Raw genomic sequence first — 144,179 nt, forward strand, 5'->3', positions numbered from 1 at the left:
TTTTAGAGTGATTTTGTTCAAAAAGCTCTACACTGTAAATGATGCTGAGTGCTATGCAAACTGCATTAAATGTAGGCCACGGGGGAAGCAGACAAGGAAGAGAAGTAACAATAGGACACTTGACACTTCGAATTTGAGAAATAGTGGGCACAAATTTATTGGTTTTTGCTAAAATGACATTTTGGTGAGGTAGAGAGCTTGAATCCAAATACAATGTTTTGCAAACTTCCCTGCTAGCTGTGTAACGTCTCCTCAGTCAGGCAACTCAGGGAGCCTCAAGAGATGTCAGCTTGTCATCATGCCCTGAAATACACCAATTGCACACTTACCTGCTGGCAATGAACTGTGAACAGCCTTAAGCTGGGCTGGGCTGTGATACTTACTGTCTTAACCTCTTGCAAGGGGCTTCTGATTCAGGCTGCAAGACTTTACCACCTGTCAACTACCACCTTTGACTGCAATTACTTCAAGACATGGATCTCATACTGTAAGCAGCTCAGCTCACCATCAAATGTACTATTGCTGCAATCAATATATAATATATAAGGGCCTCTGGAATATCCCACAAATCAGAGAGATGCATGCCATTAACTTTAGAGGTAGTCTCACCTCTGAATAGTATTCAGGAATATTGCAAGGTCTAGCTCAACTTAAACCATTGCTTTTTGCTGATACTACAAATTCACCCATCCCAAAAGCCTCAAAAAAGTCCAGCAAAAAACCCAGGGCAGCCTCAAATTGCAATGTGCAAACCTGATCAGTGGTCTCCTAAAGTCTTTCTAGTAATTTATTCATCTGGGCTTACTGGTTTTATAGCAGCAAGCCCAGCACTTTTGGTATGGAATAAGTTGCACAAGCTACTTACCCCATATGTTGTGCTAAAAACAGAAACAGCCATGAAGTTGGGTGTCCAGAGCCTTCCAAACAAGCTCTCTTGCCCCCAGTGATATCAGACAGCTTAGGATCCTGAGCTCCATATCTATCCTTCTGTGTATCTAAAAAAGTATATGCAATACTGGCAGAAGCTGGAAACTTCCCAAGTTTCCAAGATTCTCTGGGAAGGAGTCTGGGTTGATGCAGGCGTCTGGGATAAAGAATTAAAACATTCCTATGAAAGTGAGGAAGGCTTTCTGCTCTGCTCTTGTCTCATACATGGGACAATGAGAAGGATAAGTTACCAGACAAACCTGTGAATAGAAACATCCTGATCAGTGTCATGGCCCTTTTAGAACATAAAACGATTCATGATTCTGACTGCTGTTGGTTGTTACACCAGAATAACACCTGCTCACTTTTGAAGTGTGCTTTGTGTAGATAGATGGTCACCAGCAGGGAAGAATTTCAGGAAGGTGAAGTCATGGCTGATACTCAAGATTGCCCAATGATCAAGCAGTGCCTTATGCACAGTGGCCTTGGAAGGCGATTGCATGCATCCAAACTTTAAATTGTATTCATTAGAACATGACAGAGCATCCTTTGAGATTATTGAACCCCCGTATAATTAGTGATAATGGACTCTACTCCAGAAAGCATTAACATTATTTTGAAGCCTTCTTGAAGTCTTAAAGGTAGCAGTTTCACATGAAATTTAGAAGGGATAGCATAATTTACAGGGTCCTTTTGGGTATAATATGTCATTAGATTGTCTGGAACATCCCTTGGGCATTCTTTGGAACTCATGAGAGAATTCTGAATTTGGGTAGAAGGAACAGTTGCTAAAGACATACCCCACCAGCCACACATACTTTCTCAGTATTGTATGTCACCATCTCTGGCATCTTTATGGCTGATTTTAGATTATCTGAAAGTATATTTGCTCCTGGCTAATGAATATTTAAATCCTTTACACAGATATCAGGCTGGGTGCAGTTTCCTTCTACATGACAATGGGACAATAAATTCTACCCAACCAGTTTTCAGCCAATCTCTTTTGACTGCAGTCTTCCAAGACTTGGAGCATTTTCAGAATCTGCTTCTTTCATACTGCCTAACTTAGCCAAGGTGGCAGAGTACATCCTGTTTGTAATGAGAGAATGAAGGTACTTCTACTAGGAGTAAGTAATAGTAAGATCAAGCTCCCCTACTATAGACTGTCTTTGCCTGAAAATGAATTAACGGGAAGTACAGTGTTGGCTGTAACCAAGGTTCTGGATGGTGACTATGGATTGCTGCTCCAAACACTTTCTCCTGGAATTGGCTGGGCTTACTCTCTTCCCAACCCTTGTTTTGTGGCATCCTATAACAATCCTGGTTTGGAATATCCATCAAATTCTATGATGACTTTCAAAGTGTTGTGGCTGAGACAATTAGATGACATGCATTCCATGGCACGGAACTGCAGTTATATCCTAGTGATAAGGCAACTGGAATAACAGCTTAGAAAGTCCTTTCTAAATGTGCAGTGAACTTCTGGATGATTGCCAGCTATGAGATCACTTCCCAATTTGTGTCTGGTTAGCACACATGAAGGAATTCCTTCCACTACAATCTTGCCTTTACTAGCATCCCTCTCTGTGCAAGCAAAAAGAAAATCCTGCATCATAAATCAGATTCGAGTCTCTGTTTCTAATATAGCTGGAAGAAAGTTATTCCCCCCCACCCTATACAACAATTAATGTGGTTTTCCTATTGCTTTTCTATTCTCTATCAGGTTCTACCCTGAAGCTCAATTTAGTAGAAGGCTGAAATCAATAATTTGAAAGTTTTAGATTTTGTTTACATGGATGTGGCAGGTTGGAGATAGAAAAGAACCTGGTATTCATTTGATTAATGAAAGATGAATTTCTGTTTTGAGGTTAACAAATCTTACTCGTAAAATACTATGTATGAGTAGAGGCTGGGGAGATAACAAGACTCTTTATATATTGCGAAAGAATATTTTTAGGGAGGCAATTCCATTCGGTCCCACAAATATAGTTCAATATTTTAAATAATCAGATAGTTAAATGCTTTTCATTAATTCATCAGTTACGCTATAATCCCAAGTGTTATTTTACTGATCTAGCAAACAGAAAGAGGAAACAAGAGTTTGCCAACAAAATTCAACAGGAGAAAGAGACAGAAAACAGAAAGGAGTGACCACTGAACTTCTGTGTTACAAGGGACTATCTTCTCAGTTGTGAGGAGTGGAAAAAATAACCTTCTGAATAACTGCTGATTGCCCATTGTGGGTAATTAATTGATTGATTCCTGATGAGTAAGCAGAAGATTATACAAAGAATATCAGGTGTACTGGGAAAACAAACAAAGATTGTCAGTGGAGTTTGGTGGGTGGATTTATGGGGAAGTCCTCCCATTTTTTCCCATCTGAACAGAATGTACCTGAGAGCTTGAAAAGGGAACAAGAAAAAATATAACTCTTCTACTGAGAAGGTGGAAGGGCAGGATTCTGCAGTCATGACTTGCCATACTTGTAGCATAGTTGTGTTTTTGGTTTAAAATAAAGTTCATATTGTAGAGAACCACAGATGTGACTTTGGAGAAGCTGTGTGGAGATTGTTAGCAAAACATGAACTTAGCCTGTCACACTTTCAGGATTGATGACAGCTCTTCATCATAAGCTAGGGCAGGAAATACTGGAACATTACATTATTGATATAGGCTATAATAACAGAATCTTGAAAGCCTGAGAGCCTTTATCTTTGCCTCTCTCCTATACCAAAGAGAGCCAAGGCAATCTTGAGTTTCTTTCTCACGCTATCATGTTTTCCTGAGCTGAGCTCATGTTTTGCTAGTGGTCTCTGCATACCTTCTCCTTGGTCATCTCTGTGGTTTTCTACACATATATGTGGAACAAATGCAAACACATAGCAGAACAAAAATCAAAAGATGCTGATAGGAATAAATAAGTCACCCAATAAAGTTGCATATCGGAGACTGGACTTAAACCTGGTTTCTGATACATGATTTTTGGTGCTTTCCAAAAGCAAATTGCAGTTTGATGTAAAACCAATCACCCAGAGATGTGGTGGGCTTCCATTCAGTGCATGTGTTTAAGGAAAGGCTGCACAGCTATTTGTCAGTGATATTTTCATTTGGATTCCTGCATCAAGCAATATACTAAATTTATTTATTTACTGAATTTGTATTTGCTGAAATTATACATACTCTTGACAGATTAGACGAAAAAGCAATTAAACCAAGTGCAATACAAGATAATATATAAAACAATAAAACAACAATGGTAAACACTGTAAACACTAAAAATCCATGGTAAACAGTATAAAAGCAAATCATACTCAATAATTTATTATAAACAGTTCCACGATAGAATTACAGAACAATAATCCCATTGTTTATAATCAATAGTTACATAGAAGATGACATTAAATCACTAAAGGCCTTCTGGAATAGCTTGAACTTCACTAATTTTCAAAAGGCCATCACAGGAGAAGCTAAACTAATATCCACAGGGAAGCTGTTTCATAGTGTTGGTACAATAACATGCAAGCATTGTTTCCTGGCCTTATCTCCATTTATCTCATGAAAATGTGGGATAACCAAGAGTTTCTTCTATGATGAATGCACGCAATAGGTTGATTCTGCTTGAAGAAACTGATCCTGCAAGTAATATAGGGCTTCATAGGTTAAAAGCAGAACTTTGAACTGAGGAACCTATTGGCAACCAGTGAAAAGCTTTAAGCACAGACATAATATGCTCCTGGTAGTTAAAACCTGATAGCAAATGAGCCACAGCATATCCTACCAATTCAGCTTCAAGTGGTCTTCAAAGGCAGCCCCAAGTAGAGTATATTGTAGTAGTCTGGAACAGTGATGATGAAGTTATGTCTTCCATTGCAAGGTCCATTCTGCATAAGGCTGTGACTGACTAGCTAAAACTAGGCAAAGGCCTCCTTGGCCAGAAACTCCACCTGCCCATCCACCAGTAGGTATAAGCTCAGGAGACCACTAAGTCATAGACAAAACTGGAGCCAGCCAGGAATCTCAGTGACCAAACAACACTTCTGTCCTACTTGGGTTTATGTCCTGGCAGCCTTCTGACACTAGGACACGTCTTCCATAGCGTAGCCCGTTTGCCCCAGGGCAACAAATAAATAATAATGATGGCATATTCCAAATCAACAGATAACCTCTCCAAGTGGCTTTTTGTAGATGTAAAATAACAAGGAAGGAGAAAACTATATGTGCAATATCCCAGAAGTGAATGGCCATCAGGCAAATCTCTCCTACCCTATAGCCACTAGCTGAATTGCCCCTTCCAGCTGTATGATTTAATGGACTTTAATGGACAAGAATCAATGGGGAAAAATCATTACATCGACCTAGGGTGTAGTGAGAAGTGGAATAGGAGAGCTCAAAGGTTTTCCTTGCTTGGATTTCTCAAGAGTTTTTAAAAGCTCTGCATGGGACTTGTTTTTTAACATAATTGTACAGCTTTGCTGGCAAAATTGATCTGATCTATAATTTTATGGGAGGCAGAATCTAATGATATCATCATCTTTCTCCAGTAATATTTCCATTCTTTCTTAACATCTCTTTAACATTCTGTGTGTGTGCCACAAACAAACAAAAAAACAAATGAACAAAAAATGGCAAAGTGGGAAAGATGAAATAACTATCCAGTAGCCTGAGATCAGAACCACTAGAAACCATCAATTTGGAAACATTAAAATTCCTTTCTCTTCAAGATCTTATCAAAAACACTTCCCTCACAAAGCTTACAGAAACTAATTCCTATACAGATTCCATGAATGTGAGTTCCAGCGATGCAGTAGGACTTATTTCTGACAGACATGCATAGAATCATGTTGTGCTACTTTTGGGGGCTGAATCAATAGCTGCAGTAAAGAAGGAATGATGTAACTCAAATAAAAATTTAGATGATATGACTTTTATTTGGCTATTCTGTATTTTTACAGGAAGGAAAGCAAATATGTACTTTGATTCCTAGGGATGAAAGAAATTGAAACAAGTAGTATTTGTACTGTGAGAACAGTTTTATGATGTATAGTTTCATGAGAAATTAAATGCTTATTTAATAGATTTTTATATTTGTAAATTAGTTCCCTTGCAGTATTCTGATTTACTTACCCCTGTCAATAGAATATATTATTTAACATGCAGTACTAGAAAAGCTTAGTTTTTCTCATTCTAGGATAGAGGGATAACAGTAATGAAAATAAAACTGTGAACCATAAGTTTTAGATTTTAAAAAGTAGTCAGATTCAAAATATTTTAGTCCAGATGCTTTAAAAGAACAAATTCGTTTCTCTTATCTGAGTTAAATATAGGAAATAGGTACATGGAAGCAAGTGGTGTACTGGTTAAGGCACTAGGCTAGGAACCGGGAGACTATGAATTCTAGTCCCACCTTAGGCACAAAGCCACCTGGGTAACCTTGAGCTAGTCCCTCTCTCTCAGCCCTGGGAAGCAGGCAATGGCAAACCATTTCTGAAATCTTGCCAAGAAAACTGCAGGGACTTGTCCAGGCAGTCGCCAAGAGTCAACACATACACACACACAAAAGGTACAACCATAGATAGCCAAACTTTTTTAAGTCAACAGACTGAAGTGGGATATGTGGGACATGTGGTCCTCATATGGACAAAAAGTCTACATGAAAAGGAAAAAAAGAGATTGTGATCAGAGTGGAACACTTTGTGAAGTGTAAAGTAAAGCACATTTTCATTCAACTTTCCTTTTTTACCCAAATCTCCTCTTTCACTTTATAAATGCTTTATATTATTCTTAATGTTAAGATATTTGTTGGAAATCAGTGGAAGGTGAGAGTTGCTGGATGAATACCCATTCATACTTGCAAAATAAATTTTGAACAAAGGGATTACCTTCACTAATCTATGAGACTGAGACACAATATTTGCCTTTAACCTTTCCCATTGCAGTGTTTCTCCAAAACCTATTCCAGAAGGTTGCAAAAGCATCCAGCATAACAAGATAGGTGTGGATAATCCCTCAGTGGAGTTGTCTGCTCCTACTTATTAATCTTTTATGAAGTAAAGTAAATTCCTGAAATCATATGTATACACTGAGGGAATCTGCAAAAAGAAATGGCTACTTTTGGAAATCTGCAAAGAGCCATGGATTGCCATTTACAGATACTACTTATATACAACAAGAATCAGCACAGCATGTATATGTATAACACTGTTTCTTGCCTCCCGCAAAGTGTTAATCAACTCTTTGGAAGGCTGAACCTATTTACTTTTTTCAATGCCGCCTTGTGAGACTTGAGTGTTAGAACTATTATTTAATTTTTAAAACTTCTCCAGACATCCTTAACTTTGTCACTGTCCTTAAAAACAGGCATTATCTCCAGTTTAATGGAAATGACTTATAAAATTTATCTGATGCATGATTTGTCTATTGGTGTTGCAAATGGATATGCCACCCTTTCTAAAATGGCTTTGGGTGCCTTCCTATATCTATATCTACATGGAAACATGCCAACATAAAACCCTAAAGCCACCAATATAAAACCTTAAAAGCTCTAGAGTAAGAAGGCAGGTTTTAAGACCATTTCTAATCTATATTAAGAAACAGGCTTATCTCAAATCAAACATTTTTGAGACTGGACTGGGACAATGTTTCTCTGCCTTCAGCATCATCATATGGTTTATAGATTCCCAAACTGGAAAAAAGTGTATGTGAGAGAACAATTTGGGAAGGCAAAACTAGTTATGAATTGTTCCCCTTCCTTATCAGTGATAGTGACTGCAGTCCTTGCTCTTCCAGGTCACCTCTACTTCTTGCACTGATGCTGAATTTAAATTTGTAATGATAGCAAGTGCAGTTCATGCTGGTGACTTAAAGGTTACTTAAGGAAACAATAAGGCCAGGGTCTGAGGACACCAGCGAACATTCCTTACCCCAGTGATGCCAACATGACAACATGGCTCAAGTTCCATCCTTTCATATTTGTATTGTAATGTTGCACCAAGTACATAAAGCTACAAAAAATACTGTAACATTGCAATGCATATTTTGTGACTTACCTTCCTTAAGCCCATAGGAATGCCTATGTTGGACGACAGATTTTGTGAAGACAAAATATGGTTTGCATGGCTTTAGCTTAACATGTGAAAGCACAGTCATCCTGATTTGGAAACCTTAGCTTATATTTTAGCCTATGGTATGAAAGCAGTCAATTTTGGTTTTTTAAAATATGGTTAAACAAACCATGGTTAGTAAATATGAACCACCATTATAAACACAGGAATGAAGGGGAGGGTGAGGACAGCAACAAAAGTGGGCTAGTTGGACATTTTCCCTCCTGATCCTACCTTGTTTTAGCCAAAATTGTCTCCTAAAAACATAACTGGTGCTCAGTTATGTTCGACATGGGACCTCCGGAGCACCTTTTTACTGCTTGAATCCAAAACCCTCTACAGCCCCCAAAATAAATTACATCATATAAGGAATAATTTCTGGGAGAGGTTTCTTCCTAAAACTGTGGGAGTATCTTTATGTGATAGAACATGTTTATCTTTTTAAAAAGTAGACAAATCTTGAGTAGGACGTAGCATATAGATAGAAAGCCCAATCTAGCTGTATTCTTTGTGAAAGAATGAAAGGGCGCATTGTGTGCTACATGACCTGGACCTCCATGCTGGGTGTGGGGGAGAGAGACAGGGAGAGAGGGAGGAACTGTGGAAACAAGAAACAGGAACTGAAAGCAATGACATATCTCATCTGAAAACATTAGTCGAACCAATCGGAAGCTTGCTCAGTAGCATCAAAGCAACAATGTGAAGTGGTTCAAAGGCAGCTATCTCTACATTAACACTGATTGCCTCTATTGCTCTGAGTGACCCATGAAGCTGCAAAAAGACAACTCACCTTCTAATACATTACAAAAGTAGATCCTCCCACAAGGGGAAATACTTTTTTTTCACTTGTATTTATACCAGCTTTGATTTTTGATTTTTCAAATTCTATATATAAACAGATTTTTAATTATACTCTTCAGTTAAACCCACCTAGACAGCATGATATCCTTAGATGTTTTTCAAACATCAGATTAAATAAGTAAGATTTTGAAGTATAGTATAAATATAGTATTATTTTTTGATAAATAAAATTAATGAGAACAAACTTAACAAATTAGTCTAGTGTGGGATTGCACAGTCCCAGGAACAATGCATTCCAAATAGCTAAGTTTGATTTATTGTGGGTTGTTCTATTGTATATTTAAAGATTGCTTATGATTTCTTTTTAATTATCTATGTAATCACTATGACTCAGTAGATGGCAGCACCTGGCTGATTTTGTCAGCTTTCTAGAAGTCGAAGCAGGGTCAGATCTGGCTGATACTTAGATAAGAGACCACTAGGTAATACTAGGCTAGACTCAAATGTATCCAGAGCAAGCTGTGATTTTATCAGAATGATAAGCTGTGCATTATGACATTAGAATGCAAACTTCACCCCTTACGTGCAATTTTGCAATGCATGTACAAGAAAGGTAGAGCTTGCACCACAATCCATGTTTTGTAATTTCCATTCCCACTCCAGTGAACTCCCCTGGCTAGGCTGGGAGATTAAAAACAGGGACTGTATAATCAATATAGAAATCCAGCAAAGAAAGCTGCGGATATGAAATGCTTATTCTCTGAATAACTACAGAACTTCAGGCATACACCAGGCACAGAATTCTGAAGGCCAAGTCTTATATTTTGAATATGTTCTCCTTTGTTTACTTTGTCATTCCAACTGCCTGGTCCCTGCCCTTTAGACACCTCTCAGCTGGCACTCGAAGCATTGATGTGCTTTTTAGCAATGATTAAATTGTCTAGTGGTATAATATGCTGACATTCAAATGTTGAGATTTGTCTACTAGTCTTTTTTGGCCCTGGCACATTTACCCTATTATTGGCAGCATTCAAAGTATTAGATTATGAGTTCACACTGGATTTTACAAATGTTCCATGTCATAAGTAGAAGGGCAACTACTCCTGTCTCTCATATCTTCATTCCCAGATGACAAGCTGCTTTGGACTCATTTCTGTTTCTTGTCGTTCATTTCCAGTTTGGCAATCAAGCTCTGTAGGTACTGATCTGTATGTGTGTTTTTAAATTTATTTGTTAATCATTTCTAAAAGAAGAAGAAAAGGAAAAAAGAGTAAAAGAGCAAGCAAAAGAAGAAAAGAACAATATTTGATACAGAAATATAATATCAATAAGTGGATAAAGGATGAGAAATGACTCATAAAAAACCAAAGTACATTAAGTTATTTTAACAACGTCAAGTCTCTGTGAGCTGAGTGCCAAAATCTCCACTATTTGTTATTTGAGAAGGAAATTAGGTTCTGATGTTGGGAATTAATTTGTTTCGTTTGGCATACATTGATTAAGGAGTTGGAGAAGCCCAACTGAAGATTTTGTTTAAGAAATAATTTTTAGACAAACTTCTGATCATCAGTGGTGAATCAGCAACTAATAAAGCTATTAGCAACATCTAATCCACATTAACAGTATTTATTTAAATAGAGCATCTACACAGAAATAAGATAGACTGTTAAATAGACACATTTTTAATTGTGTATACAGTTATATATTGAATTTTCTGGGAACATCAATCATCATTATCATCATAATCAAAATTCATCTCTTCTATATTGTTTTTTTGCTACTTTGTCATCCTCCAACATTATTCCAACAATGGGTAACAGATCAAACACCTAAAAAGTTGTTATTTTAATTCTGATTGATGCTTTTCTCATAATGGAAACATACCAAATTTGAAGGCTGGAATTTTATATATTATTAAATATACTAAATTTGAAGGGTGGAATTATATTACTAAATATATATACCCTCTCACCCCTATGAGTGGTATGTGTCATCCTCAATCTCGGGTCCTCTACCAGAGGCCTGGGAGTTTGAGGGTTCTGCGTAGTGCTGTCTTCCTAGCACTGCACTCTTCTGGACAGAGAGCTCTGATGTTGTTCCTGGGATCTGTTGGAGCTACTCTCCCAGTTTAGGAGTCACAGCCCCGAGTGTTCCTACCACCACTGGAACCACTTTGGCCTTTACTTTCCATATCCTCTCTAGTTCTTCCTTCAGGCCCTGATACTTCTCCAGCTTCTCATACTCCTTATTCCTGATGTTGCTGTCACTTGGTACTGCTACATCTATCAACACCACTGTCTTCTGGTCCTTGTCTACAACCATGACGTCTGGTTGATTGGCCAGTACTTGCCTATCCATCTGGATCTGGAAATCCCATAGGATCTTAGCCCTTTTATTCTCCATGACCTTCTGCAGAATCTCCCATCTGGACTTGGGAGGTCTAGCCCATACACTGTGCAGATGTTCCTGTACACAATGCCAGCTATTTGGTTGTGCTGTTCAGTATATGCTGTTTCTGCCTGCATCTTACACCCTGCCACTATGTGTTGGACTGTCTCTGAGGCCTCTCTGCACAATCTGTACCTTGGGTCCTCTCTAGTGTGGTAGACACTTGCTTCTATGGATCTGGTGTTAGTGTCTGTTCTTGTGCTGCTATGATCAGTGCCTCAGTGCTGTCTTTTAGTCCAGCCCTTTCCTGCCACTGGTAGGATTTCCCAGTGTCAGCCATCTCAGATATCTTTCAATGGTACATCCCATGCAGGGGCTTATCTCGCCATGGCACTTCCTGCACTTGAACTTCCTCTCATGTCTGCTGCTGCCTCTGGCATTCTTTCAGCAGCTCATCTTTGGGTGCCATCTTACTGATGGACTCCTGGATGCTCTGGGCTTCATTCAGGAGTGGCTTTGACACTTACCAGACACCACCCACCATCTTTCTGGCTGGTGTACAGTCTCTGGGTGTTGGGCTTGGCGTGGAAGCCTCCATACATTGTGAGAAGCTACTGGGTCTTCATGTCAGCAGCCTCCATGTCATCCTTTGGCCAACTCACTATACCAGCAGGGTATTTGATGACTGGCAGGGCATACAGGTTGATGGTGTGGATCTTGTTCTTCTCACTGAGCTGGCTTTTCATGACCTGTCTTATCCTTTGGTGGTACTTGGATGTTGCTGTCTTCCTTGCCTCCTCATCCACATTGGTTCCCATGTGACTGTGGGATACCAAGGTACTTGTAGCTGGTCTCTATGTCTGCTATGTGGCCCACTGGTAGTTCCACCCCATCAGTCTTAACTACCTTCTCTCTCTTTACTACTATCTAGCCACACTTCTCCAGTCCTAATGTCATCCCAATGTCCTCACTGTAGTTCCATTGCAGGTGGATCAGTGAGTTGATGTCTCATTCACTTTTAGCATACAGTTGGATGTCATCCATGTAGAGGAAGTGGCTGGTGGTAGTTCTACTGTTGAACCTGTACCCGTATCCAGTCCTTGTGATTAGCTGGCTGAGGGAGTTCAAGTCTATGCAGGACAGCAGCAGGGACAGTGGTTCACCTTGGTATATGCTGCACTTGATGGCCACTTGTGCAAGCTGTCTTGAGTTGACTTCCAGTGTTGTCTTCCACAGTCCATCGAGTTTTTGAGGAAGGTCCTTAGTGTCCTATTGACTTTATATAGCACCAGGATTCACAGATCCATGCATGTAGCATTGAGTCATAGGCTTTCCTGTAGTCAATCCAGGCTGTGCTCAGATTGGTCTGCCTAGACCTTGAGTCTTGTGCAACTGTTCTATCTATGAGCAACTGCTGTTTTGAGCCTCTGGTGTTGTTCCCAATGCCTTTCTGAGCTGTGCTCATGTACTGGCCCATATGGTCCTATAGCTTGACAGCTATGATGCCTGACAGGAATTTCCATGTTGTGGGGAGACATATTGATGGTTTTTTCATAATGGAAACATATTAAATTTGAAGGCTGGAACTTTGTATATTATTAGATGTACTAAATTTGAAGGCTGGAATTGTATGTATGTATGTATGTATTTATGTATATAATATATTCCAGGTTCTCCTGTCTCCTGGAATTGATACCCTGGAACTGAAAGTACAGTGGAAAGTAAAGTGGAAATAAAGGCCAAAGTGGTCCCCATGGTGGTAGGAGCACTTGGGGCTGTGACTTCTAAGCTGGGAGAGTGGCTCCAACAGATCCCAGGAACAACATCTGAGCTGTCTGTCCAGAAGAGTCCAGTGCTAAGAACAGCTGAGATACTGCACAGAACCCTCAAACTCCCAGGCTTCTGGTAGAGGACCCAAGATTGAGGAAGACACAGACGGTCCATAGCAGTGAGACAGGATTTTTCACATAAAAAAAAAAAAAAATCCTCTCTCATCCCTATGGTTGGTGTATGTATGTGTGTGTGTGTATGGGTGTAAGTATACATGTGTATATACAGTACACACACACACACCCATATATACATATGGGTGTGTGTGTGTCCGTGTGTGTGTGTGTATATACTGTATATACACATACATACTTACATCCATACACACACACACACACACACACACACACACATATATACTACCCATAGGGATGAGAGAGAATTTTTTTTTTATATGAAAAATCCCATCTCACTGCTATGGATGGTCTGTGTCTTCCTGTATGTATGTATGTATGTATGTGTGTGTGTATATATATATATATATATATATATATATATATACACACACACACACACACACACACACACACACACATATATACATACAGTATATCATATATATATGAAAAACTATTATTTGGAATTCACTTGGTAAGGCAGAATTTAGCAGCTGAATTGCTGCCAGATTCAGAAACTAGGAAATATTTAAATAAGTCACATGAATATTGTTTGGCTATATTAATATTAGGGTGCATTTAGACTTTGGTCAGAGCCCTAACTAAAAATGTGATGGCTAAAGCAATTTGATTTAGGCACATGTTGGTGCTGTTTCTAACACTAGTCACCTTCTGAAAATTAGACCAGGCTGACAGCAATTCTAAATAATGTCTAATGTACTAAACTGAATGGGAACTCCAAATATCATCCCTATTTGTTACCTGGAAGAACTCAGAAATCTGCACAGATTTCACTAGCCTAAAAATAGCTCAGAGAGACCTTAACTAGTTGACTATTTAGGATTACACGGCTAAGTTTTTTATAGAATGTATCCATCAAAATGAATTAATTTTCTCAAGAATAATTTAAATCCTGTTGATTTCAATTAACTTTTTAAAACACACTGTTAATCTGGATCTAACCTAACAGTTTAATGTAAGTCAATACCTACTACACTGTATGCCAATACCTATCAAACTCCATGGATTTACTCCAATGTACATCAATATAATATTAAGGAATTTCCAGATTATCAGTTTAGAGAACACAACAGAAATACAGTTGCTAATTGTTGCTTGTATTTCAGCCATCCTTTTGCTTACAGTTTTCCCCAATTGTTCATTATTTTTTTTACCAGTTTAGCACAGTCCCTTTGCAATCTGTGTCACTCACTTTTAATACACTTTTCTGAATATAATGTGTGCATAAAAATAGCACATAAAGTAGAAGACTAGCCTAACTACCATATAATAAACAGAAATATCCTACATTCTGTGAGTTTTTTTAATGATTGTTAAAAATCATGAAGAAACATTTAGTCATACCAACTTCCACCTGCAAGTTAAGGTAAGCAAGCTGCAACGATCTGCCACCCGCAGCTCCCAAATCCAGTAACTTTCCTTGCAACCAATATTGATTCAAAAGAAAGTTCATTTATTGAGAATAAGTGTACAGTTCCAAAGCATTGCTAAGAGGAAGCCTCTGCGTGCAAAAAGCTGTTTTTTCTACTTTTTTACTCCTCACCCCCCTTGCCTCCTTAGTCTCCTGATTCTCCCGTTGGTACGGCCTTGAGCATTCCAGCGCCTGTGATAAGGAGCCATCTGCCTCTAACTGCGCTTCATCCATTTTCCCACCATCCCCCCCCCACACACACACCTTGTACAATGGCAGAACCGCAGCATGTAGAAAGCGACTACCAGCTAGCCAACAGTAAAATCTACTATAAAATCTTGCGAGGATTCTGACACAAGCCCATATCACTTTGTGTTTTGATTTTGCTGACGTATCCTCATTTTTTTTTCTGAATTGGAAACTCCTTTAATCATACCTTTCTTTGTTAATTTATACTTATTAAGAATTTTACATAGAGTAAAAGTCAGATCTAAAGAAAAATAAAGAAAAGAAGTAGAAAAAGTTGCAAGAAAAGAAAGAAACTAAAGTTATGAAATATAATTACTTCTGACCTTCTCTTCAACAGATAATTACAATCTTATAATCCTCCATCCCTCTTAGATGTTATATAAATCCTTTGAACTCCTCACTTAGTTCACATCTTTTTCAATCCTCAAACCCATAAATCATCATATCATTTCTTTCTTCTTTCAGCAAAAAGTCCATATAAGGTTTCCAGTCTTTCAGAAAAGTTTTTGTTGCTTTTTCTCTAACCAAACAGTTCAGCTTTGCCATCTCATTGAGTTCTAACATGTTCACAATCACTGTGGTAATTTTATTATTCTTCCATTGTTGAGCATACAATAGTCTTGCTGCAGTTACCATATACAAAATCAATCTGCCCTGAGTCTTTCCTAGTTCATTGTCCATAAGCCCCAATTTAAAAAGTTCTAGTTTCTGCACAATATTTATCTTTAAACTCCTTTGCATCATTATGTGAATTTGTATCCAAAATTTCTTAGCTTTCTCGCAAGTTTGCCATGTATGATAAAATGTCCCTTCATGTTTTTTACATTTCCAACACTGATTTGAAGTACCTTTGAATATTTTTTGATAATTTCTCTGGTATCATATACCAACAATACATCATTTTATAAGTTTTCTCTTAAATTATGGCGCAGTGTAAATTTGATTCCAGTTACCCACATTCTCTCCCAAATGTCCATCTGTATGCTATATCCAAAATTAATAGCCCATTTGGTCATTCAGTCTTTCACTTGTTCATCTTCTGTTTCAATCTTAACAAAAGTTTATACATTTTTGCTGTTATATGTTCATCATTTGTACAGAATTCCATTTCAAATTCTGTTTTGTGTTTTTCAATTCCAATTGTCTTTTTATCCATATTAAACCTTTCTCTTACCTGAGCATATGAAACCATTGAAACCTATGTCCTTCTGCAGTAAATTGTTCTCTTGACTTAAACTTTCCATCCTCCTGCATTAATAGATACTGATATGTTAACCATTTCTCCCTATCTGCTGTTCCTCTTCTATAATGCTTCTTGTGCTGAAATCCCTTTAATTCTACCTTTCACAGTGGACATTCCTTTATGTGTTTGTTTTCTAAGTAAATGACTTTCATTTCCTGAAAAATGAGAGAAGCTCATAAAGATGCTGATGCTAGAATGCACAAGATGCATCAGCATTGTAATTGTTTCAAAGGTCAGTGTGGGAATTCTGTGCATCTCCATCACTCTAAATAGCTATTCTGCAATCTTTACTTAGAGGATGATGTATTTCCACTATTAATAATGGAGCTTTAGAAGTTCAAGAATGTCATTTTGTAATATCATGTTTGTCTTGCAGCACCCAACTATTGACTTGACACCAAGGGATGACTAGCTAAGGAAATGTCCACAAATTAAAGAAAAGGTTTGGGACAGGGATTATCAAATATTGTTTTGGAAAGCTAATATTATTGGAACTGCTGATAGATACATTTTAAAAATTATGCTGAATTCCAGATAATTCACATCTGAAAATCAGCAGATATTTTGGAATAGCCTTGGTTTAAAACATTTATATACCTCATGGAGCTTCTCTATATTCAGTCAGAGTCCTGGACTGATAGACAAGGTGGGTCCTACTTCATCCAAAGCTCCAGTCCTGGATTAATTATTAAGCAAAACAAGCATGTACCTAGGGCATCAAAGGAAGGGGGAACCACAGAACTGTATTTTAGAGCATATCTTCTAAAGAAACCCACAGTGTTTGCATTTTTGCATACATAAATCAACCACTTCAGATAATGAATGATATATAGTATCAAACTCAAGCACTCTTACAAACATCCTTTTATCACAGTTCTACTTTTTCCTCATGTGTTCCAAGCCCAAAATAGAAACAGGTTGTTTTCTACCATTTCTCCTAGCTTAACATTAAATACTGAGCTTGAAATAACCATTTATCAGAACAAATGCTAAAAATTAGAGTTTAAAAATATTATTGGCAGTTTGGTTCTGTACACAGCTGTCTTTAAATTCACAAAAGCAGTTCTCCTTTGTGAATAGCATGCATATTCCCCTCACCCACCACCCACCCCCGCCAAGCCCTACTATGCCGCCTCATCATGGGAGGTTGGTTTTCCTGGGAGAAATGAGTGAAAGAACACCAGGAGTAACTGCTAAGAATATACACTCCCAGCAGGGTCACCCAAGCCATGAAAGTCATCACAGCTGCCTAGCTAAAGCAAGCAGACACCTTGTGTTAACCATGATATAAGATCCTGGAGGAAGATGATCACTGTTGTAACAACAGCAAAGGCATCATTTCATACTGTGTGGCAGAAGACAATGGTAAAGCACTCCTGTGTTTTACTAAGAAAATCAGATGGGTAGATGAGATAAAGTGATTGATGATATAGTGCTGGATGATGGGCCACTCAGATTAGATGGCACTCAACATGCTACTGACAAAGAGCTGAAGCTTTCAGAGTACTAATGGTGTTTTGGACACAGCTAGATTAAAATGGTATTTAGGACGCTGTTGGCTGCTTATGTTGCCATGTAGGAAAATGTCTAAAGCTGCAAAAAGAAAATTAGAGTGGGTAAGAATTACTGAAGGTAAGAATGATGGGAAAGCTCTACATAGTAAAAGATGAAATGACTTTGACAGGCATAAGTGAATCGAAATGGTCTGGAACTGGATACATCCAGTCAGAAGATAATGCTGTTTTCTACTCAGGACACAAAAAACAAATATTTTGATTAGGAAGTGTGATCTGGGTTGCATGATAATTAAGTTAATTCATAGCTGGCTTAAATTATTACATGCAAATAATTTCTTCAATAGTTGCTCATCAACTAAAATTGATCCTCAGTCCTCTACTCTTCAATGCTTTTATTAATGATTTGGATAAGGAGTTGGGAGCAATACTTATGAAAGTTGGAGATAATGCCAACTACACAAGAAATTGTGTAGGATAGCCAACAGTCTAAAAGACAGAAATAAGATAAAAAATAATTATGTTAAAGAGATGGATTGAAAATAACAATGAAATTTAATTGTGGCAAATACAAAGCAAGAAATCAAAGACACAGGTATAGAATGGAGTGAAAAAGATATTGCAACAGTAGTTGATTACAGATTGAAAATGTTTCAACAATGTCATGGGATGCAAAAAAGACAATTGCAATTTTAAGCTCTATAAGTAGAAGTATGCACTATACCTATAATCCCTAAATGGTGGGCAGTAATAATTTCACTTTTAACAACAGGTCGGTAGTTCCCTGGATCCTCCATGTTCCTAGATGGATGTTCTATCCAAGTGGTGCTTCTTTTATGTTTTCTAGTATTGCAAGGCCAAGGTTTTAATGAGTTGTATTAATCTTAAATGGGAAGGCAACATGCAGAAGGGAGAAGCATAATATTATCTTGGATCAATTTAACTCTATTGAAACAAGTTTTATGTCACTTCTAGTTCAGTTTGAAGTTTATTGAATGTTTATTTAACTTACATTTTTCTAATAACCTTGGGGGGGGGGAGCTCTGATGGAATTAGCTGTTCCTGAAGTTCTGTATTTCTTAAAGGTCTTGGAAGAATTAATTGTAGATCCTACATTTCTGACATCTATTCATCTGAAGTTGATGGAAGTTGATATTAATTATTTATACAACCTTTGAAATAACAAACTCAATGTCCTGTTTCTGAAATCTAGTGTCAAGATGTTTGAAAAATATGAAAAATAATTTGTTGATAGTTGCTAGTTAAATACACTTAAAAGAAAACATTTTTTTCATGTATGTTAAGCCATATCAGGGAGTAATTAATTAGAGGGAGATGCAATTTTAAGGAATTTATCTGTTTATTTATATATTATTTTCTCCCAATTTTAGTTTTATATTTTATATGGACTGTTCATATTGTTAATTCAGATTATATGATCTATCACTATTTGAATGATACTGAAGTTGAATTTGATGCTTAGTATTTTTGTTTCCATTATTATATTAGCCTTTTTATTACTTTTTTTTTTTAATATAACAGCACCCAGTCAAAAACAAACAAACAATTTCTACCTGGTGTAAATGAAATTGAAGTTGATCACCCAGCAGTGAATATATCTAGGAAAAATGTTATTACTTGTTCTAGCCTTATGAAAGAGATAAGCAGTTAAATTCTAATGTAGATTGTGATTAAGCTTATCATATTCAAATTTGGACTGTGGGTTCAATTGTAGTTAAAGAACTTAATTAGAATTTATTATATGTTTATTCATCTACATCCCTGTCCAGTGTGTCTTCTAAATGTGAATGAGATGTGAATTTAAATTTTCCCTTTTGGTCTCTAAAGATAGACAAGAGACTGGAGGATTCAGCAAATTCAAATTCAACTCATCGTGCCCGTTGCTCCTGTCTCTTTTTCATCCTCTAGGCACGCTGAGTGGTAGAGGTAGAAATGAATGCATGTGGGGAAACAGCTTTAAAAATTAGCAAATATGGACTACATGTTCACCCCCAAAATGGCTGGGATACTGGACAAAAGGGATGGTGATCAGCAAAATATGCTCTGACAATCATGTGATGTGACAATGGTAGATAAATAACCCATTTAGCATCAGAACTGGATTAGTTCATCATGCAAAACATGCTCTTCATATAATGTTAGCCTTAGCACCGAAGGGTACAGAAATAAAGTGATATTTGCAGGGCATATAAAAAAATACTTCCATCCTAACAAAAAGGCTTTTTCTTTCTTTAAAAAAATGGTCAGATGTTCATTTTTGTTGTGATTCTTGCACATCAGTGCTAAGATCCTACTCATAATCACTAAACTAGTCTTATAATTGGTAAGGCCTTTCACAGAGCAGTTGGCTTAACTTCTTTGGTTTAACTGAAAAACTCAACCTGGATATTGTATAAATTGTAGGAATAGCTCAGACTTTTAAGAACCAAATTTAGATTCCTTGGTTGAGCAGCAAGTGGGAGTCTTCTGTTTTCTTTTTTTAACATTAAGGAAATTAAGTCTTCAACTATTTTCCCCATATTTTCAGTATATTGAGTTTATAATATATTTTTGAGTTTTATGGTAATTGGATGTAGAATTTTAAGGCTTATTTGCTGCCTTGAGTATCTTCTTTTAACGTTGATATATCCTGTATTTACTTCCAATATAATTATTGGTTATAGTGATGACTGATAAATAATAGTAATTAGCTAAATGAAAGTGAATTTTGGAACAGGAGAACATTCATTGAAGCAGAGCTACTGATTTTAAAAACCTGGCTGGGGTACAAATTCAGTGAAAAGTATATTAATTGGCTTCATTTAGATTGGTCATTATTTGATTTGGCTTGCATGGAATTTAAATAAATGCTTTAAAGTATTTGGAAAATTTACACAGATACATATAAGTTAGCAGTTTCCTTTAGTTACTAATTGTAGGTAACAGACAGACAGATAGTAAAAGAGTGGTTTGGCAAAGGGAGACATGAAACAGATGGGTGAGATGATCATTAACCCTTCTTGTAGATAGAACAGACTTTTCCATGTAATAGACCAACAACTCAGAAGGAGGCATAATGAATGAGGGCTTGTAACAAAAAGTTGCAGCAATATGTGCACCCTCAAAGGAAGGATTTTTAATTTTTTTTTAAGGTTCCAGTCCATGTAGGGTGCTTCATTCCTTCCATCATGTTCCATTCTTTTTTCATCAAATCCCATGGATATTGAATAGCACTCAATATAGACAGGAAGAAGAGAAGAATTTTTGAGAAGAAGATTTTTTGAGGAAAGTGCTTAGTATTTCCCAAAGATGCTATATGTTGGGTTCTAGGGATTGTTTGGGATTGTTGCTGTTGTCCCAGCCTCCCTGATGCATAGCAACCTCCCTGCCTGAGCTCCTTGTCTTCATTTCAGGGTTGGCAGTGGAGTTCCCCAGACTTATGGTTCTGGGGGACTTCAATCTGCTTTCCCTAGGAATGGGGTCTGAGGTGGCTCGGGAGTTCATGGCCACCATGACAGCCATAGGCCTATCCCAGGTCGTTCAGAGCCCAACATGAGACAGTGGTCACACTCTGGATCTGGTGTTCCTGTCAAAGCAGTAGCTATGTCTATTGAGGATACATGGATTGAACTTGGCTCCCTCCTTAGTAAGACGGCTTAAAGCTTTTGGTAAGTTGCAAAATCAGACATAAAGGGGTGGTAAAATTAAAAAAAAAAATAGAACAACAGACACCATAAACCCTTGAAATTCTCAGGGAAAGGGGAAGGAGGGGATGTTCAGGAGAGAATAGAGTCTACTTTTGCAGGGTCTAAATGTCTTCAGATAAGGTGGGAAAGAGAGGTGGAGATTGAAAGAAACAGCATCAGCCAATGCTGTTCCTCCTTCCTTTCTTCTAGTCAGGGTAGATATTTTCTCCCTCCCAGCATTCGCAATGTGTACATACTTTTCTTGTCATTGCCATTGTCCTTGCACTGTGCTTGGCTGGGAGTTTTGTAAGCTGCCTATAAATCCTCTTACTTCAGTGCTCTATGGAAGACTCCCTACTCTGTCCTTCCCCCAAAGCCACCCATTAGGGCTCTCTACTTGCCAGAACCCATTCTTATATTTCTTGTTCCCCATAAAGACTGATATCTCTCAGCTTGAGTGGTCAGATGACTTGTTTTCTCCTGTTTTGGAGAAAGCATTCTTGGCACTGAACTTGGGCTACTCAGTAGCTGCCACCCAACTGGCTTGCCGGCTATTGGTACAATCATGGGTGGCTGCTGCAAAATGGGATGGGTGGGATTAGCCCACTTTCTTCCATCCCTCTTTTTCCTCTTCCCCATGTTCACTTTCTTCCAACTGGGCTGAAGGAGGCCAGTTCCAGCCAAGGAGGAATTTTTCTGGCATTTCTCCAGAAAGCTATCTTTTCCAGCTAGACAAGCCCTGCCTTGCTCCCCTCTTGATCAGGCCATGTAGGGAGTTCTGGACTCAAACCTATATTCCAGTGTTGTCCAAACTTGGCCACTTTAAGATGAGTGGACTTCAACTCCCAGAATTCCCCAGCCAGCCATGCTGGCTGGGGAATTCTGGAGTTGAAGTCCACTCATCTTAAAGTGGCCAAGTTTGGACAACACTGCTATATTCACTGCCACTGCTGCCCTGCCCCTTTGCACAAAACCTCAGCAAGTGTTTTCCCAGTGCAGCACCCAGATCAATTTAGCAAGGAAGCATGGCAACGCGCACACTGAGCAAAGTGCTACAACCAGTGGCAACCCAGCAGTTGTCACAAAAAGGAAAGAGGCAGAAGTTCCTTTTTAAATTTAATAATTCACACGCAAAACAATCTGTGGTGCAGGAGATAAAAATAAAGATCTGTGAAAATTATAGACAGCATCTCAAGAGAGCCTCCAATAGAAAAAAAAAATACACAAGTAAAGTTAAGACTCTGAGCAGACAATGAGATGGTATTGGTCTGTTAGCCAAAACATACAATCACTGAACTCATATAGGGAAAATCCACATCAGAGACAGTTGAGATCAGAGATCATAAAATGCAAATAGCTAACACCTGTCACACTAGAGAAATATCTTACTCAGTATTTCTAGCTCAAACTTGTTACCAGTTCCTTAAAGCCACATGGATCACTGCAGCACACACTTGGTGGCCTGGATATTTCCAGAATCCAATCTCTACTCAGAGGCCCAGGAGCAGTGGACCTTAGCTCCTTTTCCATGTTGCTTCTGCCTTCTTTTTTTAAAGAAACAGGTGTGTTCGCACAATATGGTTAAAAAAATCAAGGTGGCAACTGCAGTGGTGCAATTGAAACTCTGTCAGTTTTTTATGTGCCATTTCGACTTTCTTGATTGTACTCCGCAGATACCCCTGACAAGGAAACAAAAACTTCGTCTCATCAGTAGAATGAGAGGGGTTTGTGGACACTCCCTGCTTTTTGCTCCATAATCCTCAGCTCTGCCTCAGTCTGGCTGAACAAAGGCACCTACAGATGACTACAATGCCATAATATGATTGTGGTATCCTGATGGAAGCTCCAGTCCTTACTTAGTGGAATGCAATGTTGTGATACAAGTACAGAAGGGATAAAGTTTAGGCTGCAATCTTGAGACATATGTTTCACCCCTTGACTCTCTGCCCTCCCCCTAATGGTCCCTTTTAGGGACACTCTTGTTTGAGCATCTGAGCTTATCTGCTACACTCAAAACAAGAACCACCATTAAGGAAAATTAGACATTTAACTTAGATTTGGGGGGGAGGGGTATAAGGGAATATGAGATCTTTAAAGTCAACATAAGTTGTAGTTGTAATTACATGTATAAGCATTTCTGAAACTGCAGAATAAATCTTTTCATTTATTTCCATTTTCCAAACAGCAGTCCATCTCAGTGATGCTGTCACCATATGGCTTTTAAACACATTAATAAGTGACTGCAATTATTGAGAATGGCTGCAGAGATGGTACCACTGTATCAACAAAAGACTTGGCTCACATGTTATGATTCTTACAAGACTCAGATGTAACTGGCTGAGCTGAAGATACTCAGATACCCAATATGCACCACATATTTATAACCTCTGAAGGGGTTCTTAGGTCACAGCAGTGAATGATAATTTCTTTGGACAATAGTACTGAATTCCTATACAGACAGCAAATATCAGCAGATAATCAACAATTCTACTACATGTAGAACTAGTACAAAAGTTATACAAAACCCTCTTATTTTTTTGCCATTTTTTAAAAAATGAGTTACTTTGGTTAAACTTTCTTAAATATTTCATCTGGGTAAGCATGGCTAGATTTGCCCCAGCTTTTTCCTCAAGTGTGTCCAGGGGATCTCTATTCTTAGCAGCTATTGCCCCTGTATACATTGTATACATTGCAATGTATACATTGTACTAATTCAGATTCCCAGGATGACTAACAGCGCTAGTAAGCATATGCGATGGACCTTTTGTGGGAGGAATGGTTAATCTTCACTAAATGAACATTAGCACTCTCACTATCTCTTTGAGAAATTTTTCTTAAGGAAGTGGGGAAAAATAAGTGGGGAACATAAGGTAACAACAAACATCTAAACAATTTGTACTTACAAAAAAATTAAAATACATTAAGGAACTCTTGAGAAAGCATACCTTCTTTGCCACGATGGCTGCTTTCAGGAAGAGAAATATTAGTGAATGAAGAATTAGAATAGCTTCCAATATGAGTAGACTAGTGTTTGCAGGGAATAGGGTGATAAGTTTTCTCCTTATTTATTTGAGAATTATAGGCTGTTTGTAAAGCAATCTGTGCTTTACGGCTCTGAACCTGTGTTTTGGGGAATTGAGACATTTGGTCTGTTCAGTATGAGCAACACAGTCCAAAACACTTTCTCTTTGTATCATCCTTTTCCCACCTAGAACCTTGTATATGGACTAGATTACATGTTTAATTCCCCTAATCAGCAATGCCATTGTTGCATTGGGTTGGGTTGGGGATGATGTAGTCAAACAGCATCTGGGAAAAAGTGGAAAAGCTATTATCTTTTTTTTCCCTAGGCAACTGCATTTCATTGCTGGGCCAGGATCATCAAATTGGTCATTAGATGGAATGCTGAGTAACAGACAGAATTCCAGGATTTTCTTGCATACTCTCTGCACAATACTCAGTTGCTCAAGTGTCTCAGTAAAGTAGCCATTTATTGTGCACGAGTGTGTGTGAAGGACCAATTGGTGGCACATCAACCTTTAGTTTATGTCATATACAAAACAAACACAGAACAACTTCTAACATAAATAGCCATCAGAAATGAAGTACTGCTGACATTTTTATGCAGGTTGCCATTTGTATAGGCATAAAGTTAATAAATCTATGTCAATGGTAATTTATCCAGGAAGGGAAATTGGACCAATTAAGCAGTGCTAATCAAAATCTGTGATCTCCTTCAGTTTGGCTAGAAGGCAAACACCAGTCAGATGTGAAAGTTCTTTTTGCATTTGAAAATAAGCCTTCCAAGGGGGGGGGGGGGAGAGAGAGAGAGAGAGAGAGAGAGAAACACGCTCATGGTACATTAAAAAAAATAGATTCTCTAGTTTGTAGTGGGCAAAACCAGAGCCTACAGTTTGGACCACCATGGAGCAGCTGGATTCACTAACATGTGATAGCCCAATATTGTCAGAAGAACAACTTTCTATTTGCAAATAGGAGTGCTGCAGAGAAGAAAGCTGTATGTACGAAAGCTTAGGTTTCTCACTTTCTTCCATTCATCTCCTACCATTTCAGCAGCACTAATTTCATGTTTTCTTAATAGGGATATAAATGAATTTCTCTTTCTCATCTCTCCTTGAAAAAGGTTGTTGATGACAGCCACAAATGCCAGATTCATAATAAAGTAAGGCATGCTTATTGATGAATTGATAGTTGTGTTCCTCAATTCATTTGCTTATTCTTTAACTGTTTCCCCCATTTTGCTATTCAAATACATTTGCCATAAACTCAGAAAATTCCTCCTTTCCTTTTAAGAGGAGTCAGATCTAGACTGGAGCTCTGGTAGATGATAGTAGAGAGAGCCAGTTTCAGGTAGAGGTTAAAGGCACCAGGCTAGAACTGGGAGACTGAGTTCTAGTTCTGCCTTAGGCACAAAGCCAACTGGGTGGCCTTGGACCTATCACTCTCTTTATCTTAGGGAGAAGGTAATGGCAAAGCATTTTTGAAAATGTTGCCAAGAAAAGTGCAGGTAGTCACCAGAAGTCAAGATTGACTTGAAGGCACAAAGTTATTATTATGAGATGGTAATTTTTCTCTGGTAAAATTGTAACTTTTCTCTGCTAAGATTCTTAGATCTTCACATCCCTCTCTTCTGCATAGGATAAAATAATTCCAGCTGAAGTCAGGAGTGGTTCCCCCCATGACTTCTAATAGCAGATGGGCTCCCTAACATGCAATAGAATTCCAACAGGATGTAGGGGTTAAAGCCCCTCAATCCAAACCCATGGCAGTGTCCTGAATTAAATCATCCCTCCCTCTTGCACTGGCTATTCGTGAAAGAAAAATTCTATACTTAGAACAGAAACTGTATGATTAACATCATGTACAATCTGACCTTTGGAGAAGAGCACTTTCAATGGTGGTGTTCATATTGTGAAATCTCCAAGAAGGTTTGCCAAGGCTGCTTGTTGAAATTATGAAACATTCCTTGAAGAAGTGTGCCAATAACATTTCAAAGAAAACTTTAGATTGTCACATCTGAGAAATAAACATCTGTGGAGTCCTTGGTGCTCTCTGAGCTTGCTTGTTTGTTTGCAGACATTTCATTACCTGACTAGGTAACATCTTCAGTGCTAGAAGAGAGTGGGGTTTGCTCCCTGTTTATATACAGTAGCTTACCCTGCCAGTGTTGGTGGGGATGTGGTTTTCTTCTTGGTAGTTCTTTGAGGTACAGTATTGTGTTCTGCTTGATTGTTTGCCTGGTGTTAATCCCTGCTTATCTGGGTGTTGGTTGCTAGAGAGGATGTGTTCTGATCTTTTTGTTTCCTTCTTAGCTTTTTTATTGTCTCTTTTGAATAGTGTGTAAATGTGGTTTATCTCTATGTGTCTTTTGATAGCTGATTTGTCTGACTGCCAAGCTTCCAGGAATTCCCTAGCATTTTTGGATTTAGCTTGGTCTAGGATGCTCAGTTTCCCAGTTGAGTCTGTCCATGTCTTGTGAGATTTTATCATGTCTTCTGACTGCTAGTTGGTGTTCATGGATTCATTAGTTCATTAGTTCATTGCTGTTTTGGATATTGGTACATGGTTCCTGTAGAGGTGAGACACCACTGGTGTACTGTTGAATAATTCAAGAAAATTCCAGCTAATAAAGCAAGTAATGGAGTAGCTGCTCTTATCTGTTGTCCTACAGAAGAAAAATGCATAGAGGCAGTGCCATTTTGCACACACCATGGGATATTTCCAGAAATTGCAGCCACATGGTGCCAGCATTCTCTTGCAAAACTTATCAATTTAGGTGTTCTGCCAGTTTCTTCTTCTGACCTAAATGATAGGAAGAATGGTAAACATTTATGCCAGAAATAACCCAGCTGACATAAGTGAGATAGATGACAGATGGGAACTTCATGCTTCATTCTAAATAATTATTATGATTCTGCTAAGGTTTGTGTGGTGGCGTGTCCACCCTGGCTTTGTAGAGTAATGATCCAAAGGCAGGAGTGGTCTTGCAGCCTGCCTCTCCCAGTAACAAATTCAATTCACCCAAGCAGCACAGGGGCAAGAACAGTATGTGGTGGGAAGCTAAGAATGGATAAAAGTTGGTGAATCATACTAAATGAATCTGTCACTTTGGATGTGCTTGTGCTTAGCCTCTCTAGGACTAATCTACACTAACCAAAGCGTGCAATCTCCTTAGACAGGAGGACACTGAAAGCAGCTGTCCCTGTTTAGGATACACTCCTCTGCTTACATCATAGAAAAGGCAGTATAATCAACTGTGGAGATCTTCAGGTAATTTGCACTGGAATTGAGGAGTGCACAAAAGGGGTAGTTGTATTGTAATTTGGAATCGCTGCCTGTATAATAGTTGCTGACCACATCATATTGAGTTTGATGTTGATGTGCTCACTGGAGACAAATTGTAATACAGATTGAGAGCCCTTTGTTTAATACCTCATTGTAAACCCCTTATCTCTTGAAGAATATCATATTTTTGTAAAACAATAGCCAGTCCTCATCAACCTCTCCAAAATAATCAATAGCACTGAGAAATCCTCCCAAAGCAGATTGTGTGTTACTTTTTATCAGACCTATTGTTACTTTTAGTTATAAAGGCATTTGCATAATTAAGAATCTACTCATCTGCACAGCCAACAGAACTCTCAAACAACTTTCCTCAACTTGATATCCTTCAGATATGTTGAACAAGAATTCATAGAATTCCCAGCCAATGTGGCTCTGCTGCCTGGAGATTCAGGGAATTGAAATCCACCACATATGAAAGGAACGTGATAAAGAAGAATGCTCTAGAAGGTAGAGACAGAAGATAGGTAAAGAAAACAGAGATCATATCTGCTTCCAAATGATTCATTAGCTTCTTAGACACATCAAATCCCCCATCCTTCACAATATTTTTTTCTAGGACATATAAAAAGAAATAATATAAAACTATACACATCATATCAATTCTCTCTCTCTCTCTCTCTCTGTGTGTGTGTGTGTGTGTGTGAGAGAGAGAGAGAGAGAGAGAGATGTATAAAACTCTCCACATAATCCATTTCATCATGGGAGAGATTTAATTTCAACTTATTTTTAATATTTCACAGCGGAATATCTTTTACACATCATTAAACATTGATAGTATGTACTCAGTAGGGACCTTCACAGATTTACATACTTTTCAGCTACTGAAAAAAAAAAAAAGTGAATTTCTTATAGATCATGACACAACACCTAAACTTTAATGATCCCCTGTAGGTACAACAGATGTAAAACTGCAGGAATTTTCAATCACAGCCGTAAACAATACATACTATATCAAACAAATCAAAAGAGATAAAGCTGGTGTATTGTATGTGCATAAATGCAGCATTTGTCACAACAATTCTCCAATAGCAAGACTCTTGGTGGTGTTCAACAATTTTCTGGTCCCTAAGGGCATTGCACATCTGGAAAATGACACATGTGGCTTTCTGTGTGATTTTTGAGAGGGAATATACAATATCTTCAAAGGTTTTATTTTAACAGCATTATGCAACAAACTATTCATATCGGCATCATGACTTCAGCTTTGTTGTTTTCAGTCCTTCCTTCCACCAATGAATAGTTCAGATCAGTTTTAGCACATCTCATTGTTTTGGTTTTATTACTTTATTTAGGAATTTAAATAATTGGAAAATGGCTAAATAATTAACAATTATATACACTCATTCACTCATAAATAAATGAAAAGGGAAAATGCATGGGACAGACACCTATGATTATTAACTTTCTTCATTCATTTGACATTTGCCAAGAAATAGGGAAGAGCAGATCATCCTGCCATCTTCTTTGTATTGCTTGTACATTCATATGGAAGTTTGAAGGGAGGCTGTGCTCACATCTGCATGAATAGGAGTATTGCCTGGGACACTTGGAGACATGTGGAAGACAGAAGAAATCAGGAGCAGAGAGGCAGCATGATGCATCCCAATGCACTTTGAAGTCCTCAGGCAATCAGAAAAATACCTGACCAGACCAATTATCTACCAAATGTCTTTGTCAACATTACAGCAATGATAATTTGGGATTGTAACATCTCATGTAGTGATACCTGCATTTGTTGGGATCAGTAGAAAAGTCAGACATGATGTAATCTCTCTGCTTTCAGGATTTCAAATTGCAAATTACAATGTTAAAAGACTTAGGACTTATTGGCTGTATTGAGCTGTAGAATGACAGCTTAAAGTGGTAGTAGAGAAAGGGGAGACATCTTGGCATCTGCAGGAGGAATGGGATCATCACACAAAGGACGCAAGGTACACAATTCACATCACTTGTGTGATGATATCACAACAAATGAGGTCATCGTGGCTTAGACTAGATGCAACGTTTTGGGTCAATGAGCACATCTGGGACTTGGGGAACTCAAGTGTCTTCTTACACAATGACTGCTTTAGAGAATGTGGCCTGTCACAAAGTGCCCATACGTCAAAAGGCAACCTTCTTTTAGTTTTTGTCTTAAGGTTTGTTTCTTCAATAAAAGCAAATAAAATTCAGATTATTTCCCATTCAGTTTCAAGCCCATCACAGAATTCTCTGCTACCCCACAGAGTGGGTGGGTATACTTTCAAATAAAATAAGGAGTTCATCATGCCATCATGACTTTTACTGCCTATAAATTAAATGTTTAGGGCCACATTTGTGTTCTTGTGAATGAATGCACTGCTTAGCAGAATTCCAGGTTTCCATCAAGACATGAAATAAAATCTAATGGGTTTACACATCTGTAGTCTTGCAAGGTCCTGTCAAGATGACTATCCAGGAGGTGCAAAAGGCTGCCATCTAGTGACAACATTTCTACCCCTAACTGTTCATCAGCAGAAATGCCCCACAGTGAAGCCCCAAGAGAAAATCTGATTGAGGCTTTGTAAGCATGCAATCTTTTTGTGCTGCATTGGGCATGTTTTTCATTTCTGTACTGAACAACATACTCTAGCCACAAAAGGAGAATTAAGTTGAGAACCAAATATTTGAATAATCATGAAAAGCTGCTGTAATTTTGCTTTTGACAACAAGCCATATAAATGCCAATTAGAATGTTAAATTTATGCACTCATAATTTGTATTCATCTCTGCAATATCCCCACATTCTGCCCTCATTACCACTGTATTACCCAGCTGAGTCTGGTGGGGATACCCCGCAGTAACAGATGCTAAACTGTGTTTCACAATATGCCTGATTACTTGGTATTCATCTTCATGTGCAGCCCTGTGGCCTCATTCAGCATGAGACTTCATTCAATGCACAGGTATTCTGGTGGGAGTACCTTGTCACTGTGCATTTCAGCTGCCAAGAAATGGTGGGAAAACTAAGTAAGAAATGAATGAAAGAAGAAGATATACTAACAGTAGCTTTGACAGGATTGTTTATTCATCATCTAGTACATCTGTTCAGATGCCAGGTATGTCCCAGAAAAAGAGGGGTAAGGATTGTTCTAGGAACAAATTCTGTCTGCATAGTTCTTCTCTAGTTGCAGTGATGTCTCTAAATTTCTGTTCATTTAGTATCTTAATCTACTTAAGCAATTCAGACAACAGATTTGCAGGGTTAGGGTTAGGATCATGGTGTCCTTGAAGTTATGTATTCTTTCCTCTAGTAATAGGTCATCTTCTTTTTTACAACTGTATGCCTGTTCACCCTTTGTCATCTCCATTTCTACTTAAGACCCCAAATCTCTCTTGGCTTTAGAGCTAATTCCATTTTTTTTTTTTTAGCAGCATGCAGCTGACTAATTTTAATTAGTCTAAAAGTGTGAAATACCAATCTAAACTGAAACTACCAATGCAGTGAATCTAAATACCAATGCATCTAAAGTGAAATACCAATCTAAACTGAAACTACTATGCAGTGATTCATGTTGAAGGAAAGAAAGAAAGAATCTGCATTTATTTTCTTTTGCAATATTCTGTGTGCCTGGAGAGGGTGGAAAAGATAGTCTTATTCTGTAGCCATTTTGATTCAGAATATCTTTCTGAACTACAAAAATCTAACTTACAGTTGGCAGTAAAAAAAAAAAAAAAGTTTTCTTGTGGTCATCTGAATTTTTACACCCGTGTGTAGGAGGATAGTTCAATCCTTTCCAGTCCACACATGTTGATTTCGATGGATGAGGACCCTAGTGAGATCATGAGCTCAGAATAGGTCTGTGTTTGATAACATAGTTTGTGCTTTAACCCTATCTAATCATGACTGATTCAAATAAAAAAGCTTAGGCTTAGGTGTATGGGCTAGGCAGTGTTATAAAAGGCTTTATGTAACAGAGAGAAATATTTTGTTAATGTAGTAGAAACAAAGATCAATGGCTGTGAATTACCTGTGAGGATGATATAGGACCAATGTTTGCAAAACAGATACTTAGCAGTATGAAGTAGGCTCTTAGGAATGTGTAAATGAAGGGTGCAAGATAGGGGTAGTAAAATCCTCTCTCCCTCTCCCTCTCCCTCTCCCTCTCCCTCTCTCTCTGTCTCTCTCTCTCAATGAGTCAGTGTTTGACTTCAGGTGGGAAGTGGCTTGCCATTGCCTCCTTCCTATAAGCCTTTCCAGAGAGTGTGACTAGACAAAGGTCACCCAGCTGGCTTCATGCCTAAGGTGGGACTAGAACTCCTAGTCTCCTGGTTTCTAGCCTGATGCCTTAACCACTACACCAAACTAGCTTGCTATATTATCCATCCATCCATCCATCCATCCATCCATCCATCCATCCATCCATCCATCCATCTCCTCCACTGTTTTCCTGTAAATTGTTTATAGCCATTTTCCCCAGCTTTTTCACTTCTGATATTGGAACCAGGCTGAGAGAGAGGAAAAGCTGCAGAATGCAGAGGTCAGGTTATGTCTTCTATTAGTGATAAAATGTATCGCATCCTGACAAACACAGGCAAAATTGCATTTGGCATTCTTGAAGAATCTTTCTTTGGTTACATTAATAGCACTGTCAGAATAAGAATGTCTGAGAAAATGTGAAGTTACAGGACTTAGAAATAGGTTTCATTTAAATAAAGCTCAATTGTAACTTTTAATTAAGTATGCAAATACCAGCAAATAATTAGCTGATGCTGAAAAACTAATAATAACCTTTCCTAGCCTGGTGTCTTCCAAGTATACTGCATTTCCCACTAACGTATTAGCTGAGAATAGTATAAGACTGGATGGGTGCCAGTCTTATACTATTTTATAAGTATAAACATTTATGTATTTGTTTTTATGGATATAGATATATTCTGAAGGCTGGAAATCTAAAAGAACAAAGGAACAACCAACAAACATAGCCCACTCATTAGAGTAGTGTTTCTCAACCTTGGCAACTTGAAGATGTGTGGACTTCAACTCCCAGAATATCCTAGTAACTTTCCTGATCTTCCAAAAATTCTGTGACATTAAGATAAAAATAGTCATTTCCTTTATGGGACCCAAAGGCATTATTACAAATATTCCAATGTCATTGCAGTTTGGCTTTTGTCTCTGAAGTATAATTTGCTCTCAATTCCCAGAATACAATTAAATTTGAGAACAGATTTCAGAAATATACACAGGATAGATACTTCCTGAAGCAGAGTCTACATACCTTGTATAAAGTATTAGATATAAATACATTTTAAATAGAAAAGAGACAAAGCTTCCACAACAGGCAAATCTTACTACATTCAGGCTCAAACTGTGTATCAAGAATATAAACCCCAATTCAATTCCTCCTTGGAGAAGGAACATCACATCAACTATTCCCAAGGACCACAGGATATAACAGATGTATGGAGCTTTAAAGAAATGCATTGGCTTTATAAATCTTCAATCTATGTGCTCCTCTGAAGCACATCAATGAAAAACTGTAGTCCTCTACTTCCAAACACTGGAGCGGAATAGTTGTGTCAGTTCATTGCAATTGACAAATGAATTCTTGTGTTGTTCAGTGAAGCAGCTGATTGAGGATTGGCCCTGACTCAAAACTCTAACAAGGCAGAGCACCTTGATGCATCAGAATGAAACACCCCAATGGGTCAAAGCAAAGAACTGTATCTAAGTGAAGTTCCTGACTATGTCAAGGCAAGGCAGAACAGTGGTGCTTCGAACACCCATAATGAATGTGCATTTTAGGGATGTCTAGCCCTTACATCTAAAGTTCTTCTCACCCAAGGGGCTCCGTTCACTTTGGGGTTCTCAAATTGTCTAGTCTCATTGCTGAAGTACATATTTGGCATTCTTCAAGCATTTCCTTTGATATCAGCTTTTTTTCTCCTTTCTAAATTATTGATACACATGTGCACATTGATGAAACACTGTAAACTAGAAATCTTGATATGGTTGCATGTATGATTATGTCAACATTCAGTTCTATAAGGAAGTATTTTTCTTTTCAGAGTTTTGGAAGGTTCTGCAATATCTTTGCTGAATGTTATCACAGCTTCATATGAGTCCTGCAATGTATACATACAAAGTCTGAGTAAGCAATAACACCAACGTTCGATGCTTATTTATTTCATAAACAAAGTTACCCAATATATGATAATGTGCAATTGGGGAAAAAGTAATCCTCCCCCTGCCCCCATTTAAGGGATATCCAGGACAATTTGTGTGAATGCTTCATTAAATAATTAAGGATGATTTTGGACCAGTGCTGTCCTATATAAATCTTGCAAACATTGGATCTCTTCAGCACATTAAGTTCTTAGCACACAGATTCTAGAGGTATGACACTCACCACTCAAAATAAAATTTTAAAGACATCTGTATTAGGTTATTGATGCCTATCTGTCTGGAAAAGTTTACAAAACCATGCCTAGAGTGCTGATTTGAAATCTGACATATCACTTGGGCAACAGTAAATTACCCAAGAGTGGCCATCCTGTCAAAATCACTCCAAGAAAATAACACCAGATTGTCCAGGAAGGTCATAAAGAACAATATCCAAGAATATCCCAAACAATATCCAAGAATCTGCAGGCCTATCTCATCTAGGCTAAAGTCACTTGTTCATGACCTCACTATCAAAAGAGCACTGGATAGGCATGAATAGCAAGGCAGCATCCATTGTTCACTAAGAAATTTCTACCTCAGGCCCCAATATTTGGAAGGAAATTGTGATTTACACCCAGAGAAAACAATCTATAATGATCCAGATGTTGAGTCCCAGCATTGAAAGGAAGCATCACCAATGGTGATGGATGTTGGAAGTTATAGTTCTGCAACATCTGAAGTCCTAGTTGTTGTTGCAGAGAGATACAGAGATGACCTTAGGGCCAATATGTGGCAACTGTTATGTAGACATGTTCTTAACTCAGGAAAGCAGGAGAGCATGAGGAAAAAACTCAACATGCTGGTTCTAGTATTTCTTGTGACTATTTCCTGACCTGGCCTATCCTGAAGGGCTGACAATTGTCTATCCCACAGATAACAGCATCCCCTGAGCACATATATATGATACACACATAAAAACACACAGAGATAACCTTTTTGGACATTTTGCTGAAAAAAGAAAAAAAATGAACTGGTGATTTATTGATTTGAGGATTAGAAAGGTTAGATTATGGAAAGAAGGAGATTATGATGTAATCTTAGAGAGAGAGGGTAAAATATAAATGTACTTATAATTGCTGTTAAGATCTGAAGCCACTTCTTTATTACTTTTTTCTTTTATTTCTTTTTCAACTTTCCTATTGCTTTTCCCTATTCTTCTTCTCTTCAATTCAAAATCTGTTACTTCTGTTGAAAACATCTTTAATAAAAATCATAAAAACAAAACAAAACACAGAGAGATACATAAACACGTATTTACACATGCACACAAACATTCCACATTCTTCCAAACTAAGCTGATTTCTTACAGAATTGTTCAGCACTGGTTTTTGATGACTGCTCCTTCATAATGACTGTGCTCCCCACAAATAGATTATGCTGAACTATACCAATTGCTGAGAATCTCTGTGTTTGTGTATGCACATGTACATGCTGGGCACAGACTACCATTTTACTCATGATGGTAGGCCTCTCCTAGGGTTCTGATTGGTCATTTAACTAGGCACTTAACTTAGTGCAGTACAGCTTATTTATGCTCATAACAGCTTCTTGTCATTTTTGGCTTTTTGGGGGCAAGGTTGCCTGGTTAGTGATTTTTGTTTTGAAAAATTTATTATATAGATAATATATGAAACGTATCTAAATGTTGGATGGGAAGTCAGCTGTGGAGGGGTTACGAGTTATGAAATCTGTGCAATAGGATAGTATTTCAGCAATCAAATGGGTTGTGTTCCAGTTAAAAAAGAAAAAACAAAAACAAAAATTTACAAAAAGAATAATGCAGTTACACTATATTGCAGATTTCAGCTAAGAAAAACACAAACACTTTCAATTCCTAGAAAATAAAGGTTTCTGTGTCAATGCTGAAGATGTCTAATTACAGATATGAATTGGAATGTTTATTCTTATTCTGCAAATTAGTACAATGATTTTTCTCATGGAACAATAACAAGGGAGGGAGGGAGGGAGGGAGGGAGGGAGGGAAGGAAGGAAGGAAGGAAGGAAGGAAGGAAGGAAGGAAGGAAGGAAGGAAGGAAGGAAGGAAGGAAGGAAGGAAGGAAGGAAGGAAGGAAGGGAAAAGATGGGTAACTTACATTTTGTGTTTTTACATTCTTAGTTCATGTATTTAGAAGCCTTCCTGCTTTCACTGTCCCGTACATTTTGTATTGTCTGGAGACATTCGTCAAATGGTCATATTTTACCATTTCCCCTAATGAACTATTTCATTTTTCTGAAGTAAATAAGTGTTTAGCCATTCATTTGCTTTGATTAGCTTCACTTGCGAGGGGTGCATTTCTCCATGTGGTGCCTGTGTCTAAAAGTCTCATGCCACAGAGTTCATTCCTTTGCCACTTCAATGAGTTTATGTGTCACGGTCTTTTGTTTTATCACCCCAACAAAAGATGAGAGAAACACAAGTAACATCGCATTCCTATTGATTATGGCTCGTCTGCTCTGTAGGATTTTGCCCTCAGCACGTTAGCTTGTTCAGCTTTCAGCAGATCGATAAATAATGACTGAATTCCAACAGTTTCTGAATACAAGATGTGAAGTCATCAGCCTCTTCCTTTCCTTTTCCTCCTAATAATCTCTTCACCCCTTTCAGAGAATCAATACACATTTCCATCAGCGTTTAGAGTTTCAATAGGAAGCATTTTCTTCAATGCAAGTGTTGTGTTAAGGAGCAAGGTGACTATCGGATCGCCAATGTTCCGATTGCGCAGAATAGAAATTGCCACTTGAGCAACATTTTAATGTTTTGGTTCTTTACAAATAGTTAAAAAAAACACCCCACTCTACCATTTTCTTTTCATGTCAATTTCCATTACCACTGAACAATAAAAGCTAAAGAGCACAGCTACGTCTCAGGAGGATTGTCTCACAAATAATAATTGCTTATTAAACTGTTCTTCTTAGGGAAGATTGGAGCTGATGATTACTTTGCAGCTCATTTCAAAAACAGTTACTGTCTTTTGGGTTGTGGTTAGTTATTCTCTTGCATATTTGCTTTGGAAGAAAAGGGGGGAAAAAACCCATAAACTCATTCAACAAGCCTTAAAAGAACTTTTGGCTGGTGCACAAAATGAGGGGTTATTTTTTTGTTCTTCTGTAGGATTTCAGAAAGAAGAAATATTTTCAGTAAATTCTCTGATTTCATTGTATATCACATTTTCTTCCGTATCGTTAATGAGATGTAAAGAATCATTTTAAAGAAAAAAAAATGAGTAGAAAGAGAAACCAACAGTAAAATACTGAAGGAATTGATAACCACTTATCTATATACTCTGGGTTTCAGAAAGTACCAGTATAATTGCTGCTTAACCTCCAAAAATTTGTGAAGGTTTAACAAAATTAAATCAAGCTTAATTGTGGTTATATTTAGTTACTGCTGAATTCTAATGTGTTCAGAGAGATTGACTTCCCAGGAAATATGTATATTCTGAAAAATGCATTTTGCAAAAATGCTTGTGTGCCTTGGGTGAGTGCAGATTTCTCTGTTACTTTTTAAAGCTATCTGCCTTTTTCCAGGTTACTATGTGAGCCAGAAAAAAGGTTGTGGATGCTTTAAGAATCATATTATGAATTGACTTCTTAAAGGGAAGAACAACAGGAATTTGGAAGGCCTAAGAAATACGGATAAACAGGAGAATGTAGAATAGAAATTAAGCTACAAGGAACAGTAAGAAAAGAGGAGACACTGAGAAAGAGATGAAAATGTCTCCTGATTAGGAAAGCTGAAATTCATACACCAATATGGGGAAAAAAAGGTCAGGTTGTAGGCTTTGGTCCCACTTTTGTTGTTGTTATGAAGCTCCCTTTCCTAGTGCTTCTTTTGCATGGGGTCTTGGACTTACAGGTTGTATTTTTCAAATCACCTAACTTCTACTGCAAGGATCAGCTTCAGGTATCATTTAGGTAGTACAATAAAATGCTCCTTTGGTCCTGTAACTATGGGGCAATCACTGAAAGCAGTACACACTATAATGTTAGGTCAGACATAAATGAACATATCCATAAGCAAATAGCTACCCAGTAAGAACATTTGCCAATACCATTTACTGCAGTGTTGTCCAAACTTGGCCATTTTAAGATGAGTGGACTTCAACTTCCAGAATTCCCCAGCCAGCCATGCTGGCTGGGGAATTCTGGAAGTTGAAGTCCACTCATCTTAAAGTGGCCAAGTTTGGACAACACTGATTTACTGTGTGCATAGATTTTCATCTGATAACAAAGGAATAAACAGATCAGTCCATTTCTAGCCCAAGTTTCTCTTGTAGATGCTCATTCGTGGCATGTTTGCATTAATATACAATTCCTCGGGCATTGGCTGCAAATAATGAAATTATAGATCAGCCTATAAGCAAGATAACAAAAAATGTGACAAAATATTGCTCTTGGTAACACATAGAACACAACAATGTAGACTTGGTTAATGTTGCAAATATAGTATCAGCAGTCCATTCCAATTTGATACGAGATATATTAAATGGCAGAAACTGAAATACAAACTCAGTAAAAGCCTGCCATAGTACTCATACACTGATTTAAGATACACTGTTTTTCAAATGGAAAAAGGGTATACAAATGTCTTAAATAAATAAGGATTATTGTTAAACTGCCAATAAAGAAGGGAATCTTGATACTGCTATTCCAACCTTCCATAGGAAGATTGAGTATGTATCTGCTTGAATATAAGGGTTGAGTCTGTTTTACATATCCTTCTAAAGTGCCCATTGTACACACACTGGTGATCAGAGCAAATACACCTGCTCTTTAGTCTGATGAATTCCATTCATAATGAGAAGATTGAGATATTCTTATTAATTGACAAATACACAGGTGTTTCAAAAGCAGTAGTGAATTTTTTTATTCATAACCTTAGCTTATAGAAACTGCTTGGTCCCTTTTATGAAAGGTTAACTTTATGGGGTTTCTTCCTTATATATCTGTATGTACTATATATAGTTACTTATATCTGTAATAACGGTGTGTTGCAACTTGGTCTTGGACTGTAAATAAATAAATAATATTTCTTGATGTACAAGTACGTCTTTGGTTTTGATAAATGCCCAACCATACCTATGAAACATGACGTATGACTACAACTGTAATGCCGTTATATCAGAACTCGTTATATATGCTTATTTATGTACATAATTGCATATCTTGAAAAGGTCTTGATGTAAATAAATTATATATAAAATATATAAATATAAGTGGCTATATTTTGCATTGTTTCATGAATGTGTCCTTTGCATCAGTAGAGGGAAGAGCTAGTCTTGTATCAGTTCAATCTGAAAGGCATTTTAAATGAACCCCTGGAGTAAAAGAACAAGGGACATGTCAAAGAAGAGATTTTATACATCTGACACAGAACAGGTAACTTCTTACCATTCCCTTTGGTTTTATGGTTGTTATTTTGCTTTTGCATTTAAAAAAAATGAAAATAAAAGTATTTTTAAAAAGAAAGAAGGAAAAGGCCACTCTTCTGTTTCCAAAGCAAGTGAGGGGAGAAAAAATAAAAAGTTCTATGGAATGGAAGAGGAGTGTGGTATAATATTAGCTCTTTGTATATCAGTTTGTGTTTTAGCACCAGTAAAATTCTTCTTGCTGTACAAAGACTGAAATGATAACTAGAGAGTGGAACTTCCAAAATCAATTTGTAACATTGTGCCTGACTGCACATTGCAATAATAAAAGAAAGTCTGTGGAAATGCTAAAATTCCTTAGATGAAAGTTCTTTGGTAACTGATATGAAGTAATATAGAGGTTTCTTACACTCAAGTGATCCTGTCACTATTTATAAGCTAATTTATTAGTCTTGCGATAAGGAAAGAAGTGTTCTATATCTAATTGTTCATTTTGTACATGTGTGAAAGTTTGGGGGTGCAATTAATCATAATCATAGGAATATTTATCAAAATGGAGCTTTTGCATCTTTCATAATTACATCCATGATTGATACAATTTAAATGGTAAGATTTTAACTCTACAAGAAAGTTCAGCTCAAGGTTCTTAACTTTCTTTCTCTGAATCCAGATTGACTTTGGAAGAAAAAAAAAATACTTGCAAATGAAGCAACAGGTAAGTACTCAAATGATACACATTTTCAAGTTTGATTATGTAATCAACCAATAAAATCAAAAATAAAAAGGAATAATAAATGACAAGTACAACCTCAAAAGCAATCACTTTCAAAGATGTGAGATGTTAAGCAGGGATTTCATCTGGTGAACTGCAATGAACCACTTCTGCTAAGATCTCAGTCATTTTTCAAACATAGAAGGGGGGGGGTACAAGGTTGAGTTCTCTGGTAGGCAATATGTAGGTATATATAAATAGGGGGAGGTTTATATATATATATAAAATTAAGATGACTGTGTGATCAGAGATCCATCTTTTTGAATATGTTGTCATGACCACCATCTTGACTTTTCTGATCCCCTATGCAGGTGCCCTCTGGTCAAAACCCCCTGGTCAGAACCCTGAAGTCACATTTTAACTTTTGTATGTTTTCTACTGAACAAGTAACACCCAGGGAATTAGAAAGTGATTTCATATGACACTAAAGACCATGGCTCAAATTTTATTAGGTAGTTCGAGAAGTATGCTTGTATTTGGGGGGGGGGATTATTACTAAACAAGATGATCACACAAACATATTGATCATGATAAGCATCAATATATGCATTTGGCACTTTATGGGAAGACTGCTGTAAACCACCTTCCATAGAGAGACTGCAATATCACCTGTATAAGGTCTTTCCAAATCACTTCTGAACAGAACATGTTGAACTATGGATGCTGAAATAGATTGATTATATATTATTCCTTATGGTAAACTGCCTCTGTTGTTAAAGTGATGTTTTGTTACCCAGTGACACTAACAAGGAAGTGAATCATGTCACTCTTATGGCATGAAGAGCCTTTTCAAGGTGAATCAGACATCTTGCATATCCGATATATAGACTGATTCCACGTAATATGTATAACATGTGCCTGACCCTAGTTCACAAGGGTGATTAAAAGCATTTAGTCTGATTGTACCCATGTGAAAATAGAAATTGTCCTACTTTGAATGTTTATCCATATTTCAGTGGGCTTCCACTGATTACTTAAAATCTTCATTTAGCTATTATCTATAAACCTCACTATGATCCAGTTTTACAGGATGTTCTATCTACAGCAGAGTTCCTGTGTAAATCAATTCATCAGTTCTTCTCAGTGGAACAGGCATAAAAGGATAAGGCACTTCTTGGCTGAACTTGCCTGGCCTTGAAAAATCTGAACAGAAAATCCTAAGGCTATTATCTAGCTTGGGAAGACTAAACACTGCAGAAGAAGGTTCTATCAAATCACTTCCTTTCTGTTACCAAGGAAGTGTTGAACTCAAGCAGGTCTTCACCTTTCATGGAAATTTGATTCAGATGCATGGGGTAACTTTGGTATACTAGAGCTGTTTGCATCTAAGCACCAGCATACAGAAGAGCCCAATGGATCATAATACCTCTATTTATAAATACCATTTATCTTTTGCCATTTGGAACTAAAGTAGGCCCTCCAAAATTCATCCAGCTTTTTGACAAGCGAGAAAAACAAGAAAAAGAGATGCCTTTCTATTCAACAAGTATTCTTTGCCTTTCAGATAATGTTCTCAGCTGTGTTCAGTAGGAAATAAATTCTTATATTTGAGCATTTACATTTCAATAGAGTGCTGTAGTTAACACTGCTCACTTCAGTGGAGAAACCAATCTTTATTTCAATTTTATTCTCAGTGTATTTAGATTGATTCTTGCCATTGAAATGAATGGATATGCACAAAAGATCCATGTATGAATATCAGGGGCAAACACATTTTTTATTTATTAGATTCATATCCTGGCTTTTATTTAGGATCCTAAAGCAATGTACGTCTCCTCTCCTATTTTCCCTACAACACCAAGACTTGAACTTGAGTCTCCTCACTCTTAATGTAACACCTTAAGTGATACAATACATTGGTTCTTAAAGTTTATGGACCAGGATAACAGTATATAGTTATTTACAGCATGGTACAACTTCTGTGACTATAAATAATTTCAGCCTAAATTCTCAACCAAATCAATACATTTGCAGATCCTTTTCCAAAATGAGCTTTACAAGTTTTTTTTTTAAATGTGGTACATTTTCTTTATGATATATAATTATCAAGGTAATAAAATCCTTGTATAATTCATATTTAATAATAGCTGTTTATAGATTTTAACGTTTAATACACACTTTGCATGAAACTTAGCATTTATAAGCTTATCAATTGGCTTTTTATAACACTTCTCTTAGTATAGTTCTTTCTTTAAATATGTATTATAATACTTCAATTATTATTTATTTTTGTTTTTTCATGAAAAAAAAAACTTTCAAGATTAAGATTACCGTTCACTGTTATTATCTGTCATCTTTGGGTATTATTCCCAAGTTAATTATGTTGGCATTGAATGCATTTAAATTTCTATTAAGCTTTTTATACTTATCAACCATGCATATCTTAAAAGATGACAAATGGTAGCTACTGAAACAAGTGGAACAAAAGTAAGCACATTAATAATCATGCATTTTAATGAATGAATGGATGCAATTTGGTATAATAAAATGGGGACAGAAAGATACAGAGGAAAAAAAGTCAGAAAGGTATAGTTTATTTGTAAATTCAACAAACACACAAACAATATTCTTGCCTCTAGGCCAACCAAGTTTTTTTGTTACTTGAAGTGTAAAAAGTGTAGCCTCACTCTTGATGAAGCTCTGTGCTCAGTATGTAATGTGTACTAGGCTGCACAAGTGATACACTCCCAGAGCCGAATTGAGACACGGAGAGCCCTTAAGCTTTCGGAAGCTGTACAGACTTTATCTGGCAAGCGCTAACAGAGAACAAGGTTAGGTAACAACTGAACTTGGCAAAAATGTCGCCAAGATGCATAACAAACCTGTGATGGGGTCACAAAGGGCTTTCCTTGAATAGAAGGTATGAATGCATGCAGAAACAAAGCATATCTTAATTAATGAGGACCATGTGAACCACACCAGACAGTTTAAGTCATGGAGATTTTCATATGAAAGTATAATAAAACTGTAGCAAACAAACAAAATTCAGACATTTTGAGAAGGGTCTTTCAGACTGTGAGGCCCTAAGTAGTAGCTTGTTTAGCTTATGACTAAAACACTCCACCATCAGTATTCAATTAGAAGGAGGACACAGGGCTGATCTGCCCCTTCTGCCCAATTCACTTTGAGAAATGTGGCCTCTTTGCCTCTGTTAGGCAAAGCAAAGCAACATGGCTGCTCCACTCCTTAGAAGCAGGGAACTGCTTCTTCTCAACAGGGACTTCAAAGGGATGCTTCAATCAAAACTCCACTGAAGTGAAGCTCTGTCCAACTCTAGAAAATATTGCTCTCTTTTCCTGGTCAGCAGATCCAGTGGAGCTGTTTAAGTTATTTTGGTACATGAGACTGAAAGGCTGAATCTTAGGTACATATAAAACATTCAACTCCAGAGTAAGAATATTCCAGAGAATTCCAGAATGTTCTGTTTGTTTGTTTTTCCCTGGACCACATGGAATTTTCTAGGGATGGCCAGCAATTCTCCAGAAGTAAATTTTCCAGATCAGAAAATGGGTTATGGTGTTCCAGATGTCGTCTACCCCCTAATTCCTGGAATTGTTGATCTCTGGAGACAGAATTGAATTCAAATATCACACTGAGACATAATGTCTGGCATTTGTTTAGTATGCTATGCATAGAGACTTTTGTTGTTTTGTAAGGCAGGGTTGTGACAGGGTTCTACAACCTAAGAATCTGCCTACCTAGACAATTCTCCAAAGCCTTAGGCACCCCTCTAAATTGTTGCTAAATGTTAAATACACAGGGAACAATTATATTAACCATATTAAAATAAATATTGAATAACCGCCCTGACCCCAACCACTTCATGGTACCCTTGCTTATGGCTTAACTTCTTTTATGAACCTCACTAAATGGGGCTTATTCAATAAACCATGATTAAATACAACATGTTAGTGTGATGTCTGAACCCTCTAAAAATCTTAGAAGTATCCTTCCAAGTATGCCCTGAGAATAAAAAAAGTAACAATTTACTGCTCTTTCATGATACCACAATTCAAGTCCTTGGGGCAGCTGCCTTGCTTGACCTTTCTTTAGAGAGTATATCCCCCATCATTTCCAGACCAGATTTGAAATCTCCTTCTCTGTTTCGTCCATTAACTCTGACTACCAGAGAGGAATAGTCTGGTTTCGATTACAAGAAATTAAATTGAGATGATAGAAAATGCATGCAATTGTAATGAATACTAGCCACCATTCTTCTGTGGACTTTAATTCCCTTTCCTTCCATACTGCTCTACACTAATTTCAAGCACGAACTCAGTAGGCGACCTCTAGGCAATACTTCTCAGTCAGGAAAAACAATTGCAAATTTAGCAGTGGGTCAGTGAGAGATAACTGCCTCCCCAATACACAAAAGGTCCTTTTCTAATGTCCTCTACATACAATTAAGAATCACATGACAGAGATTGGGGAAAGTCTTCCCCTACTGATACCACATTGGCTGAAGAACAAACTTCTAAATGATTATTCTTGGGAAGATTCCTCGCATGACTTAGAACAGGGTTCTCCAAAGTGGTCAATATCGACCCTGCCCCAAGGGTTGATAGGACTATTCATTGTTGTCATTGTTGTTATTATTACTTGTAGCACTATTAATTAAAGTAGTATTGCTTAAATTATTTTCATATAATAATGTTTGGGGTTCAGTGAAAAATCTGAAATTTCATGAAGGGGTCAATGAGAGATTGGGGATCCCTGACTTAGAACCTTACACAATTTGGGTTTGAAATCCAACAAGAAATATGTATAAGGCCTTTGCTCCAAATATTTGCTTTTCAAGGACAGCAACATGAGAGAAAGGTGATAAGATAAAATAGGTATGGTTTTCTGGTAATCTTTTCACAACAATTTTAATCTTATAAAAAAGAGAGATTAAAAAAGGCCACCGAAAAAGCATAGATCCTGAAACATGATGTCCTGGTAGCCTAGCTCCACAAACAATTACATATAGAGAAAAATAATATTGCATAAAAATCAACAGTTGAATAGGAAATTAATTCAGTATTGTTTGCTAACTATAGCGAACACTTCTCCTATCCCACATGCTGTTTTTTAAAAAATATTTTTTAAAAAGAAGATGACATGGTATAGCTTCATTAAATCAATAAGCAAATTCTCCTTCTGATATCTTATTAGCATTTCCAATTTAGAATACACAAATTGCCTTTCACTAAGGTCACCATGAGGACTGATTGAGTGAAGAAGCTAATTATGTGAACAAAACTTTAATATTTTGACAGATAAGATAGAGCCATAAATACGCACAGTGCATAAAATTACAAATTGATCACATTAGCATTTTTGCCACCAGGATGCCAGGTGTATGGGCAATCATTAATAAGCTATCTGAAATATCAGGAATCAAACTGATCTTTTTGCATTCACTGGAGAAAAGTTTTCCTCACACTCAGTGAGATCAATGTGCCACTTGGCACAATGAATGAAAAATTAGTTAGGCTTCAGGAAGGGATTCCATGAAGTATCTGGCAAATTAATGTTATAAATTCTAAGAACTTTTTGAAATAAAGCAGTACATAGCTCAGAAAAGAATATCACAGTAATTAAGCCTTCTAATTCGCTTAATACTTATGCAGGAGAGCTTTGAGCTCCTATATATACTGCCTTAACTGCTAATAGGTTTGAAGTGTAACCATATATGTAATTTCTAATTACCTTTCCAAATATCTAATTAAAGTTCTGTATCATTGCTCAGAGTAAAAAAGTGTTAAGGTGAATGTCTTTTAGTTTGTGAATAACTAACAGAAAAGGCGTGGAGTTAAATCACAGCGCTGTGGCCCCAAGAAGGTTCTTTTTTTCCTCCAGTACTTCTCTCCCTCATGATTGTTGAGAAAAAGGGAGAGAAATGTTTTATTTGTGGTACTGGTTCCCTTCATGAAGCTTGTCCTTCAAGGCCATATCACACCATGCATGGTAAAAACACAGACTTGGAGGAGAGACAGAGCTACAGGGAATGGGAAGAGCCTCAATAGGACAAATGAAGTCTGTTTCTCGCCAGAGGTTCTGTTCTATGCACTCCTAGACTCCTGTAGGCATTTGGCTACTCCTATTGCAGAGCTCTGTTTTGTATTTACAGATATTCTGTTCTGCTAAAAGAGAAGGAGAAGTAAAACAAGGCCCATTGCATCCACAAAGCTAATATAAAATGCTCTTTGGTTCCTTCATTTCCAGAACCATGTCTCCCCATAATACATTTGCCTGACTATTAAATATGCATAGGATCATGTTATTTGAGGTACTGCCTATCGCCCATGCTTGCTGCCCAACCAATACATACCAACAGATTTGACACACTCTGGCTTCCTTTGATTAAAGAGTGTCATCTGTCGGGATCCAGGAAGTGTGCCGTGCCTGTCTGTGGTGTCTGCCCTCTGGAATAAGATTCCCTTTGCAATTCATTGGCTCTCACCCTGTTGGCATTCCATAAGGTCCTCAAGACTTGGTTATTCTCCCAGGCCTTCAGATGAGATGGATGGACCCCCTTGTTGGATCTGTTTTTGTCTATGTTTTTGTGTTGAGTGACTGGATCCCATCTTGTTTTATTTTGTATTCATTTTTTTTAATTATTGTTTTTATTATTCATTATATTGTGAGCCACCCAGAGTCAGTTTGGAGTCATACATTGAAATAAAAAAATAATAGAAAATAGAAAATAGAAAATAGAAAATAGAAAATAGAAAATAGAAAATAGAAAATAGAAAATAGAAAATAGAAAATAGAAAATAGAAAATAGAAAATAGAAAATAGAAAATAGAAAATAGAAAATAGAAAATAGAAAATAGAAAATAGAAAATAGAAAATAGCAATCCAGACTAGACCAGATCTGAAATGGGTGGCAGAGTCAATCCATTCTACCCCAAGGCCTGGGGAGAATAGCCAGGTTTTCAAGACCTTTCAAAATGCTATCAGGGTAGGAGCCGTCCAGATCTCAGGGGAGACCTCATTCTAGAGGGCAAGGGTTGCAACAGAGGAGGCATGCTTTCTGGGTCCTGTAGATGGCACTGTTTTAATCAAAGTAATTTGGAGCATGCCAAATCTTTCAGATTGTACTGGCTGGGTAGAAACTATGGGATATAGGCAGTGCCTCAAATAACTGGGCCCTGTGCCATGTAGGGCTTTATAGGTGATAACCATCCCCTTGAATTGTGTCTGGAAGCACAGTGGCAACCACTGCAGCTCATGAAGCAGGGGTGTCACAAGGGCATGTCATGGCAGGTTCATCTCTACTTATGTGCTGCATTTTCAACCACTTGAAACTTTTGAGTGGTCTTCAAGGGCAGCCTCATGTAGAACACATTACAGTAGTCCATCTGTGAAGTGACTAGGGCATGACTGACTGTCTGAAAGGCTGCCTGATCCAGGAAGGGATGCAACTGGTGCACCAGGTGGAACTCTGCAAAGGGTCTCTTGGCCACAGCTGTCACCTGCTCTTCAAGCAGGAGCTGCAAGTCCAAGAGTCCAACCCAAATTCATAAATAAATACATAATATGAAGAATTTTTGCCTAAATCTGCTTGTTTTCCTCTCATCTTTTTCTTTTGTATCATTATTTTTGTTTTATTTATTCTGTTTATTTTAAGTTTACAAGTTTTAAAAGAATACATAGAATAATTTAGGTGTATTACTACAGTGCAGAATATGGAATATTGGACTTTTAGTAATATCGGTACAGACTAGAACACACAAACCAATTCTTTTGTCAAAAACCTTCACCACTCATTCCCTGCAGCCTCTCCATCATCAACCCATCCTAATCTTAAGAAAGAATTTATTATTCATGAAGAAGATGGCCTCTTGGATAACTGTCATGTAAACATTCCTCATGCCTCCTCCTTTGCAAAGATTGAATTATTTCTTATCTTGCCTTGACGGTTCCTGCATACTTCTTCAGGGTTATCTATTCATCTCTCTCTAGTCAGATCCCAGAAGTATTTATAGATTCCTTGAGTCACCTTGCTTCTGTGTGGGTGTGGTGTCTTTCTATTGGAGTTGGAGTGGTGTGCTTCATGACCTGGCATTTCTGTCTTCTGGGGTGGGGTCCAGGGCATCTGTAGTGCTGGAAGATGGTGCTGACAATGTTACCCTGAAATGTGGGGAATGACAATAAAGAGCATTATAGGTCAAAATCGCAACTTTAAATTGTACCTGGAAGCTAATAGTAGCCACTTAGGGGACTCACAACATTAGGTGTAATATGTTCCCAACAACATGAATCTGTTAGGGCATGGGGTGCTGGATTTTGAGCTAAATTTAGCTTTGGAGTGGTCTTTAAATGCAGTCCCATGTAAGCATATTGCAGTAGTCCACATGTGTAGTAATGAGGGAATGAGTTACTGTTGTGAGGTCCTCTTATCCCAGGTAAGGTTGCAATTGGTGCACCAGTGGAGGTGGGCAAAGGTCCTCTAGCCATGGCTTCCACCTGCTTTGCCAGTAGGAGAGATGAGTCCAGAAGAATCCCCAGATTACAAGCCTGCTCTTTTAGGGATAGTACCTGCCTGTCCAGAGACAAGATTGGTGTCAGTGCAGAGACTCAATGGGCAAAAGTACCACCATCCCATCCCCACCCCGAGAACCTCTGGTACCAGGATAAGTTATTAATATCATCTCCTCTACAGCCCAAGGGGGCAATGAAAAGTTGGGTACCATCAGCATACTGCTGATAGTTCAGCCTGAACTGTTGGGTAACTTCACCCAGCAGTTTTATATTGATATTAAAAAGTAGGGGAGAGAAGACCAACTTCTGTGGGACTCACAAATTAGGAGCCACTTGGATGATCTCTCTTTTTTCACTACAATGAACTGAGACCACCCACTGAGGAAGGAGTGGAACCACCTGGCAAACAGTACCTCCAATCCCCAATCCCATAAAGCAATCCAACCAGGTATCCTGGCTGATGGTATCAAAAGCTGCTGAGAGATCTAAAAGAACCAGGAGATGAGGACTACCACCATCCAGGTCCCAATAAAGGTCATCAATAAGAGCAATCAATGCCAACTTGGTCCCATGCCTGGGCTTGAATTCTAATTGAAACAGGTCCAGATAATCTCCTTCATCAAGATGCGCCATAATTTATCTGCCACCACAGTCTCTGCAACCTTCCCCAGAAAGTGAAGGTTGGAGATAGGCAATTGTTACCTAACACCATCAGATCCAGGGATGGTCTTTTCAGGAGTTGGTGTACTACAGCTTCTGTCAAATCTCCTCCTGCAGAAAGGCATTAACAATCTTGTGGATCTACTTTACGCTAATTTACACTACTCCTGGCCCCACATATTAGCCAGGTGGGTGGCAGATGATAGTCAAGAAAGCACCCATCCACTCCTTCAGAGTCCATAAGCCAAAAGGATACTCGTAATACAACAAAATGGTGCTTCAGTCACCCCCAACGAACCCACCCCTGATGAAATGCTTTGCAGATTGATCACAGCAATCAAGTGGAAAGAAAAAAAAACCTTGACATTGCCTTTTCCTAAATAGGGAATTACTGTAGTTACCCAAAACAAAGCTGCTGGATGGCAGTGCACTGATGTGTTAAGGGAGGAGAAATAAAGACACTTTGCCTTTCCTATCATCATGTAGGCTCAAACATGGGCATGTATCTGCGCTGAGTCAGAATCACTTTTTTTGTTGTTTGTTTTTTCTCCATTGATGCCCTATACATCTATATCTAAAACTACCTCTACAGCATCATCATCTACAACTTTCTGTATCTATATCATTTTTCTTTCTTTTCTTTCCTTATTTCTTGAGCCTTTGAACCTCGACTCCTAGTAATTACATGGACAAGCCTATGCAATTTTCTTGGCAAGGTTTTTCAAAAGTGGTTTGCCATTGCCTTTTTCCTGGGGCTGAGAGAGAATGACTGGCTCAAAGTCATTCAGCTGGCTTCATGCCTTTTTTTTTTTTTTGCCTTCGAGTCAGGGTTGCTTTGTGGTCACTGCCTGGACAAGTCCCTGCAGTTTTCTTGGCAAGGTTTTTCAGAAGTGGCTTGCTATTGGCTACTTCCTAGAGCTAAGAGAGAGTGACTAGCCCAAGGTCGGTTAGTTGGCTTCATGCCTAAAGCAGGACTAGAACTCATGATCTCCCGGTTTCTAGCCTGCTGCCTTAACCATTACATCAAATTGGGTCTCTTCCATATCAATACATATACTTAATAGTATGACCTAATTTCCACAGATTTACTGCTCAAAACTATTACAGTTGGTGGAGCTTTCTTAAAAAAACTGCTTCAGACTGTCATAACACAGTAGTATAAATTTTCCTACAGAGAACTGTAGCTTTACAGAATGTGAATAGCAAGGTAGATAGAAAAGTATAAATAATGAAATGGGGTATATATTTTAAAGACACTGTACAAGGGGAAAAAAGCATTTAGTTTAATATTAATGTACTGCTGTATAAAATAGTAAAATATTTAACAATGCATTTAACAGCACATACAACGTGACTGGATATTTTTCATAGATACAAAGAAAAATTAAAAAAAACAAAATAGTTTTGAATATTAATTGAACAGTGATCATAATAGTTTTGATGGAAACTGATGTCTAGGCTGGGAAAATATTGGACCTTCTTATTAGGCAAATGGATGAGGAAGGAAACTTTCAGATGAATTTCATAGTACTGACAAAACACTGACTGCAATAGGAATGAACAGGTCTAGAATAATAATTGTAAATCTCATCTGTTTTAGTGTCTATATTAATAAAGAAGCATTTAAGTCTTTGGGGTTAAATAGATTTATTTTTCATTCATTTGTTATTTGTTCTGCATGCTTTCCCTAACTTGTTAAATACAAATTTCCCTGATAACATTGTTTGTAACTGAAATGTAATGCCTGAATGGAGGATTTATTTGTTTCTTTGTGGATTTTTTGATTATGTAAATCTCCTTATGTAACCCCTTAAAAAAAACCCTAAATACACTTTAGCATACAACTTTCAAAACCATACATTTTTAAGTACATTATCTTACCACAAGTGATTTCTTGTATACGTTCTTTTTTTATTCAGCAAAGGACTGATACTAGTGGATTGGCTTCATTGCTGCCATCTTTGCTATGCTGAATCTGTTTTGCTGTTTCTCACACATTCACTCCCACAGAAATCTTTTCTTTTTTAAAATATATCCCTAGTCTGGAATGGTTGTCTCAATAGGAAATGCAAAATCATAGCTAGCGAAGCAAGCACACAGCAGAGAGAAAGAACAATAGTGATGCTCTGAGCTGATACTACAATGAATACACCAGGATATTACTGAAACTTACTAATTTAATGTATGTTGAAACTGAACCCAGAGGAAAAATGGCAAATTTATAAGACTAAAAGCTCAGAACAGAACAAAGGATTTCCAAAAGGCATCTCCAGATATGGCTGGAAAGACTCACATTTGAAATCCTGGATAAATATTGCCACTAGTTTATACTAATAGATTCATTTGATTTTGCTTACTGTATGTACCTTCCTAAACCATAAGAAGATGCTGAAAAGGTTATTGGACTTCTATGGCCTATATGCATGATGATGATGATGATGATGATGATGATGATGATGATGGTACCTTACTTCCTATAGGGCATTCAAAACAACAGTTCATAAATCACCTATAGAAAGTCAAGGAGATGACCTTGTCAGAAGTGTGCAGGCATCATTATCTAGGCAAAGAGGGCTGATACATTCTTTAAGTCCTGGGAAGCAAGATACAGTAATATTCAGAAGTGGTTCAGGGAAATGCCTCCCTAATTCACTGGGTATAAGAAGAAGGGGAGAGAGAGCACAATTAGACTTGCAATCTTTTGTTATAGTCTGTCTCCACAAAGTATAATTTAGTATTCCTGTGGAGTTATTTTCTGGTCTGGTGTACCTAGTGAGTCTGACATCACTTTTGTGGTCAATAATTTATGGGGAATAAAGTAAGCACTCTGACCTCAATAATTAACTGTATCGAACAGACAGAAATAACCCAGTAAATATCATTGCTGAGATAGCAGACTTCACAATTCTCAGTAGGAGTAGCTTCAGTGCACACTTTCCTTTGATGAAGTTTTGATTCAAGTAGCCTTTCAAAGCATTTCAATGAAACGAAGCAGCCTCCCATTTCCAAATGTCAGAGTGAAATGATTGCACAATATTGCTCTGGCCAACAAATAAGGCTTCTGTGCATGCACAGTGAATGCACAGAAGCCGCATAATTGCAGTGGCCAATCGTTACGGATCAGCACTGCTCACCCCTCCCACTCCTAGAGCTTCAGCAAGGCTAAACACCTTAATGTATCAAGGAATGAAAGCCATTCTGAGGCAGCACACCTTACTATATTAAGAGAAAGCACCACACTGAAACTTAGCATTGCTTCTTTGCAGATCTCTCTTAAGTAGGCGTGTGGTTGTGTAGTTTGAAGGCCCACTTACCTGATACCCATTCAATCATGCCTGAGCATTTTCCTTCCATCAGAGGTTTGGTCATATCTCTATTTACCTATCTCTGCCATCTCTCCCTTTTACTGTCTTTTGTGGCCTTGCCGCTTAATTCTGCAATCCCTTAAATCTGCTGCCCAGAGCAAATCTACTTTTTGAATTCCACTTCCAATATTAGGGACTAGGTTTCCTTTTATAATGCAACAAAATAATAACCTTGCATTCAGATGATGGAATATATATAGCTGCAATATATCTCCTACAGCTTAGATGCAACCACATAAAAATAAGGAACTATAATGAAAATGTCAAGTCACCTTTAACTACTGGGGTGTGAATAACATTAAAGTAACAAGCATAGGTGGATATTTATTGTGTTTCATTGTTGCATGCTTACTCTGGATGGAAAATATAATTTTAGTTTTTTACGGCTGCATATTATACAGATTTTCATTATCATTCATCTCCTTTTTTCTTTCCACATATTAGCGGTCTATCCAATGAACGGGAAATACTATTGTGTAACATTTTGAGTCAGTGATTTCCGTGTTTATTTGCTATAAACAAAGAAACATATCTGTGGTCATGAGAGATCAGCTTTTGCAGATCTAGCAGATGGGCAAGCATGCTTCAGCCAAAGCATGTTGATGCACAGTGAGTGTTTGCTGACATCCAACATAGGATCTTTGGTACTATATAATCAGAGCCACACTCCTCCGGTGCAGTTCAACTATACATCAAGCAAAGCAACCCTGCAAAACTGTTTAATGAAGCAATATGATCTCCTGACTCTAAAGAGCAGAGCAAAGTTGCTGTGTTGCTTCACTTCAGGTGTGCTACTGTTTCTTGTGATCCTAGTCCCAGTACATGGAGGATGCCTTGTGTGCCAGAGGAGGCCATCAAACACCTTGAAAAAGTGTATCATATCATTGCTGTAGATCAAGGCAAAAGGTGTTGTCTTTGTGGTAGGATGTCAAGTGACTTGTTGAGACAGATTCATTATGTCTTATAGCTTAGTTATGAGAAGACTCTGAATCTTTGTGGTCTATCCATATGGAAAATCCAGGCCATAACAGATTTAGCATTGATAGCCAAGTTAGGTAGCATGAACACGTCCTTGCAACATATTTGAGCTGATGAAATCTAGCAGGTGTTGCTTTCAGTACTTGAGAGTTATCTCTGATCATCAGCTGAAATAGCAGCAGTGATAGTTCATAGAAAGGATGGTGGAGTGGTCACCTGCAATGAAAGTTTCACAGTACCCCTTCCAATTATTTTAACTGTGGTCTTTGGAGAAGGGAGATCCTTTAGGCCGGTCAGCCACCATTAGATTTAGTACTCCAAAGAGTTGGATGGTCCACAAGTCAGAGACTGTATAACATTTTTTGTGGGTCTTAGGACCTACATATGTTAACTCTCTAACACAGATTCATATAAAGGAATGGCCCATTTTATTAGTTTGTCCTTCCAGTGGAGAGGGAACACTAAAGGACTGAAGCCATCTTGAGTACATGTCCATGGGGCTTTGACATCTATTTTAAAAGTTGATGGTGCACTGAAGGATGACCAATGGGATGAGCTGAAATGGAGATAATTAGACTTTCTTTAAATTGCAATTTGGTTGCAAGCCCAGGAACTGCTAACCTAGCAGTTAATGATAATCCTGATTTTGCAGGTATAGAACCAATAGTGTCCTTAAAAGGAACAAGGAGGGAGGTGTCACAATGATTAAAACATCACTGCAGCATTGGATGCAATCTGCACGCCTTTTGTATATGTGCAATGATATTACACAAGTGTATAAAAGAGGCAGAGCTTGTGGTGTGATACTGGACACTATTTTCATCATTTTGATACTGATGCTGCTCAGGGCCATACTTGGCCTTTTAGTTCTATGCTGGGAGCCATATAAAACAGTGAGTATGACCAGAGCAATAATCTGTATGCTTTTAAGAGTGTGTGTTTTTAACTGTAATCAAAGTTAAATAAAATTCACCAAAATCAGTGGGTGATTTTGATATCCTGTAATAGCAATTCCCTTAATGGAATTGTCACAGTAGCCATTCCTGGAACAACTTTTGCCAAATAATTAGCCATATCTAAACATTGCTGTAGTTCAGTTTTATTCTTTGGGCTTGGTATGCTAACAATGGCACTAGTCTTTGTGTCATGAGTTGACATCACCACTTGACATCAATATATGAACTAAATAATTTACTTGAGTTAGTCCCAATGCACACTTTCGTTTATTGATCTTCAAATTTATTTCCCTGCATTGTTCCAAAACTTGTCTATCATGTTCCTGTTTATTCTCACACCATCTAACCATTAAAATGCAATACTCCTTCTAAACTCTCCAGAAATTGCTATATCATTTTTTTGATATACTATCAGAGCTGAAGAAATACCAATGCTGTACCTTTCACTCAAGAAGTGCACAATTTTGAATTCCTGTCATCTAGCTGAATTTACCAAAGCCTATTATTGGTATCTAAGCATCTGAAGAATTGGACTCTCACTAAATTAGTTGTGATTTCTTTTACTGTTAGTTGCTGAAATTGTTCTCTCAAAATACTGTATTTAAATTTTTGGAATGAAAACATATTCTTATTTGTTCTCTTCCTGCTTTCTCCATTATTACTGTTGGGTTAACCCATTCAGAAGGCTCCTCTGTTTTTACTACAACTCCCATTTGTTCCATTCTGTCCAGTTCTTCTTCAACTTTTACTCTCAGTGCTATAGGAATTTCTCCAGAGCACAGACTAATGATGGTATCATATACTGGTGGCCATTCCAATCCTAAAATATATCTTCAAATTTATCAGAAAGAGATACCATACTTACTACATAAACTCTTTGTACAAAATTTAAATCAGTTACTTCTTTTAATCCCTTTCAGGATCTTCAAACTCTACCACTTGGAACTCTAACATCAAATTAATAGCCTTACTTTTTATTTATTTATTTTGGGTGCCTTTGAGTCAGTGTTGACTCCTGGCAACTGCCTGGATAAGTTCCTGCAGTTTTCTTGGCAAGATTTCAGAAGTGGTTTGCCATTGCCTGCTTCCTAAGGCTGGAAAAGAGTGACTGGCCCAAGGTCACTCAGCTAGCGTCGTGCCTAAGGGAGGACTAGAACTCACGGTCTCCCAGTTTCTAGCCTGATGACTTAACCACTACACCAAACTGTCTCTGCTTGGCCTTATACTTGCACTTTATTGCATATTTTCCTATAATTTGCTCTTTGTCCTAAATACATTACTAACCTTACATCTGACCTTTTTAGAGGTGCTACTTGCAAAGTAGGATCTGGAAGACATAGCATTTACTTGCGTTCCTATATGTGTCTTAAAAATTTACAACTTTCCAAATGTTGATAACTAAATGAACAATCCATTCAACTTCTACACCCTCCATTTTAATCAGTCCAATAAAAAATTCTGAAGGGCTCTCTCTCATGCAGTGCATGTAATATTTTAGTCTATAACTTCTTGCTGCTAGTACTACACATTTTTTAAAAAATGATTTAGCCTTCCACATTTTCTGCATTCTCTTCTAACAGTTGAGCATGCTCCTTTAAGATGAGAAACTCCACATTTCAAACATGGAAATCTCTGGTCTTTAGCATTACAACTGATGGCTGGGATTTAACTTTTGTAGAGGCTTTCTCTGATCAGTTTCCTTATCAGCATTTCCGAGGTCTTTTAACTGAGTTGCAGGAGCTCCTCAGCTCCTCAAACATCAACAGTGTGTTCCAGTATTAAATCATTTATCTTGTTCTTACTGTTTCTGATCTTATTCCACACACTACACAGTCCTTAATTAAGAGTCACATAACTGTCCAAAGTCACAAGAGTACGCTAAAAGTTTTAACTCTGTTACATAGGCATCATTACCATCATTTTCTCTTTGACTCCTTATAAAGCATGTATGTTTATCATATGCAATATTCTTTCTTGGTATACCGTAAGTTTCACATTTCTCAAACGACCCTGCAGCTTCTCAGATTCTTCTTCAAATTGGAATGCATTAATACTTCTGTTGCCTCCTTCCCAATAGCATTACAGAAACAAAGCTGCCTGTAATTTCTCATTTTTTTATTGGCCCCCCTCGCCACACAATACAACTCAAGCCTTTGTTTCCATCTTCCCCAGTTTTCTAATATATTTCCAAACAACCTTAACTTGTTTGAAGGCTGCACTGATGCATTACTAGAGTAGCACCATCCAGAACTTCCGTTGAATTCTGGCACCCTGTTGTGTTTGTTATCACAACAAACATAGACAATAGAAAGAAAAATAAATTCAATATCCAGTCAAGCTTTATTGTTAGGTTGCAGATTACATTAGAAATAGAAAGCCACCGTCAAGTGCACATCACTCCATTTTTATTCACTCATTATATTCTTCTTACAAGTAATACTATACATTACAACTCATAACAGCATGTACGTCTTCCAGAATTCAGGAAGGAAAATCCAACGTACCCAGACCTCTATAGCCAATAATTAATTAACTAGAGTGCATAGGTTTATTTCCATTTGAATGTGTTAAAGTCATGCCAGATTCCTTACAAAGCTTTTTTCCCAAAGGCTTAATCTCCATTTTGGATGAATCTAATCCTTGTTCATTTATGTAGGCTTTTTCAGTTCTAACTCTTTTCTTTAAGTCTAACACCCATCCATGTTTCTCTTCATTGCTGAGTGTCTTAATAAACTAAATACTATTTAAAGCAGACATTTTTTAAGGCTGGTTTATTTCAGAAGAATTATAATGAAGTAGCATACCTGAGAAGGCTTAACCTTTGGACAATTGTCTGTTGGTTACAAGGCTTAGACTGCCCTTGCACTTTTAACAGAAAAGAGAAGGCATTTTCCTTCTTCTGGCCTTTCTCTTGGCTGAAGGGAGAAATGGAGGTTGAAATCCAGGTTGGGTGGGGCCAGCCAGGTGGAACGGTGATATAGAAGCCCCTAAAACAGATACTTCACTTTACTTTTTCCCAGCCAAGGGAAAGGAACATGCATGCAAATGCAGTCAGATGTGATCAGTGTCCAAAATAACCATGCAGGCCAGGAAAAGGCACAGCTATTTTAACAATTTTGAAAAGAAATGTTTTGTATGCACTCCTATATGTTGCAAAACACCTCTCTCTAAGGATTTGCACAGCCCTACACAACTAGTGTGGGGTTCTTATTCTGTTAGAACAATTGTTTTCTGCCTTAGAGAGTATTTATGATCTTTCCTTTTTTTATAGAAGAGTAAAAATTACTTCCATAAATAAAGTTAAAACAAATTTGTATGCATATGCAGATAGGTTATTTTGCATCAACAAATCCATCTATGCATACACAAAGTCTGTTGTCTTTATTATTGTGAGAGCTGTCAGATTCACTGTTCCATCAAAGCAATATTTTTCTGTCAAAACTGCACATTAACACATCTTACTACAGATATATAGAAGGCTAGATAAACTAGAATATTCAGTCTGAGAAAGTATATCATTTCATTTCCTGTAGCAGAAACAAACTTTTTTTTTTAATCCTCCTTTCATTCCTCCTCTGTTCACATGCTGATTAATTTAGGTGCACTTTGTGATTTTCTGGATTAGCAAGGCATAATTCCTTCCTTCGTGCATCTGATGTTCATAATTGAGAGATAGAATGGCACTTCCAACCACTCTCCAGAATGCAAAAAGAATTGAGATCACTAAGATGTCCTCAAAGCATGCCTTCTCCAATGTGAACTCCTCCTGCAGCCTGGAATTATAACTCTCCTTACCTTAAGCAATATGGTCAATAGATTTGTAACCAATCACATTGGAAAGTTAATAGCATAGCATACACCCTCCCACCTCCCAAAGTATGGTGATCCTGCCTGAATTCTGTCACATGGCAAAGTTAAGGAAAATACTGAGATGGTACTGGACAAGAGGAAACTCACCCTTTTTGTAAGAGGTCTGGGATCCTTTGGGAAGGAGTCATTAATGGCTAAGTGGCATTTTATAGTATTTATGTATTTACAACTAGATGAGTCATGGGCACATAGAGTAGTCACTGAAATACACCAACCCATCCTAAGTTGTTCACTGATTGATTGGTAATGCACCATCAAGTCAATGCTGAGTCTTAGTGACCACATAAATAGACCTTCTCCAGGATGATCTGTCCCCAGCCTTGCCCTTTAGATCTTGTAATGATGCATACATTGCTATTGTAATTGAGTTCATCCACTTTCTGCTGGTCACTGGATTGCCAGAAAGGGATAAGCCACTCTTTTGCTTATTTCTGTCTCCTAGATTATCCAGCACAACTACATTTTCCTCCTTACTATTAATAATTTTGTCATTCCAGTGTCCAACCATAAACAGCACATCTTGTTCGCATATTCTGTCAATTTCAGATTGACCTTGACTGGTCAACCTCCTGTTCTGCATAAGTAGTTGGAACATAAACTTGGATAATCATATTAAATGGTTGTCTACTAAATCTCATTGTTATTATTCAGTCATTGACTGCATTGTATCCAAGTACTATCTTTGTTTTATCCTTCCTATGAAAGCAAGACTAATCCATCTTTGCTTTTCATGTCCAGAATGGTAAACAGTGTGATCTTCTGACTGAAAGTGTCCAATTCTAATTCATATGCATTCATTGATGCCTAAGGTATCAATGTGTAGTCAGTACATTTCATCTTCCTCTGTATTGAACCTTACTATATTCATGCTTCTTATGTTTCATGTTCTCATTCTAATCCTGTCTTTGCAGCTTTGAATTTTCCTGCAAGGCAACATCAGCAACTAGACATCCTGAAGGCTTTCATCTAGTCACACCATAAACACCATTAATGCTTCAAAAGTTCCTCAGTTCTTCTTTAATAACATGTTGAGTGCCATGTGACCTGAGTAGCCCATCATCTGTCATTATACTGTCAATAACCTTTTGTTCCTTATCTATGTGCTTTTCTTCGTAAAATATGGTGGTTCATCATTGTTTTCTCCCATGCAATATTTAGTTATGTGTTTGCCATTGTTCATCTACCTCCAGCATCTTCTTATATTGCTGCTTCCCAAAATAGGTTCCTGCTTGCTTTAGCTGGGCAGCTGGCATGATCTTCATGCCTTGGGTGACCCTCCTGGGAGTATATATTCTTGGCATACACTTCCTGTGTTCTCCGCTCGTCCCTTCCAGGAATATACCCACAACCACCATAATTTGGAGGAAGGAGGAATATGAGTATAGAATACTGAAAGATCTCCCCCACTTTCTCATATAGGGACACTTTGATAATAGCATCTTTGGGTTGGTTAAAAGATAGGCCCTCTTGTTGGTGGCTATTTAAAATGAGGCCATTGCTTGAACATTGCTTTGAATTAAGAATTTGTTTGCTAAATACTTTGTTGCTATGGCAGCAGCATATTTTCTAATTTATTCCCAACTCAGAATGTAATTCTTGAATGTTTGTGTCAGTGGATGGTTTGTTGAAGATGAGAGAGGGCATGATGGAGAAAGATCTGTGCAATATCCATATCTGCCCCATTTTACTGCAGATAAAAGAAGAAATGGAAAGCGTTTTAACATAGCCTGTCTTGTTAGCTCCATTTACTATGGAGCACCAGGAACCTTTTAGGAGCTAGCCAAAATTAAACAACAAAAAAAGAGTATACAGTAATATACTGTAAATCCTAGGACATCCCTAAGCCACACTGTGTTTCAGCCAGCCACCTAACTTCATAATGGACTTCTAAATCCTCTCTGGCCAAAATGTGACTGAATAAAATATTTTCGAGTGTCCCTTTATAACTGAAATAAAGTGAGCCAAGCATTCAATTTGAGGGAATGGCTAAAGTGAGATGGCTGTGTATATATGCTGCCACTATAGTTGATGCTAACAGCAGGCTAACAAATCAGTTTTAAATTATAGACCATCATATTTCTGTATAGTTGTAATATGAGTGCAGTCTGAGTTTGCATACATATATGTATTAACAGTGAAATACAAAAAAACTACAGCTTCAACAAATGAAAAAACAGTGAAAGATACTGTAGAAAGAAAACCTAAATATATCATAGTAATTAAAATAAGAAGAGCCAGTTTGGTGTAATGGTTAAGGCATCAGGCTAGAAACCAGGAGACCGTGAGTTCTAGGCCCGCCTTAGACACAAAGCCACCTGGGTGACCTTGGGCCAGTCACTCTCTCTCTGCCCTAGGAAGGAGGCAATGGCAAACCACTTCTGAAATCTGGCAGAAAAACCTGCAACTGCAGGGACTAGTCCAGGCAGTCACCAGGAGTCAACACTGATTCGAAGGCACCAAAAATAAAAATAAAAATGACCAGAGAGAGAGAAAAAAATAAGTAACAGGAAAAAGGTCCACATAATAACTAAAGAGAATCATATAAAATTAAGTCAATCTTTAAGCTTATCATTAAATCTAGTCTATATAAAAACATATTGTATTACTTTCTAACCTTTAGAACAAGGTGCTTTTAAAAAAATAGATTAACCAAATCATATTTTGGATTCCTTCCTTAAAATCAGTAGCGAAAGTTTTTTTCCATTTATGTAAAATTATCCTCTTTGCTGTGCCCTAGGGTCAATAGAGTCAAAACTCTTCATGAGATGACAAATTCTGTATTTTAGGAATATAACTGAACATCACATTACGATCCTTAACTATAACATTTCTTCCCAAAATTATACTGATATATGTAGTGAGTTGATACCAGAACAAGACTATACATGGATAAGGCCAGATCATATGAATAAAGATCATTCAATTTTCTTACAGGCCCAACATAAAAATATCCAATGTACATCCATTTTGAACATTCTTTGAGGAGTCCAACGTACATGAATTAATATTTTCTGATGAACTAATTTTATTTTTAAACCATTAGTAGTATGTTTACATTTTTTTCTACATCTGGACCCATTGATTCTCCAGAACTGGAATTGTTTACAATGGGTGGCCATACAAATCTTTTGAAGGAAGGAAGGAAGGAAGGAAGGAAGGAAGGAAGGAAGGAAGGAAGGAAGGAAGGAAGGAAGGAAGGAAGGAAGGAAGGAAGGAAGGATATTCCAGTTCTTCATTCCAAAATTAAGATATATAACTAATGCTAACTTTCATTTTACTTTTTAATTGAATTATTGGTTTCTGTTCAAGCACTGCATTTGTTAAGGATCCTAAAACTGCAAGTACTTCAGAAGCTACTAGAACATTCAAGCCATACTTTTTAATTAATACATGTTTCAATGGTATATATTGCAAAGTAAATATTGTAAGTTGATGATATTCAATACACACTCTCTTAAAGTCTTTAAAACAACCATTAGAAATCAACTGATATAAAGTATGAATCCATTGTTTAGCCCAAGCATTCCATAAAACATCTTCTCTGCTATTTTCACATACGGGTGAAACATAACTGCTTTTCTGTTAATAATGACATATACCTAGCAGCTTTACTACAGATCTAAATATGTAGGTTGAATCCTCCACCAGTATAATATAACCACACTTTTGGCAAGGACATTCAAGGGCCTTCAGGTGTAGTCTATGTATTAAAAATATTGACCTATCTTAAAGCACATTGCAATAGACTCATCTGGATGTAACCAAAGCTTAAGCAAATAAGAAGATCACAGCAGATATACCATCTGCGTGATAGGAGGAAGTTCTAATTACCCTGGCCAAATAGACTCCTACAGATAGGGTATATATTTAGCCAGGAATAATTGTGGCCCAGTAACCCAGCAGAAAGGCGTGGTCAATGATGGCCACCAGGAAGTTCAGATGAATAACAGAACTGCACTTTCTTGTCCATTCCCTTGCATAAGGCATCTGTCAGATCAAGATTATTTTCATTGCATTTAAGTCGAAAGCAAGATTGGAATGAACAGCAATAACAAGTCTTCTTTATAATGTATTGTATTCAGTTGATCTGACTCCTGATTTTCTGTTATTTTTAATTAGTGATCAAATTCTATATAGCCAACCAATTCTGACATATTTATTTAGGCAAGAAGACAAGGATGCAAAGATCAAGTTCTAAGCCTTAGTCCAATTAAAAATATGAAGTTAAAAACATTGAAAGAATGTTTATGTGTCAGTTCACAAAAGTATATGTTTATATTCTGAAGACTTTGCTCAATTTTATTTTAAAAAATATGTAGAGGACAAGTGTTTATTCAAATCAAATTGTTTTGTCTGAAACTTCAGGCAGAATGCTTTCAGGCCCTTATTTTTTCTTTTTAGAAAGTGCTATTGAGTTATAAAAATACAATGCAAAATAAGTATTTAGAAAAGGGCACAACAAAAAAACAAGTTCCAGAAACTTGAAATGTCAGGACACATGACAAGTAGTAAATAACACTTTTTGAAAGCTTAAACTCCACCGGAAAATAGATACCACTGAAATCTGTGGAGCTAATTTCGAAATAAATTTATGTATGATTAGATGATAAACCAGCTTTCCCAAATCTGGTACATTCTAGGTAGGTTGAGATTAGAATTCCTATGTCGTATTAACTCACTTAACGTGATTACTGAATTAAGTCATTTTCTGGGTTTATATTGGCCCAATAACTGACCAAATAGGCTGTGGAGTCACATGACATGCTAAGCCATAAAAAAAAAATCTAACCAAGGTTAAAACTAACCAAGTTTTACATACCGAATGTAGCTTCTAGGCTTGTAGATGACCTAATATGCATATTGAATAAACACTGTCCTTGATTTTCCAGCCAGCAGTCTACTAGCATCCTTACTTGAAATTCTAGCTGTAATCCTAACACATCTGGGATCCTGACACCAGGGTTGACAAAGGCTGCATTGGTTGCTGATTATTTTCCAGATGTGATCGTCTGGAATGTACAATAAGGCTTGAGCATTAATAACCTGATTGTTGTTATCAGTCATATGCTTTTAAGCTCTATCCTACACAGAAAGTTTATACTCCATCTTATTCACTTTAAGCTTCAGTGGCCTAATATTCTGCACCAATTTATATGCTTAAACTTGGAAGATTTTCATTCTGAGCAGTTAACCAATTCATATGAGGTTCAATCTTTTCAAGTACATTGCAATGGATTCTAAAATATTGCAATGGAAAAAAGAAAATAGAGGAGTTTCTCTAGATTATTGATATTAATTTATCTAACCCCTTATGGATTTTTTGCTCATGATTTATGGATTTGATGATTAGAAAGTGTAGAGCATGGAAAAAAGGAAACTTTGATGTAACCTTAGAAAGAAAGGGTAAGATATAAATGTACTTATAACTGCTGTTAAGAAGATCGGAAGCTGCTTCTTTATTATTTTTTTAAATTTATCCTTCTTTTCTATCTCTGCTTTTTGGTGGATGGGGATGATGTATCCAACAGGTACAGTATAATATACCTGGGCTCTAAAAATCTGGGGGACTATCCAATGGCAGCAAGAAATACAGAAACCTCTAATTCTTTGCCACCTCCTACTGGTTGTAGGGATAAGGTATGATATGGTATGCTTCTGTAACCCACTTTTGGGTTTGCTATTTTTTACTATTTATTTATTCAATATTTTGGCCCACTGTAATCAAGAAACTCTCAGGGGGCTGCAATCTCAACAAAAAAATGCCTATGGTACATGTAAAATTATATAACAATACACAAGAAGCAGTCCCAAAAAATTAAACCACAGATAAATCAAAAGCACCAATTAAAAAACCATAAAAAAACCTTAAAAAAGATAAAATGTGCCAATAAATATTTTCTATTCTATGTATCAGATTCTTATATACATATAGTAGACCAATACAGCTGTGCTTGGAGGAATGTGAATGTTTTAGGATTTTTACCCCAACTACCCTACCAATCCACCTTGGGATAGGTTTTGGTTTTTTTTTAGTTCTTCCAATATTTTTAAGAATCCTTCAGCATTCTGCTTACGACTATTTTCAATGGTGATGGGAAATACTTCCTATCTCTGGGACATACCTCAGAAGTCAAGAAGTATGGCAAATGTGCAGTCAATGTGGGGGGGGGGGGGGGCAGCAGATTCCTCACACACCCAGTTTTTACATTGTTTTATTATTAGTAGCAACACATTTTGATCATTAATGTATCTCTTATCCTTCTAGGCCTTGTTTTTCTTTAGCAGAACTTTCTTCCTATCTTTAACCAGCCTAAGAATCTTACCCTAAAGAAACACCATGAGATGAAATGTGCTTCAAACTGTTGAGGCATAACCGAAGTGATCCCAACAGACTGCTCTGGAAAACCAGACCATCTGTTGTATGTGGTCTCTTGCACATAAAACAATCAAGTTCCACTAGGTGGTTGCACACCTTAAATCAGGAAGTGTAAGTCCACATGCATTAAAAGAGAAGAAAACTTTGAAAAAAACATGACTCACCCCCTTTGGTTTCAACAATGTCACTGCACTCATTTGGTTGTCATTACAATCTCCTGTTATAGCCTTAGTTTAATTAGTCTGGTTTTCTACCATTGTAGCATTTGGATTAGTTTTATGATTCAGCTCTACAATATGTTTCCCCTTTAGGTGTAAAGAGATTTTAAATCCCATATATCTTTTTTCGTGTAATCATTATTGTCCCTGGTAACTCTTCAAATACTTACGAATTTACTTAAGGAAGAAGTTATGCATGCTGGAATATTTTAGCCATTGAGAATAGTCTGAGAATTTTCAGTGTCATATTTTTCATTCAGAAGGTAAATAAAACAACAATAACTAAGCAAACTTCACAGTTTAGCTACCAAGATGCGTAATATATATGAATATCACACTGGGGAAAAAAAAAAAGTACAAGCTAGTAACTGCATCTTAACTTGTAACAAAAGTGGACAAACTTTTGATGGTCAAGGGATAATCTAATATCTGGGGGAAGGTGAAGGCCATAAAATGGGTTAGGCCACATTGCATATCTGGATGGAGCTGAATTTTCGAGAACTTTATAAATTATAATACGCTTAATTGAAAATGTATATTACATTTTGCATCTGTTTTAAAACAAGTATGTGTTTTCAGTTTTTAATAACTAAGTTTACCAACTTTTTAGGAACCAAGAACTGCAAAAAAAAAAAAAAAAGTATCAGAAGCCCCAGTTTGTCCACCCCTCATTTTTATCCCTCCCGGCATTATTCTGGCATATAAAATATGTATTAGGCTTTAAACACTATGTCAGTATACCGATTGATCTTAAGCCTTGTGATCCTAAGCATGTTTACGCACAGAAGTCTAATTAAATCCAGTGGATTTTACTCCTTAGTAATGATGACAGTCATATTCAACAGCGTACTGTATACTTCCTAGAACATGCAGTCGATTTTAGGAATGTTTGAGAGAGCACTGCTATCCTTTGGTAAGGAATTTTGCTACCCTGAACATCAAGGAAGAGCTGATGGGTCATAATCAGCTATTTCGTCTCAAGGAACATGGTTTTTGCACATGCAAAACACATACAAAGAAGTCCTACTGGCAAAGCGTTGTGCTTTGATTCTGGGGGAGCAGATGCTTTGCTTTGTTGAAGCACTTTCAAGATATGCTTCATTTGAAGTTTCATGGAGTGGATACCCCTATTCAAAGCTCCACAGCTGTAATATGATTAGGATGGGACCTTTAGGGTTTCATGCACTATAGTATTTTTTGACATCTAAATTATTATTAAATATCAGTAACAATGGCTACTACCTATAGGTGATTTTCGCTTCTGGCCCCCCTACATTTCACTTTCCTCTGACCTTTCTTTTACAATTCCCTTCTCTCACAACAGTGGCTGAATGTACATAGTACTACTCTCTCAGGATATATTTCATGCCCACCAAGAAAGGTAAACTGTGATCCATGAAAACCTATATGACCTTTAAGATGCAGCAAGACTCTTTTTACTACAACAAACTAAGAGCCCTGCCTCTCTCAAACTATTTATTTAACCCAGCAGGAATTGAGAATTTGTGGTCGTCCAGATGTTGCTGAATTACAACTCCCAGCAATCTCAGGCAGCATAGCCGATAGTGAAGGATTCTGGCAACAGTAATTCAGCAGAATTGTAAGTTCTCCATCCCTGTCATTACTTTCTATTAAAATCCAACAAAACTACTGAAATGTGGGTTTTATTTCTATCTGGACCATTAAAAGAACATTTTATTCCTGTATCTATACTTGCTAGCCTAGTGGCTATTCCTTAGAGATGCAATGAATGGAAGCCTCTTCTGCTAGCATTCTAGAAGAAACAAGTATTAAAAATAGTATTATCCCTGTTGAAAAGGTCCTTAGAAACATGTGCAGAACATCTCATCCTATGGCTCTTTCACCTGCTGCAGCTTTAATAAATTACTGCTAGCTAAAAACAGTACAGGGCTGCCAGCAACTCACCTTCAGAGAGCTGACTTTCAGATGCATTTTAGTATTCAACCAGTGACTGCTTCATTTTGCAAAAGTGGACTCATACACACATGCATTTTTTTTAGTCACCTGATGCTCTACTTTCAAAACAACCTTATTTACTCACCACACCATGCTTCCTGTCAGTGTAGATGAGAGCATTACAAGACCATGTGTGACATCGCAACATTAATCATTGTTATTGAGCTATGAATCATTTTGTCTACTTCACAAGCTGGAGAGCTAAATGAGAGGAAGGCCTTAGAGGACCCATTCTGAAAATAAATGAGTTAGTGAAAGGAGCATATCCAATTGATGTGCCATCATGGAATACAAAGACCAACCAAAGGGTAAACATAACCCTCAGAGAAGGGCCAAACTATACACTGTAGCAGATGAGCTGGGATTTTCCTACTAAAATATAAAGCTACTGGAAGAGAGAAACTGATAATTTGTTTGAGAAGTACATAAATTTTAAATACCTTCTAAACAAGCTAGGTACACGAAATGTGACAATTTCAATATTCTACAGTGGGATTCTGAAAGTAGTCCTCTAAGCCAATGTTTCTCAACCATAGCAAATTTAAGATGTCTGGACTTCAACTCCTTGGCTGGGGAATTCTGGGAGTTGAAGTCCACACATCTTCAAGTTGCTAAGGTTGAAAAACACCACTGTAAGCAAGTAAAAAAAATTACAAGGTGTTAGGTGTTATGTACCATTTCAATTTGCTCTCATTTTGCTCTTAAGTAGAGCAATGAGGTCAGGTCTGCAGGATCAAGAAAAGGAGATACTGAGCAATCCAAATGCAAAACTATTAATCTATGGTAGGTCACCTTTTATGCAATGCTTAATTGCTGAATTTATAAAGCATATGCAGAGACAGGAATAAGATGGGTGGCACAATATTTCTTCAAAGAATAAGCAAGATTTTTTTCTGAAAGCTAAAAATTATAAATACTGACTCCATCTTCATAATTCATCCATCCATCAATCTTTCATTCATATTCACATCACTATATTTTAATTAACCCAAATGAAGTGTGAGCTACCCCATAGCTATAGGTGGTATTTCCCTTATTGGACTTTATAGGCTTCAAGTTTAACAACTCCTAGAATCATCTCAAACAACCTTCTTCTTTGAGTATCTAATGTTCATATCACTCTTACTTTTGATTATTGCCCTTCCTTGTCTATAATACAGTCAGCAAAATTCTAGGAACCTGGTATTTGTTTCAGTAGGCCTTGCATAGCATCTCCGCCCATTTTGGTCATTTTCACCAAAGATTATGCAGGAGGAGCTGGCGACAGTAACTCATACCCTCATTGCCACCTAGTTGGAGTACTACAATGCACTCTAGCCTCTTTAAAGGCTACTCAGAAACTATAATTAGAGTTCCCTATTGTGGGGGAGATGAGCGGGGGAGAAATCCGATAGATAGATAGATAGATAGATAGATAGATAGATAGATAGATAGATAGATAGATAGATAGTCTAAACTGCAGTGGCCCATGTGGTAACTGGCACCTGACACTGGAAGCATGTGCTATCCATGCTACAGGCCCTGTGTTGACAACCATTTGATTTCCAGGTACAGTTTGAAGTGCTGATTTAAAAGTCCTTCATGGCTTAGCACCTAGGTACTTGCACCACCACCTACTCCAACCTGAATTGATCCAACCTGGTAGATCATCCAAGGAGAAACTTCTTTAGTGTGGGGAGCTGAAGCTAGGAGAGACTACTTTTCAGTAGCAGTGGCAGAGCTTTGACACAGCCTCCCAACAGAAATAAGATTGGTCCCTTCTTGATGGCTTTCACAAGTTATTAAAAACCGAGCTTTTGGGGAGAGTGTTCCAGTGATGCTTATCTACAGTGCCATCTTTTTACTTTTTTACTTTCTGTTTTTGCTATATTTATTCTTATGTTAGATATTGATCATTAATTTTATGACAGTTTATTTTTGTTGTTTTAATCATACAATGGATGTTTTAATTTTTTCTTATGTTAGACACCAAGTGTTGCAAGATTATAGCAAATATAAATGAATCAAAGAATATTTTGTCATGAGAATACTTTTTGCTGGTTTTCTGCAATCTTCTGAGGCAATGTCTTGGTGGTATTCCACCCAATCACTATCCCAGGGACCCTGGTGGGCAAACAAGCCTTGCAAACACTGCAGTAAAATCATCAAATGATCTGGCTGCAGCTCAGGAATGTAATAAGAATCATACAAATTGACAGTCAATAAAATAGGGACAAACATTAGAAAGCCCAAAGTCCTATTTAGCAATGAATGTCTTTGTTAAATCACAATCAAGTGAGGGACAGTGCAAGGATACTTGCTAGACTTGCTGTTTTCAATCACTCTTGCAGCACAGGCTCACAGCTCCTTGTCGGTGGACAGTCACTTCTGCACCAGAAAGTGGAAACGTGCAAAATGCTTCAAGCTTGTTACATTTTGAATTGGAAACATCTTGCCCACCTTCAGCTGTTCAGTACGGATGTAGTTCTCGTCTGCCTCAGAATCCTCTAGGGAGCCTAGAGATGCAGAACAGAATTCATTCTTTAGCTTTTCAGAAGTTAACATATGGACAGAGGGGTGAATGTTGGTGACAGATTATGGGGATACAACAAAGAGAACACATGGCACTTAGCCTTTCCTCAATGCTTCAGCATTTTAACATTAAATAAAGTAACAAAGCCACCTTCAGATCAAGCTCGACTCCTGATGAAGTCATGGATCCATCCATATAGTTTTCTTCAGAATAGAGTGGAACTGATTTAGCATTTCAGAGGTTGTGTTGTTTTTGCTTTTTTTGTTGTTTGTTTGCTTTGTTTTTTAATTCACAGGGTAGTCTACAAGTCCCAGGAAGTTTTCTCATCCAAAAAGTCCATCCGAGAACTAACTACTTGATCACCCAAGCACAGGTAGGGCTAGGCAGCGGTCCTACTTATCTCAAGAGCAAGTCTAGATATTATGTTAAGTGTGATTCAAAAGAATTGTGCTGCTGTGGGAGCACATACTGGCCCTGCTCCCTTTCTTTGAAGAATGAACAGGTTTTAAGAAAATGAACTGGTAAACTCAGGCTGAATTCATCAACTTTAAATGCTGGAATTTCCCTCAAGGATACTCATAATTTGAGAATTCACCTGTTCTTATAAGCTACAGTAGCCCAATGTGTTAATTAGTTACACTCTTAAGTGCTCAGTAACTAGGGAGCCACTACAATACACTTGTATTCCAGCTTCTATTATATTCATGCTGTACAGCTTCTTGAGTGCTGTGGTTACAGGAGAGGAACAGCTAGCTTGATTTATACTTGAATGCTGGAATTCATATGCCTTACGGGTAAGGAAGCATTGCAACATTCTAGTAGGGCTGAAGTAGGCCTGAAATTATATTGCATTGGCAACAAAGAGATATCATGGTTGTTCATTTGGCTGCTACAAACCTTAATTGGTGGCTTTAAATTAGTAAAGGCAGGGCTGCATGCAAAGTGGTGTTATTCATGTGACTCTTAATTCTTTCTTTTTCACACTCTTACTACCTCCTATTCCAAACATTCTTACCAACCTACTTGTGAGCTACCATGATTTACTATTTCCAATTATAGCAACAAAAGGCAAGACCTGGAGACAATGCTTTTATGGCATGCATCATTGCAAATGTGCTATGCACACAGGATCATGATTTCCAGTAGCAGTAGAGGCAAAGCCTAGCTCAAAAGTATATCCAAAGTTAAATTATAAAAATGTTCTCCATTCTTGGAGCATTTGTTGCAACTAATTTATACCATCTTCATACTTCATTAAGGTTTTGGTTGGAGAATTCTCTTCAAACTAGAACATCTATGCAAATTATGTGACATGAAAGCTTAAACTGATACAGTAGCATGTTCCCTACCTACAATTTATGCTATCTCCTGATAATAAATAGCAGTATAAAAATGAGAAAATAAGGCAAATACTACTTTCATGTGATGAAATTCTAGACCAAGCATAGGCATTCTGCAACTCCTAAATCAATTTCATTCAAGCTGTCATAGCCCCATCCTCAAGCATTGCCAAAAGTCAGTGGTATAGTTTCCTACTATTTCCTACCCAAAGGGTAGCACATATTGTAAAATGGGGTCGAAACAGTTAAGTTAAAAATAAGGAAAGAAAACCCCACCTCAAATCCATCACAAATGTAAAAAATTATGGTCCTGGCTATATGCATGCATAGTGTAGCTACAACCAGTTTGTCTCATTTCCCTGTCCTCCAAAATAATGGAATCTGACCCGTCGTCAACAAAAGATTGCTTACCTCTGTTCAAAAGTTTATTATGAAATTGGAAATATTCTATTCATTGGATCTAGGAGATATTCATACTAGATTTCTTAAAACACAAATATGAAAGTACTGATTTTTTTTTTTAAGGAATGTACTGTATCCTTACAATCAGCTGCTCTAGTGGAGGGTTAGAAAGCAACTAGCAACATGCCAATTTTATAAGCACGATCTGGAGGTGGGTGGAAGAGAAATCCAGGAAATTGCAGGCTAATTAGCTTAATGCTGGTTCCAAGTAAATTGATGGGGAGCAAATTCTATATTAGGAATCATTAAGAAAGGAGTTAAAGACAAAATTGTCAGAAATGTAATGCTTATCATCATCTAAGATATGACCATATTTAGAATACTGTGTATAATTTTAGTCACTGAACCATCCCAAATGATCTTGGAAAGCTTGAAAAGGTGAAGAAAGAAGCAGAGGAATTATCAAAAGGTTGGTATAGCGCTCTTATGAGGAAAGCTTACTATGTTTGAGGATTTGGTGGGGGAAGGGGGGTTTAGTATAAATGTCTAAAAAGATAGGGAATATAGGATATATTTATCAGTGGCTAGTAGTCATATTTCCTGTACATTCTCCAGTTTTTGGAGATATTTTGCTTTCAAAAATCAAAATGCTTGGGAATATGAATGAGACTCCCTTCCTTCCTTCCTTCCTTCCTTCCTTCCTTCCTTCCTTCCTTCCTTCCTTCCTTCCTTCCTTCCTTCCTTCCTTCCTTCCTTCCTTCCTTCCTAAGATTAAAAACAAATTACCCCAAACACAATCCCCCTGGTGCACAAGGAAAAACAATTAGCTATTAACCACCTATAGTGGGAGCGCTTGTCTCTACCCTGACCCAAATGGATGGGGGAATAGCCAGGTCTTCAATGTCTTGCATAGTGCTAACAGGATTGGGGCATTCAAATCTCTGGGGGCTTGCTGTTCCACAGGACAGGTGCAGCCATTGAAAAGGCATGACTCCAGAGTCCAACAAGATGACGTTGTTCAGTAGAATGGATCTGGAGCAAGCCCTCTCTATTAGATCTGGTGGGGCAGGAAGAAACAATTGGAAAAAGGCAGTACCACAATTAACCTGGTCCTATGTCATAGAGGGCTTTATAAGTGACAACCAGCATGTTGAATTGCACCTGGAAGCCCACCAGGAGCCAGTACAGCTTGTGGAGAAATGGTGTTTCATGCGCATAATGAGAAACACCAAAAACTGCCTGTGCCGCTGCATTCTGGGCCAGCTGCAGCTTCTGAGTGCTCTTCAAGGGCAGCTCCATGTACAGCAAGTTGTAATAGTCCAACTGGGAGGTGACTAAGGTGTTAATCACCATGAGCAAGGCCTCACAGTCTAGTAATGGCACAACACCCTGGCCACAGCTGCCACCTGCTCTTCAAACAGGAGGCAAGAGTCCAGGCAGAGCCCCAGATTGCATACCATCTCCGAGTGGGGAAGTGCACTGCAGTGTTAAAGATGGAAAATCCCTGGAATCAGGGAAGTCTTAAACCCACAGTTACTCTGTCTTGACAGCGTTGAGCTGAAGCCTGATCCATCCACAGTCTCACAAACTTTCTTGATAGAATTGCTTAGTTCGGCTCAGCGAGGAGAACTGGGTACCATGTACAACTGGGTATCATTAGTACGCTGATGGATGACTTCACCCAGCAGCTTTATGTAGATGTCATAGGAATTGGGAAAGGGTAGCACCCCAGAAAGCAGGGCCCTCAGGCTGAACCTCTCCCCCTCACCAACACCAAGTGGAACTGGCCCTGGAGAAAGGAAGAGAACCATCATAATACAGTGCCTCCCACTCCCAATTCTGAGTTGGCCCAGAAGAATGCCATGATCTATGGTATCAAAAACCACTGAGAGATCAGGGAGGGCAAGGATGGATGGACTACCCCCGTCCTGCTCCCATCAGAGGTCATGGACAAGTGTGGTTAATACTGTCTCAATACTATAACCAGGCCAGAATCCTAACTGAAAAGGGTTCAGATAATCTGCTTCTTCCAGGGCCCTCTGTAAGGCAACTACTTTCTCAACAACCTTCCCTAAAAAGGGAAGGTTGGAGACTGAATGAAAATTACACTCATATTTCTCCCAGGACCCTCAAAGTTGTTTTTTGTTTGTTTTATATTGTGGGAACAGAATTCTGGACTTTGTGGTTCTTTGAATTTTATCTAGTGGGTTCTCCTAATGTTACGAAATAGTGAAGGGAAGAAAAGGAGAAATAGCTAAATTATCCTTTAATCTGTGAGTGCCTTCCTTTTTTTCATAGTAATTTTATTAAAAATTACAATTAAAAGGATAAAATCTAATGCAAACTAAAAAGAAAAAATAGAAAGTGCATAAAAAAAATAGAAAAATAGAAAAGAAAGAAAAAAATAAGACTATTGTAAAGAAAAAGGAAATATGTAAAGAAATGTCTTCCCCTTCATCATAACAAGTATAAACAACCTTAGTAACTCATCACCTTCCCTTAAAATACAACAAATGATCTCTTCTTCTCATATCCTGTTATCTGTAAACAGATCCTTAAAGTCTCATCATTCAGTCCAGATCAGCAAAAGTCCATTAAGTGTTACCAGAGATAACAACATATCTGATTTAACTCTGATGTAATAAACCAACTTTATATTCCTTCCTTTTGCCTTTAACAATCTTTAGTCCCTTCAAATAATGTCCTAGAACTTGATTTCTTTTCATTTTTTTTCTTTGTCCCTTCTCACAAAATTCTTCAAAGGTTTAACAAGTTGCTTTTGTAAATCAAATATAGGAAAATTATCCAGGTCACTCTTTTGGTCTGTTGTTTTTTTATCCCTTTTAATTATTAAGACATCAGCTGGTTTCATTGATATATCCAGTGTAGCATCTTTTTCCATATCATTCTTGTAGCCTGTCATTTCTAAATCCACATGCAGATCAGTCTCAGTCTTGTCCAGTAAAACTTGTTTCTCTTCCATAACATCTTTTAAACACAGTCTATCTATAGAGGCAGACACTTTTGAAATTAACTTCTGCGTCCATTGTTCAAAAATACATCCAATATTAAAATATTTTGCTCCATTCTGTATTAGTAAGTCAACGTTAAACGTTCTTCTTTAATTGTAATCTTTAATTCCTTCTGGCTCCCTCTAGTGCCCAACCTTCAAAGTCTCATCCTATCATTTTATTTTATTTTTTTTGTAAGAGAATTCAAAACAAAAGTATTTTCCCATGGGACAGATTCTTATAACTAATTCCAAATTCTTGTTTCAAATCCATCTGGACCCTTAGCCCATTTGTAACTTTCCAAAGTCAAAGTTCTAATCACCCTTTTGCTATCTATTCCAAAATAATTTTTTTAAAGTCCTTAAACTTGTATTCAAAACTTCCTTTGCTAAGGATTAACCTGGTGCTGTAAAACTTGTTGACCCAAAGGTTTCTAATAAAGAAAACCAGTTAACAAGCAATTTCCAAAAGTGATTAGAAAAGGAAATAGGTGAACCCAGTGTTCTTTTGAAAGGCGCTGATCTTTCAAAAAGATGGCTATTCCCTTGTCTCCCAGAGCTCTAAACCCAGACTGTCTTGTAGTCTCCTCATGAGAAGCAATTGTATGGACCACTTGTGGATGATCTCAAGTCCTCTCCTTGTTCAGAGACGAATTACAAAGAGCCAATCTACTTACCAACTCTTCATTCCGCTACTGTGGTTGGCTCAGTTTTCCATTTCTTCCCTGGAAGTCCAATCTGTGAGTGCTTTCTGATTGTTTTCTCCACTAAATGGATACAGAAGGCAAATTGCTCAATAAGGGGACAATCCTTTGCAATTATTTATCAGTTTAATATATTAATTGACTTCCATTAATATGCTCCTTTTAACTGTGAAACTGATATCCATTCCTTATGAGCCAAATTTGCCCAGTTTTAAAAATCTATCAAATTATGTGATGCAAGAATTAATTAATCATGCATACTCAGCAGCTGAAAATCGGGCACCCCCAAATGGATATTGATCTTGATAGTGCTCACTGTGGTTTGAAATTGTAGCATTTATAATTTGTGATAGGTTTGTTATCTGCATAAATCTGATATAATTAACAGCAATAAACGTATTCATTAAGCTATGGAGCTACATATTATAAAATTGATCTGAAGTTCTTACATGTACCTTTTTCATATCTTTCATTTTATTTGGCAGGAACTGATTGATTCATTGTGCTGTGTATAATCTAGTATTGCTTTTATATTGAATTGATTTATCATACAGGTAGGGAAAAATGCAGGAGAATTTTATTGATCAGCATGAGCCGAAGAATACAAAAACTTAGGTCAAGTATTGTGCCCATTAGGCTTGCAACTTAAATTTAATACCAAGATGAGATTGCAGACAGAGTATCTTTCTTGACACAATCCTTTTCTGCTGGGTAAGACAGTATAAAATAGATCTGTATAAAATGACTTCAGTTTGCTTCAACAAAGTGATTGACATCAATGTGATTTGCTTCCCTGAATGGAAGAGGCAACCTTGACAAATCAATTTTGATGACTTCAAAATGCTTTAGGCAAGTGCTGTGGGAGAAGGTTCCACTAGGTGCTTTTCCTTCAGCACTAGCCAAACTACAGTAGAATAAAGCAAAGAGAACTAACTACTAAGCATAAATAAAACATTATGGGAAAATTTTCTGTTGACACATTCTCCTCTTCCGTTCCATTTGTTTCCCCAACCACTGACCACTACCTGGGTATTGATACTTTACATTGAATATTAAAAAATATTGCTAGTATCTACTTAAATCCTTTCAGCGATTACTTTTTATTGGTCTCATCACATTTTTTTCTAGAAAACATTTTCTAAATGTCTCACTGACTCAAAGGCGCACACATAGGGGAGTGTTGACTCCTGGTGTCTGTCTGGACTAGTCCTTGCAGCTGCAGTTTTTTGGCAAGATTTCAGAAGTGGTTTGCCATTGCTTGCTTCTTAGGGCTGAGAGAGGCCAAGGTCACCCAGGTAGCTTCAGGCCTAAGGCGGGACTAGAAGTCATGGTCTCCTGGTTTCTAGTCTAGGCCTTAATCACTCCACCAAGCTGGCTGTAATCAATTTTGTCCTATTTACTCTAAATTTGTGTAATGTGTGATATATAACGGATCCATTATTGCTTTAATTTGGTTGGGTATATACTATAAATTCTGCCTTATTGCTGCTAATTCTCCCATTTTGGTCTCTAATCCAATATTGTTGGCAAGGCTCCTCTTTTCTAAAGCTGCCAAATCTGTTTTTGCAGCTGTCAGCATAGTGATATTTTTATTTATTTTTTCTGGGATTATATCTAATAAACTATTTGTGATCGCAGTTCAAATTTTAAATTAAGAATTTTCTGAATATTTTGATGTATTTCTTTCCAGTATTTATGAAGGTTTTATATATATATAACCACCTCATAGAATAAAATGTTTCTTCTTTGTTATGACATTTACAGCATTTATTGTTATATGATTTGTCTATTATTGATGGAGTTCTGCATCACCTGTAAAACCAATTTGTACCAATTTTCCCTTAAATTATAACTTGGAGTAAATTGTATTGATTTTTCTATAACTCTTCCCATTGCTGTACTGTGACTATTTCTTTGAAGTTTAACATCCACTTTTATTTTTGATTTGTTCTATCTTCGTGACATATTTCAATAACAATTTATAGATGCATCCTAATAGGTGATTCCGTTATCCCTATCAAAGTCCCTCCTTCATCTTGAGAACACTTTTTATTCTTTATTCTTCTAGCAATTCATAAACATAACAACCATGGTAAATTCCTACCTTGTTAATCAATTCTTCTGTGTCTTTAGTCTGTTTCCTGATTCTGGATGCACCAAGTTGGCATATGTGATTAAATCTTTCTTACTGTAGTTGTCTCTGAAGTAAAAGGCATTTGACAGTGAACCTAATGGTGAAATCACCAGACTTATTCTTGTTCCAGTGCACAATCATATATCTCATAGAACTGTCGACGATTCTTTGGAATTCTTCAAACACCTGCTGGAAACCAGCAGGAGCCATAATATGCCTGGGGTGGATCAACGTAGTGGCTTCACCCCCCTACAGAGGTCTGTACTAGCTGCAAGGATTAGTGTAACCAGATTAGTGATCTGACTATGACAACAGATTGATGTTAATATCCTCCATTGTCAGATGGTGGTCACCCACCAAACACCAGTTGCTACAACCAGATCTAGTGTGGGGCCCTCCATCTGATATTTGATGTTTCAATGCTTCAGGATGCTTTTTTTTTTTAAAAAAACTTTAGAATTAGCTTTAAAAATGAACCTGACTTTAGGGCTGTGGAAAACATCAAATGCTAAGGAACTCATTACATTGCTGGTTTCCCATCAGACATCTTTTACAAATATGCACCTCCTGCATGGATCCTGGCATCCACATACTCTGTTGAGCCAGTAAAATCTGACCTTTAGTACACACCCGTGACCTTAGGGGAATCAATAGTTTTTTTTTTGCAGTGCATGAAAGTAATGCTTTAAGCTTTGCAAAGGAGACAGACAGTCTCAGCCTGTTACTTAGATTCTTTCTGGAAGGACATTTTGATATTAATTATTAAGAACATACTCAAATATTTACAGGAATGCTTGTTTTAAAAAACACATGCACAGAGAAGGGGAAAAAAGGCCATAGCGAACTTTCTCCCTTATGACAAGGCTGATTTATCATTGCCACTATTTTTATAGGTTCTTCTATCTTAATGATTCCTACTTAAATGACAAGCCAGTGCTTTGGAAAAATGAAAGATGAGAAACATTAAGTCAACCCAAATACACATACATTCACATATGTGCCCCATTTATATGCCCAAACACCCACGCACACTACATCCATTCACACGCCCTCCATTTTTCCCTTTGAAAACTTGAATCGTACTTGATAACAGTCTTGAATTAATTTGTCACTTCCCTTCCCAATCAGACAATCAAGAACCGTGCAGAGCCAATCGGGCTATGCCAAGTGCAAAGAGAGCCATGCAGAGGCAGCAGCATTAGAATCCAGCTTCACTTGCCTCTTGGCTGTTCTGTAAGGGAAGGCAAGAAGCAGACGCAGCTTTCCAGAGACAATGCTTGCTGATTGCCCTGCCTGGATTTATGCTTGAAGGTGATGGGCTGTTGTCACAAGGCACTAGAAACTTTTTTGACCGGACGGGTGAAATGTTCTTTCTTAGAGGGTTGTCAACAGATTCCAAACTTAAAATACTTTATGATATAGCAGGTTTGAACCATATTTCAAAGGAATGTTTTCACTCTCCATTTTGCCTTTCTGTCTCCCACTCCTAAGCCCTTCCTTTTCTGTCTGGTTGCCTGTCTCCTGGGGTATGTAGTATTATCCTACATCTCTCTCTTTCTTAGAAGAGAGGGTTGATCATTGTTTGTTGCTCTCTAACATTAGACAATATCCTAACTCCAAAGATGAAACAGATTTATAAACATAACTACAAAACTACATAAGCATATCATGAAATCTAGATGGTCTCTTAACCAATCTGCCAGTTCTAGTTGTCATCGCAGGAGCTAAATTCACTGAGTTATTTTTTTTCCCCTTGTGCTGCTCTCTCTCTGTTGCCCTTTTGGGACAATACAGGTAGTCCTCACTTAATGACTGCCCTGTTTAATGATCATTCAGAGTTACAACAGTGCTGAAAAAGTAACTTTATGACCAGTCCTTGCACTTATGATCATCACAGCTTCCCCATGACTGAGAGTTGGGCACTTTGCAACTGGCAGGCATTTATGACCTCTGGTCACCTGATTGCCATTTGCACACTTCACAGCAGGCTTCTGACAAGCAGAGTCAATTGAGAAGCTGGCAGTAAAATCACAAGTTGTGGTCATATGATGTCTTGCTTAACTGTAACTCCTTGCTTGCAAATACTGCATAATAAGGTTTGCTGCAAATAATGTTTTGTGCATTCACAGTATCAGTCACCATCTCCAGGGGCTCCTCATTTCATGAAACAGACTCAGGTTAAATATCTAATTTGTTTGTAATATGAATAGGTATTATTCAGTGCGCTGCATTGTTCTAGGGAATGATGCAATCATCCATAGCAATAACAAGGGATTTTTCCCTATGACTGAGTTGAATCATGGAATATGTGTCCCCAAGCAGCTTTTGACTGTATTTGCTGGTCTTTCCATTACTTTTTGCTGATGAACACAATTAATTAATTAATTAATTTCTCAAATTTGTATGGCCACCCTTCTCACAAAAAAGTGACTCTGGGTGGCGTACAACACTTAATTAAAAAACAATAAATATATAAAAAACATTCATTATTAAAAACTATTAAAAACACACAAGCAAGAGAGGATGATGTTAGCTGCAGTAATGGAGCCACTGCAAGATCTCCCCAGTCCCCTGGGACCACCAGGCCTGATGGCATAACCAGGTCTTGAGGGACTTGTGTAATGTTAAGAGGGATGGAGCTAATCTCACTTTTGGGAGGAGAAGATTCCATAAAGCAGGCACCACAGCAGAGAAGGCCTGCCTCCTGGGACCTACCAAATGTAATTCCTTGACAGATGGGACCCACAATATGCCTCCTCTGCCCAATCTGATGGGATGTGGAGATGTAATTGGGGACAGGCGGTTCCTCAGATAACCCAGCCTCATGTTATGAAGGGCTTTAAAGGTGAAAATCAGCACCTTGAATTGGACCCAGAAGCAAACTGGCAACCAATGTAGATTGTGGAGCAGAGGTGAAATGTGTACCATTCCAGGGGGACACATAACTCCCCGCACTGCTGCATTTTGCACCAGCTGAAGCTTCTGGATACTCTTCAAGGGCAGCCCCATGTACAGTGCATTACAGAAGTCCAAATGGGAGGTGACCAGGGCATGAGTGACAGTGAGCAGAGCCCCCCAGTCCAGGAATGGGTGCAACTGGAAGTGTCTACTGAGATGCTACCTCATTCCTGCTGTCAAGTGACCTTCCTCTTGAGCACTTTCATATTACATGGCCATAGAAACTGCTTAATCCAATATCAAGTCCTCCTGCTGCAGATCTTTATCATGCTATGTTTTGTGAACGCACTTTCCCACCACTTGATCTTGAATTGTACCTGCTTTTTCAACAATTCTGCTGATTTCCTAAATGCATTAATGTCAGTTCAAGAAAAGATTTTATTTGATGTTGAAATGTAAAGTATTCCTTTATCACATTTTTTCATGGAATGAAGTATTTGTCCCAAGCAGCTTTAATTTGTGAAAAGTTAGCTTTTTCTCCTCATAATTTTTTTTAAAAAATCACTGAATCACTGAAGATGTTACCTAGCTGGGCAATGAAAAGTTTGCAAGAAAAGAACCAAGTTCAAAGAGCCCCAAGGACTCCAGAAAAATCATTTTACTACAGCTCTCAACAATGCACCATGGTAGCCATGCAAATAGCCTTTTTGCCTTGTCCAGCTTGATAGAAATTTCATTGAATGTAAAAAAATGTCTTTCCACAGCTTGTACTCTGTATACAAGTAATCTACATTCACATTCAGAAGCTGGGGGAAACAAGAGCACAGTAAGTCACGCTTAGGTGACGTTCCAAGTTCCTACCCTCATAGCAAATGATTGCATTTTTTTCTTAGGGGATTCTTAACATAGATTTCATAGGAGGATGTAATTACTAAGATTTGAATACATAACAGTTTTCAGCATAAGACTTCCAGAGTTCTCCATTTTCTCTCTGTTCCTCACCCCTAAACTTTCATCTGGTGTGCAATGTGTCCCAGGATTGGTAGCACTACACTACAGATCTAGTGCTGTGAGTTGCCTGTTGGCATCTTGAAGCAGCTGATCCCAGATGCTCAACTCATTCTTCTCATTTCTCTGAGGAAGCAATACCTTCAGGAGTGGATAGATTTCTAGGCCCACCCATGTTGTACAGAAAGGACTTGCAAGCCAGATTCAGCCTTCAGATAGCTTTCCTATTCCTTCTTTAAAAGGGCCAAGACATTCATAAAAAGCAGGGATCAGTTTTAAGAGATTAATTATGAAGCTAGTTAATGCACAGATTAAATTCCATTGGCCTTTAAGAGCATACAGTCTAAGGCTGAAAATGTATTAACAAGGTCTCCAAAATGTCCATGTGTTCACTGTACTATTTGCTCCTGTTATCTTACTTTCAGATGAATTTTATTAATTAGGCACTAGTATAAGGGTAAATGAAGTCAGGAGTTCAGTTTAAATGTGAGTGGGTTACAGTTACAGAAATTAAGGCATCCCACACTACAATGTTCTTACAACTGTCATTTTATTATTTGTATTAATTTAACACCTATGTAAGACAAGGGAAAATTTTAAAGCCATATTACTAAAAGAATTGGTTTTTTTTTCAGAAGTTCTTCCATACTAAGGATACAAACACACCAATCTTCTCAAATAATGCTTCATTATAATATAATTTATTATGATTATGGCATATCAGAAGAACCATGGACCTCCACTCCCACCCATTATAATAAAAATATCTCTACACGCTGCAACAAAGAGAACATTTAATGAATGGAAATTTAATGGATGTAATAAAAATTTGGTGGAGACAGTAGACTCTGATTAACAGGAAAGAAATTAACTTCACTGCTGTGAAGACAACACATTCCATACTGGGGATCATTAGAAAAGGAACTTAGAGTAAATCTCTCAATATTGCAATGCAAAGTTTAAAGTGCAATCAGTTAGACTTCAGGTCACCACAGTTTAAAAGGGATATCACTAAGCGAGAAAAGGGGCAGGAAAAAAAAAAACATTGTGATTATACACATAGATTTCATGTGAGGACACTGCTTCTCACAAATGATATATACATATGAGATGAAAGTAGAAAAGCTCCTAAATAATCTCATGGAGATCATCAGAAACATGAATTCTAGCTAAATCTGATCTGCAAATGAACTCAACTATCTGCACAAATAGTGGGCCTAAATGAATCTCAAATCCCTATATAGTTTCTCAGAGATTCCCATGTAGGGGGTTAAACAACATTTCGATCAAACCATTTTGAATTCAGAATACCTTGTTTCAGGCTTCTTGTATGCACTGAGATGCTCAAAACAGCTTTTTACACTCAACACAAACAGGGTGTTTCAAATTTGAAACAGTTTAACTCAAAAAAATTGTGTACCATTATTCCAGCAGAATACATGATATTTGAACAAATATTGTTGGCAAGCTATTGCTTGAAATGGTAATTGATGTTCATCTAGTATGTCTGAGTTTCAGCTCATTATCAATTCCTTTATGCAGAATATAGGGACATCTGTGAACCCATATTGCCACTTGCCATGCTCAGCAGCTTCATATTAATATTTTAGTCTCTAGCTCTAACGAGAGTATTGAATTCAAACCATGTACATGTGTGTGTATACAGCACATGTATACATACACACAATCTGGAAAAGTATTCCAAGCTGTGAACCTATTTAGAAAATGTAACTTCATAACTTACCCAGAAACAAGCAAGGAACAAAAATGCTCAATAATGTTTTTTTCTACATGTAACACAGAATGTAAACATTTCTTAGTAAATATTAGCAAGTTGTAGAATTCAAATCCACTAACATCATTTATGTAAAATCTTCAAGGAGAAACAATGCAAGCTTCAGATCTCTTTTAAAATGTCTTTTTCTGGTATCCCTAGTACCAAAAATTAAAAATCTGTAGGCTGGATTTCTTTCTTGCAGTTTGCAGGCCAATGCATTGATCTCATTAAAATTGCAATATTATACCCTAGCTCAGCTCATTTGGAACTGTTTCCAAAACAGCAGCTTTTGTATTTGTTTCCAAGTTATGGGAGTGTTTTGTAAAATGTACCTTCCAAAGCTGCTCATGGAAAGACTTTACAATACTGTTCAAAAGGTATCACGTGCACAAGAAATTCAGTATTTTTAAAGTGACTTTTAAAATAGATGGCGTTCTTTGAATTTAAGGTAGCAAATACATTCTTCAAGTACACATAACTGACTCTCAGATATCTGTTCAGATTTTGAATTACAGCATTCAAGATTGTGCAGTCAGAAATGTGTACTTTTGTTATTGAACAGGAAGGATTGTCAGACTTAATAAAAGGTTTTTATGCAATTCAGTGACTTACACTTCCATGACTGTTAATAAAAAAAGCCTGCCTGTTTGTTGTTGCACATTTGATTTACAGTTTAATAGTCATGCAGTCATCTCTTCAGATTGATCGAGCAGACATTTACAAAATAGGCTTTTCAAAGCATACTTACCAAGCGCACTAATTCAGCTTCAAGGCACAACAGAGCTATTAAGAGCTAGAGTACAAAGGAAAGAAAAGTAGATGGGTTCTTAATATTCAGCAGCAGAACTTCAGAATCCAAAGAGTGTAAGTACTATGTCTATATTATATATATATCTGGCATCTTGTAATGCAGATAGTCCAATTATTACAAGTAGGGCAGAATTTCAAAACAAAACAATAACAAGGACTAATACAAATTAAATTAGTTAATCAATTTTGAAGAAGGACAGGGCAAACAGTATTTATGTTTCTTTATGCAAAATATTCACGCAATGTTCAAGGGAAAGTTCTCAGTTAAGGCTATATCACAATGATATCACAATTTTGAACTAGCTAAAAATGATTAAAGGAGGCCTAAATTACATGTGGTGATAACATTAGATGCAATACTAGTGAATATTCCCATTTGCCCGTGTGGTGTTAGATCCAGCATTCATTTCAAAGGCCCTCCAGAGCTCAGCTATAAGAGAATACTAGGTTCTTCTTGTCCAAAATGAAAACAAGCAAACAAATATGTTATATTACAAAGAAAGCCATACTTTTGGAAGGAATCTACCAGCACAAGTAGTGCTATTGTTCTGCAAACAAAGAAACAGGTACTAATGAATCAAAAATTATGTGGAATGAAGGGCATCAGTAAAAATTCCCTAACAATAGAAGCTGTTCAACTGTTGAACAGACTGCCTCAACAGCTGGTGGGCTCTGTTTCTGAAAGTGCTTCATCCAAGACTATCTGTTGGAATGCTGTGGTCGTAGCTTCCTGCAATAGGCAGGGTGTTGAACTGCATGATCTCCAATGTACCTTCCAACAATTCTTTCTATGATTTTATGACTCAGTTCCAAAAGAGTACATTCTAAATTGTTTCAGTGTCAAATGGACAATACTGTAATACCTTAATTCACACATGTTTAGTGTGTCTGAGGGTCCTTTGTTATAATGAAACAACAAGGAAAATCTGGCATGCTTCATGAATGTTCTAAAATGGAAGTAAAATCCCTTTGTTCTGCTATTGATGCCAAAGGCTTCTGGCCAGGTCCAGAGAAAGTCCAATCCTCATCCATCTGCCTATATCTCATAGAACTGGCAACTTGTAGGGAATTCTTGACATAGTAACAAATCAATTCCTAACCCTGTAACACTGAAGTCAAAATAATGGAAACACCTACATTTCTAGTACATGGCACTGGGGATCAAAGAAAGAAAATATTTTGGAGATCTAAAAGAAGATGTAATTAAATTTCCCAGTGGAATTTTACATAGCTGCTTTCAACAGAGCTAGTCCTCAGTGGCAGAGCCACATTATTTTTCTTTGCAGAATGTCATGACAAATTATTATTCATTTGATTTCTATTTCATTCTAGCAAGTAACCAAGGTGGCTAAAAGAACTAACAAAGCAAAGACCCAACTCTGAAATTTGGGTTGACCCAGCTGAGCATGGAGATGCCAGAATTGACATATATCTGATGCTGGGTATTTTAGATAGTTCATAATCATGAAATTGTTGATTTATCTCATGCTTTTATTGATTTCTTCTTTTAACTGTTTTGAATTGTTTAAACTATTTTCTAATCTGCCCAAAAAACTTCAATTATTGGGTGGATATGAATAATGAATAATAATTTATCTTGGAGGAAAGAGAATGAGCCAGCAAATATACAGGGAAGAAAAAAAAATACGTAACACCTTGTGGGAATTTGAAAAGTGACTTCTCTGAGAGTTAGGCATGCTACTATAAACAGTGCATATTTTGTTGGTTTAAAAAATGAAATGCTATATTTGGTCAATCTGAATATCATGCTAGATGTTAGCTCTCCGGTTGCTATATTCCTTCAGAATTGAAAAGCCAACAATCTCCCATGTGTTTTCATTTGACTTCATTTTTACCTGTGATCTTCCAGTCCTAACTAAATAAGCAAATGATAAACATCAATCACTGCTTTTGTCTTCTGACAAAAAACAATTGGGATTCGTTTGCTTGTGTATTGCTGAACCACAGTCTTCCTTAATGTATATAGAAATACTGTATCTGCCTTTTATCTGATTTCCCTTACACACACATGCGCATACGATTTGCACAGCCATATACTTATAGATCTGAGCATGTATTGCAGATATTTCTTTGCATTATTGGGCTGGCTCAGTTGATAACAATCTGGGAGTTGTTACATCTACCATCTGGCAGTGCTGGATTGAGAGTACAAATCTGTCATTTTAGAACCCATGAAAAGAATTGTACTTTTAATTCCAGCAACCAGCAAAACGATCCCTAATTTTAGCACCAGCATTCTAATAACTTCCTGGGGATTTAGTTTTGCCTGAAAATGTAAACTTTCATTTTGGTTAAGAGAAAATCTTGACAGCAATTACAGAGGCACTAGAAAGATTCAACTCTGAAATATCCTCTTTCCGAAAAATATTTCCTAAAACAACCACCTTGCTGTCAGAAAAACCATTACTTGTTTGTTTTCTTTGTTTCTACAGATTCTTCCCCTGTAAAATCATTCCAAACAAGCTGTACATGTTGCAAATGGATAATGTCACAAAGCCAGATCAACTTTGGTTTTAAGACATCTGTTAGGAACTGCTGATCGTTGTTCATTGTGACAAGCCACGTCACTACAGGTTCTCATGAACTGCCTCTTCTGAATTTACTCTGCTCAGACTGGCTATTGGTTTCTCCAGTAGAGGACAATATATAAGAAGACATATTTTCTCAGTGGAAATTTAAGGAATAATGTAGCAGGATAGGATGGAGGATCCTTTTTAAAAAATTCTACTCACTCTGCTATAGTTAACCCAGAATCTGCTCAGTACCTAGAAATATGCTGAACTCCTGTGTAGCTGCATCATAGCAAGGATAGTATGGAGATATTACATCTGTATGAGGAATAAATGATTGGGGAGCCACTTGGTTATTCTGGTTTCCATGAAGTATAAAGACTTGACCTTTGCATATACAAATGATATAAGACTGTCTTCATGGTAAATGTTATTCCCAACATTTCCCTTTTGCTCCAGAAACAGACTGTTGTCTAATTAGATAAGGCCTTTCCTCCCTCCATCACTTTTTTTTCTATGTGTGTGTGTGGAGTGTGTGTGTGTGAATTTTGCCTTGTAGCACATGGTTATTGCAAATGTTAAATGTTAATCTATATTCCAATTTTCCTTAAAAGAAAGGAAAAGCTTGGAACTTCTTCCAGTTGGATTCATAGCACTAATTCAGCACAAAGTTAATCTTTCCCCTCTCATGAGCTAACAAGGCCTATCTTAACTTGTTTTTGGTTTTCTGGTTTTGCTCTTTGGTTCTGACTTCTGACTGACTCCACCCCCTTGAAAGGAAGTCCCACAATCAGAATGTCATACAGGCAAAGTTGTGTCTCACATACTCATCAGCTCATGAAGAATTACAAAACGGTTCACACAGAAGGAAGCAGTCTTCCAGATAATTTAAACCCCATTGTGTTCACATATCTTGAGCACAAACTGTTTAGGACTTTACCATTCAAGCACATTGCCTTGAGTTAAGCTTAGAAACTAATGAGATGCTGGTACAGTTGATTCAAGATATTCCAGACAACATTCTGGCTGCATTGTTCTCTCTCTCTTTTTACTAGCTGTAGTTCAGGATTTTAAAAAATTATTATTATTATTTATTCAAGATCTGTACTCTCAGTTTGGCAATGCAAATGATGGTATCATGGTAGAAGTTCCAGTTCATGGTAAAGCAAGCTAGGAAGTGTTCCCGAATTCAAATGGTACCACTTCATACAAGAAGGAAGGATTTATATATTTAATTCTTTGATTCAGAGATCATCAATTGAATAATCCTAGATATGTGCTTTTAAAATCTTATTCAGCTATGCTTTATGCAGATAAAAGGTTATGTTCTTACAACAATGCTATGCTAAAAAGCTGAGTTAATAAGCATGGGTTTTGAACCAATTTTTGTAGTTTATCCTATTGTTATTAATATTAATGATAATATTAAGTTACAAGCTACGGATTTTCAAAGACCTAAAACTGTGGATGGATTCAGGCAGCATGGTAAGCCATAAAATTGGTTGAGAAGCCAGAAATAATGAGGTGGGGGGAAGAATGGCATGCATACATTTGTTATACTCATCTTTGAATATGGCAGCATAGGCAGTTCTGGCAGAGGGCAGCTGCATATTCCCAAGAAAAGACACAGCTGCTTTAAAGAATTATAGACAGCCCCAATACTTTTATAAGAGACAGCAAGGAGAAAGGGCCTTTTGTAAAACTTGCTGAGGACATATTCAAGACTACTCTTTCTTCCTGTCTTTTTGCTGCTAAATAGGTCCATGTCCAGCCTGCTGTTACTGAATGGTGTAATATAGGCAAATAGAAACAGTTGTAGAAGGAGATTCTTTGGGACATTTTGCTATAAGGATTATATGGATTTGCATTTACAGATTTGGAAACTGATAGTGTTGGCCACAATAGTGGTAATATCCCCTAAGATGCTGCCAATAAGACTCCGGGCACGAGAAAGGTCTGTATAACCAGTTTATTTGGTACCAAACAAAGTGGGGTCCCTCTGCCAAGAGAGGCAACCCCATTTGCACATGCAAAACTTCTTATACCTCATCAGCCTGCCGCCTCTTGGTTACCTCCTTGTGCAAGCATTCTGAAGCTTTAGTTATATAAGTGTTGACTTCCTTCTGACCAAATAAGGCTTTCCCCTCCCTGAGGCGTGGAATTATGTAATTGGGGGGTGTGGTTTTTAATATACTAATGTCCCCTTTGGTGACCTCTGTTCAAAGATGTCTCCTACTGCCCTTACTGGTCTAATCCCATTCCAAACAGCCTTTTCTACATTGCTGGCAGGTGCGGCACTCACTTCTCATGTCACCGCCCTCAATGCCACTTTTGGGATGACTTTGGAAAAGGAAAGTATTGGCCAAGTTTGAATGCTCTCACACGTACAGTGAAAACAGATTACCTGTCACAACTTGATTTGCATATGAAGGACATGAAACAAAGATAGAAAGAAAAACAGAAAGGAATCCATTAACAGGATGAAGGTTTTGTGATCCACTGGGCAAGGAAGGGTTGTTTTGTTTTGTTTTGTAAATGAAAGTTTAGATTATTTTAAATCTAGCTGGATCCCCATGAGGTTTAGAACTGTTGATCTTTTCATTGCCATCCAGTGAACGTATAAGACATATTTTAGCTATAGAAGTTTATTAAAGAACTTAGGTACAAAGAAGAGTTCTTTGTATGCTATGGATCAACAGCATGATAGCATTTTGTACTACTTTGACATGGTATAGATTTGATACAGACTCTGAAAGCATACAACATCATTTTTACCTCAGTTACAAGCTTATAGGTTATACAGGGTTATGCAACATCTTCCCTCTCAATTTGCTGGAAAAAAAATCTCAAATCACTCCAGCAAATGAATGTTTATGATAGACTTCTATTTAATCACTGATTGAAAAAGCAGGGGAGGCCAGAATCTAGACATGTTTCTACTCTGGCAAAAGTTACATGGGAAACAAGTAAATTGTCTTTTACCTATGTCAGAGAGGATTCATACGTCAGAATACTTCAGGGGTATTTTTTCCCCACTGATTTCTTATCACTAGAATCTCTTTTTCACTTTTTCAAGTAGTAAAAATAGTTTTAAAGTCATAATAGATTTATAGAAATGATACACTCTCAGTTGCTTCTTGTTTTAAAATATATTTTAGAGGGGTGGGGTGGAGAATCCCATCAGGGTTGTCAGAGATGTATTCACCATTATCTCCAGAATAATTTTGGGATAATTTTCTGTTGTGTAGGAATGCTGTGCAAGAAAAATATAGTCCCTGAAAAAAGTGAACTTTTGGTAGGCCTGATACCTTCTCTTTATATCAAGAGAAGCAGTGTTATTTTAATTTTGATCAGTTTGCTGGAGCTTTAGGCTAACCTCAAAAAGGTCACAGCCTTTTGTTCTGAGTCTAAGACATTTCCCCTAGTTTCCCCTCTCCCTCTTGAAGTTGTACAGCCATGTTATTTTGAGTCCTGAAGGAATTCACTCATGAATTCCTTTCACGGAATTGAAAGCACTCATAATATATTAAATATTAAATAACTAATTCATGCTTGTTCTTTAATGGCACTTCTGTCTGAAGTGCTTGGCTTTTGCAACCTGAAAGTAGACTCAGCCATGAAGTCTCAGGCCTCCAGTAGTCTCCATTATCTTCCATTAACATCCTTCCTTTAGCAACCCGTAAATCAGACAGATTAATGTTCTTCCTCAGTTTAGATTTAGATTTTCCTGGAAACATGATGGATTATAAAGTTTCCAAGAAAGATGAACAGTTATACTTTCCAGGAATTATGAAATATTGTTGCATTTTGACAAAATGTGTTTATATTTATTAAGGGATTCAAGTGAAAAGGAAAAGGAAAAGAGAAAGAAAACGAAGACACAATTCAATTAACCCATTCAGCCCAATAATATTGTTTTGTTTTTTGCTTCACTGTATAGTGTTATCTCACTCCATCCTAAAAGAAGTTGGGATGTTTGAAAAAAATGACACCAGTTAGAAAGCTGTACTTGGATTTAAGATGAATAATAGTCTAGACATGTGTATCATTAAATAAACTTGCTTAAACTATTTTTTAAAAATTGCTGGTTTCATAAATTATACCATTATGCCATGACTAACAAAATAAACTAAATGACATAACATGCTACAATCACATACTTTATTTAATGGACATCTATTAATAGCAGCACTCCGTCTCCCCAATTAGTCCACTAAAGTCATGTAACAGTCATATAACAAGTAGAAAGTCATACAACAAGCTGACCTACAAATCATACAACTCTCTTTTAGCCTGTGCTAGTAGTCCCTTTGAAATACTGAGAGGATTTCAACAATATAACGACATAGGAAGTGAATCCAGTGAGATAAAATTACTCAGATTTAGGCTTCCCATTTTCTGAAATTAAATATAACTGAATTCACTGGTTCTTATTTATAAGTGGGCATATATAAGACTTTACTGTTAATTCCACATGCAGTTAGTACAACAAGACAGTGGGTTCAATAGTAGCATAAATGTGGAACAAACCCTGGAAGAAGCAGCAGCAAGATTCAAATGTCTAGCATTTCCTGTGCCATTGAATATACACATCAGGGTTTTTGTTTTATTTTTTTACATTTGCTATATAAACATCAAATATCCTTTGTAAAACTACACTCTGGTTAGAGGTTAAATATACCCTCTGACCTTTGTCTCCCTCATATACTTCTACAGAGAACATGTGAAGAAACACATTCATTTGTAAGTGAGTGTCAGGTCTTGGGCAAACTTAGACTCAGATTTAGTCTGCTCTGCAGGAAAATCCCCTTTGATCTGGATAATACAAATCCTTCTAAGACATCTTAATTCAGCTTAGATTTCAGATGAGTAATTTTATGATGGATTTTGAATTTCAGTACCAATGTATTAGATTTTGTCCAACTGGTAACTTGAAAGTTAATATGGAAACTTAGTTTATGGAATATCTTTTTCCTGTGTGATACTAGAGATGGTTTGTGAAGATAGGTGTGTGGCACTAACTTCCCCTCCTCCCTCACTTTCTGTGGACAGCAGTTATCTGTACAAGCATGCATACTATACTTATTCATTTCCCAAGTCTTTTTCTAGGGAGTTACTTTGCAAATAGCCAGCTGCATAATACATATTTTCATTTCTTCCAACTAAAAGAAGTAGCGATTTGCAGAGGAAAGGCAGAGGATTGCAGGTTTAGTCAGTTTAGGATCAGTTATAATCTTAGTTTTACCAGGATTTGGCTCCTGGTCTCGACCAAACATAGTAGGATGCAATATACTGGTGTAGGCTTTCATGGCTGGCATCAATGAAGCAATCAGAAATAAAGAAGACTAGACTACGGTCATTCAGCCCAAAAGGTCATAGTAAGATGCAGCTCAGAATTCTAAAGATAATACAAAGAAGTCATCCCCAAAGTATTTTCTTTCTATGTGCTCTAAGACGGAGAATATATATTTCACTAGAAGAATATCTTCAATACATATCTTAGAAACAGATAATTACAATTTTGCCGGGAGTGTCTGAGTTCATGTTTTATTTTTTATTTTTTCATGCATGAAGCCCTTATCTGTATGCATGAAGACTTAGTAGACCATAGGGTACAATTTATATAATAAGCCATTTCATAAAATAGCTATTTCTTTTGCAGAAAAAAATGCTTATCAACTAGGGTGAGCTATTAATAAAAAAAAGCTTTATAAGTTTTGATTAAGAAAGAGAAATGCTGAGCTACATAGGTATGGAGAACACAAATAATACTTAAATGTTTAACAGTAGGAAAAAACACTTCTTCTGCCATAGACTGCACTGAGCCTCAATTTTTGCGTGGCTATGCTTAATCTTAAAATAAATTAAAAAGCCCCCAAGGATCACATGGATGTAAACACTGGCTTATTTTTTCTTAGCTACATATTCTCAAAATTACAGTGATTACAATAAGTAAGATATTCATTGCTTTGGTACTATGAAATACATACTTAAAATAATGGCAGATTCCATTGTCCATATACTTATGAATCTGCTTACATCTGCATTATAAAACAATGTGCAGAAGAAATAAACAAACACAAGAAAAAGTTCTAGACAATCTTTTGGGCACCGTAAAGCAATAATAAAAAAGTTATTACCATTGTTTGAAGCTGCTGTGCTGGTCATGCTTTTGTCATATTTCTCTCGGTTGTTTTAGAAGCCCACTCGGGGTCTGAATAAAAATGTATAATATTGCTTCCTTCTTTTTTCTCATGTTTATCAAGAATAATCACATAGGACAGTGCAGTTCTTGGGAGAAGGATTTTAAAACAGTCAGGAGGGGGGCTACGACTGTATGATCAAAGCCCTCCCCCTTTTACATGCGTCCAAGGGATAGGACATCAATTCCATGGCCACATCCACCATCTTGACTTTTTAACACCCCCTTCCCCATAGACACTCTTGATCTAGGATGTTAAAGTAAAATGACTGACCTTTCAGTTGCTGTACACAGTGATTTAGAATAAATTACTACTACCGTATTAATGCAATTTTTTACAGCAATACAGAGGCTCCTACTTTAATCATTTGACAGATTCTGTCCTTGTTATATACACACCTTACAGAAAGTGCCTGAGAGATTTTGAACAATCTCATCAATTTCCTTCTTTAGAAATGTTTATAATTAGGAGTATTTGGTTATAGAGGTGTTCTTATAGAATGCAGAATGAATAGCTTTCGGTTCTCTTCATTTTCAGCAATTTAGAGAGAAAAGGTGAATAATTAGTCAAGACAATAATTTGGATAAATGCTTTTAATAATTCAAAATGTGATCAATGCTAATTTTAAATATTAAATGCATTGGACTGCATCAGACAGGGAAAAAAATGAATGTGAATTTTATTTGCTTAATAATTCTTCATCTGTTCTTGCAATGGAAAGAAACCTCTTTTTCCCCTGTAATGATTAACTACACATAATGAAGTACAAGTTCTAGTTTACAACGTGAAGATTGATCAAGTCAATAGACTGAATCCCAATTTAATTTTAAGAGACATTTGAATTAACTCTACATGAGCATTTTCTTTCAGGACTGATAATAATTTTTTAGAATCTTTGAGGGAAAAGGTTTCAGCAGCTCCAAATGTGACATCTAATATAGGTAATTTTCAGCTGTGCTTATTATTTTATGCAATAATTTGCATAAATGAATGCCACTTCTGCTTAGGTTGATTGCAGAAACTTGCACTAGTACAGTTTGCAATTTGCTACACAACTCAGTTATAGACCCTCTCTTGTTTATACTTACTGATTTGAATCCTGAGATAAGAAATTGCACTCTAGTGCGTGGGCAGAAGGAAAGGGGAAAGGAGAAGGGAAGCTGTTGGGTACTTATGCGGTTGCTTCTGCCTCAGTCCCCCTGGTGAGTGAGTTAGAGTAGGGGTAGATGATGTGGAGGATTTGGTGGAGGATTTGGGAAAGGGGAAGGGGCTGGCAGTTGGTACAGAAGACTCTGAGTGCTGGTCAGAAGAGTCTGGGTGCTGTTAGACTAGACTACCATGAATGTATTAGGGGATTTATTGCAGATGAGGCCCTTAGCCTGGGACATGAGTCTGCAGGAGTTGGAAAAAACTAATGTATTGGAGAGGGGAAGGGAGGGAGGGGACAGACAGGAAGGTTGTGGTAGTGATGGACAATGGAAAGTGTGGTAGGAGTCAGGGGACAGGATGCTTATGGGAAAGGCAGTCTTGAAATTTGTTTGCTTGATTAATTGGATTTATAGAGCTGCTCAACTCAACCACCATGACTGTGGGTGGTGTACCACAGAAACAAATGAACAACAAAAATAACCATGCAACATTTAAAAAGAATAACCCAATATATAAAATATAAAATAGTGACCAAATGGGACAATCAGACAACCAAAAGCCAACTCCACTCAACTGGATCCAAACGCTTGGAGGAAGAGCCAGGTCTTAACATCTACAGCCAAGCAGAACAAGTCTTATAGTGGTCCTGTGTTCTGTCCCCAGTGCCCAATCATTGAGCCTTAGGTGGCCCAGAGTTGCAGCTACTGCTGCTTAATGTCAGGTCAGTCTCTAATAAGGTTCAGTTCATCCAGGACTTGATCCTGGATGAGACAGCTGACCTGACAGGTATTACCAATATTTGGCTGAACATGGAGTGTTGAGTATCTCTATCTGAAAAATGCCTATCCAGGTTTTTGGTGTAGTACCAGCTGTGACACAAGCACAGGAGGGGGGGGACAGTTAGTAATAATAATCCAGGTGAGTTTTGAGGTGGCTAGGGACACTGGTCCTCATATAGCTGGGTACGAGACCTTACGTGAGATTGGGTATCAGGGATCAGTTGGGATTGTTGCTACTACCAGGGCTGCTCGAGGCCATGGCTGGGTTGGTGGTGGAGTTCCCCAGCTTATGGTGCTGGGACAGTTTCAATCTCCCTTCCCTGAGTGTGGACTGAGAGGTAGACCAGGAGTTCATGGCTTCCATAGCAGCTATGGACCTGACCCAGTTTATTGCAGGCCCAACCCACAAGGGGGAGGAGTCACATGCTGCACCTGATTTTTCTTTTGGGGTAGTGGCAATGTGAGTTGGGGGATAGTATGATTGATCACCAACAGATCTGTTCTTGATTACCTTGGAGTTTACTGTGGACTTATTTGATGAGACTGCCCCAGATGCCTAATGGACCCAAGTGGATTTCAGAGGGAACTTGGGGTTGTCTCTGAGGCTCTGATGCATGGTCCAGCTGAGGCCTTGGTTGCTGCTTGTAATGAGAGGGTGCTAGCCCTGGATTGGAACATGTCTGTTTGGACTCTTTCTGCATGCAGACCTTGGTGGGGCCCTGGCTTACAGAGAAATTCCAGAGAAAGAAGCAGCAGAAGAGATGCCAAGAGTGCCACTGAAAGAAGACAAAGAGCAACTCTGAGTGAACATGGGTAGGAGCCTTTCTTTGGATTTACCCTGTGGCATTAAGGGGAGGGGAACATGCTTCTTCCTTATGTAGCCTTGTTTAGGGTGGCCCAGTCCCACCTAGGTAGGTAGGGACCAGGGGAATCCTTATAGAGTCACTTGCAACACTTGGTGGATAAACTCACTTGGCTTTGCTCTTTGTAGGTCTTATGGTGTTCACTGAGGCATGATAATTGTGTTGTTATCTTGGAGAAGTTTGAACCTGATAGTCCTGAGGAAGTGGACATGATCCTTGGTGCTGTTGATCTGACCATCTGTATTTTAGATCCATTCTCCTCCTATTTAGTAAAAGCCTCCATGGGTAGGAGGAGCATGTGGGTAGATCCAAACAGTGGTTAATGCTTCCTGGGCAGTGGGTTTTCACCAGATGTGAAAGAAGTAGTGGTTTGTCTTCTCCTCAAGAACTCATTGGTCAAGAATGCAGTGGCATGTGTAGTTATGGGCATACAACTTCGTGAGCTGTACTAGCTCCCTTTGGAACATCATTCCCCCTGAGATTAGATTGGCCCTGTCCCTGTTGGCCTTTTGTAAGGCCTTGAAAATTTGGCTTTGTGCTTGAGCCTGGGGCCCTGAGAGTGGGTTAGAGTCCATCTCCTGGTTGTATGGATGATAGATTAGATCATGCCTGGGTGTTATGTGTTTTTATTTTTGTTTTCTATTATGTATTTTGTGTTTTTATTTATGTTATTATAAGCCTCTATTGTAATTTAGAATCATGTAAAAGTGAGATGGGCAGCTATAGAAAATAAATAAATAAATAAATAAATAAATAAATAAATAAATAAATAAATAAATAAGCTAGCTAGCTAGCTAGCTAGCTAGCTAGCTAGCTCCTGGGTACAATTCAAGGTGCTGGTTATCATCTGAAAAGCCCCACGTAGAACAGGACCAGGTTATTTGCAGGACTGCCTCTTACATGATCATCTGCACATCCTACTTGCTCTAATAGGCATGCTCTGGGTCCCTTCCTTGGAACAGTGTCATCTGCTGGGACCTAGAAAACATGTCTTTTCTGTAGTAGCAAAAAGACATAAACTCTACTGACCACCTACCTGGTCCCATTGCCAATCTGTTATAGATCTCAGATATAGTTTGATACAGAAATACTTTACACACTATTTTTTCCCACACTGTAATAATCATCACTGGGCTACAATCTATTAATTTTTCTGACTATGTTAGAGTATAAACTGTTTTCTGTCCATTTATCAGTTTATCAACCCACCGGATTATATTAATTAAAAATAACCTTGCTAATTTTAAAAACATTTCAGATAATCTTACCTAACATCTCCAAAATATGCTTATTAAAATCAGCATTCTTTTGGTATTATTTTATACCAAATTCAAAGAGTGAAAATAAAGCATGGTTAATTAACAGTTTTTATGTCATGCATTGGGAAAGTGTGCATCACTTTAGGGAAAGGGGAAAGTTATTTTAATCTGTTATTCAGTTACTGATCCCTTTGTCCCTCTAGAAGCTTTGAACATTATCATGGCTTCATGTGGATATCTCAGAACTTATCAAATATATTTTGAATTCATACAAGGCATATCATGCTATTCTGTTCTCATTATGATTTGCCAGTCAAATCTCAATCTCTGTATTGAAGTACAGAGGCACAATCTAATTCAGCCGAAATATTTTCCTTTGGATTCTCAGACAGATAATATTGGACAATATTGCAACAGAGGGGAAAAGCATTAATGTTTAATATCAGTCTTTACTTTTAAATAACTGAGTTTCACCTATACTGATACTGCGCATGTTAAAGTGATAGCATAGGGTTGATCCCCATGTCTCATTAACTGTGACACAATGACACCCCACTCTGTTTTTTGAGAATATAACCTCATGATGCCACCTCATCCCAGAGATACATATGGCTCCCATTCTTCAGGTGTTCCAGAAGTTTCTTAAGACATGGCTCTGCTCCCAGGCCTGTAGACAGAGTGTTTGTGGGGCCCATTGATTTTTTTTTATTTAATGCTACTTATGTGATTTTGTCTGGGTGGTCATTTTATTTATTTATTTATTTATTTATTTATTTATTTATTTATTATTAATTAATTCATTTTTAATTACTGTAAGTTGCCTAGATTCTTTTTGGAGTCATGTGGTCTCAAAATCAAATAAATAAATAGATCTTCAACCCACTATTGCCAAAATTTGCATTTTGTTGTTCCAAGTCTAAAGTATTGTTTTCCATCTTCTCCTGGCACATGGCTTGATGGATAAGTCTCACTCATGATCTTGGTGGTCAAAGATTGGCCTCTGCCGAGCTCCTCTTAACCTGTTGAGGATACTCATGAGGCTTCTGCTAATAATCTGGACTGGAAATGGTTGATCCAAGAACAAGTTTAGCTGAAGTCTGATTAGTAAGATTTAATTAAAAGAACGTTAAAGTAACAACCCAAGAATTCCAGCCAGGACTCTATTTTCAGTTGGAAAATCTATATATAGGCAAATTAGGGCGGGAAGCTTATGTTCCTTTTTCTTGTGTTCATTCCATACAAAGGAAAGAAGGTTTGTATGTCTGGTGAATGAGGCCATGTGTTGGTTGTTTTAGAAATGTCTACTACACTTCATATTAACCTTACTCTGCGGTGGGCATGCTCTCTCCCATGTCACTGGCATTGCTCTCCATTACCATTTTGACTTGGCCTGTAGGAAAGATCAGATACAGTACCTAGTTCCCACAGAGGCATCTGCTTGGACTTTCCAAAATGCCATTCACATCTTACGCAGGCTTGTTATAAACTCTAATATACTGGTCTTCTGTGGAAACCTTATATTAGCTTCCACAAACTAAGGTGATACTGAATTGGCATGTACTCAACATGTTTTTGTACCTGCAACACATATTGTTTAAATGAAGTCTCAGGAAGGAACTCTTATGCAGATATGAATGTTATCATGACAAAGTCTGTTCTTTTTCCCAGGTCAAGTCTGCAGTAGCAAAATTCCAAGGATAATGTCACACGAGAAAGCTCAGACTTTCATATAAAGGGAGGTGAAACACTTCTTTATAAGTAGTCCTTCTGGTGAGGAAGGATTCCATCTGCTCTTGGAGTGACTAAATCTGCTAGCTACAGCCTAACACAGCTTGCAGATCTGCCCCTAAAGAAGGAATGAAGCAAAGAGCTGACTCTGTTATCCATGAATGGCCCTGGCCTGCAGTTTCAGATGCTGCCTTTTGGGGCTATGATTGATTGACAAAGGCTATTTCAAATGCCCCCTATTTGTGCATTTCTACTGCAGATGGACTGCCAAGAGATTTAAATGAATTATCTCCAAGGCCTGACAATAAAAGCCTCGTATTGAGCAGCTGATATTAACTGTTGTGGCAGAGACAAGGTCAAAGTCAGTCTTTCCTGAGAGTGTATTCAGTGTTAGTGTCTGTCACTAATACTGTTGAAGCAAAGCTCTTTGCTCAGTTTTTAATTTACCTTTGCATTCCAGTGGGTTTCTTGGGGTTAGACGCAAGATAAATGCAATAGAGTAATTTAAGCTGAAAAGAATTAAGGGCATAGTTGGCACCTAGAAGAAAGAAAGTCTCAGGAATGCTTAATAATTATTTGATGCTGTTGTGAACCCTTAACCCCTGTAAAACTATAATTTAAGTTAAATGGAGAAAAAAAAAACGCACCTGAAAATATAAACAAATGCTAAGTTTTGGAGCTATGTGATTTCTGTGTTATTCTCGAGCAATGATTTGGTTATATTTAAAAAAATATGCAAGAACCCCATTTTGTAAAAGAAGATGGCTACAACTCACTTTCCATTGCTCCCATATTCAGCTCAACACTATTAAATGCTGGTTTTTATCATATGATTGGACACTTCAGAAGAAAAACACAATTATATTTCAACATGCACAAAATATCCACTACAGATATTTGTGGCATGCACATCTAAAGTATAATTAGTCAGACTCAGATGTACAGTATTTAGCCTATTTTTTTTCTTAAACAGCAAAGTACAAATGAGAGCATTTGCGCTGTTAAATAAAATGCTCTCATTTGCATTATAAATGAAACTGCTGAAATTCAATTTTAACATTGTAGTAAATCTCTTTATAATATGTATTGACGATATTTTTTTTCAATCATACTTAATTTTGAAAGGTAAAAATGTCAAATTCCAGAATAAATATAAAGAAAACTTCAATTACCATGCATTTTAAGTAATACAATATTATGTATTCCTGAATTTTAAATATGTATACTTGATCAAATTATATATTAATTCAGCTGAAAATTGGGAGCAGTTTGTAGCTTTCTTTTCATGACATGGATTGAGCAAGGAAGTCATCATTTCCTTAGGCAATGTAAAAGTTGAGGGGAATGATCATCTGTAACTAAGACAACATTTCTTTGGAAATGAAACAAATCTATTGGAGATACACATCGATTGACTGATTGTTTATGTGCCATCAAGTCAATGTCAAGTCTTAGCAATGACATTGATAGACCTTCACCAGGATGATTTGTCCCCATATTTCTGGGCTCCCAACATTACACCAAATGCCACTGTAATTGAGTCTATCCATTTTGCTGCTACGTGTCATGTTCTCCTTCCTTCCACATTTCTCAGCATTATGGAGTTTTTAAGGCAGCTAGGTTTTCATATGATGTATGATAATTTGAAAATGGTCTATAAACTTCAGTTGGTTGAAAATAGAGTAGCTAATCTGCTTACTGGGACTGGCCAATACATATTATGCCAATATGGACTGGGTACTAGTCCATTTTTAGGCTAAAGTGCTGGTTTTGACCTTTAAAGCCCTAAAGAGCTGAGGACCAGGTTAACTAAAGAAGCACCTTGTATCTACCCAGTCTTTAACCTGTTTTAAGGAGGCTCTCTTCCAGCCCTCCCCCGCACCAATATATGTGAGGTGGGTCTCTAAAAGGGAAAGAATATTTTCTATGCTGGTACCCCATTTACGGAATGCCCTCCCCAGAGAGCTCGACTGACACCTTATCATTTTGGTGCCAAGTAAAGACCTTTTTATTTTCCCAGGCTTTTTAATTGTATTCTAATCATACTTTAATTTATCTTGTTTTAGATGTTTATGACTGCCTTACTGCTGCTTAGTTTGCATGGAATTTTTATTTTATATTTGATTTGATTTTATTGTATATGTTTTAACTTGAATTGTACATATATCTGTGTGTTTTATCATAAACCATCCAAATGGTTTTGGCTATTGGGTAGTTTAAAAACTAAATAAATATAAAAATAAAAAATGATAATAAAACTTGAGAAGTGAGAATTCCAGATTAATTTGTTCTATGATACATTTGTTTGTGTTCTTGGCTGTCCATGGTATTTGCAGGAGTCTGTTCCAACACCAAAGTTGAAAATTATCAATACTACTTCTATTCTACTTCTTCAAAGTTCAGACAGTTACATAGAGCATCAGGACATGTACATAGGAATCATATATTAGAAACTTCAGAAAAGATTGGGTATGGATTAAATATTTATACAGCTCCCTTCCATCTTCATATTTTCCATTGCCTTTTTTTTCCAATTGGAGACCATTAAGATAGCATATTGGGACTGTCCATACTTAAAGTAATATATAGGGTGTACCAAAAGTCCAGACCCATAGACAGTCAGGCCCATAGACAATGTATTATGTAAATTACATTAAAGCTTCAAACTGGTTGCCATTTTCTTCTAAACACTTTCTTACTCATTTTGCACATGACCTACAGTAACATTTTATCTAAAAAAACCAATAAAACATATTGTGATTGGCCTATGGGGGGCCTGACTTTTCGTACACTCTGTATATTTTTTTCAGAAGAATTTCCTTGAACCTTATACAAGCACCATTTCTCTGCTATTTGTTAAAGCAGCCTCTCTCTTTTCTTGTTTTCTGCACAAGCTTAGAAAAAGATGCACCTTCTTTAAAAGTCACATTAGCTTTAATGAATTGACTCTGCATATTTTTGTAGAAGCATGAAAAAAGGGTTACTTTAATGAATAACAGAGAGGTCACACTTGGATAAAGTCCAAAATGTTTCTTCCTAATAATTTTCAGATTGTGCACAGTCCTGTAATTTATATTGTCTTGTATAATATGTAGTTAGGCTCTTGGACTATAGAGATTCAACAAATAAAATGAGATATTGTACCATGTTCAATGTTTTTTCAATCTATAGCATAAAACTCCATTGTCAGAAAGTCCCTTCCCTTAAGCAGAGGACTTTAAGATCCCAGGATATTGAAGAGGGCCTTATTAGAGATACCAGCAACTGAGTTTGGATATTCATGCATGCAAAAATGGATTACAAGATTTTTACTGCACTTTACTTCCTATGCTTGGATATACATTTTTATACTTTGGCACCCTTTATCCAAGATTGATTGGTTTCCACCTAAAATGATATCTACTATTCACACAATAGTAACATTGATGTTGAATCTCTGTATGAATTCTTTCACAAAGCAGGTTCAATTGCTTTACTTATCCATGTAGTTGTATTCAGCTGGCATTAGGGAATCAGCTGAATAAAACACCTCTCTTTGAATCATTGAAGCAGCCACATCTTTTTCAAGGTTTATGAAGCTGTAACATGAGCCTGAAAAAAAATTATGGCATGTTAAAGATTTCATATACAGTACACAAAGGATTGGAAAGGACCATTTAGGCCAGTAAAACCAATCTTCTACTCATTGTAGGAATCCAGATTAAGGAATTTCCAAATCAGGGCAGTATCCCAGATATTGCTCAATGAAGTTCCCAGAATCCCTTTTGGCCAAGGTAACTAGGGTTGTTGAATATTGTAATTTAACATCCTCTGGGGGCCACAGGTTTCTCACCCCTATGTTATTGCTTCATTAAACTTCAGCTACCTTCCCTGAAACTGGGGTGTTGAGATTAAAACCTCCCAAATACCTAATCATCATTCCAATTTGTAGTTATAGTTCCAACACATCAGAAAACACCAGATTGGGGACACATTCCTTAGCTGTGCTTGCAAGGATTATTGTAGTTTTGTTATTGTACAGGTAACAAAAGAAGCCAAATAATAGCATGAGTACAGTAATAAAGATACAAGACAATAAATGGATTAATATAAAACCATATTTCATTACAATCTGCAGGGATTTGCCATGAATAAAATATTTCTAATATATTGAACTTTTTCTAATAAGTGGGGCTCTTGATACTTTACTGAAAAGGGATGTCCATTTTGGTTTCAAGTGCTAGTTCAATTCATTAACTAATGCAGGTTTCTCTTCCTCCACTTTCCTTACAAGCTCTGATAAAGTAATGTTACCTTTCAACTACCTTAGCTTAATAGCCTTAGATAAAGGAAGCTACACATTCCAATAGAGCAAAGATGCTCACATTTTCAGGTTCTAGAACAGGATTGTGCTAGATACATGTATTCCTACATGCATTTCTAGTAACTGGCAAATCACTTCTTTTATTTCCTGGCACAGAAGATAAGATTTTCATGCATTCTTTCAATTTCATAGAGGCCAATAAAGAGGTCACCCTAGAAGATGAGCAGGGGAGGACTTTGTCCATAACCCCTTGATCTAGAGGACACTGAAAAATGATTTGATCTGCAAGCTTTCAGCCTTCTTCCTTGTTTCATTGACAAAATATAGATCATGTTGTTCACTCATATAGCATGCACCTAATTTTCTCCCAGCCTGTATGAACCTTAAACATATTTCTATACTGTATCCATGCAAATTGCCCCAAAGGATAAAGAAATGAATACCTCAGCACTTATGTTTGGGTATGTTGTATATACATACACACACATATATTTTAACCAAACCTTATGTAATATTACCAGATTTCTTCCCTAAAGGCACCACTATGATGAGCACCAATTCACACAGATCACTCTGTAAAAGATCAGAAAATAAGTAAATCCCTTGCCGAACATCCCTAAAATAAAAAGAATGTTCTTGCACAAAAACTGCATCTATCCATCTGACATTTGGCAGCATTTATTGACCTTTATGAAATGGAAAGGATGCATGAAAATCTTATCTTCTGTGCCAAGAAATAAAAGAAGTGATTTGCCAGTTCCCAGAAATGCATGCATGAATACGTGTATCTAGCACAATCCTGTTCTAGAACCTGGAAATGGGAGCATTTTTGCTCTCTTGGAATGGGCAACTACACCTGCAAATGGCACACATTTCTATCAAAAGCACAAAAGAGGGTACCTCTGTTTGTGATTTCTTATGAATCCTGGTTCATTCTGAAATAAGACCCAATTGATTTCCATGTCAGATCTGTGAACTCAGATGTATCTGAGTTAAATCAATTTCCTAAATTGGGTGCTAATCAAATCTTGTAATAAGTAATCCAGATACATTCCCTAATACCTAATTCTGAGCTGTATTAGCACTATTATATATTAGGTCTTGCGTGTAATTTTATATTTAGTTGTCTTAATATGTTTATAATCAAAGAAAACTCATCTGATTTATATATCTCAGGATCTTTCAAAAATTATATTGTAGTCTGTGCAATATATGCATTTTCTGTTTATTGTTAAAAAAACTCAACAGGAGGAATTTTGCCAAGGTGTATTTCAACATATTTATGATGATGATCCAACAAATTCCCAAAATGTTTAAAGATTCACTTTCTATCTTTATGGATATGCCTGCTTTCTATATTAGAGGCCGAAATGCTGAAATACATTGCCACAAGTCACATTATCACACACTTTTCTCATGAGGCTTCTCCCCAAAAATATTGTGTGTGTGGGGGGGGGGGGGGGAAGCATTCTTAGATGCATATTGCTGAAACACAGATTTGTATCATTCAGTGATAATATTTTGGAATCTCATGACTATATTGTGAACATTAGAAGCAAAATAATGCTGTAACCATCAAATCTTTCAATTGTTCAGAAGGAAGAGAAGCTGATGATGAAGAAATGTACTTTCTCTGCATAGCCTACTCACTTAGTCATATTAATATGTGTAGAGTATATCTGTACATCATTTTAAAAAAATCTAAAAGTTTATAATAAAATTCAAGCACTTAAAATAATAAGTTAAAACAAGTGATTAAAACATACATTTTAAAACTGTATAATATAAAGTAATAAATCTTTTGCCCCTGAAATTATACAAAAATTAATAATATCATTGGCTAGTAGAGTCAAGAACAACATTGTTAAGTCAGATAATACAGATAGAAGACTCCTTTGATATGAAACATGGGATTTGGGACAAAATAGTAATAAGCTTGTTTCAGGCCAGTAGGTTTATGCTTTCAGTGAAGGATTTGGAAGAATAAATAATAACATATTAATGAATATATTAGGCCTGGATTTGGAGTTGATCCTCAGCATACAGACAAGCTTCTTCCCTTGGCAGAAGGAAATGCAATCAAGTGGAATCTTTCTACTGAAGGAAGAGGGTTATTTTAAGCAATTTCTTCTTCACTCTACAGCACCCATTACCACCATCCATACTTTTCCAGAGAATTTCCTCCAGATACAGAATTTGTGATGTTAATCAGCAGATGAGGAAGGCTGCTAACAATCAACTTCCTTCTGCCAATGGAATCATCCAGCAGAGATAATTCTGCAGTTCGGGATCCAACCAGAATCCAGAATTGCACTTGCTTTGGAAGCTAAGTTTATTCTGAGGATTTATATCGGCACATACTTTAGTTCCCCATCACAAAGATTCTTTTTCTGTCTTATTTTAGGTCTCTTGGGGTGACTTATGTTGTATTCTCTACATAAGGTAAATTATTAAATGAGTTAAGAAATCAACTATTCTGCGGAGAGGAAGAAAGTAGGATGAGGAAAAGAAATGTGTATCCAACATCAGCTTGGTATTATCTCATCTAGCTTGAATTATATCTGCAAAAAATTTGGGGGGGGTGTGATATTCCCATCTTCACCCTGGGACATTAATGTTGAATTACTGTGTTAAAAGACCACTTAAAAAGCAATAGCTTTCTTCAACAGGGAAAAATAGATTTGGAAATAGAAAAGAACTTTAATCTATTCTTATATATTCTCAAGCTAATGTGAAAATCTCACTTATACAACAAAAAAACATCTAAGGCCGTTGTGTATTCTAAATATTATCCACTTTATTTTGTCTCCCTGTCTCTGTGTCTTGTTGTTCTCATTGGTACCTATGGTAACTGAATAATCTGCCATATAGTGACAGAAAGATATGAGAAACAGTGCAAATTAAATTTCAAAATAAGCATAGCATTATTGAAATAGTTTGATCAAACATTTAAAATATAAAACAATTAATGTCAGTCTGAACATTAAGGGGGAAAAAGCTAAGAATTTTGGATAAATGTTAATGTTTCAGTTAGAACATTCTTTAGGACAGAAAATATAAATTAAATAAATCCAAGTTGCAAATAAAGATTTAAAGAGAAAATGTTTTATATGAAAAAGAAGGCCAGAGTCAGTTCAGTCAATGAGATGAGTTCAACATTCTAAAATTGTATGAAAATATGTGTCCTTTTATGTCTTCCGTGGATTTGAAGACATTGTATAATTTCATAATGTGGTTTGTTTGTTTGTTTTTGACTTAGTATGTTGTATAAACACACCAAAGAGGTTTTTTTAATCATTGCTTCTTTCTTGGGACAGATTTACACACTATGTAAGTAAAAAATACGCAGATCATGTTAGAATATGGCTACCATATCTGCAAAAATATGGATTCCAGTAGATAGCAGCAAAATAGTTATATTTTCCATATCTCTATCAGTTATCCAGATTGTTGCAGTCCAGATTTGATAGCCATACATTAGCCTTTGACGTTATCTCTTGAAGACATTATTGTCAACCATGAATCAAGAGCCCCAACTCACTCTTGACTAACTCATAAGAAGCTACTGAAAGAAGATGAATAACATTCATTTATGGCCTTCCAGAATGATAATAGAACAATTTTATTGGAATCACACATGATATTCTATTGGGCAGAGATTAATTAAAATATATGTAACTAAATTAGGTTCTTAGTGATTCTGTCTTGTGATAGATGAAGTGCCAAATCAGGTATGTTTCTCTTAAGAAGTTTGGCAATGGAGGCATTTTAATATTATGAATAGCAGCATAAAACAAACAATATGAAATCAAGCAAAAATAATCAAGGGAAAGAAAGAAGTACACAATTGATAAATAACATCAGTTCTGAGATTAGCATTGCTATAGTGCTTGACATTATTTGTTCTATACAAAGTCCTACACAATAGCACACTACATTTCCCAATTACATTTCCCAGATACATTCTTAATTTGATTAAATACGGGCAAATGACATATATAAAAATAATGGAGACTTTCCATAGGCAATAGTAGTCCATGCAGTTGGACTCATCTTATACCAGTTTTGTAAAGTATGTATCTCATTATCACCTAAAAATGAAATATAACCTGGCACCAAAATTTTTCAGCTCATTCCTGCCATTTTCCTAGTTAAGATATTACAATATTTGGAATTAGGCACAGGCCTCAATGTCCGAACAGTGACTGTTCCAGACAAGGTATGTCAGCAGGGTTTTTTGTGTTTGTTTTTTCTGTAATGCTGCCCATTAACTTTGGGCATTGGACAAGAAATGCAGTCAAAGAAAGTCTGACTGAATTCCTCACACAACCTTTCTCAAGTTGCTGAAGAAATCTGGGGCAGAATAAGTAATAACAATTGCTCTAGTCACATGTTATTGTTGGGAAGTGGGAAGAAAGTGAGAAGATGGGAAAAGCAAACAAGAGTAGTCTTGTTTCTGAATGATCTGTATGAGTACAGGAAACCTAAGTCTTCAGCATTCATGAGTATTCATGAGGGTAGAAGATTCCTTAGTTTAGATAGGGACCATGGAAATCATTTAATCCCCAAGAGATGGCCATCTGGTGTCTGTTTAAACACCTCCAGTGAAGGAGACTCCATAAGCTTCTAAGGCAGTTGGTCCAATTGTTGAACAGTTCTTACCATTAAGAATGTTTTCCTTTAAATCTATTGTTTTCTGTTTGGTCTTCTGCAACAACTCTGAACACTTCTGCCCTGACTTCAATGCAACAGCCCTTTGGATACTTGAAAACAGCTATCCTGTCTTCTCAAGTATTCTCTTTTCAGAATTAACTTACCCAATGCCTCCAATTGTTTCTCCTACATATTTTGCTCCCAGTTTCTTATCTGCTTGTTGTTTCTCTCTAGATACATTCTAGCTTGTCAACGTACTTCCTAAAATGTGGTGCCTCTAACTTGATGCAGTATTGTCTAACCAATGCAAAATACAGAGGAATGATGATATACCTAGATTCTGACAATAAATTAATGCAGCCTAAGATCACATTTACTTTTTTCACAGTGGTGTAACCAGTTGGTTGAAGTTCACTAGATCTTTTTACATGTACTGCTTCCCAGTAATGTCCCCCCATTCTACGCTCATGCCTTTGATTTTTCCTATTCAAATATAAGCAATATATAAGAATCTTATCCATGCTTACTGAAAAGTTCACTGTCCCAATGATATTTACTTCTTAAGAAGGAAATTTTAGAATGTTGTTTAAACATACTTTGATGGAAAAATTACTCTGAGAACAATGCTAGCCTGAACATTGGAGAACAGGCAGGAAAGAGTGTAACAAAAATACAGTATTATATATGACAGCAAAATACACTGTATTTCAAAGGCTTATAGAAATAAACATTAATAAAACATAAAAAGTACCGTATATAATGCAATATAAAATTATCTACCTTAATTGAATGTGAATGAGGCAGATGCATTTACTCAGAAGGATAGAATCAGCACAGTCAAGGGAATACCATCCCAGTGCACATCACTTTGACACCAAATTACAATGACTAATTATATCTTTGCATTTCTTCTTCTTTTTTTTTTCCCCCAAAGACTTGTTCAGCTTCCTTTCAGATTGATGTACAATATTTACTCCTATTGCTGATTCTAGCACTTTGTTCCATCTCATTAATTCAAAGAATACGGGACTTCAAGGAATATCAGGAACATTATTAATCCAAGAACCATTTCCCTCTGCTTAACCAATTATTAAAGAAGTTTTATTGTCTGAGCAAACTAAGTAGAATGCCTGAAAATATCTAGATACTTTTACAAGGGTTGGGGTGGGGGTGGGGGGTGGGGGGGCCTTTTTCATGGATAAGGAGAAATGTGACGTACTGGCAATACTGCTGATTCAATTATTCTAACTGTATTTGTACTTACCATTTCATACACAGTAGTTTATCTGAATAATCCTTTCTACACAAAATAACTTCTCTAAATATTTTCATTATTATTCCATTAAAGAGAAAAATGAATGCTGTTTTATACCACAGATGTGCAGGGACCCGTTAATTCTGTTTACAAACCAATCTAGACCTTCAGAAATACTCCAATCCAATATGACATACTTTAGAGAAAGGAAAGGGGGGAAAAAAAAAAAAGACTATGCTTGATCATAGCAATGGGATGACCTTTTTCACATTTCTCTCCCAGGAAATACCAAGTTTAGAGCTTGTTATCTGTTTCCTTCGAGCAATTGGCAGAGGGTTATTGACCTACTACAATAATAACATTGGTTAAAGTTCAAAGGGTACTACAAAGACATGCAGGCTTGCTAAGAAAGCTGTATATAGTAGTCACATGACTTTTCAGAAATGCTACCCAAGGAAAGTAGGAAAGTTTACTACTGCTAAAACATGCAATGCTATGTGCCCTTCAATATGAGCTACATATTGTAAAAATATCCCTACAACTCTAGCATTAGACCTAATCTAATCTAATCTAATCTAATCTAATCTAATCTAATCTAATCTAATCGTCCCTATTTATTCTTACAAAGTGTGGATTGGATTGGATTGGATTGGATTGGATTGGATTGGATTGGATTGGACTGGACTGGACTGGACTGGACTGGACTGGACTGGATTGGACTGGACTGGACTGGACTGGACTGGATTGGATTGGATTGGATTGGATTGGATTGGATTAGATTAGATTAGATTAGATTAGATTAGATTAGATTAGATTACTAAAAAACCATTTGGCTTTGTAGGAGGACAAAGCCAAATAATATTGGTGCAACTGCTGTTTGATGCAAGTACATAACCAAGAAGGCAGGGTTCTGTCAGCCTAAATATCACCTACAGTGGCATTTGTAGTGGGGAGGTCAAAATAGGAAAGAGGGCAGATGTGGATGTGATGATCCAAGCTCCATCCTTTTTGTACATTCACGTGCTATTGAGACACATACAAAAGGAATGGAGTTCATTTAGATTGTCTGAGCTTTGTCTCCATTCATTATGTAGTTGGATTAAACAGCAGGTACACAACAGCGTTATATTAATAAAACATAACTCTAGTGGCTTTATAAACCTTAAGCTTGATCAGTAGAGTACGGTTATGACCTCCTCAGCACATCCTAGATACAGGCCACCCTATTTCTGCCTATAGCTAGTAAGTCGTGCGTACCTGATGCATATATAATATTATTGGCATACTACTGTATTGTACTTGGGCAGCTGATTAAAAGTTTGAAGACATTTTCAAGGAGCTTTTCCCAGGCCAATTGTGCAACCATTGAATACATTTTAAAAACCATTATCCTAAATTATGTTAAATTATGCTATGCTATGCTATCCTATGCTGTACTATAGTATTACTATTTACACACACACACACACACACTGACTGGGTAGTACAAGGCATAAATTATGCGGAACACAAAATACATCCATCTCTAAAAAGGCTGTATATAAAAATATATTCTGAAAATATTATCCTCTCTATATAAGTAATGGGAATTAATCATTAAAAAGTTCAACTTCATTAGGCAAGGTTGCAAGTTTAACCATTAGAGATCAGCTCCATCCACTTATTTCCTTTCCACAACAACATAAAGTGTTTGGTTTACAACCTCTATTCATGCTGGTAGATGGCCAACCCAGGTTATGTCTGCACTGAAATTCTCATTTACATTCAACTTTTCAAAATGAACTTGTCTTTTTATTAGTATTTCCTTCGTTAAACTGTCTATGACATGATTTACTCTGATGCATGAAATAGGAGAGCCTTAAATTAAATCCAGGGGATTAGTGCTTTACAATTTACAGGGCAGGCAATTTTAGCCTGACTTACACTTCATATCCACTCAATTAACCTCACAGAGTTTTCAAACAAAAGTCAGTATGGCATGCATCATTTGAAGGGGGCAGGGAAATGCTATTTCTCCTCCTTTCAAGGCAAGCTGAACCCAAAACCAGGGTTTGAAGTGAGGTAGTCTACCCATAAAGTTCAGGGTATGTTATTATGACTAGAAGCCTTATAAGATCATGTTATAGAGGGCTTAGAAATGGAAACACTCTGCCATTGTAATTAACTTAAAACCTAAACAAACAAAAATGTTTATGAGCCATACATATATGACTGTGCAAAAACTTAATTAGAAAATTAAATTAAAGCCTTGAATTGGCTCTCTTTGGAACAGTGGAAAGACTGATCTATATGATTCCTTATGGGCAAAGATTAATTGTTGGAAGGCTGAGTTGCTTTTATGCATCTGTTGGGTGTATGTTTTGTTTCATTTCATTTCATTTATTTTGTTAATTTTTGTTAAAGAACAAAAATTATGCAGTACCTGTTGTGGATGGTGAAAAATGCAGCACAATGCCGAGGGGCAAGATCACACTTTTTTATTGCAGTAATAATTGTTGGTTCCAACTTCCAGAAAAGAGAAACAGAACACAATAGAAAGGTAAGATTTTTTATAGGAAGTTTGAAGGGTGCAGGGGGAAATATCAAAGCTCCAATTTGCTGTCAGGATTTTGGGACCAAAGGAAGGAGACCAGATTAGTTCTTGTCTGTGTAAATGGAACCGTTTTATTGTTGAGAAAAGCCAGAGTTTTCTGAAATGGCAGCAGTGCTGGAAATAGCCATTCTCTCTTTGTTAACAAGTGGTGGAAGGATGATGGGATTAGGTACATTGTCCTCAATTGCCATGGAGCATTTGCGGTTTCACCTACATCCATTGTTACTTTTTCCCTTATTAGCTCTGCCTTAGGAAATTACATGGGCTGGATCTCCACTGCCTTGAATCAGTTTCCTTCTGCCTTTGTAAAGATAAGTAATATTCTTTTATTTTTGGTCAGGAAAGGATTAGGGGATTTTGTCTAGGGGTAGGAGTAGTTCCTTTTGGCATGATATCATTATGCAAATGAGGATCTGGACTTGTTTCATGTCATGTTTGCAGGGTCAGAGGGAAATGTCTTAGAAAAAGATGTTCATTTTATTTTTGTTGCAACATACCCTATATGTATTGTCTTGCTGTATTCTCTGTCCTTCCCTCCCTCCCTCCCTCCCTCCCTCCCTCCTTCTCTCTCTCCAGGTCACCTCTGTTTTCTATGTATTATGGAAATAAAATGAAAAAAAAAATTCAAACTGAAGTGGGATGAATTGAGCCACCTTTCAAATTAAATAGTGGAATTGCTTTGGTGTGTGAACTGTATCAGGTGCCTGCAGATAGTTCAACTGTTTAATGGGCTTTTGCACAATGCACACATAGGCTTTTATTATTAAACAAATCAGTTATTCAGACTGGACCTTGCTTATTTGAACACACAAAATGATAGAATATGTATGCATGTATGTATGTATGTATGTATGTATGTATGTATGTATGTATAGACGGAGGGACGGAGGGATGGAAGGATGGATGGGTATAAGAAAATGTGTTTGCATTTTATCTATTGTTGTTTGATGTACTATCTTTTTAGGTCAATATACAGTACCGAACAAAAGGAAGTTGTATCAGCTATGATGATGCCTAATTCCCAACCCTCATATGATACCATGGTTGATGGTATTGAATGATGCTGGAGGATCATAAAGGATCAGAAGGGGTCTCCTATCCACCCAAATCATGATATAAGACATGTATCAGCACAACCAGTATTGTTTCTGTCCTGGGCCCACATCTGAGCCCTGAATGGAAAGATTAGGTTTAGGTTATAATCTGATTTGCCTCTACTTTTCAACCCTAACTTTCAAGGAATTAAAAATTATTAACTCCACTAATTATAACAATAAATACCATACTAAATCATCATACTAAAAGCAGCATAGCTTAAAATATTAGCATAAAACTTGTTTCCAAGGTAAAATAAATTGCATTTCAAAACATAGAAAAATAAAATCTGAAAAAAATAGGGAAGTGCCGGGCAAACCCTTGTATGGAAATAATTCCATAATCAAGTTTTCATCTCTTAGTAGATCCCCCACCACATTTTAGAAAGCAGTCCATATCAAAGATCTCCTTCAGGCATTATAGTGTTCAAACCTTGAGCGTTCTTTTCCAACAGAAAGGCAGTTGTTGTTGTTGTTGTTAGTCATTAAGTTGTGTCCAACTCTTCGTGACCCCATGAACCATATCGCGCCAGGCCTTCCTGTCCTTCACTGCCTCCCTGAGTTTGCTCAGTTTCATGCTCATTGCTTCAGTGATGCTATCTAACCATCTCATCCTCTGCCATCCTCTTCTCCTTTTGCCTTCAGTCTTTCCCAGCATCAGGGTCTTTTCCAAAGAGTCCTCTCTTCGCATTAGGTGACCAAAGTATCTGAGCTTGAGCTTCATTATCAATCCTTCCAATGAGCAATCGGGGTTGATTTCCTTTAAGATTGACTGGTTTGACCTCCTAGCAGTCCAGGGGACTCTTAGGAGTCTTCTCCAGCAAGAAAGGTAGTATATGAATCAAATAAATAAACATAAAATATATATTTTTCTGAATTTGTAAGTGCTAAAAATGTACAATTGGCAAGCCTCCTTTTAACATGGGGCAGGGTAATTTAACAGTGTTGAAGGTAATTTGTTTGGGGGCTGCATAATAGGTGGGCTTTAAAAAATCAGTGGAAGGATCCAGAGTCCAAAATATGAGTTGTATTTCTAGCTTTCAATCATTCTTGTTTGTTGTGATTCCATAGTAGAGAATTTCAGAATCTAACACTATCAGTATGTTAGAACTTAACAGTATCTATCTGTTTCAATGACTATACATTTGAATATATTCATCTATATTCTATATAAATAAAGAATACATTTTAAGTGATACAAAATCACTGGCAAAACAGAATTAACTGCAGACATTCCAAGATGGTTATAATTATAATTCCACAGGGCCATGGCACATGTCACTTCACATTCCCAAACATCTGTATCATTTTTATAGTCTGTTATGACACAAACATTTGATATGCATGAAAGCACCTTATTGCTAAAATTAGCACTATAGCCTAGCATGAATTCAGATATGTCTATCAACTTTTAAAGTATAAAATGTAGTTTATTTAATTAGTTTTCAAAACTTTTCAGGTATTGAACAGCAGTAGCTGGATAGATGTCTGTCCTTTGAAAGGCTGAAAACTACATATTAAATAAAATGAATGGTAGTTTACATACACCTTGGAGAGTGAATAAGAACATTAGGCTCTCTGTCCCAAGGTCCATTAAGTTTTCAGCAAGTTATCTAAATTTTGTTGTAGTTGAATACTCATCTAAAAGTAAACCCACTGAAATTAATGAGAAGTTAATCATTATTAATTTGTTGCCCTGGCTTCAGTGACATTACTAGGTTGACACAATTAAATCTGGATTCAAATCAATATGCTCAAGAGGTCAGAGACTCTGCAGTCTTCTACTCTTTATTTTACTGTGCCTTGAAACAAAAAAAACAGTTTTCTCTCTTGCATGCAATAGAAATGGATATATTAGAGCAGGCATATGGGTAATTATAATTTTTCCACCGTTAGCGGTATGATGGGGGGCTTGGAGAATTCTGTATATTTTTGCCAAAATGCTTCAATCTGTTCCTCCCCCATCAATGTTTTCACCTACCAGTCACCAAGCATGCTTACTTGTCAATTAACCATTTAGGAATTCTTCTCTTCCATCCATTTTTTTTTCTTTGTGTTCACAACATTTGGTTTCCTTCATCTCAGGCTAGTATTACATCCAAAAATAATGCAGTTTTGATCAAGATAAGTACCTAGAGAATGAGTTTACTATATCATTTATTTTAAAATTTAGCCATCTTAGAAAGTGAGCAAAATTTAACATTTTTTAAAAAGTTTGAACATTTCATTATTGCTGCAGTTGTTTTAATTGTTATTGTGCATGTTATTTAATTACTAGAAACTGATATATTTCTGCAAAATTAGCACAACTGAAAGTCTTCTGCATAGAGTGGATAAGCAAGCTAACTTAACCACTGCTCATATCTTTAAATTAATATATTTGTTCTATTTTTAAAGGGATGACAGTAAAGCACACACATTTACCAACATATATACCTGTGGGAAATATCTACATTATTTATCAGCCTTTATTCGTGTTTACACCGGGAACAGAATTTTTCACCAGATCATCTTGTTGGACCTCATTTTCATGCACAGATGTGTGCAATAATCTGTGGCATCTGCAGGGTGGATCAGAAAAGTCAAGATGGCAGGAGTGACAGTGTGATTGGAGGCCACCCTGCTTTTAGGGGCAGCACGATACATTTAAAAATGGGTGTGGCTTTGATCGCACAGTTGCAGCTACCATCTTGATTTTTTTTTTTACATCTCTGTTGATACCCTGTTGATAAGAAGGATGAGGATGGCAACAAACTAATGCTAGATCATTTTTTTTATAAAGAGCAGATTTAAAAAGAAGACGCTCTGTAGACCTTTGGACAGGTCCAGACAAACCTTGTTAGTTGAACTTCTTTCCTATTAGGTTAGCAAAGATGACAGATATTGTCTGAGTGGGGAGTTAAAGCCAACCAAAGCCTCAAGCAGACTCAAAAGATCTATATCATGATCACTTCCATTGCTCACACCAGAAGAACTGAACTGAACTGTTAAGTCAATTATTTGATTTTGCAATCTTTTTTTTCCCCTCCCAATGTGGCCAAAAAGACCATGTTTCTGTCATCCTCTTCTAAGTCAGGAGGATCCTGACTAAGATATTGAATATCTCTTATCTGAGAAATGTGACTGAACCTCATTCTCTTTAGAGTCCTGAGCTGTAAGCCTGACAGCCAGAATCATAACAGCAGATCCAGGGCATAATAGATAGGGCACAATAGGTCGAAAGGGTAGAGAAAGAAATGTAAAGAACAAAATCAGCCAATAACCCGCATGCAATGTAAGTAAAAATAGACTTATGATTTTTCTTTTTCATCCAGGAGTGGCTTCAGCTTGCCTATTACAATTTCAGTTAATTTTAATAGTGGTTTTGACTGTGGCTTTTTTTTTCTTCCCAATCTCAGAATCCTGTCTCACACCGTGGCCAGTTGGATACTTTCAAGAAGCTGACAAACAACCTGGAGGAGAATACTTCCTTCTGCTGTTGCTCTCTAGATGCTGCCTTTAAGCTATGCTGCCTTTGATTCTGGGGGTGGAAAATAACCATCAGGGTTTAGCTATTGATAATCTGAATGTTCTGCATGAATTTGCTTAGTCCATTTTTAGAAATGTTAAAGCTGGTGGCTGTCATCACCCAGATGTAAGTGAATGGCATAGTTATGTAAAGAAGTGCATCTTTCTATGTGCCTGACTGTCCCTACATCTAGCTTTAATGAATGATCCCATGTTTTAACATTGTGAGAAAGTAAAAAAAAAACTTCTCTTCATCCATGCTTTCTATAGTGGGCATATTTATATATATATATATATCTATTATTTCTCATAATCTCCTTGGTTTATGCTAAAAAGACATAGATTCTGCAGGCTTTTCTCACAGGGGACCTGCTGTAGCTCAGTAATAATTTAAGTTGCCCCCTTTTGCTTTTGAATGCTGTAGAACAGTGTTTCCCAGCCCTGGCAACTTTAAGATGTGTGGACTTCAACATGCTGGCTGGGGAATTCTGGGAGTTGAAGTCCACACATCTTAAGATGCTGAGGTTGAGAAATACTGCCTTAGATGATATAAAAATACATATAAATAACAATGTTGTTTTTATTAAAAGATTATTCCCTGTTGCAGTTTTTAGTACTGCAAGGCTTGCCCTATAATTAGGAACTAAATCTTCATCATTTTGTCTTTTTTCCCAAGCTTAAAATTACCAGCCTGTAGCATAGATCATTGCTGCCTCTTAATGTCATGAAGGTTTCTCATCAAAATGTATAAAAAAGCCCCAGGGGTTTATTTATTTTGTTTTCCATAGCAGTTCAGAAAAGTCTCATATTCTCCTCTTTTTACTTTTTAAAATGCTTACATTAGTACAGAGTTTACCGGAAAAGAGTGGCTGCTTGTGACAGGAAATCTCATTTGACTGTGATCTATTTGGCAATCTAACAGTAGTATGCTTCTTAAGTTCAAGTAAAAGATTTGTAAACCAGTCCTAAAACTTTATTATCAGGGCAAAGCATCAAGCACATTCATCACAAAAGTGATGTTCAACTGTAGCAGGGTATGAATCATTCTAGATTACCTATCTACTATTTGAAAGCCCAGCTACAAAATAGCTATAGTGGAAGATTAGCCTTCTCCAATTGCTATTGAATTTAAAAGGCTAATCTGAAAAAAGAAACGAGGGCATTCAACCTGCCCTACAAGTGAAAGGGGCTTTAAATCACAGGGTAGCTTTAGACTGAGATAGGCTTGAGAGCCTGCACTCCAGGTCAGAATTGCTTCTGAGAATTGTTTCTTTCTTGAGACCAATCCATATATGCAAATATATCACTTGACTGAAGGAATGGACTTCTTGGGAATCAGTAAGTTGCTATGAACTGTTTGACCCTCTGAAATGTTTGATCTATCATGCCGTTTCACCCAGGCAAGCCATAAATGATTCCCATTCTTTGCTATGCACGGCTACAGTGAGAAAGGCTTACTTGCACATAATCAGGCCCACGGCTGCAGTTAAACATTCAGTGCTACCTGATTTTGGAAATATTGCTTAAGTTTTGGTGATTTGGTCTGATAGATTTGTTAAATCAGAATCAGTATTTGCAAAAGACCTAAACAGAAGATGCCTACCCTGCTAACATAAACTGAGAATTCACCAAGTGCTAATTGAAATATTAGGGACAGAACAGTGTTTTTTTTAACCTCCATTGACTTCATTTTACTTACAGGAGATATATGAAATGATAGTAATGTAACAGGTCAGCAAAGAGAAATAATTATTCAAATAGTGCAGTGACACCACAATAGGAAATTAGGAACTTGAGAATAAGCCTTGGAATTGTGGTTTAAGATCTGAAGGTAGTCTGTTGCTCAAGAAGTAGTCAGATTTAATCATATAATCTTAGTGGATTTCACTGCATATCATAAGAAGTCAGAGTCTGAGATATTTCAGAAGATGCTTTATTTATTTTTTTTCCGCATGTTTTTCCTGCTGGTTTTTTAAATAGATGGTTAATATATGGGATGACTGCTTATTTTAAACTAATTTTTCAATATCAGAATAGCTTTAAAACATTCAAATAATTTTTGCAAGATTATGCGGCTCTCTGGTAGTCACTTTATTTCTGTCTTGGCAGCCTGATAAAAAAATTCAGAATGTATACAGTACCAGGATTATACACATCAGTGCTGAAAAAGATAAACATAAAGTGAAAACAAACATTTATTGTAACTTTCAAGCTGCAGTTGCTAGTCAATTATACTACCAGCCATAGGTGTCCATCGAGGGAGAGCAAGAGGCCAAAATGGAGGACATAACCATGTGATTGAAGCCCTGTCCTGTTGTATGTGCATATGTTGTTGATGCATGTAAAAGAGGTGGGGAGCTTAAATTATGCAGCCACACCCCTATCTTGGCCTTCACCCAGATGCCCCGGCTACCAGCTAAACATTTGAAATTAGTGACCTGCATATCAAAACCTGATGTTGTTCATCCTGACCAGACATCTCGATAAGGTCTGTTCAAGATCTGTCAGCCATTTGAGGTAGGACAGGTCAGGAAATGGATTCCACAAGAAATACTAAAACTCTACTTAATTATGTAGGCTGAAATAACATCTTGAAATCTTAAAAGCTTGCCAACCAATCAAATCTTTATAATGGTCATAGACCAGCATATGAAAGCTTGTGAGCATTTTATCTTCCCTACCTCTTATACCAAAGAGAGTCAATGCTGGGCAATCTTGAATTTCTTTCCCATGCTTTCTTGCTTCACTAGGCTAAGCTTATGTTTTACTAAAAGTTGCTGCATACATTCTCCAAGATAATCCCTGTGCTCCTCTACAAGTTCTCACCTCCATGGGGATGAAAGGAAGACTTGCCTTATACCTATCCTTCATTATGGAACATGTCTCTGGAGATACACCTGGCCCCATCTATCCTGGTTTTTCATAAGGCTTTAAAACATCTGTTGTTTCAGCAGTCTTTGGCTCTAATGGAGGAATACTGGATGGCCATTTTATTTTACTGATATTATGGAATATGACTGATTATGGTTTTTAATGGTTTTTGATATTATGTACTCTGCCCAAAGTTATTAAATAGCAGAAGCTAAATACTAACTATTCTTAGCTGCTTTTTTAATGTTTAAAAGTGTTCCTTGAATGTCATTTGCAATAGTTTTAGAAAAGGAAGTTTAAGGTGCAAACTACTTTAGGAATTGTGAAGATAACATCATAACTGCCAACCTATAAATACCATACAAGCCTTCAAAGCTTCTATGTAACTCTTATGTAGCAACATTAGCTATAATTAACGATTAAATTATTTCACAAGGTTCAGATTGCAAAAACATTTTTTCCCCAAATGAACAAATACAATGGGACATTCTATATGATTACAGAAGTATTATGCTATAATGGTAAGTTAGCACTTGTAGGACATTGATAGCCAGCCATATATACAATTGAGAGAATGTGACTAAAAAAAAATAAAAAAATAAAAAAAAGGTGACTAAAAAAACTTTAAAAAGGGAAGGCCATGAGAATATGGATAAAACAGGAACATGAAAGGTAAGCAAAGAATAGATAAATATTCTGAAGTGGAATAAACTATATTAAAATCAGGAAAAAAAAACCCTTATAGCTACCTCTTCAGTGCTCATTGTTATAGGGTTGGCTATAACTGCAGAATTCCTAGCTATGCACTAAGCTGAGAAGGTCTGGTTTGCAGATTTTTTATAGGTTTTTTTTTTTTTTTACAATTATAAACTGTCCCCCTGCTATGTATGGATAGCACCCCAGTGATAGGAGGATGGATTATGTTTGTAAAATTTAGAAACAACTTTCCATAACTAGTACAGCTGTACAAAGCATTTTAAAAGGTGCTTTAGAAGCAAGATTAATTGTTTTATGAGTATATCTTTTGTATACCACCCTGAATGATGTGAGAGAGCAGCATAAAATGCTATTAAACAAGCAAAGTGAAAGGTGTGCAAAGCTGCTGTGGCGGGTTCCCTAGATTGTTTGCTGTACATCTAAAAGATACACCACTTCTGCTGGACTAGCCATGAAATCAAGCAGCTGTGAATGGATATACAGAAAGAAGCAACTTGGGAAAGTCTTTGAAGGATCTGTGCCAAGCCTTCGGGAAGATGCAGCTACTTCAACCATTCAAAGAAGGATGTTTCACTCATGCTAACATCCAATGCAGAGAGTCCCTTAGAATGTCTTGCACAGCCCTAATAAGTGGCCCCCCTTACATTCTACAGATGAATGCAGCTTCTCATTTGCTGGTTTATATAAGTATTACTAATTCTATATTTTTCTAGAGAGATTGTAGAAAAACACAGAGTTTGGAAAATGAGAGAGAGACAAATCAGAGATGGGCAGACAGATGGAGGACAGTGCCAGAAAGTATAGCTAGAGGAAATGTTACCACCATGACCATGCTTCCTATTGTTCAGAGGGGCACTCTTAAAGGCAACATCTTCTTGAAAGGCTGTCCATTAAAAGTCTGATTTAAAGGTGAATAATTATGCAAAAAAAAAAATGACTGATTTGCATATCAACAATTAGCACTAGAATACTAGGCTGACTAGCCACACAGGTCCTCCCCATTATGGTGAGCTGTAATGCCTCCTGATTCCAAAAATAATAGTGTTTTTGAATTGTTATGGTTTTCCAATTAATGTAAAACCATAGAATCAGTTCTGCTGGATCAAACTGAAGTTATATGTAGTCCAACAAAAAAAGATGTGTGCACACCAGCAGTTATTTAGTTGTATTCATTTGGTTTTTAGCAGCAAATTGCCTCTCCTTGTACAAATCTATTTTCCATAATGTCATGTTTTGCTATTATATTTCTTCTTGTTTAATAATTTTTAAGTGACCATCTTACCAAAACATGTTGTCTCCATTAGATAAGCTCCCTTCAAGTGATAGTTTCTCATTTTTTTTCCTCCTTACATTATCTGGGGCCACATTTCTAATAAAGAACTGAACATGCTTTTACTTGCTGTTAATGTATAGTATTTTCTGATTCGGCAGTATCTACTCTACCTGAAGATAAAAATCATTATGTTTTTTAAAATTAGCTTGATATTCTGCTATAGCAACTTCAGATGTGCATTATTAAAATTCTTCAAATGTATGTTTTCGGGTGTTAACGAATAGAACAAACTTCCCAAGTTACTGTGACCTTAATTCTTCAGTACAGTAAATATGAAGAATGTAATCTTGAAGATTTTAGACATTTGTAGCATTATGATTTTCATGATTAATTAATGGAAGTCATAATGAGCTATTAATACTAAAAAAAAAAAACATTCTTTAATTTATATTCTTCTCTGTAATAATAACAGCTTTCTTTCATAATACCGTCTGTTGTTATTCCTGAGTAGTTACTCCATCCTTTGAAGTGACTAAACTCAACCAGAAGCATTAGGTACAGTAAAATAAAATACTAGAAAGTTGCAATTTACAGCACGGCTTGAGCATGATGGCAATTGCTTTCAGCCACTTTTGTATTTCATCCTGCTTTCTCATGTGCAAACACCTGGGATTACTTTCATCAAACCTAGATCCAAAGCACCACACAAAACATGTGCATGAGGAAAATGCTATGAGAACCACAGTGATAATATAAAAGCCATATAATGTCAAGAAATAATGAAAAAATGCTTAACTTAGTCCCTCTCCCTTCTTCCCATGTCACTGTTATCTTTTTAAACCTTTCTGGGTTACTTTAAGGTAGTTCAGGTTTTGGCAGCTGTGTACCATTTTGGCTGCTGATGAGATTGATACTTTCTAATTTTCTGGGGTAACCAAATGTTACACCATCCTTGTAAATAAAATCCCACGCTGCTACTCTCTACAGTGCAGCACTCTCATATTAGATTAAACAGCAATGTGTTTATTGCCCCTTATTAATTATGATGCCTCCCATTGAGTCTCTGATTCTTGTGTTCCAAGTGTGCTGTTTTGTAGAAGCTCAGCTTCTCTCAGAGGAGCCCATCTCGTTGAAAGCAGTTCATTAACTTCAGACACCCACTCACTTGGCCATGACAGACTTCCGTAAGTAACTTTAGATGTGTGGTAATAAAGTTTTATCTCTTTGCTCAGTATCTCAAGAGAGTTCATCATGCAGTTTTCTTGCAGATAGAATTCCAAGTGCAAATGTTCATGTCATGAAACATTTGGATACTAGGTGTCTACAGAAGTCAAGCCAATAATAAGGAGCCAGCCTTCTGAAACAGATTTGCCCTGATATAGAGAGAAGTAAGTAATGTGATGTTGTTTAGGGAACAAATCATTGAGAAGAAACTTTTCATTGGTTTTACTTTCTCTGCTTCTCTCCTTACTTCACTGCAAGTTTTTGCCATTGTGTGTTAAAGGCAATAGTGAGAAAGTTGGAATGAGAAAAACGTTCTCATGAAATACATTTTTTTTCCTCTTCCTTTCTGCCCATTTTTGAAAAAAAAAAATTATCTTTGCATTATTTGAAGGCATCTTTACAATGTTTTATTATGGCATTCACACTGTCTGTTAGCCATAGGAATGACTTAAGGAAAGAGATACGTCCTATACCAACTTTGGGAAAAATGGAATACAGAAACTTACTATCAGTCTAATATATTCATAGAACCACACTGACTATGTGCAGGTAGAATGGAAGAAAAATAATGATTTGGTCAGTTTTTGACATGTAGTCAGAAAAGTAAGGGGCCAGATTTCTCCTAACTTCAATTATTATTTAATTGGAAACACCAATAAAAACTTCTAGAATGACATTTCATAAACATAAATGCATCTGTTCAGATGGACTAACCTATGAATGCAGTCCAAACAGCAAAGACACTTAGAATCACTTGGGTGGCTGCATTTCAATTTTAGTTCATCATAGTTAATCCTGGATTAGAAAAACAAAATAAAAATATCAAGTACAGATGGGGACAATTATAGATGGGGACTATTTAGGGATTTTTCTTTTTCAGTTTTCTGAATCTTTTTCTTCTTCATTTCTATAAGGATTAGCATCTGTTAGTTTTTCAATGAAATGCAACAATAAGGAATGCATTTCTCATCAATGCTTTAACACTGTAGGACACTGTTTCTCAACCTTAGCAACTTTAAGATGTGTGGACTTCAACTCCCAGAATTCCCCATGCTGGCTGAGGAATTCTGGGAGTTGAAGTCCACACATCGTAAAATTGCTAAGGTTGAGAAACTCTGCTGTAGGAAATAGAGCAGGATTGCAGCTAAATTATCAAAAAGTTGCCTCCTCTGGAATGTTTTCTTTAAGTTCCAAGAAACCTCCAGAAGGCAGCATTTCTCTAATTACAATTTTAGCAAACACGACACGGTAAAATGTTTTCTCCCAGCAATGTTTTTCCCTGTCAGTATTTCTAATCAAAAACATATACATTTTCAAGTAACTTACTGACATGTGGGAAAAAAAAGGCAAGTAAATTAATTTGTTGGATGTGAAAGAGGGAAGAGAAAAAAATAGACAAGTATGTAAGAGTTAGAGAGGACTAGATCAAAGGCATAATTTTATGTGACCAACCTGATGTAGATGAGAAGCACACAAGCAGAATTATCTGGTTCAGTTGTATCCTTCAGCTTTTGTTCCCCATAAGCTGGTGTTAAAAATCCTGTGATATATCATATACAGCTTTTATGTCTAGGAGCCATTAAAAAAAAAAAAAAAAACTTGCCTTCTCTCTAGGGCTGAAAGAGAATGACTGGCCCAAAGTCATCCAGCTGGCTTTGTGCCTAAGGCAGAATTACAGCTCATAGTCTCCTGGTTTCTAGTCCAGTCCTTTCACCTCTATCCCAAACTGGCTATCATAGAAAACTCTCTAAAACTTTTATTCTCCATTAATTAGTATTATGTTCTTTTAGAGTTACCAAAATTGATGGTCATTGCTAATTTTTGCAAAGTGAATATCATACATTAACTATTAATTATGAGAAATGAACATTTTATCTTAAATTCAGAAATCCACAGATGGTGATTGACTATATTCCATACTAGAAGAAGTTGATGTAATATTTATTTCCATATCAAGCTTTGCAATCCGATTATCTTGATGAGATAGAGGGAAACCCAACATATGTTTATATTCTTATTTGTAATGCTTTGTAATATGCAATACATTCAATTTCAAAAATGAATGTTTCATAGAAAATATATTTATACTGCCACATATGATCGCTATTTGCACACTTAAAAAAAAATAGTATCACTTCTGGAGGCTGTTGCATGCAGAACACTCCCGAGCCCTCTGACAAAATAATGGGGAACATTAGTTTATAATGAAATAGGCATATAGTGATGTTGAGGTAAGTAAAGCTGAGTGATAATGGGTGAGAAACAAACCCTTCCAGTCCAAAATTAGTGATCCTATTAAGAGCCAAATCCAAATATTAAAGACTTAATCTTAAAAAGCTAGGTGCTGCTTTTCCTCCTTCCACAGCTGCAATCAAAACTTCTTTGGCTTTTTGGGAATGCAATTTTTTATTATACTAGAATTCTTAAAACACAATATAGGCCCGGCATTGGTGCCTGTCCGAGCAAGATTTCAATACTTTGGTATTCAAAAACGTTAAAGGGAGAAAAGGGGATATGGAGAAGAATTCAAATCCTATCAGATTCTGAATTAGGAATGTGACTGGGGATGCATTTTGGAATAAACTTGAAAATCTTGTCCTCCAAGTTCCCAACAATTTTGCTCCCACTCCCATGAGAAAGACTTACATTTTTCTTTCCTTATTGTCATGATACTTTAGAGTTTCTTTTGAATCTGTTCCAGAGATTTTAAAATTAAGCGAGGACGTATTTGACGTATGTCTGAGGAGGCATCCATGAAAGGGTGTTCTCTTGGCCTTCCAAGAAAGAGTCACAAGACTCTCTCAATATTTCTTGTTTAGTCTTGAAAATGCAGCTTTAGCTTCCACCAGATTCTGAAAGACATTCTTTTCAGCAGGAAAGTAGGAAGTTCAGAAGTACAAAATAGCACATTGTAAAATAACAATACCTGGAATGTGAAATGTCTACAGGTATTATTCACAGTGGTTACTTCCAGACACTTCATTCAGAGAGCAGCATCTTCTAAGAAAGTGTTATGAACTTATAGATGTCAAAGGTCCTGTTCATGAATCCGGGGCGGGGGGGGGACCCTTAATAACAGTTATTGCATGATTTTGCTATGAATCTTGAGACAGTGCCAGAGAAGAGTTTCCTGAGTAACCCCATATTACTAGGTTTAGATAATCTGTAGATTCTACTTGGACATCTAATTTTCCAAGTAGTCACCAACATGACTAAACTGATATGATAAAAAGTCTACAATTTATTGAATATAATATATAAGTAGCACGGCTATGTGAGGAGGATAAGTAAATGAATTTTAAAGATGAAATGTGTAGGTGATATTTTTAAGATTTAAAAAGCACAAATACTACTCTATATTTAAATTGAATAATAAATAAATAAAAATAATTATGCATAGGCTTTCACTTGTATGAATTTACCTATGCTTTATAATTAGCTTCAGAGATTCTGCTTCTTGATCTGACATTATAATAAGTTAGGTTGGCAAAGGAAAGGATATTATTAATGTTGACCCTGAAGTTTAGGAAATAATTTGTAAAAGATCTGTGATTAGACTCATTTACACTATTTTTCAGAAGAGCCTGAAAAATATTTCATTTATATTTAATTACAAAAAATGAACTGGGTCCCTGGTATTTTAGATATTTGTTTTAAGTGCTACCTATTTGGATTATTTAGTTGCTTTTATCCTGGGATATATACTATATACTACTATAAAGTAGGCATTAATATTAATATGCATTATTATGTGGCATTTATTAATTGCTGAGTATGTTTATGCTATTTGCTATAAATGTATTTTAATATTTTAAGTTGTCCACAGCATTTGCTGTAGTCTGAAAATATTTTAAATAAACAGATAAATATTTGATCATGACTAATGATGAAGAAATTCATAGTTTTATATAAATTATCAAATATGTGTACAGGTACTCCTTGACTTACAACTATTTCTTCAGCAACCGTTTGAAGTTATGATGGTGCTGAAAAAAATGGACTAATGACTGGTCCCCAAAGTTATGGCCGTTGCAGTGCCCCTGTGATCACAATACCAAAATTCAAGCACTTGGCAGCCCACTCACACTTATGACTGTAGGGGCACTTTAACTACATGTGGCTCCCCAGCCCGGCTGAGCAGAGTGGCGTAAATAAGAATGCCAGCTGATGGGGAAGGCAGGAAGCGGTTTTATCCAATGGGAAAGTGCCAGGGGTTGGCTCAGGGAGCCACATGTAAGAAAGTTCACCAGAAAAGCTGAGCCAATCCCTGGTGCTTTCCCATTGGGCAAAACTGCTTCCTGCCCAATCCTTGGCTGGCATTCTTATTTGCACTGCACTGCTGAGCTGGGCTGAGGAGACACATATAGGAAACGTTCACAGGAGAAGCTGGGTCCAAAAAAGAGACACCAAAGGCAGAAAATCACTTCTGCTTTGGCCACAAAAAGGCAAAATGTTGGTGTGGGGAACCGGGAGAGAAGGCAGCTGAGCGAACAAATGCTTGCTCGTGCTTACCAAGGCAGACTGAGGCAGCTGAAGTTTCCAGGGGCAGCTGTGGTTTTGCATTACACTGCGGCTCAGAGGCTTCTAACAGCCCCAGAGCCATGTCAGGCCAAGAAGCCCCTGAGCCGCAGTATAGCAAGCAGCCTCAGACCCATGCAGTTCTGGGGCTGCTTGCTGCCCCTCAAGGCAGGGTGTAGGACAGCCAGAAGGGCAGAGTTGGGGGGTAAATAGGCAAATGAGGGGAGTTGCAGGCAGTCCCTTAGCTTCCTGAGGCTTGGGGCTGGGAGAAGCCAAGCCTGGAATGGTTTGGATTGGGGTAGGTCCTCAACTAACAACTGGTGGAATTCACTTAACGACAACTGGGAGTGCCTGGATTGTAGTCGCTAAGTGATGTGATCACATGACATCTCACTTTACAACTGCATCACTTATCAACAGAAATCCCAGTCCCAATTGTGGTCATAAGTCGAGGACTACCTGTATCTTCAACACATAGGAGAATTTTCAAGTGTGTAAACCAAAACAGAACTTTTTCAGTATTGTAATTCAATTCTTAATTTAAAAAATGTACACAGAATAACATCCTGGACATTTTAGATTATATAATATATATCTCTGCATCACACTACAGCCTTTGAGGTTAGCAACATTGTATAAATTGAAGAAAAGGAGGAAGAAGTAGTAACCCAGAGAAATTACAGGATGAGGTATGAAAAAGAAAAGGAAATGGAGCTAAATCTAGATTGCACTGAAAACATTCACTCTTCATACACATCCTTGCAAAATGTCCTTGTTACTGTAACATTTATTCATTACTTCACTAACTACATTGCTTTGTATTCCATTCAGCTCTCTTCTGGTGGCTTGCATCAACTCCACCCAAACATGACTTTCTCCATCTTACCCTTCCTCAACCCATTCACTCCTTCATATACTACTTGTTTTGTGATTCAGTTCTTATTCATTTTCTCTATATGGTTAACCACTTCAACGTACTTTTTTCATGTTGGTCACTCACTTTTATGTTCAATCCATATTAATTTGGTCCCCTTATATTTTTACCCTCTTTTTATTTTACCACACACACTTAAGTAACCCATCATCACTACATTCAACTTACTTTTATATTTTCCTGAAATACCCAACTTTCACATCCATATAACAAATGAGAGGAAGCATGCTCTTATACACAGCCATTTTTGCTTCTCTCAACAATTGCTCTTTGCAACAGATCACATACTACCCACTACCTTTACATCAGAGTTTACACAACCTAAAGTTTCTTTATCCATGTTCCTATTTTTACAAACATTCTATCATGATAGTCAAATTCCTGTACTTGCTGTAATTGTTTTTTCATTCTTAATTATAACTTGCAGTTGTTCACTCCATTTTCCCTGTCAAACACAACTTCCTTGATCATTAAAAAATTAATTTTCAGATCCATACTTCTTGCATCATATAATCCATTACTTTTCATCATACAGTCTGTTTATGAACTATAAATCATTCAATTTCCTGATTATCCTTGTTTCCTTTTTCTAAACCTGTTCCACTTCATTTGAGTCAAACTGTGTTGTCCAGAACTAGATGGAGACTTAGAATCTTATTAATGCAGAATAGAATAGAACAATAATTCTCCGTGACCAGTATAAGGAATGCATCTTTAAAATGTTATCTTTGCTTCTGTCCACATATGATGAAAACATGAATAATATTTTTAAACTGTAAGAATATGTATATAAGATGTCATACATTTGATTTACTAATATCCAGTAACATCTATATTTTATTCTCATAAAGTTCGATAAAACTCATACAACTCTATATTTGTTGGTATCTCTATCTCTACATTATACCTATTTATCTATCTATGCACATACAGAGTGGGGGAGGACTCCATCCATTATCACCCCAAAACAATCCACTACAGGATAAAGGCCAAGTTCTACAAGTCATTTCCACTTACCATCTTTGAACTGACTGCATCATCTATCCAGTGTTTGAGTGTTTTCTGGATCTTTTATAGTCAATTGGTATCCTATTGAGGATTGCTGTTGTCCCATATTGATCTATTCAGGCAATATGATAATCCCATTGGCATTTTTTGAGGTGATACATTTCATTTTGTCACATACTCCTGTCTTTTGGCAGATCCATATATGTCTTGTCTTGTCTTGTCTTGTCTTGTCTTGTCTTGTCTTGTCTTGTCTTGTCTTGTCTTGTCTTGTCTTGTCTTGTCTTGTCTTGTCTTGTCTTGTCTTGTCTTGTCTTCCATTTGCAGTTTCACCGTTCTTTGTATACCTTTCAAGTTATGTATTGTTTGCCTTTATCATCCAAGCTTCACAACCATATTTCAGCACAGGTAATACCCACTGATTAATCCATTTTTTCCTTAAGCAGGTTGGTACGTTGCTTTTGAAAACAACATAAAATTGTCCAAGTGCTCTCCAATCTAATTTACTCTGATTCAAAATTTCTTCTATAATATCTTCAGTTCATGTTTTCAAATTTTATTGGGAAAGATTAGGGGTAGTTGTTGAATATGACTTGTATCTTCTTTGCTGCTGTCATTTAAGTCTGTAATTCATCTCTGAAGGTGGTTAAGGTATTCACTGTTCACTTTTATTCCTACTTCAGAGCAGCTCAGTGGTTTGAATATCTCTTCTAGGCTTGGTGAGAATAGTTTTAGTGAAATTGGATCACCTTGTCGAACTCCTTTTTTGTATATTGATAGTGGCAGCCTTTTCATATATATGGATGCTAGCTGTGGCCTTTCTGTATATTGATTTCAGGAGGCTGATGTAGGATTCTTCCACACCTTCCCTCTGTAGAGCTTTGAATATGTCACTTAACAGAATAAAAGCTTTTTTCAAAGTCAGTGAAGGTGAGGCAAAGTGGTATCTGGCATTCATTGTGACATTTGATAATTTGCTGAATCACTTGCATATGATCTACAGTGATAAATCCATTTTGGAATCTAGCTTGTTCTCTTGGTTGGGCAACATCCAGTGCTTTTTCAATCTCTTTTGGAATAAGTTGCATAGAACTGAAAGAAGGCTTTTCATCTGAAGTTTTTAATATCTTCTTGATCACCTTTCTTGTGTATGATAATGACTTTGGCAGCTTGATGATGGGATGTTTCTTTGTTGTAAGCAGCATGTAAATAATTTTGCCAATGTTTTGTGTATTTGCTACCACAAGATTTAAGAATATCTCTGGTCTTTCCTTCCTTTGCTTTGCCTTGACTAAGGCTGTGAATAGCATCTTCTACTTCTGCTGGAATTGTGTCAGGGACTTTAGCATTCAGATATTTGATATGCCTAGTTGTTTTACATTATCAGCATGTAATTTTGAATAAAGGTCTGAGGCATTCTGAGATTTCTTGCTGATTTGTTGTGATTGAGTAATTTCTTAATCTTGAAGAGTCATTTCCACCCATCTGTTAGTTCCTGTTTTGTCTTCTTCAGTCTTTTGTTATTTTCAGTGGTCGTCTGTATAAGTTGACTGTTCTATTTTTGAATATCTTATTTCAATAGCATTTTAATGGTCTTGTTTAGTTCAGTATATTCTACTGTGTTTCTGGCTGATTGTTCATATTTCCATTCTTCTTATTTTTGTATCATTTATTTAGTCCCTTCTGATATTTTGCTTTCTGGATTGTACCACCTACTGTATTGGCTGTTGATAACATAATTTCAGTTGTACAGCATAAGGCTTCAGCTAAGTTTTCATTGTTCAATTCATTGTGTCCACTGAAACAATTTCATAATTGTCATCCTTCCGATTCTTGAGTATTTGATAGTTTATGCAAGCCGCTACATTTTGCAGTCATTTTTCTCCTCTTGTTTGGTGCTGATTTTAATGGTGCATGTATTAGTCAATTATTACTGCCAATATTGAATCAGTTAAAAACTGAGCATTCCATAAAAAATGAATAGACTATTAAACAAAATGTAATCTATTTCACTGGTATTGCTGTTTAAGTTTTTCCAAATCCATTTTTGGGCTGCATTTTTATTGAAATATGAATTCATGATGAAAAATATGTTTTTTTCCAATCCAAAACTTCCAATTATTGTGTCATATAGTTGTTTTTCTCCTATAATTGCAGTGATATCACCCATAACAGTTTTGACATGGTGATTCTTCTGGCTCAATGGATGTGTAATTAATTCCTAGAATTCTATTTCTTCATTACTGTGATTGCTTATGGGAGCCTACACTTGTATCAATTCAAGGATGTAGTATTGAGACTGTTCAGCAATTAGAGGGGCTATCTGGTCTGAAAAACTGTTGAATCCAATGTTGTTTTCTTTTAGGTTTGTTGTTATTTGAGACTGAAGGCAGCCTGATCAAATCCAGTGATTCTCAGCACCCTCTATATTCAAAGTGATCTTCCTGCTGCCATACGGAGTCATTATCTGACCTTCAGGGAATGAAGGCTATGTTTTACAGTTGTGAGTCATTGAAGGCTGTGGACCATGGTCTACCATGCTGATCCAATGTGAATGGGTAAAAAGGGGCCACTCATTCTCCCTCAACCCTAGACTGCAAAGTCTAAAAATATTATCTACCAATTTACACTGGAGTAGCATGGTAGATTATGATCCACAGTATTCCATCACTGCATAAGCCTTATGCAATGAACTTCTATTGTTCATTATATTTGGGACTCATATTTCACTTTGGCATAAAAACTGTTTTAAATAAGATAGTTCCCTTTTTTAATAATATTGCAATGGAGTAATAAAGCATTATCCATGTGATACTGATATATTTGGCTATTTAATTTTGTATACAAAAGGAACATTCAGTAGATTATTACATTTATATATGACACTTGACTTTATAGAAAAGCTCGTATTTTAAGTATGACTAAGTAATCCATGTAAGAACATATATTTTAGCAAGTGAAGATTAGTTAGTACCACTTCTGGTTCTTCAGGGTTTTGAAATATTTATTTTTCTTTTAAATAAAGCCATTAGAATGCCTTATGACTCAATATATCAAAGTTACATAGTATGTCCAATTCTCTAGCATGCATCTAAATAAGTTAGATGTAGTGGTATATATTGAATACTGACCATGGCAGAGAATTTTTCATCATAGCACTGGCATGTATTGCTGCCCTGACAGAGTCTGGAAATATGGCAATAGTTGCTGTTCTACAAGTTTTTCAGTAAAACAATAGGCCAAATCCTTCTGGTCAATTCTGTTAGCATTCTGTTTGTTGGAAATGCAGCTTCTGATTCCAATTCTGTAGCTATATTTGAATTATAATACCCAGAATTCCCAAACAGACTGGTTTGTGATAGCAAGTTGGAGGAGGTTGCTATACTTCATATGACTGATTATCTAAAACAGTGTTTTTCAAACTTGGCAACTTTAAAATGTGTGGCTGGGGAATTCTAGGAGTTGAAGTGCATACATCTTAAAGTTGCCAAGTTTGAAAAAGACTGATCTAAAACAAGTCCTTCAAAAGACTTCAAAAAAACCCCACCCTTATTTCTTTTTTGCCTCATACTTTATTCTGTTGATGCCATTATGTTTGGGTTTGAAATAATTACTTCAGCAATTTCTTAATTCCAGGTTTTGATTAATATTCTAACAGGATGACAGTTAGACCAAAACAAGGCTATTAATCTTAAAGCCCCATACTTAAAATGCCATTAAAATCAATTCAAATCAAAATGCATTGATCCACAGTGAAACAATATACTCTACCACTATATTAGATGTATAATATGTAGAAAAAAAAAAAAAAAAAAGACCAAGCAAAGTTCTAAGTGAAAAGAGTCATTGAGAAACATAAGCAACCTGGGTTCAAAATAATATTGTAAGACTCTACATATGGAAATCAAGTGATATACCTTAGTTTTTTAACCTCTAATGCAGCTATGAGGAACTTTTGGCCTTCTGGCTACTGCAAAAGCTTGACTATGCTGGGGAGGATGGTTGGAAACTGTAGTTCAGCAATATCTAGAGCAGGGTTCCTCAACCTTGGCAACTTTAAGACAGGTGGACTTCAACTCCCAGAATTTCCAGGCAAGGCTGGCTGGGGAATTCTGGGAGTTGATGTCCACCCGTCTTAAAGTTGCCAAGGTTGAGGAACCCTGATCTAGAGGGCTCCCTCCATGCTGAAAAGGCTAAGGAAACATGATGAATGTTTGTGACAGGGGCAGAATGATTATACATATCCCCAGTCTCCTTTTCATACAATTGAAAAAGTGTGAATCTACATACAGAATCAGAATTTTCATTCCAGATAAACAGGATTGCAACGCCACATGTTTCAGTAGCAACTTATACAACAGAAAGGATACAGTTATAGATCCAGTTTAAATTATCATGCTTTAAGGCTTCACACTGATAATCCTGGGCAATTAATCTCATAAGACAGGAAATATAACTAAATAGTGAGCTGTTGTGTGCTCTCTCTCTATCTATATAACAGATATCTAATACAGTGGTGCAATATATTGTTTCTTCTGCATTAGAAACAATTTTGTTGTAGTAAAAGAATTATTCAAGTATTGATTAATACGTCAGGCTAAGATCATTACTTGTATAAAAGATAATGTGCTCTAAAAAAGAACTAAATGTAATATTCTTTCTTTCCTTCCTTCTCAAAGATAAAGCAACAGTTTTAACTACAACACTGAACTATTACACTTTAAGAAATCATATTGGAATTGTTAGAAGTATCCTGAAGAAGCAGTTTAAAAATTATGAACAAACTCTTCCCCTGAAAACCACTGATAGACATTCTGGACCTTGCAGTTTATTGAGGATGAATCCAATCCAAATATTCATGGGAAAGGCAGTTATCAGTACACACACACGCACACACACACACAATGTCATCATAGTAATTGCTGTAAGTTTTTCTCATTAATAATTTTTTTTTACAGAAAAAAAATGTTCACATAGCCAATTTTTGTTTGAATATTTTGGCTCTATTAAGCACAGGAAGGAAAACAGCTCTATGATAAATTAATAATTGAATTGGTGATGGAATTAGCCATTTCTTTATTTAGCCACTTAGATGTATAGCTTATTTGAAAGGCTCAGGGAAATTGCATAATAATATAAAATAAAGCTTTGTATCATTTGATAACAACTGTCTGTCTATTCTTTCTCTCTCTCTCTCTCTCTTTCAGTTTTATTCTTGGGAAACTAAGACAAAATATAGAAATTTTTAACTTAAAAGTATCAGTTTTACCCAACTGAAATGTCTTCATTCTTTCCATTTTCACTTTCTCCTTCCTTCCTTCCTTCCTTCCTTCCTTCCTTCCTTCCTTCCTTCCTTCCTTCCTTCCTTCCTTCCTTCCTTCCTTCTTTAATCAATTTTACCTGTATTCCCAAGGCTGAATCTAATCTAATCTAATCTAATCTAATCTAATCTAATCTAATCTAATCTAATCTAATCATATAGTAACAAATTCATAAAACATACATTAAATATTAAGGCAATTTGAGATTGAACTGGTTTGATTAAAGTGTTGCTCCAATCATGAAAAAGGTTCTATCCACACCTAAGCATCCATAAATGCAAACTCCCTTTAGATTTTCCCCATCAACAGAGGAGTGTCAGGAATTTTTCATTAAGACTTTTCCCCTTGCAAGTTGTAAAACCATCCTCTTCGTACCAGAAAGCTCTACAATTATGTCCTTCCTCTGTATAGTAGTTCCAGTAAGTGGAAAAGTGAAATGATAGTCAATGGATTTGGGGTAACCTGTTCTTTTTTAAAGTCAGCATATACAAGTTATTTTATTTTATTTTATTTTATTTTATTTTATTTTATTTTATTTTATTTTATTTTATTTTAGTGAGAAGCCAGGGAATCTCTGTAAAGGCTAGATATTTTTTTTCTCCTATAAAATCAAAGCTGTTTTTAAATGGAAGTTGTTAGAGAGTTAATTCAAATCTCATTATTTCTGGTCTAGGGTACAAACTACATATTCAGTCAAACTGAAGTTCATCAATTCTTTGAGCAAAGCCAATGTATATTTTTACTGATACTGGTATGATATTGTTGGGGAGTTTTATATGTCACAGATGAGTGTGGGAGATGTGGATTATAATTTTAACTCCCAATTATTTGAGTGGGAGAGATGTTCATAGCTTTTGACTGTGGCATCTGCCCCTCAATAATATCAGGGTTAATACAAAAAGTGTCTCTAACTCTGCCTCCTAACTTTCCCCAATGTTGGCCCAGCCCCCCCTCCCCCCTCCCCCAAGGAACATTTAAAACCATGGTGGGGACATTTTTAATGGTTTCAGAAGTCATATGCATATTAATCTTAGATTAAACAAACATGTAAGAATGGAAAATTCGTCATTTTAATTTTCTTTCAGTTTCTTATTTTCTGTTCATAATTTGGTGGGTCCCATTCTTGTATTAGCTTGAGATTTGTCTTCTTCTTCTTCTTCTTCCTCTTCTTCTTCCCCCCTCCTCCTCCTCCTCCTTTTCTCCTTCTTTGAAATGGTATTATAATTTGAATGCATTGTTATGCATACTTCTCCAAGCATACTTTTTTTTCTGCAATTTTGCTTGACATACGTAGTTTTTGTGAATTGTTTTTCTTAACATTTCACATTGTTATAGATTATTTTCATAAATCTATGTATTTATATGCATATTCTTCTCTAATATACTTTGGGGGTTTTAGTGATTAGAAAATTCTAATTTGTAAACTTCAGCAGATGACAGTTTCATTTTGAGTATACCTATATGTTTCTTTGGGGGGTTTAGTGATTAGAAAATTCTGTTGTAAACTTCAGCAGATGACAGTTTCATTTTGAGTATGCCTATATGAACTGAACTAATTCCTCACTCCTCTCTAATTTTATTATGATATATTTTGGAAAATATCTTATTTCAGGAGCTTTCTGCTGGTTTGGATAACTTGTATGTTATTGAAAGTATAATGCAGGTAATCTGTATTGCTTCATATCCTGGAAGTAAAAGGTTATAGATATCCATTCAACATTATTTGGTACAAATTGTATCTCAACAGCCCAATGTAATGGTGGTGAATTTGACCTTTCTCTAACAAAAGTATGGGGTCAACAAATTCCTTCATTTGATTCTATCTTCATATAGGATCGAAATTTCTGCCTAGAAGAAAAGTTTCAAGTACATTGAAATATAGACTAATTTTTATACTTAAATATATTATTTGTAATAAAAGATTTAGAACTTGAGATCAAGATGACAAAAATATTCCATTAAAAAATCCATAACTCATAAGTAAGGTTATGTTGTGATAAAAATGCTATTTTTTCTGATATGAGTAATATATTTGTTTATTATGTGGGCTGTGCAAGAATTATAGTACAGTATTTTTAACAATGAATTTCCCCATTTTTAAAATACTTGGGGTTCTGGAGTATTTTAATAGTAAGTACATTACTGTTACTTGTCAAACATTATAATATTCTTAATGTATTTTTTTTAATATTGGACCATTATTATCTGAACAGGATTAACTGTTAGTTTTGTTTGGGCTATTTATATTGATGCAAATAGATTTATATTACCATTGGGTATCAGAGGTTCTCAAATTATATTACAGCTCATGGTTACTTAATGAAAGATGAAATATAGGAAACATTAATAACTAAGATTATATTTCTTTCAGCTTTACATGAATTAAGGCACATCCTTATACTCAATATGAAGTCACAGATTGATGAGTGCAGGGTGGTGCTTGTATTCTTCAAGTACATGAAAAAGAGTTGCCCAGAAGAAGACATCTCTTCCTTTTATGCAGGATACAGACTAAGGTCCCAGCTATGTTACAGGAAGGCAGAGAATTCACTGAGGTTTTCCCTTTGGATAAAATCAAGCAGCAACTTATGGTAGAATGTGCAAAATTTCTCTTCCCAATTCCCAAGAGTTAAAGCTGTGGAGGTAGTTAAAGCTGTGTACTACTTATATTACAGAAAGACCTTTTATGAAAAAGGAGAGATGCCAGAAACCTTCAGGACTGGGAAATGAGGAGACACATGGCTGTTGGCTTGGAAAGATGGGAGGAAGAGACTCAGGATTCAAAATTTGGGACTAACATATATAAAGAACAGAATTTGTGGGTGTTGTTAGACGGAGAACTTCCTGTAGGTGTGGCTTCATGATTATCTGCAATAAACCTACTTATCTAACTTTCTTGAGCCTATTTGAGAATGTAGAATGGGAGACAATCTCATTTCCATACCTGGTATAAAACCTTGACACTGCTGGCCTTATAAAATGTGGCTTCTTTTAACATTTCTCAGATGAGAAGAGAAAAAAGAAAAAAAATTGAACTGGTTCACAGGAAGGATCTTAAATACTGCATTTTGTCTGTACAGTCCTGTGAACCCCCCCATGCATACAGATCAATATTTATTGTTCTATACTGTTTTAATCTTATTAAAACATATTTATAAAATAAAATATTGATCCTGCTTTTGTATTTGCTACAAGTCCAAGAAGATAATGTAATTGCATTAGGAAAGTATTCTTAATATTAAATGCAAAAACCAACATTTTCACTAGAAAAGTGAAATTTATATGAATAGTATCCACAGTTAGCGTAGCTTAGATTTAACACAAAATGTGAATTCCACTCCCTAGGGTGTATATCAGCAATATGGTTGTGAGTATATAATAGGCTCACACAATTAATTTTATTAATAACAATAATGATTATGATGATATGCAAAGAGAAAGAGAGAAATGAATAGGTTTCCAGATAGGCACATATGTCAAATTATGATACAAATACCAGTGTGCTGTTTTATATTCTAGCCAGTGGGATGGCTAGAATTTAAAGAAATAACTAAACAATAATGATTTTGCATTTTATCCGTAAAAGCCAATCCACTATTCTTATTAAATTGCTATATTGAAGTTTATGGCTGTTTGCAAATATATTCTACAGTATGTTTCCAATATTAAAAATGTTTTCCTTCATTATATTGGTATTTTTTTTCCCATGCAGATATTACATTTGAAATCACTCATGAGAAATCCCTATGAATTCCTGAAAGAATTTCCACTTATTCAGCTTTTATTTAAATACAGAATTACTTACATAGTGTTCCATTACTATACACCTCTCTGTCTTCTGCCTGCCTCATACCTGTCTTTTTTCCCTGTCTGCTGTCTACCTATCTATTTAGATTCTAGATTGGCAGGGTGGTGGTGGTGTTATACTGCATTCCAGGAACTGTGGGGGACATTGGAAATTTATCTGGCATTCTGGAATAGCATGTAAGCTTCTCTGAAGTTTGGTGGCCTCCTCTACTATAATTTCCCTACAGTTCAACTGACAACAATTTGTTCATGAGGCAATAGGTGGATACTTCCAACCTATTTTTGTATTTGCTACAAGTATATGCTAAAATCCTTTCTAGAATCCTCACAGCTGTACAGGCTTTTGCTAGATGTCAGCCTGGCATAAAAATCAACATGAAACAAAGTCACTAAGAAATATGAAAAGTATGCAAAGCATAATGCCATTAGAATCCTGGCACTTCCTTTCTGGCAAAGAATAGTTCATTCTGAGTTCTCAACTTCTTCAATAGCAGAGGCATGCAGATAAATATAGGCACCATTCTTTTCTGCACAGAGAGGTTACATGTGTACTAGGAGTAGTACACTTCAATAGTCATTATTGTCTCTTTGTCATTTGTACGATCATATTCTTTTCTCTTTAAATATTGGAAAGTGCCAGATCAATGGAAAGATGTCTCTTTTATTTTTGGGTACCTAAAATAATCTAGTGCAGGATTTCTTAACCTTGTCAACTTTAAAATGTGTGGACCAATTCCCAGAATTCCCCTACCAGCAAGACTGAGAAACACTGATCCAGTGAAATGGAGGTCCACTTTCAATAGTGAAAACATAATATGGTTGTTACTAGAGTTGTGCAAACTTTAAAAGGGTGCTTCTCTCCCATGAAGGCTCAAGCAAGGTAGCCTTTCAGAGTTGCTCTGTGAAGCAACATGCTCTCCTTGTCTCTAAGAAGAAACCAAACTGGCCACATGGCTTTGTTTGACACAGCTCCAAGGCTCCTTCTGGCTATTCCAGTACCCAGAAAAGACTTCTGCACATGTGCACTGCATGTGCAGAAGTCTTTCATGACTACTGGAAGTGCTACCAAGGAAAATCATATCACCTATGTCAGCTCCATGATGCATAGCTCTTTGTCAAAGTGAATCCAAGCCATCTCTCAGGACCTAGCGATAATGATTGTTGTTCTTAATCAAAGGACAGGTAGCCATTGTTTGATAGTATGAGAATGCATTTTATTTATTTAAATAATTCTTAAGCTGGGTCAAACACAGTGGCATGCCTACGAGACAAAAAACTACTGTATTTTTCCGACTATAAGACGATACTTTTTTCTAAAATCCTTACGCTAAAAATTGAAGGGTGTCTTATGCAAGGAAGTAAGCCAAGGAGAGAACTGCGCGGTTGCAAAACTGCCCATACTTTGTCTCTGCAAACAGGCTTCCTCCTATTGCTAGCCTCCAATCACGAGTGAAATAGCTTGTCTCTGCAAACAGGCTTCCTCCAATCATGAGCCTCCAATCACGAGTGAAACTGCCCATACTGTCTCTGCAAACAGACTTCCTCCAGTCACGAGCCTTATGTAACTGACATCAGCTGATGCTGAATAAACCAATTGGAGGAAGTCTGTTTGCAGAGACAAGCTATCGGCAGTTTCACTTGTGATTGAATGTAATCAGTTATGCAAAAGAGCATGGAAATAGAGCTGCAGAGAGATGGTTTGGACCTCCTCCCGCCGAGTGTATCAGGTCAATGTTACCTAATTACTAAATAAAAATGTGTTCTGCACTATCTTTAAAATATTGATTTCTTAATTTTGGGTTGGAAAAGTGGGGGTCGTCTTGTACATGGGGGCGTCTTATTGATGGAAAAATACTGTATGTAACAAATACATTTTTAAAATGTAAGAGGAAGAAAAACATACACACTCCAACCAACTTGAAAAGCCCATTTCAGTAAACTACAACCACAAATACAAACATCTCAAAAAAGGGGTCATAAATCACCCTGCTCCAGGGCCTGCTAAAAGAGCTATGTATTCAGAGCTTCCGTAGAAGTCAGCAGGGTTGGGGTGATGCCAGCTTTGGGTAGAATGATGTTCTGAGAGTGGGAACAACCATACAAAGATCCCATAAGATGGCATTGTTTTAATGATGGGACCAGGAATATTCCAACTATGCCAAAGCTTGTGGAACAATAAGAAAAAGGAAATCATATAAATAACTAGGTCTGAGCCATGAAGGGTTTTATAGATGATACCCAGCATCTCGAATTGCAGCCAGAAGTCCAATGGAAACCTGTGCAATGAGCAAAATACAAATGTCACATGAGCAAAATAAAGTGTGCCCATAATAGTTCATGTCACTGTATTTTGGACCAGCTTTAGATTCTGAGTGGTCTTAAAGGGCAGCCCCTTGTGGAGCGCATTGCAATAATCCAAATGAGAATATGTTTTTATATCAACATAGTCAGAAATAGTAACTTGGAGAGCAGTGTTTTAAATTCAAATTAATATCCATTCATTTGTAAAGGACACTAACCTCATTCTGAAAACTCTTGCTATGCAATTCAGTGACAACACATTATTAAATTACCCAATTTGGGACAACTTTTTTAAAAAAATCTTCAGAAACAATAAAATGATCAATTGAACAATCTTGGAACAACAGAGCTAAGAGTGAAATCATAACTGCAGCAGCTTTTTAAAGGAAAAGCATGACATCAGAAGCATGAATAAAAGTCATTACACAAGCAAACATAATCCATCTCAGTCATGAAATCTGACAAAGGCAACTCCTTACTACAGGCAAGATTGCAGCTGAATGTGAAGCATGAAATGTAAATGGCTTCCATCTTACACACAGATACTGCTCCTTCTACTTATTTCCAATCTGTTTTGGAAAGCGATATTCTCCTTATGGGCTCTGGAGAGGTAGCTGTATAAGTTTATTGCAGCCCAAAGAGCAAAGTGTCTGTGGCGCAAGACTCCTTCTTTTTTTCTTCACCAAAGTGAATTTTCATTATATTACTGTGCAATACTACTGGGTTGTCTGTACTTCATTCCCTATCTGCTATTAGCCCTTGGCTTTCTAAATTATGTATGCAAATTACTTCGTAGGAAAATGTATAAAGCTGCTGAAATGTTAGGCTTACTGCTTTTCTAGGAAAGTTACAATCTAACCTGTTTCCTCTAGTATTTTGAATAAGAACTATGATATTTTCATAGAAGCATAGCTATGCATTGAAATCCTGTTGGGTGGGGCTTGTACCTAGGTAATTCTGCAAAGAATTCCCCGATAGCATAAACAGATCATTTACTATTTGTTAATCATTTAAAGGCATTAAATAAAAAAGTGGCATAAGTACAGGTTTGGGGACCATGGTTAAATGTGGTTTCAAACTACAGCTGTTAAACATCAAAATGCAATTTAGGCTTGGAGACCAGTGAATAATTTATATGCTTTTTTTTTTCCTTTCCCTTTTCAAGCTCCAGGTTTATAGGATTATATAAATTTAATATGAATACATCTACTTGCTGGATTTTAGATCTTATTACTTTATGTGTTTGTATAAGAAGGTATTACCTATATTGTACATCAGTTGTGAATTAAAATGCATCATAATTAGCACTGTGTAGAATGTTCACATTTCTCCCTTTAAAGTCTTTACGTACAATTACGTGGATCAGACTACTTGTGGATAAAATACCATCCACTGGACTTTCTCAAAGTATAATGGAAAAGGTGATTTTGTAGGCTTTCCCTTCCCATTGCAACTCAGTGTGATCTATCAAAACTTCTTCAACAGCTCAGGAGAATTTCCCAAACTGTGTGGAAAGTAGCATTATTAGCCATAGGTGGGCAGCGATGAAAATTGCCTCAACTGGAAATCTCTGCTGGATCTCTGCCTTTTCACAGAAGCTTTGAAAAGTAAGCTGGAGATAAATGGGGGTGGGTTCTGAGGTCAACATCGTGCCTAGGATGTGAAACAAAACGCTTTCTCTTTTTAATGAAATATTATGATTCACCCAGTCATTCTTGGTTGGAAAGTTTTTTTATAAATAAATATAAACACTATTGGGAAAGCTGCATACATATTCAGCGTGGATTTAAGAAAATGGTGCCCACCCCCTTTAAAAAAGAATATGATTAGGTTGTAGTTAAAATACAATATCTTTAAAGTGGTTGCATAAAGAGTTTATTTATGGACCAAGCACAGAGATCCATTGTTCAGCCCAGGATCATCTAGACCCAGTGACACTCAAAAAGCTTTTCTATAAGAAGGACTGTTTGTAGGGATACCTACATAAACAGTTTTAATCCTCCCACCCCTGATAATACCATAATGATCTGGCAGGTGGATAGATGTAAGCAAATTAATCTGTCCTTTCAGAAACAAAATGTTTTGTATTTAAGGGTGGATGGTCTTCTGTAGTAAGGAAATATAGATTTGATTGATTATGTGCCATCAAGTTGTTTTTGACTTCTAGTGACCACATAAATTGATTTTTTCCATGATGAACCTAAATATAGATTTGTACCCTAAATATAGATTTGTACCCTAAATATAGATTTGCACTGACAAAAATATTTATGATCTAAAACTATTTCTGTTAAGGTCAGCTAAACAATTATTGCACTGGGATTAAATATCTAGGAGGCAGCAATTCAGGTCAGTATGTAAAATAAAATAAAATAAAAGAGGATAGTTTATTTATTTATTTAAAATTCATAACATATGCAGCTCTCCCAAAACAAATTCTGAAATTAAGAGAAACTTTTATATTCTGTGACAGTCAAAGGCTCTATAGAATACTTCCACCTTGACAGCCCTCTGGAAAACTGTAAGGAAGGGCACTATTCAAATCTCCAGAGGTAAATGTAGAGGTAAATAGGAACATTACTCCAAACCCAATATCCTTGATCCCCTATTCCCCTAATCTTATTCGTAAAGGACTACCAACATGCTGCTTTGAGTTGAAAGAGCTTACAAGTTGGTTGTATCTGGTAGCCATGCAGATACCTAGGTTCCAAACCATAACAGATTTTTACTGGTTAAAGCAACACTTCTACTTGGAAGTCTACTAAAAATTAATACAGTACCCCCAAACTAGTGTTATGTAGTGCTAGCAGTTCTCAGCCACAAGTAAGTAGGCTGCCACATTTTGTACCAATTGCTGCTTCTGGTTTGTATTCAAAGGCAGCCCCATGTAGAGTGCATTGCAGTAGTTAGTCAAAGAGTGATGAAGGCATGGATGACCAGTGCCAGGACTCCATGCTCCAAGAAGGGCCACAACTGGTAGCGTAAGTTCTATACAAAAATTGTGAAGTGCTGTGACAGTGAGGAAACATGCTGATATCATTTTACTATTGGAGTGGGGCTTTATGTATTTGGCACTTAAAAGAAGCAGTTTCATTACAACATGGGGGAAATACAATGACTACAAGCAATATTAATATAACTGGGTTTACACTGTTTTTCACTTCTTTAGCTACTTTGTGAGTTTCTGGATGTGATAAAATTTTATGGAGGTGAGTACAACATCATCTCTCTTGTGTCTACTATGTCTCTGGTACTTCTTTGTACCAAATGTATATCCTCTTTTTAGTAGAGTGAAAGCAGCTTTATTGTTGACAGTGTTCAGAATGTCACAGTCATCTCTTCTTTTCAGACAGACTGATTAAAATACTTTCTTCCCATGGGCTCCCTTGTATTTTTTTATCCAGAACTGTTTATTGCAGGGCCATTTCTGCAAGTCCTCTGCTGAACTGTGGTTGCTTGGGGTGGTGGATAGTGTGTTGCAATATCTGTTCTTCTGTTGTTTGGCAGAAATTGAAGAAGCATTTTAATGACTTTGTTGTGGGCCTGAATAAGAAGTGCAGATGGCAAGAAGTTAACAGTCTTGGCACTTTTATATATTGTATCTTCCCCCCCCCCCCCCAAGTTAACTCCTTGTACCAATATTGTCCTGTCTTTTGGAATCAAATTTATAGCATACTCCCATTTGATAATTAATTTGCACTTTCACACTGAATAATGTCCACCATAAATGAGATATGTAACCAGCTTGAAAAATATATAGTTAAAACAGTAAATTCCAGACCAGAGACCTCTACAATATTAATTGGAGATATGAATGCCCAGAAGATGATGACTCAAAATATTCAAACATTAAGTTCATCCCACCCAATCAAGAGCTGACTAATATCAGAATAATATGACAATTTAGGGCAAGTAATGTAATTCAGGTATATTTACCCTGATTTGTGAGCAAATTAAATTTGTTTAACATTAAGTGGGCTACACATGGTGATAGAGATGGGGAGTTTACTTCTGGGACATGGAAGTGAATCAGTATGATTTATTATATTATACTTTCTACTGATTTAGTTTACTGAATAAGTGGGTTAGCATTTGGAATCTGCCTAGTTCGCAAGGTATTTATAAATGAGATAAACAGAAGCCAGAACATAGAGTAAACCCTATTTGTGGAGCAGAGTGGGATCATATATGCATAAGATGGACAGTAAAGTCGAAAGTTCTTCTTAGACCTTTTAAATACATCAGTTAAAAAAAAAAAAAAAGCAAAAACAATCAAATCTGGTCTTCCAAAGTTCTGAACCCACTGATTCAGTTTTTGCAAAACCATATAAAAACAGCCTCAGAATATGACTGGAAAATCTACACATTAGCTTGACTGGGTTTGTGCTTTAGCAAATGAATTGGACTGTTAGTTCTAGAAAGCCTATAGAGTTTCTAATGGGCAAAAACCTCTTCTCCATTTCCAAAAGAAGCATTACAAGATCCTCATGCAGTTGAAAAAGAGGAATGGCCAAAACGGAGAAAACTAAGGCAGATATGCACTTGGAGTTCTCAAAGCCAAGGTTGTCCACTGCCATATGGCGCTTCTGTTTACAGCTGTGGTTAATTAGAGATTGTTTAGTAAAAGGTTTGCCATTGATTGTGGCCATGCCCAGATAGATTTGGAATGGGTGTTAGCACAATGGTATATAGAGCATGATTATACTGCTCTAAACATTGGCTAAAACTGATTCTTGGCAGGTTTACCTCTGGAAGATAGCTTTCACAAACTCCATTTTTTGTAGTATTTCAAAATACCACAGAATTGCTCCTTTGGGGGGTCTAAAGTATAGCTTCAAACCATCTGC

The sequence above is a fragment of the Python bivittatus genome, unplaced genomic scaffold (genome assembly GCF_059951505.1).
Source record: "Python bivittatus isolate LINGU-HERP-01145 unplaced genomic scaffold, Pbiv_v1 ctg000850_np1212, whole genome shotgun sequence".
Classification (NCBI taxonomy): Eukaryota; Metazoa; Chordata; class Lepidosauria; order Squamata; family Pythonidae; genus Python; species Python bivittatus.